The sequence below is a fragment of the Colletes gigas genome, unplaced genomic scaffold, assembly GCF_013123115.1.
Source record: "Colletes gigas isolate AHSC1104 unplaced genomic scaffold, ASM1312311v1 Colletes_gigas_Sc00002, whole genome shotgun sequence".
NCBI classification, from domain to species: domain Eukaryota; kingdom Metazoa; phylum Arthropoda; class Insecta; order Hymenoptera; family Colletidae; genus Colletes; species Colletes gigas.
Window position 1 is genome coordinate 4,162,690 of NW_025106631.1, and position 144,179 is coordinate 4,306,868.

The window sequence follows — 144,179 nt, forward strand, 5'->3', positions numbered from 1 at the left end:
TCGTTGACATAATAAATCAAAATCTTACGTTTCGACCCTATTGAATATACATACACGGATTTTTATAAAATATGTTCGCGTAGCTTGACGTTAAAATATACTACGTTCCCTTGGAGCAAGATATAACGTTCTCTAAATGTTGCTTAAATTGGAAAATGTCTTAAGGGCATCGTCGTTTGGGGATATTATTTGTTTCCCAGCAAATACTTTGAAACAAAGGATAAGAACGATGTTCTTCGGCTGGAAATATTTCAGCCGCAGAACGTTTCGTTCGGAAAACGCATTTTTCAGATGTTGAATATTCCGAGCATACGCCGGCGAGTTAAACTTACTCGGAAAGTACTCGAAACTGTTACGCTCGAATTTCTTTTCTATTTTCAACGCGTCGCAAAACGGTCTCGAATAGCGAGGGAAACCCGAGCCGTCGAAAATTTCCTCTTTAAAGGACCGTTTCAATTTAAATCGAATTTTCAGTACAGGTAGCGAGAGCAAAATTTCCCCTCACGAAGAGTCACTTTTAAGGGTTTACCGATGTAAACAAGGATAAGCGGATGTAACAGGCGTCAAGTAACGCTCGACCAATTAATTTTTCATGCTCTCGACTTTGTTGTATCAAAGACGAGTTAACGTCTTCCGTTAATGCAGTTGTTCGCGAATATTTTGCCCGACTCTGGTACCACTGGTGTAATTTCGAGTGTAAAAGATAAGTCGCGATCACCGAATAAATATTCCCTTTCGTAGTTTTCGAGAAGATTAATTTTTAGGTTAATTTTTGTACGCTCGGTGGGAAAAATAGAGCCGCGAGATTGTTGTTCGCGCTAATGACGGTGTATAAATAACAGTGAGAGTAAAATAACGTTGCGGCGGAGCCGAGCGAGCGCGTAGCCGAAATTTAAAAAATAGTATTATATCTGAAATAATAGAGCGTAACATGTACAAAGTAGCTCGCAACAGTTTGTACAACGACGCGAAGAAACGTTGTACGCAGAATGGAGACGATTCAGCAGATTGTTAATTCGTAGTAAAATGTTTGCATATTTACGGAATTCGTAATTATTATTTATCGGTAATTTATATAGAATTTGAAAGTGGACAGACGTGTTTCGTTGCATTCAATTTTTCTGACATTTTCGAGGCAAACGCGTTAGGCCAGGCATCGTTAAAAATTCACGCGGTTTATTGTCTATAAATTTGATCTGAAACTTTCGTAATCGGGGGAAAGTTTTCTTCCCCGTACGCGAGGGAAATTTGTCGGACGAACGAGGGGGTGCGCGTTCCGGTGAATCGTTTAGAAAATTTTTTAAATACTTGCAACGCTTCTTTGGAAAATTATCATTCCTTTCCGCGTCGGAATACGCTGTTCCCGGGTCGCGTGATTTTAATGGAATTTACCATAGCCATCCATTCATTTTGGTTTTGCATGCAGGATGCGTGGAGAAACTGGGCTAAGCGCTCCTTAGGCGAAGATAGAGAACGCTGCGAGTGAAAAGTATTATATCATTTAATATAAATTATTCTTATTTTTCGAAATACGCGCGGACATACACGAAATATGATAATTATTACAGTCGTAGATTCATCACCTTAATTGATAGAAACTGAATAATCATAGACACGTTAAATTCGAAATTTGTTCGAGTTGACGTTCCTCTTATTTCCCGTGGAGTCTTCATATATCGCAATTGTCTGGAAACAGTGGCGTAGCAAGATCGTAGATACCGTGGCTGTCCAAACAATGCTTCCCTATTACGAATGTGGCCGCTGGGGCCTCTTATTTTCATACTTTCTTTCTAGAAGTGCTAGCCTTACGTTGTATTTGCGTAGGTTCGCGTGTACCGTGACACTCTTGCAAGCTGCAACTTCTTTAAAAAAAAAAGACGTTCAAGTTTAACGTGACGTCTCGCTATGGATATTCGTTACAACACGCGTTGCAGTTGTTCTGAAACAGTGGCGTAGGAAGATCGGTAAATACCAGTGGTTGTTCGAACGATACTTTAGCCAATATGGCCGCTTGGGGCCCGGTACCTCCATCTTTTCTTTTTCGATAGATGGTACTGGGTACTTTTACCTTACATTTCCAAGTTGTGACTCTTTCAGACAATCTTAGAATCACAAAATGACAAAACAATAGCGTGCCAAAGATGCCAGATACAGTGGTTGTTCCTCGACAAATACGATTCTTATTTCTCTATTTTCGGCGTGTCAACCAGTGGTAGATGGGGGTACAGGTACTTTTAGCTTGTATTTGCGTGGATTTGGTCACGTTTTACGCTCAAATTGTACCAAAACAGTGACGTGTCAAGGATTGCAGACACAGTGGCTGTTGAAGTAACGCTTTTCCTCGGGAATACGATTCTTATTTCTTTGTTTCCGGATGGGGTACAGGTACTTTTAGGTTGCAGTTGCGTGGATTTAGTCGCGTTTCCCGGTGACACCGTTACAAGTTGATCCATTCGCGTCTCGGCCCTTCCGTTCCGCTACCAGCCGCAGGAAAACCGCCAGCGATCTCCGTTCTGTCCCCCCGTTGATCGTTCGCCGTGTGTACACGTAAACGCAGAGGGGGTTGGAGAAGCACGTCTGCGCGATGCGCGTCGAGAGTGGAGCGAGCCTCTTTCGCGGCCGGTCCGACGTGCTTTTCCACCCTCGACGACAGTCCTGCCGCACCGCCGAAACGTGCCACACAATCGTGAGTAAATTTTCTCCACAACTGGCTGATCACATTCTCCCTCCCATCTGCCCCCGCGCCCTTGATCGACTCTCGAACCGGACTCTCGCTGGTACGTGACGATTTCATCCCTTCGACGTTAGAATTTGTCCTTCGTTTCTCCATCGTCCGCGGTCGTACGAGAATAACTTTTACCAAACGCGTATTCGAATAAAAACATTTATAATATATTTATAATTAGTTTTTTTTTTTAAATATATATTCGTAATCAAAGGGAAACAAATTATATTTTTGGTAGTTCGGTAGAGGAAACCCGAGGCGAGAAGCATTCGTTATCTTGTATTAAGGGGTTAATGAAGTAACGACCTTTCTCGTGGGAGTTCTTCGAAGGGTTGTTTAATGTTTCGTTCCCGTTGGGAATCTTCCGTTTTTTAATATTTCGTGGAACGTTTCGGGGGTGGTTCGCGACGGAGATTAATCGATCTTTCGCGTTTCCTTTTCCATTCTCGATCTAACGTTGCGGGACGCTTTAACGAAGTGCGCCGAGAGACCGGTTTAAGGGTTGATTCAGCGGCGCGGCTCTTTATTCCGTCGTTCGTTTTTGAGTGTCCGTGGAAAATCTCGTGGAACGGCGGGGAGGAAATCGCGTTACTCTGCATGGATGAATGAAGGGTAGAGAATGGAGATTAATCTTTTCGCTGCCGGGTTCTCCTTTGTCTTTTTCGAGGGGTGTTCTAAGTGATACTTCGTGGATCGTGATTGGATTGAACTTGTGTACCATGTCTTGAGCGATCTCGAAGTGTCTTGCAGAGGCTGCGAAGTGATTCTAAAGTGTGTGTCGACGCTTCTTTGACGGGTTCGATACTCGAAGCTGTCGAACGATAATTCATTCCCTCGCCGACATGTTTTAATTATATAATTAACGAACGATATTACATTTTTGCTAACGATCGAGGGTAATAATACGAATCGCGATCGAGACAATTATTACCTTGAATATCACGATTTTTTCACGATTAATTAAAATTTGTTTCGCACGTCTAACGATTCGAAGGATCTTGTTCTTTTTTTGTAGATTAAATAATCGGTATTACGTATTTTACACCGATGATTAAATGTACGTAGGGGGAAAAAATATACCACATAATTAATATCCTCTCGTAATTGCTAAATTAAATAACTGCCGCGTCGAACGACGTTACATTTTTTCTATCGATCGGCAAGTAAGAAATATTCCAATTATACTACCAAAAAGGCTTTTAATATAATATAATTTTTACGTCAAGTAGCGTCGTCGTTTACTTTGCTCCGCAATTAATTTCACATCGGATATTTCGCACATTAAATTTTCCATTAATTAACGCTCGCGTTGGTATTAAACAATTTAGAAACGTTGGCTAACGGTTCGAAGGCGTTTGATCTTTTCGTAAATCAACGGCGTCACGCGTTTCGTATCGACGATTGAATATATTTACGTTTCAGCGCGCGGGAATTTGGACGTTGAACGATATCGGTTAGCGTTATCAGTTTTCCGCGCGAAACGTCGGTTAATCGAAATTTTTTTCACGCGGGAAGCAGATTTGCCGCGTCGCTGCGCTAAATTAATGTTCCTTGGCAGCCTGTCCGACGCCTCCCACGGCCGCGTAGGCAACAAGAATCAGGAAACGCGGTTTTGCTAACCGGCCCGGAGTAGCTTCTAAACGATCCGGGAAACGCGGTTAGCAAAACGAGATTACGGACGACGGTGTCGCATTAACTCTCCGTCTACTTTGATACAAAGCAGACACACTCGCAGACCACCTTCCCTTTCGCGTCTTCCACGAGATTTGCCCTTTATCGCGCCCGTGGCTCGGCCGAAGAATTCACTGCGTACACTTTTCCTCAAACTTTGTTAAACTCGCGGATAACACAATTACCATGAATGTAACTTGACGTTTCTCTGATCATTCGATGTTATGGAACGAAAAGCTCTTCGCAAACTGGATAAAATAGACAATTTACGTGGAACCTCATTTTAAATTTCGAATCGAGCCAATTTTGCACGACAATCTCAATCAAAAAGCTTGTATTTAAAATTCTTTCGTTCGATGTTCCAAGTCTGAGAGTGATTGATTACGTTTGACGCGGTATGTCTATCAAGAGAAGACTAAGTTCGAGATAATATTTGCACATGGAAAACATTTGAAATTGTAATTATTTGGCGACCTAAAATCGACTTTGCAATCTTACCGCAAACTAGAGACTTTGTACGAGCTTCCAGCATCGGATTTAATGGCGTTTGACGTGGGTTTCTCTTCAGCCAAGCCACGGACGCGTACATATTTATACGTATAGAAATTATTTTCACGCAAAGTGTTAGGTACACGGAAAGACGTATTATCCTGACAGCACAAACGTCCCCTGTACGCCCCCGTTTTCTTCTCAATGTAAATCACGACAAAAGACCGAGCACAAATATCACCTCCGTGTGTACGTGTGACAATTAATGTTATCCCTACGAAGTCGTAGTGAATATTTCGTTTCTTTCGACGGAATGACGATCGCGATCGATACATTCACACATTCTCTCTCTCTTACTCTCTCGACAGAGTGTCGTTTCGAACGTCATGAGAGCTGAAAGGGCTTTCGATAACAGCGCATCGATGCGCAGGGGGATATCATTACAAACGGGATTATTTCTGTTAGACGGACCATCCGTTGGCAAACAATGTACTGTTCGTGCGCGAATGCTGATTATAAATCTCCCTTTATGCTAATCCATCGAATTTCGGATAAAACTAAACGCGCGAAATGTGATTTCGTTCCTCCAAAATCGATGTTGTACGAGTGATTGTTTAGAAATTGGAGCATATATTGCCTGTGTTATTATGATACAATTTGTGGTTCTTGTTAGGCCAAGAAAAATTATGATAATATTCAATACAAAAGGGAGAGGAAAATAGAGAAACCGGATTTAACTTACATATATGTGGACTACCAGAAGGTTCGTCATATTTTATCATATCCAGGCCACATGTAAGTTATTTTCGTGATGTTTTCTTTTCCTTCCCCTCTTTTTGCGTGCAATATTAATATAATTTATTGATCATATCTTCTCTACCTTGGTATTTAATCCACGTGTAAATCATTTTCATTTCCTCACCTTTCACTGCCTCCTTTTCTTACTTCATATTATTACAGCTTACATATTATTACGGCTATAAATCTATATTTTGGACCTAAAATTTCTTTGCCTGAGAAGGACCATAAATTAGGCGGTTAAAACCCCGGTCTGGATATTGTGTATAAGCAAATGCATATCAGTTGCTGCAATATACAGGGTGTTTGGGAAAAATTCTGAGAGATTCTAGAGACCAAAATAAGAAGAAAATTAAGAATTTGTTGATTGAGACTTCCTGAAAAAGTTATAGAATTTCCGGTCACACAGTATATTTCCGGTAAAGAATTTTTTTCTCGAAAGTACGTAGGATTTCGGGTGTATGTCTGTTCACCAAAAATGATCGTAATTGACCCCTGCAACTAATAATAATTTTTCTAGAACGAATTGAAAAAATTTTTTTTCGCCGAAAAATTTAGGCCTACCCGAATTTTTTTCTCGAAATTGGGCAGGATTTCGGGGGTATGTGCATTCACCAAAAATGATTGTAATCGACCCCCGTAACCAAAAATAATTTTTCCAGAATGATTTGAAATTTTTTAATAACTTTTTAAATTGCGCGAAGGCGACTTATTTTTACCAGGAACCAATGATTATCCACCGACGTGAATGTCCGTTGTTCGGACCGAATATTTCTATTTTTCTACGGATAGCATTATTTTCTTGTTCGAAACAATATTACCGTATAAACGAATCATCATTGTCGCCGTTAATTTTATTTATTCATCGCGTTTTTATCTATGTATATTTATGTATATTTTAATAAAATTTCGCCTCGCTCGCTTCCAACGTATCCCGTTTGTTCTCTTCGTCGAGTGGCACGTCGAGGCTCGATTAAACGCGGGATAAAAAAGGTCGATTTCTGGAAATGAAAACGCCGACTTTCCCGAATCTATCAAACCTAGTAGACTCTGTTTCATTTTTAGAACCAGGAGTTAGAATATTTCGATTTATTTTTATGTATTTATAAACGGACGAAAAACAATTAAATTTATTTGCACGTATTGTCCGGTAATCTTTTTATATTTATCGATGACGTTTTTGACCGGGTCTCGTTCGAGAGAAAATGGATTTTGGAAGTACGTGTGCGTGTTTGTCCGGTTAGATTGAAATTCATGGACGTCTCTTTGCATTCCTTGTACGTTTCTACGTAAAATACGCGGGCTTAATTAGAAGAAAATATTACTTCCGAGTGTGTGTTGTTCATCTACACATTGTATACGAACATGACAGACATCTAGACCGAGATCGATTAGGCCGAATTTTAGTAAAACGCGCACGCGTCCCGAACAGTTTCAAAATCGATTTTCACGGAAACGAAGCCTACTGCGAAAAAATTTTATTTCGTCTTCTACAACTATTTTTTAACGTCGAATCCTACTTTTTTATATTTGACCATCGAGATTCAAATTTCTGTGGTTTGGAGAAGGTTCTCTTTGTATACGGTATAATTTCGATTTGTTCTCAAAATGCGTTCGCGTCTGAATCGTGTGTGAACCGCAATACACGATCAGATACCAAAATTGGTGGTCGAAGACGATACATAATCATATCAGGTAATACATGGTCGTATCAAGTAATGCACGTACTATATTGGTTCCTACACGTACGTATAAGATAATATGTGTCTATATCGTGTCCCAGATGACAATATATTAGTTTCAAAGGTCAGACATAATTGCACATAACTGAGGTCTGAAACGAAATCGTAATAAAATACATTACGGATGTAGTTATTAATAATTACACATGTACACAAATTCGGATACAATCGTGCACGAACGTTCGTACAATGGTTCGTTTTCGAGATAAATTGAATTCGAACGTACTGTCTGGTACGCGCGAAATAAAACAAGCGTTTGATATCGGCGCAAGTAGAAACGCCAAGTAACGGTCAGACGCGTCAGACAAGTAGTATTTAATTACACGCGCAGCCAACAACTTCTCAAATGTAATTATCTCGAGAACGAAGCCTAATATGACGAGATTTCCACGCTCTCGACTTACTTTCGAACGGAGAATAAGCTGTTATTTTGGTTCAGCCCAATTAAGATACTAAATTAATTTTTATATATTGAGCTTCGAGAAATGGTTAAAGTACGGTCGATTTCCTCGAAGAAATTGGTAGACCTGGGGTGTAGTTGGGAAAGTCCCGGTTACAGTTTCGGAAAATAACCACGCAGAAGCCCAGCCTCGTAGGATCGACGGAGGTCGAGCAGCCTCGTTTCTCCTTGCACCTAACGCGACGCTCGCCCCTAAATATAGCAAACGGCACTTTCTACCCGGTGAGACGAACTAGATTCACCGAGAGCAAAGTTACGTCGTGCGCAGGTATCATAAACAGCCGAGCGGTCCGTGAGTGGCTCCATTGTTCTCGGCGAGAAGCGAGCGCGTTCTGATTTCGAGCAGTTCGGGAACTGTTTTGTCGTTAGTTCATTTCGTATGCCGGGCTCATATTAAACAATGCACGATTCCGTACCGTGGACCGGCGACAGGATGCAAGGGAGGGGAGGGCGGGCTCGTCCGTTTAGGCGTCGCTTTTTAACGCACCGTTCGAAGGGCGAACCGCGTAACTGGGTCAAAGTTTCTCGATCGATCGTGTCGCGAAGTTCGATGAGTCGGTGAAAAGCAAAAGAAAGAAGAAAGTCGATGAAAACCTGTTGGCTGCTCGCGCGAAACTCTTCTCGAGATCTCGCGTCGTCCACGCGTGGGCGTCAGTCTCCGCGAGAATTCCCAAAAAATGTCGAATAATTTCACAAAGATAAAACACGCTGGTCCCAGAGTGATGATCATTTTGAGAATCAAATCTCGCGATTGAAAAAATTCACGAAACGTTTGAGGTTGCTTCCTTGATTTTCAGCAGCAAGAATTGCACACGCGATCGAAGTTTGATGAGATACGAAATCTGCAAGATCCTTTTCAAACGCAGGATACGTTGTTGTTCGTTGCACAAATAACGCAGGTGTAATCATCACGCGTTGCACTTGCCTTTATAGTAAATTCTTTTGAACGTAAGATATCGATTCGATAGCTTACGTTGGAAAAGACAAGGATTTATCGGGTATCGATAGATCATCGTACTATATTATAGGTGCTAAATAGCCAACGACTCGTGGTATATTTTCTTGTGCGCCGTCGTGACTTTAAAGCAAACGTATGACTTTTATTTTCTACACCCCGATGGAATATAGTTGAAAGGTCGTTCTTTTATTAAATTAATATTACATCGCCAATATTCGACACTGTCCTGTTGCATAATTCTATTCAGAAGCAGAGATTTATGTTTGCTATGGAGGGCGAACGACAAAGAATATTCAGGATGTAGGGTGATTCTAAATACCGGTCAAATCGATCAATCAGCGGGATTTTGAACGGTTCGAGGCTTCGATAGATTCAATATAGATTGACAGGTCCCTACTATCGCTATCACCCTTGGTTATAGCTGAATATTTTGAACCTAGACGGACGAGAGAGAAGCGTGCAGGTCGTAGGGATGTTTCTCGAACACTAAGATACCAGTTAGGGTAGTTCTGTCTACAGCGGAGCTCCTCGCGAAGCTGTGTCCCATATACCAAAGGATTTATATTGTGCTAACAGAGACGCTATCTTGGAAGGTCCCTAAGCCCAGCAGCTTATGTTGGACAGCGCTGAATTAGAGTTTCTGTAAAAGTACAAATAATTCAGGAAAATTCGATAAACTCGCTAGGTACGCGATGAACACGTTTATTGGAGCCAATCCTCTTAGTACTTTCTTCAGGCATGCTTCAGAGTCTGTAAGACTCTCTACATTGCTATTGATGAACGAAAATTTCGAATATTGCCAGCTTGTAATACTCTACGACTTGGAATTATTTAAATTATTTTTTAGAAAGCAATTGTATTTGTTTAGGACATTGTGCTGGTTCTTTGGGCGCGTAAAACCATTCGCCATAATCGTTGAATGAATTTTAAAAGCGATACGTTCCGTTTCGACTGGAACGCATATCTCTGTCCGAAAAAAAGAAATTTGAAGGGAACTCCGTTCGTAGCAATTCCGCGACAGCCACCGAAGGAACTTCTTCCTTCCGGAGTAATCATGTTCCTCGTGATTGGAGACCTCGAATGCATATGGTAATTTTCCGGATCCCCTTCAGGTCCTTCCGGGCAGAGTTGTTCGACGACTTTCCTTCGTGCTAAGCGAAATCTGTTTTCAATCCGGTTCGAGAACGAGAAATCGTGTTATCTTATTCGATGGATCCGACCGTCGATCCGCTCAATTGAACCTCAAAAATTGGAAATCACTTTTTACTTCAATATAATTCGTCCAGGGAGGGGATTTAGTCGAGAATTGCTTCGCAGACCTTATCAGACCGTGTACCGATAATAATAATAATCCGTATCCAAAGTATAAGGTTCCACGATCGTGTTTCGATTTCTTATTCGTCACGGTCGAACGAACGAATTTAATTAACCGACCCCGCGATCGCGTTTCGATTCCTTATCTGTCACGGTAGACCTGACCGATTTAATTTCAATTAATCAGCGACGTATTTGCAAAACGCGAGAGAAAAATCGAAAGCGCCGGAACGCCGACGGGAATGTCGACGCGGAATCCAATTTCCTTCGTCTCCGATTTTTTTTTCCCTCCCCCTCGGTGCAGTTTTATCGTCGATGCGTCGCGTCGTCGCGAATCATCGTCCGCGCTCGTTCCGTCGATCGTTAATTTCACTTCAGGACCCGATACCGCCGTCGATAAATCGTATTTCCGTTCGTGATTCACTTACTGATCCATCCACGGTGTCGTTAATTAACGACGGTCAAAACATCGAGGAGGAAAAGCCGCGACGAAATCGAATAACCGATCGCGATCGTACGCGATTTATTAAGGTCGTCTCGCGACTCGAAGTTACGCAAACTATGCATCCCGGAACACGTAACATTTTCTTTTCTTTCCTTGATTTCGATGATTTTTATTTAAAGAGCGAGATCCTTTGGGAAAGGATCCACGGAGACCGTGTTAATTAACGTTGATCGTTCGAATTGCCATTCGCAAATCGTTCCTGAGAGTAAAAATATTTTAATTCAAAGGAAAAGCGTCCATCGTTCTCGGATCGGGTCTTCGGTTTCCTTTTGTTTCGTTCCCCGCGTCAGTTACAGGAAATGATCTTCTGTTAATTAATTCTTTGAACTCCCTGCGAGTCGAAAAAGACTTATCGCCGAGGGCGACTGCGATTTCACCGAACTCTCGACCATCAGCCAGATTTTCCGCGTCGTCGGACCAAGTTGAGAATAAACGGATCTTGCTGGCTTCCCACGCGAGGATCGCGTTTTCTTTAAAATCCGTCGAGCAACGACGGGAAAAGAGCAAAAATGCGCGCGTCGAAACATTGAAACTCGTTTCGCCGCGTAATTGTACGAGCTCGAGGTTCTTCCATCGAAACGAAGATAATTTTTCTTGCGCGCCAAGATTTTTTTACCCCTATTCTCTCGATCGTATTTTTCTTCGATACCGAGGGGTTCGTACAAATAAATGAAATTGAAAATTAAATGATCTTCGTCCTCTCTCGTCGGTTATAAAATTATTTCAGAACCGCGAGACGGTTCTTTACGTTTCGCAATATCGAAATAATCAACGTGATTAAATACTTGTTAAACGGGGTTTCAATTTTACCACCACTTGCTAACGGCTTGATTAAAGTTTGCGTACTAATGAAAAATCTAATCGTGCAATGAATATTGAGAATGTAATTATATTAATCTGTTTAGCCTCGGACTTGATAGTTTTTATTTTATCGAGAACGCGACGATGGCAGGGAACAAACTCACTAATTTCCGTGAAGTCGCGGATTCACATAATCGATGGAAATCTGTGCCGCGCGTCGTGCTGGACGGTTTAATCGCTATCATGATGAATCGTTTAATTATCGCAGAATGGAGTGACTCGCTTCGTTACGCCTCTGAATATGATCGCCTTTGACATTGCGGCGACTTGTGTGTTCTACGATAAAACAGGATTTAAAATGTGTTCCAAAGGGAACGCTTGAAATTTCATTACAATTAAAAACAATTAGGTGTTCGGTGTAAACGCGGAGGGCGTGCATAGTATCAATTCGAACGAAGTGAGCGATTAGAGTACAAAACTTCCTGCACAATATTCAACTAATGCAAAAGTCAATTTAACTTCTACCCGGGGAAGACATCTTCCGAGAAAGTTTAAAACTGTTAAATGCAACCGTAGTCGAGCAATTCTAGACGATCAGATTTTATTTGAACAATGCTCAAAAGCATCGTTACTTGAACAGTACCTGTAGAATATACTATAAAAAATTTCTTACGCGCCAATAATAATGAAAACAAATACGCGTAGACTGAATAAAAAAATGTATAAAAGTGGAAAATAAGTAAAAATGAATGTATAGATGTAAAAATAAGTTTGCGTTACGATACAAAGGCGAGATATAAGCTGTTAATAACCTGACCTCGTATAACTTCAACCGACAAGCGTAGTAATAATTGTCTGTAGAAAATTATAATATTATGTTTCGTGGAGGATCGTGCAACAATTTTTCGCTACGTAATTAGTCGATATTTCTACATATAGAAATTATTCCCAAGATCAATACTGAAAGCTTAGGGTGAAGAAACCCTTCCATCGATTAAAATACCCCTTCCGACTGCGATAATTATCAGTCAAGATTCAGAATCAAGTTTTTTTTCTCTTACGAGTTGTTGAAAAATGCTCTGGAAAATTAAGGGTGGTTGATTCGGAGCAACGGGGGCGTGTGTACAATATAAAAATAAAATCTGACTGATTCACCGTGAAGAAGTCAATTAAGCGACCCTGATCCCCGCTCGCAAAATATTTGTTCCACGCAACGCGATCAGAATTAATGGTGCAAAGTGGAACAAGCTAGCTCCGGCGGACCTTAATTACCCAATAACGTTAATACGACTAATTGGGATTAATTAATATCCAGATCGGTCTGCCGATTAACTGGCTGGGAATCGTTTGGACCGTAAAAGCCACAGATGTATCTTTGGCGAGAGCACATCTGGGACATTTGCGTTTCTATATGCATCTTAATTTTGGCTCGAACGTTATCCAATCTTTAAGGCTTCGAACCAGTTAGTCGCCTGAAGTATGCGTTTCGTATATGGCTGAATATTCTAGAACACCGGCGAGTTGATAATGATAATGTTAGACGCAAACTACATTCTCGGAAACACGATCCACGTGGCGTGTGGTTTGCGTCCGCGCAATAGTTACAGCGTTATGTTCCGTGTTAATAATTGCATTTACGTGAAACGTTCTGATATACCGCGTGCCCCGTTTCAATGGTTAAACCCTTGTGCTCCGGAAGCTACGGTGAATTTATAGAATTTAGTATCGCGTGGCTACGTTGCGTAAGAAAAATCGCCGAGTCGATAAATTACAGAATTTATTAAAAATCCTTCGAGATCGCAGGATATCCAAGTTTCGGAAAAATCATTGTTTCCCAATCGTCGATCGAATGGTTTATTTTCGTGGATTTTAAATTATTTTTCTTATTAAATCGAATTAATTGTATTATTTAACTATTTCTACGGCTACGAGACCCACCAGGGACGTAACAAAGTCCATGCAGATATTGTGGTTTGAAAAGCGAACTCCGTACGACGTTATTGGTCTCCGGTTACTATTATGCTTTTGGAAAACTTGATAGCGCAACCTGTACAGCTCGTATAGTACGGATATCTGTTGGATGTCAAAAGAAAATTCTAACCCATACTCAGTGTACGTATTTATCTTTACGAGTTCGGACGTGGCCCAGATTTCATCAAGAATTGCATCCAATTTTGATTTATGCCTAACAGAAAAATGAGCCTCGATTAATTTGGGCTCCATCGAATCAGACTAGTCGAGATCTAATCTAGATTTGACTCCGATATAAAATTAATTCGATCTAAATCTTCATTGTTAAACCATTCCAAGTTCCGCGAAGAATTTTTAAAACGAATAACATGTTACGTTTCTCAACGCAGGATCGATGTACATAATTCGTTCGAAATCGAAAAGCTTCGTAAACAACGATGTAAATAATATCGAAATTACGCGTTCAGTCGCAAATAACTTCAACCGTTATTAAACCAAACATTAATTCTCTTTCCTCCGTGTGCATTTTCGCGTTTCGATTCCACACGCTTTTAATATTTCGGAAATATTTGCACCGAGCATCCACGTTCGATCCGTTTCAGAATTTCGCGCGAACGTGGGAGGCGCGTTTCGTCGCGGAACCGCGATAGAATTCAATTAGTCAGAGGGAAGACAAGCTCTTACCGGAAAGAACGATGATACCGCGGCTCGGTAAGGCGATACAGCCTGTCTGTTCGATGGAACCCGAGATGACGACTATCCTTTTTCGAGACGACACAATTTTCAAACAATCTCCGAGCGGAAATTCGTTTCTCCTCGAACGGTCGGTCTGGCCGAGTTTTTCACGATTTTTCCGCGACACGGTTCGAACGTTGAATTTTTCATGGACGACGACTCGAAGTTACGAAGCGCGTTTATTTATAAGCGTAACGACGAACAAGCTGTAAAATACAGCTTACGTAGCATTGAACTTCCACCGACCGGGCGAATAAAAATGCGAATCAAAATGACCGTTTACGCTTCGCGATACGAGACGTACACGTCCAGATACGAACGATCGAAGTTGATCGGCCGGTGTTGTCTTCGTGAACGCGGATCCTTTATAAAACAGTCTTCGTAACTCGCCGGTGAAGTTTGCTTAAACTTTTACACACCAGTCCCCCTCTCGATTTTATAATCCACGGCTCGCCAAGTCTGGCGTATTCTTTAATGAATGCAACTGCCGGGAAGTTGGCAATTTAACGAGCAACTTTGTCGAAACAATGTTTTTTTTTCTCGGCAAGGCACGTTTCGAGAAACGCCTATAAAATGATCGTCCGGCGAAACTTTCACGGAAGGTTAATTGAATCCAGCACCGATAAACGTTACGAGGAATATTGTGGAATACATCGCGCGAAAATTAGAAGACTTTCCAGCGTGTAGTTGGCCAAGATAACACGGCGGGAGTGAAACAATTTCAGTCTCTGTACTCTGCTAACAGGCAGATAGTTTGGCTCGTTAAAAAATTTAATTAAACAAGATACTTCGACGGGTCGCGAATTAAGCTTTGCACGTTTTGTCGCACTCTGGACTCCGAGATCGTGTTATGCAACTTTCACTCTTTTACGAAACTCTTGAGGAATATTTTGACGTGTCCAAGTTCACTTATTAGAAAAACAGTCGATACAAAATGGTCCAGAAATATTTTAAATTTGCTTCACGTGATAAGAAATTATGTATATTTTTATATCAAATATAGAATTAGAGATATTTATTTTCTAGCGAATACTTTCAGAATAACAATTCCTTTGTGATTTTTTTTGCAAAAAAAATATTTATTAAAGAGTTATACCTGCGCGTGGCTGTAACTTCCGTTAGTTTTCAGAATTTCAATTTAATATTTGGTAGATATGTATTTTCGAGACTACATGCTAAAAGAAAATTCGATTTTTTAAACCGCATAAGGTAGAAAGGCTCCTTAAAGAAAAGAATCGTGGACGAGGAGCATTAATTCGAAAAGTTGTAAACGGTGAGAATTAGGTTCCTTGACCTTAGGGCGAAGCTATCGCGAGCAAAGCACCCGACCAAACGAGTCCCCGTCAGCGTTTCCGCTGTCGGGGTTTCCCCCAAACGCGGTCTCTGATTTCCCGATTAGGAGGACCGCGACGAACCTTATCGCTGGCCAAAATATCCAGGCTGGTTGTAATAACGGATCAGGTGTTTGCTAGTCCCGGCTTATCGCGCTCGACAACGATACGTTTCGTCAAACGTACAATCACGTCCCGAGGGCTCGTTCGCAGTTTCCAACTGTTACTCTCTGCTCCCGTATTTATTGATTAAACTCCTTGCGTCGAGCGTTGTTTTCTCAGGGAAATGGAAACGGGCTTTCTTCCTGCCCCCCCTGAGCATTAATTTTACACGACCGAGACCCTGGTAATCGCACGCGAAACGGGAGAAAGTAAAATTTCATTTAGATCGACTCGAGGGGAAATAATCTATCGAACAAAATTTAACTTTTTCGGTTCAATGGATTTTTACTAGGAAGTTGTAAGGATTGTCGAGGATGGTCAGAGTGGACAATAAACGTAACTATATAATATTATTTAATATTCACGTAAAACTATTTAACATAAAGAACATAAACGTAAAACTCTAACTGCTCTCGACTAGCGTTCCTGCAGTCAACGTCGAACCTTCCTTATTCCTATCTTCATAATAATCTAAACGAAACGCGTTTCAGCCTAAACCTAAACACTTCACTCGATACGTACTCTAGCTTCCAAACACATACACTTCTTACAAGGTCAAGTCGAATAATCGTTAGACTTAATTATGTCGATTATAATAGTTATTATCAGATTTAGCATGGGTCATTATAAAGCACCAATTGTCTTCCGTGCTTTAATCTCTAGTGAATCCCCGTCGCTGTCTCTATTTCTCTTTGTTCGACTGCCACCTGTTGAGTGAGAAAACTTGTCCACGAGGTTCTTCGACACTCGAGCAGCCAGTAGCTAAGGTGGTGTTGGTTGAATGTGACGGCAAAATAATCCACCGAGGAACTTGCAGCAGGAAGTAGAAATTAAATCAGTCCGACGGTAGAAGAAGATTTGATACGCTTGCACAGAGAATTTCTCGAGAGATATTACCAGTTAAAAGTATGACACCGGTTAACTTGCCCACTGACTTTTTATAACAGAAAGGGAATTAAGCTCCGTTCGCGTTATAATTTACCATTTAATGGTTCCTCTGTACGTGCAGGCTGTTTTAAATACGAAGTCAAGGGAAATCGTTCGTCTTGGAGGTGCAAATGATTCTGGCAGATATTTTTATCGCTCTTGTATTTTATCAAACTCAACGTTTACGATTCATAAAAAATGTGCAGAGTCAGAGTTTAGTAAGTTTTTCATAGTCGATCGTACCGCGTCGTTAAAATTTAATATAATAAACGCCGAGAAGGATGAAACAACGATCCGTAAACAGAATTAATTTGATATTTCGACGAATTAATTAACGCGGTTTCGATTTGTATTTCTCCATTAATTCTGCAGAAATTATCGATGAAAAAATGTAATTCTACTCCCTATTAGACAGTGATACCAGTAATAATATTTTTGATAAAAATGAGAAATCGAACAAATGTGGTATGCAAAAAGTAAAAATATTCGAACGATTACCTGAATGGAAGTCTGTTCGTGGTGGATGCTTGGTGTTTAAATCGCATCGATAATGCTATAAATATTAACAAGTACACGATATCGATACCAATGACAGCTCATTTCGATAGCTGTTTGATGCCTCGACGCAATGCTTGGGAATTTTGTGCATCGATTCCACTAGAAGACCGTTTTCGAGCGTCGAAACTAAAAAATCGTTTTAATTATCAAATTACTCTGCTTAACTTGGCGTTCGTCTCAAACGTATCCATCGAAATACTCCGTATCACGTCACAGAACCGAAATTTCATATCGCTGTGTACATGTTTCAAATGTCCAACATACGTATGCATGTATATGCAAAGGTCGTGTCTTGCGATTCTATGTCAAAGGTAGCTATCGGAGATTGCATTTACTTGGAACGTCCTAAATTATTCCGGGATGGTACGAGTCGCGTGTATCGTTGTAATATATTGGTAATATTTATCGCGGCGCATCGAGAGATTGTGGTTTACCATTTTGTTACATCTGTCACTCGTGGGGTCATACGGGGCCCCTTTAAAAATCCTGCCTCGATCGACCAGGCTGCCTGCCAACCTCTCGATTTATGGATATTATCTGATTCGACGGAATTCCAGGCGGGGTTTTTTCGACGCGAACGAGAAACAGATGTTTCTCGCGGCGGAACATCCCTTCGCGGAGGCCTCGGAGTCGAGGGTCGTGGAAACGATCGCGATACGTTATTGCGAGGTTGCCTCTATCGTTTCGAAATTTTCCAACGAAGGACCCACGAGAGGCGAATGATACGCTATCGGCCCTATCGGCCATTAATCTTGATTTCCCGAAGACGATATTCGTAAATAGGAGCGACCGCCCTTTTCTTGCGTGATGGGTCGTCGTTGCAAATCGAAGGATAACGTCGGTAATCCAATTTGCATGCGCTTCGCGTAAATGCACGGCTAATCTTCGATGTTGCTGGATTATTTACGGGGACTCGTGTACGAATAAGATACATCGCAATAAAAACTTGGATTCCAAAATGAATTGAAACGAATTGAATTCTCTGATACGATTTCTACCGTTTCTAAACGTCGACGATACGATAGTGTCTTCGCTCTTGTCAGTTTCCAGCTTGTTGGAATAATTCAAGTATCAAGTAGAAATAGTCGGTAATGGTCAGACGCGCCAGCCTTAAATTCATTCCGCAGAAACAAACTGAAACAAATAAAATTTCCTCATATGATTTCTGGTGTTTCTTGTCAGTTTCCAGCTTGTTGAAATAATTCAAGTATCAAGTAGAAATAGTCGACAATGGTCAGACGCGCCAGCCTTAAATTCATTCCGCAGAAACAAATTGAAACAAATAAAAGTTCCTGATACTATTTCTGGTGTTTCTTGTCCGTTTCTACCTAGTTGGAATAATTCAAGTAGCAAGTAGAAATAGTCGATAATGGTCAGACGAGTCAGCCTTGGATTCGTTCTGCAAAAATACACTGAAATGAATAAAATCTCCTGATACGATTTCTGGTGTTTCTTGTCAGTTTCCAGCTAGTTGAAATAATTCAAGTAGCAAGTAGTAATATCCAATAATGGTCAGACGCGATAAAAATGAATGCAATTTTAAAATATTGCAGGGTGCCAATAGATAATTAAAATAAGATACAACATGTTTACCAGGGTCGTGTCAGAGTACTTTTATCGACGCGTTTTATTCAGGATGTTTTAGGAAGGGGAAAAGGTCAGCGTTGCGGCACCCATGATAGAAACAGATTCCGCGAGGGGATCTGCTTTGAGATTGGCATTTGAGGCACTAAATATAAAATATATATTGCGCCTCAGTGCGGTCTTTTCGTGTTTCCTTTATTTACCTCTTGTCGGGGCGATTGTTTTGCTCGCGAATATATTTTTACACGTTCTTTCGATTCGATCGTGTTTTCGCGCGCAGAACGGAGCTCGCGTAAAGCTTTAATAGAATAAAGTAATTCGAAATCGGTTGAATGGAACATTGACAAGCGCAGGGCGAAGTAATTAAAATATTTGGAATTCTTTTTCGAATAAATTGCGATCCTTTGTGCACGCCTGTTTGCTAATGCATTCGTTTCACGGATTGAACTCGAACCGAATCGAAAATTAAATTTGCTTTCGAACCGATCGCGGTATCTTTGGATACGCAGATTCTGTGATGTATCTAATTGTAAATTATATTTTGTTTTCTGTTTAAATATCTTGTTAGCCCTCGACGGTGGCGTAGCTATTGTACGCGGATGAATTAGATCCGAAGCAGTCGAGGACGTTTATAGTCGGGCTTCAGAGTTCCGAGAATCCTTGCAGTTTTCTGTGCAAGTACTTTGTCAATTTACATTACCGTGCTGAAGTTTACTTTAAGTTCAATCCAACGACGCAGAACTTGCAGGAAGTTCCTCGCGCGTAATAAGAATATTACAAATTAATTGCTACTTGCGCCTCGCGCAAATTATACTCGGGAAATTATTGCGTCTCAAATTATCCCGCGACACCGTTAGACCGCATGTTTTTTTTTTTGAAACTGTTTATAGAGCGACGAACAAATTCCTGACCATTCTGTTTCGAGACAAACAAGCTGACATTCAAACGTACGTAATTCTCTTTGCTCGCGACGAAGGGGTTAAAGCATGCTGCCTCGGGCGACCAATAATCTCTGAAGGCAGAGGAAGCGAAACAGTTCGATTGTAGGCAGTCAATTGACGAGCAACTTCTGGTTGTTGTTATCGACTACTAATGGCGGTCCGATTGTACTACATTTGATCCGCTTTGCTGTCGTTCCACTTAAAGTAAACTGTGACATCAATTTCACTGTTGATAACAGCCACGTCGTTTGAGTCAATCATCTACAAAATCTCGAATTTTGATAACTTTTACGCGTGAAATTTAGTTGCACCAAAACTTTAAACCCTCGCAATTTCAACAATATTTGCGACGATGATTAGTTACACTTACATACCTAGCGTTACGCTCTGAATATAGGTCGCAGTCCAGGGCTTGTAAACCGGAAGTTCAGTCACTTGGTCTACGACCTATATTCATGGTATATTTCTAGGGATGCAACTTTAATTAAACGTATCTTTAAAACCATCCACTGTCCACTTATTGAATTATCGATCAGTCGTGCTGTAAAGAGGACTGTAAAGAACAGAAGAAATTGTAACGACCTGGAGGCCTCTTAGAGTCTACCAAGAGGTCACACGCAAATTTCTTTCTGCAGCAACAACGTCGCCCATTGTCTCTTCCCAATTTTTCCTCCCTTTCTGTTCACCCCCGCTGTCTCTCCACGGCCAGGGAAACGCTCTAATGGAGTTCGTAGCACAATAGACGCATTGTTCAAGCTCTGCCAACTACCCCGACCAGCCGAGTCTCTCTTCTCTCTCGTTCTCGCCTTCCGTCGACGCGATCTATCGCTTTCTCGTGCGTTGTTCGGCTTGTTCACCCCCTCGTCGCAACGTAAATACAATATCGGACGATAGTTTCGCCAGCGTTCAATCGACAGCCGTGGAATCGCGAGTGTAATATTGCGTGCACGACCGAAGATTGTGTTTCGTTTGGTCATTTTTGCGTTTCGGTCTTTTCACGGTTCGTCGACGGTCGTTGGAGGAACGAAGTTGAGTTTCGTGACATTTTCGATTAAACGAGCTAGTAACTAGGTTACCCTGGACAAAAAGTCGAGACACGAGGTATCAAAAGCATCTGATTAGAAACAGATAACAGAGCTTTTATAACCACCGAGGAAGATAAACGTAGTATGCTTATGTTGTTTAAAAATCCACGCGCAGAGTTAAAGTTTCTTAAAATATTTCGCGACGCTGCATTTAAAACTCCGTGTTTGAGTATTTTTTTTTTTTAAAGACCGACCGCATAAATTGGATTCAAAGCGCTTTTAATGAACATGGAAGCTCGACGTGCTCGTTTCTCAATTCACAGAGGAATTGTTTACTTGCGAATAATCCGCGCCGTGCATCGTCGCGTCTGCTCGCGATAATCGCCCATTTGGAGCACGACGGACAGCTCCATTTATTTCGAAAGTCAGGAACAGACTTTGGAGTTCGAGTCCCGGACGTGTAGGATCGGTTAAGTTGGTTGACAACGTCGTGTCAAGTTTGGTGGAAGTTTCACGGGGTTTATAAAGCTGCAGCTTTTCGACCAGAGAATATTACGATACGCTCAGTTAATAATAAACAGACGTACTTTTCAGTTACACTCTGTACGTTGAAATCACCGTATCGAAGTTATAATACGTATTCGAGTCACGGGAAAATCGATTTCACGCTAAACACAACTACCACTCTGTTGGCGTTTATCGAGTTACGACTCTACAAATGAATTCTATTCAGCGTCGTTTGGCCATTGAGAAACTTTTGTTGTTTATTTGATAGAATGCTTCGACGAATCGTGAATATTCGACGCGTTCACCGAAATGCTTGGAATCAGCGTTTGGAATTGATGGCTAGATGCACAGGGAACGTTTCGAGCAAAAGCGTGCAGGTCACGTTTCATTAAAGCCATGGAAGGCCATGACGCGTCCTTCACGCTCATTTTCATCGGCGGAGAATTAATCTTAAAATAGACGCCGACGATGACAGTCGACTGGTTAAATGTGCACGACCAGCGTAACATCTTCCAGTCGATCGATGATCGGAGGGACTTTCGGAGAGATCATTCGAAGGGACAAACTTATACAGAGTGAATAGGAATGATGGATGGTCGGGTGCTTGCGAGAGAGATAAGAGTTAAGCGTAGCCCTCTATTGGCGAGCGCGGAAACTGTCGCCACAGAAGCCTCAACTGGCTAACGAAGCATTTATCATTCTATCGACTTTAGTAATATTGGAAACAATTAGATCGCGAACCTATGTTTACTCGAACTCTTTTGCTCGTTTCGCTGCGAGTTCCATTAGTCGGTTAAGACCGTATAGTTCTGATATACCCGGTATATTTGATTAATAAATCGCCAGAATGAAAGAGCATTCGCGAATATTGGATTTTTTAATAACGATGCAACGCGAACAATTGCTAGTGGTATATTAAATGTAATTATTTTCTGAACTATCTTGGAACAACGATAAAGGGATTCGATTGACAATTGAGAATTTAATTACGCTGTGGTGGTCGTTGTGCAACGTTCGATGCAAAGTGACCGGCGTTGAAAAATCGAACACAATAGAAATTATGATCGGGGAGGACGTAATCTTTATTTCGAAAAATATGGCGTCGATGTTGGATGGAATTTTTGTGTAAAATAAACAATGAAATACAAGAATAGGGAAATGGAATGGAAAGTTTATTCTTATCTCCGGAGCCTGGAAAGTTTCATCGAAAGTGGAAGGGAGGTAGTTGGCGGCTGTTCCTCGTTAGTCCGAGAAGAACGCGGGTTATGGTCGCGCGCAGGTCTCGCGACTTTTCAGTCAGCCAGAAGCGCGATGAGAACATCGCCGTGTCTGGATGAAACGGCGTGTTATCGGTGATGGTAACGGTTTGTCCAGTGTCTCTCAATCCTCCTTAGCTCGCGAACACCCCCGAATTTTATCACCCACTTCTCTCGAACAGTCTGCCATTTTGCTATCCGAGGATTCCAGAAACTCAAGCTTCTCGAAGGCGACTGACTTTCACTTTATACGTGTTTTTCGTATTAGTCTGTAGTTTATACTGAAAATTCATGCAAATATTTTGAAAAACTGCTTAGGTACATGCTTAAATGTAAGAAATACACAACTTTTTCCTAGATTGGGTAGTTTTTGAGACATGGTTTTCACCCCCTAGATGCGAATCATTGGCGCGTAGTATCTTTCTGTTTCAATAGTTTTGGAGGTTCGTTGAGAAAAGTGGTAGCATTTTCCATGGCTCTGGTTGTGCTAAGCCACGTGGTCCCCGTTGAGAATCCCTGGGTTAGTTGACCCAGTTCCACGGAGCCGCTGACCCAGTTCCACGTTTATCCGTCGTCGATCCGCTTTGGCCCGTCTACGTGTGGACGCGTATACGAGAGGCTACAGGCATCCCCTGTTGCGCGGAGGCGGCTGGCAGCCACCCGGCCAGCTTGGCTGTTCGCGAATGGTGGTGGACGTATATAGGGGGTGACGCGCGCCCTACTGTACACAGCCAGCCAACAGGTAGCTACGCCGGCTCCCTGGCCCGTATAAATAGACACAGCCGGGATCATCCCTGGACCGACGCGGTTGCTACTCTCCTTTCATCCCCTCGACCCTCCACCGCCGCCTTTCTTCTGCATATCTGTTTCCCCGCGCGTTCTCCCGCGCGAAGGTTTCTCCGTTCCCTTTACCGACCCCTTTATTCTCTCGCGGTTTCAACTTTTCCTTCCTTTTCATCGTTTCTTATCCCCGTTCCGCCTCCCCCTTTAATTGCAACGCCAACGAGAACGGACGTTTTCGACGATCGGAACCAAACAGCCCCCGGTATCGATATCGACGAAGAAAAGATTCGAAGTTCGGGGCCAAACTCACGCTCGAAACTTCTCGTTCAACCCCCTCGTCTCCCGTAGCTTCTTCAGCTCGTACAACAATTCCAAAACAATCGAGAGCATATTTTATATCTTTCATCCCCTAAAAATTTAAGAAGCTCCGAACAACTTTGTCTCGCACAGTAACCAAGCTGTAATGTAATTTTAAAGACGAGCACCAACGACCTATGAATAATACAATTCCGCAACAACATTTTCTACCTCGTTACGCGCCTCTTTCTTCGTCCCCTTTTCAACTTTCTTGCGTGCTGCCGCTTCCCGGTTTTTCCTTCTTGCAACCTCCTGTACCTGCCCGCCGTTTTTCTTTCCCCAGGATTTGTTCCACCCTTTCTTCCATCCCCCCTCCTCCTCCGGTTCCATTACGGCGTGCTTTAGCGAATATCGATGCCAGCTTTTTTTTTACTTTCTTGTTTCCGAGGTTTCTGTTCTTCTCATACTACCGCGATTTATCGCCCCTCTATTTTTAACCGGTCGCGGTGTTTTCCTTCCGGAACCTCGACCCAGTAATGGTTTTAAGTGCCGTGTAATGGGAATCGGCCGATCGTTGTGCTTCGTGGTCGCGAACGTGACGTTCGACGTCGTGTCATGGCTTGTTGGCTCTTGAATTAGTTATCGCAATCTGGTCGATGTTGTCACTTTAACGCTAGATTTCAAGTTCAACGTAAATTGCTATAAAATAATATTTAGAAATTTTGTAACCGTAAATATGTAATCTGAAGCTCGTCAAATCCACCAAATTTTCTTTGTGGAAATGACCACGGAAAAATGATATTAACGTTATATTCGTGACGTTCTCGCCGAGTTGCTTTGACTGCCGAAACGGGAATGGTCTCCTTCAGGATCGATACCATCCTCCTTGACTTTGTGTGTTCCCACGAGGGAAAGTCCTTAGAATCGAGTTCTGTCCTTGCATGCCTTTGCTGCAACATCTGAAGATCCACTCGAGGAGGACGGCGATGCACCGAGGAGTGCTCGAGTCTGCTTATCGCCACTCGTGGCATTGTCTGTTGCAGCTCGACCATCCGCCACTCCCGGAGTTTGGTTCGAGAGAGGTCGACCCGGTTCGCGGACATTCTTTATTCCCCGATTCCTATTTTCACGCACGCGTTCCAATTATAAATTTTTTATCGTCACGCTCGAGGACCCTACGTCAAAGCCGGAAACACCGTGCATCGTTGTAGAAACACGTCGAGAAGCGAGCGTAGTGCATGGCAAACATCGTACGTGTAAACAGTTTAATGAACCACGCAGTAATGAAACATCGAGCGTCTTATGATCGAGAGCAATTCTTTTCTGCTATTAGTGGTTCGTCCGAGTATTAGCTCGCCGGTGTTTTCTCATCCTGTTCGAGACTGTTTGCAGTAAGACGCGCCAGAGTGTTCTGCAAAGAGCCTGGAATTTCATTCGAAGCTAAACGGTGAATCGAGTCTTTCCTAGCTTCTATAATCCGAGCTTTTCCGTCAAGTATACATTGTATCGTTTATCACTATCGAAAGCGTTCGTATCAATTATAACATCAACATCGTTTATTTTCGCGCCAAGTCGGTCCATTTTCCGCTTTGTTTTCATCGAAGATCGGCCAAGGTCTGGTCCGAATCCCTCGGAATAACGACATCCAATCGTCGAGCTGCTTTGGAAAAGGATCTCTTTGTCGTAATGAGTTTTCTTTACCGGGATACGACTTCGGATAATATCGAGTTTAACCGTTTGTTAGCTGTTGTTTGAGTTCGTCGACGAAATGTTCCTTTCATCCTCGCTTAGCCTTGCGTACTAATTTCCAGGAACCGTACTTTCAGCGTTTCACAGGATTGAAACCTCAAACGGAATTCTCGACGGGACCTTGTGTTTTTGTAATTCGCGGGATTTTCGTTCCTTTGCGGTGCAAATCCACCGTTCTACGCGGTCGGAATATTTTTCTCACCCCCCTTCTCCGATACACATGTATTAATGCATTAACGTCGCACGAATATTCGTTGACCCGATCTAAGAGCTAAAAAAATTGAAGCCCAGATTCCTGATACGACAATAGCAAAGCGACAAAAGTGAAATCTCCTGACATTTTATTTTATTTTATCTCGAATGTTCTTTTTTTTACGACGTTGAATACGATATGACGTACACGGTCGATTCGAATATTTTTCCATCGCCAGCTTCATTAATAAAGTACATATTACGGATCGCGTATCGTACAAAGAAGATTCTATCGGAATAAAAAGCGAATTTTCTGCTTTTTACGGAGGTCCCTTTTATTTCAATATTTTTTCTCTCTCTTTTGCTCCCCCTCGCTCCTGCTGGAAAGGATTACACCGCGAGACAGAGGAGAAATGGAAAATCTAACAGGCTTTTTCGCGAACGGCGAGGCAGAAGATTATAAAACAGCCCTTTTAGAGATCCGACCTCCTTCTATTTTTATCAAAAATCGACGTCGAAGTGGCTGTCAATTCATCGGCTCCGTTCCTTCCTCGGGATTCTCCTCTCGATACGGGCAAACGAAAAATACAGATACTGTACGTCGAAAGAGAAGCAATCGCTACAAAGAGCAGGAAATTTCTCTTCTTTCTCGTCATAAATATCTTACGGGAAGCGTGCCGCGTTCCATTTACCGTCTGACCGGCGCAAAGAAAATTCAATGCAAATACAAACGCGCCCGAGCCTCGACGAAACGTACGCTGTCAGGTCTGTTCTGCCGTCGATCGTTCCAAAAATACATTCCATCGATTCCGTAAAGAAACGTTTTGTTCATTCTGTTCCCTTACCTGTTCGCGTCGCGACTCAAACGAACGCCAATAACTTCGATCGGTAAATTTCGTTGCAATCTGCTGGGAACCAGCTCTCTATTGGCTTGTCAACATCGATGAACATTACTGTGTTTCGTTTCCATTCTAATTCCCCGTCGTTGACAAATTTTTAACCGACAGATTTTATTCTTTCATCGATCCTAGAATGTTTCTCTTTTTCGTTTCAGCCACGCGTGTTCCAAACATTCTTACTCGCAATATCGAGCACAGCCGTCGAAAGTGTTCCCTTTATCCCGATAGGCGTGCATCCATTGCAAAGAGTTCTCGATTTAATTATTCGTTGGCTCGCCACTGAGGCAACATTTAATTTTAACGGCGTCGGTAGAAATCGTTTTTCCAACAGAACGATCGCGATTGTGATTCTTGTCCAGATAAAAACAGTAATTAAAATTAGAATTAAGCTTGTACACCGAGAGAACTATCGAGCAAATGTTCCAGTGGAAAACAGGGTTAAATTACCCTCTATCTATTACAGGGCAATTTTCAGTGGATAATTCTGTCCCTGTAGAAAGAAACATCTAACAATAAAGGGATGTTTCCGTCAAAAAACTGTTAGGAACGTTGAAGCGAATTCGATGGAGTTTCATCGAAGTAAGTGTATACGGTGTCATACAAGATTCTCTCCAAAGCAGAGACCCCTTGAACGCGCTAGATTGAAGTGGCAAGTTCGAGAAACTTGCAACATGTTGACATTGTAAGTTATCGAACGAAACTACTTCATCCTTGAAAAGCCTTACGCGTCCCTCGAGATTTCCTTGTTCCATACAGAGAAAGTATTTTCCTCGCGATTTCGCCTGTATCTGTTTCCTCTGACGAAACTCTCCTCAAAGGTACTCGAAATTTTTCTCTCCGACCAATTTCGTCGAGTGTCCCTTTCTTGGAGAAGTCGATTCGCGTTACGTTGGAGTTTTTAAAGATTTATTTTCTCGTCGGTGAACGTAATTAATTATTTTCGAATAAAATTCTGCAAAAATAGGGGTTTCGAATCGTGGCGATTAGGGTTCACGGTAACGTATCGGCGTTTAATATGTCGAGGGAAGTTTGAAACCATGTTGGCGATTCCGTTACGAATATCGAATGGAAATCTGAAATGTTCGCCAAACAGCAAATTGGTTCTACGAACATCGAGAGGCGTGCTCGTTAATTATCATTCCGTTTCCACGGGACTCCCTTATCTACACGGAGGACCCGAACAGCCAGTTCCATTCGAAACTTCCTTATTACCATGGAAGCGAAACGCTGTTCCCAGACTCGATTGGGATCCATTACTGCATCTATTCAAAAAGTCAGTTTCGTTTCACCCCGTAACTTTTCAACTTGTCCGTTCGCAGCTTCGATCCGACAGGACGATGGTCGATCGACGAGCTGGTAAATCGTTCGGAAGGAGATCCATGCGAATAAAAGTTTTGAATTAGAATTTTGTTCCGTATGTTAGGAGAACATATCGATCTGCAAGCCAATTTATTTACTCTCCCATGTAGGCAATACCACGTATCGAATAAATAGTTTCTTCGTATTTATCTTTGAATCAAACATTTTTCATTTCTTCTCCAAGCTGAACGCTGGGGGAGTACCCGAACGAGATGAAAAATTGCGAGAGTGGAAACGTTAATAAATATTGCCGCAGCGATTCAAATTTCAGCTGCGCTCGCGTCATCGTCGGTCTCGTTTCCGCGAGAAGTATTAGTCGCCTATTTGCTATCGATGAAATTTATATTTTTCATGATTTTTCACGTAATTCTATATTCTAAAAAATGAATAAAATGATATTTTTTAAACTATCAGGAATGTTTATATTAACGTTTAAGTAACGCAATAGTGCAAGACGACGGAAAGATGGTGACCGATAGTTGTTGTTTGATAAAATTCCATAAACATTCTAGAGTACTCTCTTAATTATTAACCGAAATAATTACTTCCGTTTGGGAAATTTCTATTGCTCGATGTCAAGTTGCACAAAGCTCTTTTACACATCGAAACGAACGGCAGCGTTCCGTTTGAACCGGAAAGCGACGTAAAACCTCCGCGAAATTTCCCGCTGTAAAGGTTTACGATGAAAGTATCGTTGGGGTCAGCGGGTATTGTCGCTTTGTGTTTCACAGACCTCCAAAAAAGATCTATAAAATTGCCACCTTTGAAGTCCGCGTCGCCCCGTTGGCGTTGCTTGTTTTTCATTTCGAATGTCGTTTTTTGCACGTTGCAGTCGCGGCGTAAGGCATCTCGAATATCTGACGGACAAGTTGACCGGAAAAGCCGCGCTCTTTTCGATACGTTTCCCTTTATTCACCCCCTTCCCCCTTACCTACGTGAAATTGTCAACGCCTCGCCAGCAAACTCTGTAATTTAATTTCGTTTCGAAATAATAATTGTCTCTTCTCCGATCGAACCAACAAACAGAAATCGTTATTTTTCGCCTGTTAATAAATTTTATTTTCGTTTCGAATCAACCAGAGGTATGTAGCCGTGTCGAGAACCTCGGAGAATATTCCTGTTGCTCGTTTCGACGGAAAAATGAAATTGCGGCCGGGCACAGTTCGTTACAATTAAAGCGTACACGTATCCCCACAATTTGTGTTTTGTGAAGTAACTGCGGCAGTACGTCACCGGAAGCTTTTTGCATCGTCTAGCGAGGCGAATCCGTCCGCGCACAGGTCAACGCATAATTTACCGCCGAGAGGAACGCGCGACTGTCGAATGCAACGGGCACGAACGGCGGATTTTCACGTTTCACGAACCTCGAACGATTTTTAAAAGGCGGAACGACGATCGGCGGAAAACCGCGTTCGGCGTTGCGTACGATAGTCGTCCGCGACGCGCGTCGCTCGAATTTTCCGCGGTGAAAACGTGTACGAGGAAAGAAAGAGAGTTCTCGACGAGAAGAACTCGGTGGGGGAAAAAGGAAAGCCAACGAGGGGATGCAAAGACCACTTTTCTCGAGGTTCGCTAGTTTTGCGTCGCTGTATTTTTAGAGCCTGAATAGACGGAACGACGTGTACAGAATGTTCCACCTATTTTTGTCATCAGAAAATTTGTTTGATCAAGCAATTTTACGAGCCTTCGCGTTGGGTTTGCAAATAAACAGATATTTCTTGCACTCTCGCCAAGTTAGCAGGGTAATAGTAAAAAAAAATATAACGAATTGTCCGTGTCTCCAGTGTACACAGAAATAATAACGCGAGATTATCTTTTTAGGAGCGCGGTCGGGTCGATGGGACGTTAGACCGATGGTACGGTTTTCTTTTGGTCGCCGGTTCGAATTCAGCTGGACCAGCGACAAGAAAAGGACCGCGTCATCAGTCTAACGTCTTATCGACCCAAGTACGCTCGTTTGTAGATAATCGTACCGGCAGAAAAAACTGGAACTTTGATATTATATATCTCGTAAACTATTAACCATTCGCGTCCAAACTCGGGTGTTTTAGATCCATTAGTTTCAGTTTTTTTAACCTCCGTCGATGTTCATAATCTCATCGAAAGACTCTCGTAACTTCGTTTTTAATCTTAAAAAATGCAGACACTTTTCGACCTTAGTTGGTCGTCGAGCGTGTCTAAGGGGATTAACGAGCTCGAATCGAAATCAGTTCTCCCTTAATTCACTCCATCGGAAGAGTCCTTCGACAACGAACTCTGAATGAACTTGTAGCTTCTTCGAATTCGACGGACTCCCGCGGTGGCATCCGAAATTAGAACTTCTTCGTCGCGAATGTCGATGACACATTGCGGTATTCTGGCAGAGCCACATTCTGGTTTCCTTTCTTGTCCTGGGGACTTCGGTTCGGAACTTATTCATTCGATACACTTGAAACAATTAACACTATTCCTACCGCGACTGGTCAAATGACCGGTTTTCAGCACAACTTGTATTTTTTAATATACATAGAATAAAGATAATAGCCAATTTTACAGTATAGAAATATAGTTTCTTTTATTAAATTATAGAATAAAAATATAAAAGAATAAATGACTGTCGAATATGCTCCAGGCAACTTTCACGTTTTAATGCTCTCTGTTCGAATTACAAGACTTTACTGATTTGAATTCGCAAGAAGTCTAGGCATTCCCTTCGGTTATGATTTTATTTATTTTACAGTCATAATAAAAAAGATGGTGTAAGAAAATCCGAGGTTATGGACCACATCAGTGGCAAATAAACACCGTGAGAATTATGAACACTTGGAAGTGCCTAAAGCAGTCTCCGGAAGGCACTTTTCAGCTAAAATTATGCTACAATTGCATTATCTTTCATTTGTAACGATTTTACAATTTCGGAATTGAGTCTTCGAGATAATTATGTTACAAAAAGATATAAATCGTTCAACCGGTAAAATGACCGGTCGTGGTAAGACAGGCTACAAATTTTTCTCAGAAAATAAACAATAAAAAAAGAAGTGAATATCGAACAAAGTATTATACGTATATTTTAGGAAAAGTCGTGAAGTTTAAAGGCGATGATAGGAAATTCTAAACGAAATTTAAAAAACAGTCATTTGACCGGTCGTGGTAGGAATAGTGTTAAGCGGAGATTACTCTATAAAATCGGGCAATTTTTATTTCCATATTTTTCAAGCACAGCAGAGTGCAAATATAACAAAAATGACGGCGATTTTTCAATTTCTCGGTAATGAAATCGAGACGCGAGTCGGGCCGCGGCAGCCATAAACTCGTTCCGTCGATACCAGTTTTCGTTAGGCCGGATACGTATGTATGTAGCGACTGGAGGCGACGACGATATAAAGGCGGCGTAGCTTCGCGGGAGTTTGCAGGGACTGGAAATCGGATTTTACGGGCCGGGCACCGCAATTACGGGACTAATCCCTAAAATACGATAGCCTGCGACCGAGTTACTCCCGTTTTATTCTCCTGCCTTTTAGTTTGCCTTTCGGGGTTCGCTCGATGAACTCCGGTAACTACCAGAACATGGCCGAAACGCGCGCAGTAAAACTGGCCCGACGCTTCCCTTCCACGATAAAATTACACCAATTTGAATTCGTAACTAATTCTCAACAATATGGACTCGCTCGAAGGCAAAACATTCGCGTCTCTCCAAAGTATGTTTCATCATTCAGAATCTCTGCGTTGGACGATAAAGAAATTCCAACGTCGGGTATTTAATTTCGAATAAACACGATGCTCGCGAGAATCCTTCGTTGGGTGATTTCGAACAGCGCGCCATTCTTTTCCCGTTTCCATTCACAGCCTCGAGACTCGCGCGAAATACATTCAATAGCGCCCCGAGGGAATTTTCGTCATTACATTTCACGTAGATTTCTTTTTCGTTCGATTCCTGACAATTATGGAGCACGTAAAACGTAGAACGCGTCTTCCTCTTCGGATCGGTCGAGGTCTTCGTTCGAAATTCCCTTTTTCTCATCGTCTCGAAGCGACTCGTGCCCGTAGTCTCTCTTTCAATCGGTAAGCGCTCGAGGGTTCTCGCTGCGAATTTAATAACCGCGGGTTTAACGTCTCGTTTGGATACACGTCCGTAACTCGGTTAGCGTAAGTGGATTCTATTCGTTCATCTAGTCGCTGTCGACGCGATAAACCGACCTCTTTTGAATTGCAAATGAACGTACAACTATTTATGCTGTGTACCGTACACTGCACTTTGTGCTGCTCGCGTACGGGGTGTAAAATGGATATTTGTTACGGCTTCTATGGACGAATCCGAGCGATACGCGTTCCTGGAGATTCTCCCGTGACAGCTCGAAAAGTAACCAAGCATTGTTAATTTCTTCAGGAATATCTTTGAAATCTAGAGAACAGTTTTCCATATCCATTCTATTTTATTATTTATCAATTAATATAGAATCCCAACCGCTTGGACCATCGATACAAAATAAAATGGAGTCTCATCGACGCGAAAGAAAGGCGGGTAAAAGAATTGTCTGCGAAATGACGCGAGAAAGAAATTTCACGTGTCATTTGGCGCGAGTGCGAGGGCACGCACGAGTCTCACAAAAGAAGGAATTCGAAGATTGGTCGTTGTACCACCGTCGACTGATTTTGCACCCTCCTTTCTGGATACCGAAACGGATACGGAAATTGCTATTTCCCTGGACACTGTCATAGGCTCTCGAGTTAAACGGAACGCCAACCGATGATCCCACTTTCTCCCCTCTTGCTGATCGACGCTCTTTTCCAAGCAATGGAATTCGAACGGCGAGCTACGAAATTAATAAAATGCCGATGCCGTGCTTCTGGAAGTCTTAACCGGTAGCCATTGTTGTCGGCTGTGTTCGATATCGTGCACTGGGAGAAAAGAAATATTTGTCAAGTGCACGAGAGAATTTCAGAGACCTTCAAAGTGATACGCAATTGGTACCAGTAAAAGAAAATAGAATGAGCAATCCTAGTAGCTTCTACAGAAGTGTTACATGCCCATAAACTTTGGATCACTCTGTATACAGCAAGAATTCTCCTTCTAATCATTGTTCGTTCACCTAATCACCGTGTTTCTCACATCCAACAGTAATTTTCCTTTCAAACGTCTGTATTCGCCATTTTCGCTTTGACAGTCGCGTTCACAATGGCGTCTTATCATTTCTCGTCAATCGTCGTCTCTTTCAGGTCCGTCGTCGTTTCGTCTTAGATTCATCATAGTCGTTTCAATGCAAATTCGTCGCCGCTGCCTTGATTCAGTCGCGTCGTGGCCGCCATAATCGGTCCACGTTAGATTCGTCGCAATCGCGTTCCTTTCAAATTGTCTCGTTTCGCGTGTCGTTGATCGCAGTTTCGGGATCCGTCCGTGTTCTATCGAAGAAAAAAATCTGTAGTCGTATCTTCGAGGATTTTCGAAGACTTACGAAGTCGTCTGTGGAAAATAGGAAGTTCTAAAGTTCTGAAAGGACTCGATGGACGACGAACGTGAAAATAAAATCGATATCCTTCAGAACCTGTAATTTAACCCATTAATTATCAACGTCCTGTTCGAGGGAAATTCAGTAAAAACTTTTCTCACCGGTGTTAAAATTCATCGAAATCCATATAAAGAGACTTGTAATAATTTTTCTTATGAACCATTACGAATAAAATAGATATTATATTCAGGGAATATTATTTTTTGATTTATTTTTTGGGAATACCAACTTCCCTATCGGCGTCATTAATTTCAAATTTGGCAGTCGATGGAAACAAGCAATTTATTTAGAATTAAATTTTAACATCCACGGAATAACGAGGTCAATAATATTAACCATGCACTACAATTAAATTCATCTTCGATGTTTCGATGATTACTTCAAACGTGTAGTTGAATACGTTAAACAAGAAATTGATTGTTTCTCGTAGCGCGTATGAAACATTTAATTTGTGTCGTCGATTGCAACGTGTTCGATTCTATCTTGGTCGCATTTAAAAAACTAATATTCTCGGATCGAACGGAATTCTACTTTTCCGACCCACATTTTGCCCAGACGTTTTCCACTTTCTATTTATTGCGTTTTAATAAATCCTCAGGAAAACAAACTACGAGTCCCCGTAATCGAAACTGGTTGCTTGCACAGCGACTAATGAAAACAAACTAAATGTTCTCCATCGGTGTACGTTTCGCGCTGAATCGCATTTATTGTTTCCGTCGTGGTTCCAGTGTCTGTGCATTAAATTCAAAACGCGATATAATAACATTATAAATTGTTCGACTCTGGTCAGCCTCTATAGATCGAAATCGCGGTGTGTTTATTTTCCAAAGTTATCCGTATCGGTCAGCGATATTAAACCGCGATACGAACGATGAATCCCGCGTTGATTTTATATTCGGAAAATTCTTTTTTCACACGGTTCCCGGATAGTTTCTCGTTCGCAGTTGAAACGGTTCGGCCGTTAATCGCAATTTTCGCCGGGAAAAACGAAAGTTCGCCCGTCACGTGGGTCGGATTCCTTGGAATTCCCTCGTTCGGCAGTACGGTCATGCTTCGAAGCCCTGTTTCGTAGGCACACGGCGCGCCGACGACTAAATCGATAGAGCAAACTGTTGATTCTGACCCGAGCGTTCGCTACGATTCCGGATTTTGCGGGCCACGAACTATGCCGATTCCGCGAATTAGTCCTTTGGGAGCTCGTGGGTGGAGAGGAAGAGGCAGGGGATTGGCATTCAAGCGTCACGGCGCATGACGTTCACGCCGCGTTAACGCGATTCTCGCTCGAGAGTATAATTTCATAGAGGAAGGAATAATTTTCACCGAAACGCTCCTTCTATTTCGAATTAAACGTAAATTGCGCGCGAAATCGCTGATACGCGGCTTGTGCCGTTGATTTCATTGCATACCACTTCCCAAGCCACCGTTTACCCGAACTTTACTATTAGAAAATATCCTTCGACATTTTGGGGAGGACAGATTTATTTATTTCAACGCCTTGACTGGAGAATTAATTTTTCTTCAGGCGTTTCTCTCGAATAGTTTGGAAATCTCGTGATGGCGTCTAATGGACGTTCGTAGCCATTTTGTTCGTTCCTACTCGCGAGTAGCGGATCGCTAAGAGCGCGAGATTTCGCCGACGAGCCCGGATTACACGTTTCGGTGACAAAAGCTCGTTCACGGAAAGTGTTTCGCGCGTTAGTCAACGAGGTCGACGTTCGAAACAATCTGCAAACTCGTTTGGCGTCAAGTTCGCTATAAACCCCGGGTACAATTTCGCAAACAACTGCGGGAAGTCGGCGACGCAATTTCGAGCGTGTGCGTGCCGTGCAAAAGGCGCGAAGAACGTTTCGTAGGCGTGGATTAAAGGAACGAGCGCGATATCTCTGCGCCGGAGCCTTTTGTCTCCCCGCGGTCTTCTGCAACGCCGGAAATTCGCAATTTAGTGTCCGGATGGTCGCGTCGCCGCCTCGTCTTCTCGACATTCTTTTCTCTCTCGTTGGACAAAACTTATTATTGGCTTACAAACCTTCACATTTATTTATTCATTATACGGGTAAAATTAGTGTAAAAGGGAAAGTATAACATGTTTACAGTCGAGTGTAGAACAGTGCTCATAGATAAAAAATGTGAAAAATCAAAAACGAATTTTTAAGAAAAATCGACAGGGGGTAGGTGCCTAAATTTTTCGCCGAAATTGAAAAGTTTTAAATCATTCTAAAAAAATTATTTTCGACTGTGGGAGTCAATTGCAATCATTTTTGGTGAATAGACATACCCACGAAATCCTACGCATTTTCGAGAAAAAAATTCAAGAAGGTGTGAAATTTTTCGACAAAATTAAAAAATGTAAAATCGTTCTAAAAAAATTATTTTTGGTCGCGGGGGTTAATTACAATCATTTTTTGTGAATAGACATACCCACGAAATCTTACGCATTTTCGAGAAAAAAATTCGAGTAGGTGCAGAAAATATTCTTCGAAAATAAAAATTTCAAATCATTGTAAAAAAATTATTTCTGTTTGTGGAGGTTAATTACAATCATTTTTGGTGAATAGACATATCCCTGAAATCCTACGCATTTTCAAGAAAAAAATTCTTTACCGAAAATATAATATGTACACCATGAATCGATGGAGAGATTTATAATTCAATTATAAATTGTAAACCCGATTTTTGAACGAGGTAATTTCAATGGCAAAAAATTCGGACCTTTTGTTAGCGCAAATCCTGTTAATTGAGTCGATAAAAAATTACGTAGTTGTTTAAGTTTAAAAAAATAATTAGTCCACGTCAAAATTTTTGAGTATTAAAGCGGATCGCAGTATTGTATCGGTTCCCGTCGCTTCCACGTCCTGTGTTCGTCCCTTTGTGTCACGGTTTCCGGTTCTCCGCCACCCCCGCGAGCCTATCCACCTTTCGTAGCCGTCAATCTCGTACTCTGCTCGGTCTCCCCAGCCGAGACCCAAAACTTGGGTGACGAACCCTCGTGCAAGGGGGCTAATATCGCGGGGCTAACCAGCCCCCGTGCGAAATCGATGAAGCTTAAGTCCCCCGGACAACAAGGGGCTGACGACCACGTGGCCGTTGCTTCGATCGCTGCGTCGTTGGCCAATTTTTGCCGCTCCTGGCATGCCTGTTGGACACTCTGGATGCGTAGTACGACGTCCTCGAGAGCCTCCTCGACACGGGGGGTCTAACGATCGCGAAAATATCTCGATACGTCCGTCTGAGCCGGGTAATTTTAACCGAAGATCGGGCGCAGATACATAAGTATCGAGGGAACGACTCTTTTAATAAATCTCCATCGGAAGAATTTTTGAATTTTGATTAAAATTTCCGACAGTAAGGAAAAATGGGGAAAAGAATTAATTCGTCGATAATACAGAGGACGAATATTCTGAAAATTGTACAATTAATATACAAGGACAGAGTGTGATTCTTTAAATTATTCGTCGTTCATAATTTGGAGAATGGTTATAAATCTTGCAATTATTTCAACCCCCGAGCATCCCATCCCATGGTAGGGAAAGTATCGATTATTAGTATAAAGAGCCATGAATAATTCGCATAGCTAAATGTGCAAGTTCTCTATAAATGCTATAATCAATAAGCGCACTTCGGAACCGGAGTCTCGGTTATTTTTAAAATTAATTTGTTCCGTTGTTCGGCCGTAGCAGGAATGATATTTCAGAAGGAACCTTGATCCGTTAGAAGTCTGACAAATTAATCAAATTTATGTATCCGTGCCAACACGAGGAAATTAATGACTTTCGCTGTCTCGACGTCGTACCGAATGTGTTTTGTATCCCTCGACGTGCCGCCTATAATTTTATTCATAATATCTAGGTCACGGAAGATATAATCATTGGAAACTTAATGAACACATTATTTGAACGGATTTCGTTTGCTCGTTTATTTGCCTTGTTATAAGAATTAATTAATTTAATTAAGTTCTCCTCGTTTCTACCGTTTCGTATTCCATTCTATTTCCAAACTGTCGTCGTGTTATAATAGACGAGAAACGAATAAATTTCTCCATAAATTTTATAAATTTCCCATCGTATCTACGTTGAATAATTGAACGATCTTCGCGTTCCATAAGGGATGAAATGGGTGCACTGGTTTCGTTTTTGTTGACGAAATTTTTAACTTCGACTCTGTACACATCGTCGACGAGGATGCTGGTTGCATCCGATCGATCATAGCTACGGGGATGGCGAATGCAAAGCACGTGTCAAGGTAAAGTGGTTGTATCGGAGGTAAATCTTCGCTGAACGACGGGAAACGGAGCCCCGATGGCTGCCAGCAATTCCTACGGATTGCAGTTTTACCTTTGCACCGTCCCGTTTCCTTCAGAAAGCACACCGTTGTCGTAGCTCGATCAGGGATATTCGAAACACCCTGTCCCTCCATTTTTCACGCGAAGCCGGATGCTGGCCGTGGTATTCCGATATCGCGTTCGTATTGATATTATTACATAGTGGCGGAGCGAACGAAAACAAGATAGTAACGTACGTGTTGCGAACTTTCGATCGTTCGCGTTTAATCGTTTTATCAATTCTAACACCACGGTGCTCGATTTTGTCATAAATCCGTGATCGAGCGGGGATTGAAACTCGGTTGTTTACAATCCGCGGAGCAACGCTGTCCCATTGTTTTCTCAATAAAGATACGCGAAACGTAATCGTCGGCAGCCAGTTACGGCAATTCGGCATTCGAATCACGTTCTGGTTGCAATTTACCATAATCGACCGTAACTATTAATTGCTCGGTACATACGCGTTTCTCTCGCGAGATTTCACGATCGGCGAGATAAGCGGGCGTTTCGGTGTAAATTATCGACGAGCCTGGACGAATTCTAAGTGGAATCACTTGGCGTGCGTACGGTTACTTTAATATTCGAAACAATAATGGAAATGTCAATATTCATCAGAAAATTCGATAACGCGTTCAATTTGCTGTTTTCCCGCCCTCTTTGAATTTTTAACACGCTGGTACAAACCATGGAACATTTAATTTTCATCTGCTGTACTCGCTGAGAGTTCACGAGGGATGTTTTTGATTTATTGTACGGGTAAACCCCATTAGCATACCAGAGAAAATATATTTTTACGGTCGAGCTAGAGAACAGTGAGAAATTTTCTAAACAACAAACATTAATATTTGAACGACAGTTTCAATCAAATCGGTATTGAACCCTCGTACGGACATACAATGCTCGTGTGTGCGTGTGTGTGCACGTATCAACGATTGTGTACACAACACTATTGACGAAGACATCACGCGTTGGAAGAAAGGCGCAGTAGCTTTTGTTTGCTCGTCGGATTACTTTCCTCGCCAGTGGTACCGTACCCGTCACTGTGCGGCCATCGTCTTGTTTGCTCATTACTAGGAAAAACAGATTGGTTATTATCGCGCGGAACAGAAACCCATAACCGTCTTAGTTGCCACGAAAGTACCCGTCGTTCGATATTCCAGGTTGTCGTATTTTTTTCAATCGTGAATCGATTATAGTTTAGTTGCATCAACGCAGACTTACAATTTAAAAAATGTCAAGTATTCGAAACAGTTAAATTTAGTTAGGAACCAACTCGCGAAACTATCTTGGATTTTTCAACACGAAAATACTGAAAAATATGAAGGCAGAAATACATTGAAATTCACGTTAAATAAACGTCCAGAGCTATGTGGGCTACATTAATGAGGTTCTACTACGTACACGAACTTTTTCCCCGAGTTCTGTCGAATATTATTGCACAAAACCTGCTCGTAAGGTTATTCTACTATTTAAAGAGAAAGTATACTTCCCGTCGCGAATAACTTGCAATTATTTTCGCATTTCTACCGCGTGTAACGTTATTCAGGAAGACGATATTCGTGTCGCAATTTATAATTGGAAATAGTTTTTCTCGAGCATCTGCTACGATCGCAAATTAAAATAGTATCTGTGCGCAAGTAGCAACAAAGTACCAGATCGTATCTATTTCGAGAACAAACAAGCTGCTTAAAGTTCGCTCGAAGTTAACGGGAAAGCTTCTTCGATTCTCTTGGGTTGCTCGCGTGGCTATACTTTTGCTAGATGTAAATTTAACAGTCCAGCTGAAACCGCTTTCGCTAATGAGCGCCTTAATATTGAATCATATTTGTGTTTTAAAAATATCTTCTCCAGCGGTACGTCCGATATTTTCACGTTCTGTTGCGTTTGATGGACTTCCCTTTTTTTTTTCATCGAGAGTGATATCTTTACGGTTACTTGGAGACGAGAATTTGCTTTCCTCCTTTATGCTTCGCGTTCGTGTTCCAAGGACTTTTATTTCTATCGCGTTTTATTATACGACTGTAATTGTTCACCGAGTGTGCCCCATTTATCGTTGTCTCGAATATCTTAGTCGCTTTCGACGACCGAAGAAAAGTGCTTCGTGCAGAATTTATTTTAATCTATCTTTTTCTGTAACAATTTTTTTTTGATACTATATGTATTTATCAAATATTGATTTTCTAGATATTAATGAATTCGAGTCAGAAACGACGATATTTGTTTCCATTTTCATAGGGAAACGTCGGATCTCGTTATGAAAATTTCATTATCTCGTCCGGTTTGCTTACGTTTTATTTATCTCCTTTCCACTTTCGATATTGAATTATTTATTCTGCATTATTATTCCGGCGATGGTACACGTGGAAGCCTCTGTAGAATTGAAATGCAATATTTTATATCTTATTTGGTTTTCGTTAGAGGAGACTCTTTAAAAAGTCGGAAACGTTTTGTGGTTCTCGCGCAACAAATTGTTTATTACGCGTGCTTAAATGACGTCAAGTGATTTCGTTAATGATTTTGAGATTACCCGTTGGACGCATGCGCGTGCAAATTCATGTTCCAATTTCATATTATCAAAACCTATATTTACCTTGTATGCGTTTTCGGTTATACGAGGAACGATAGATTAATATCGCGAGTTCGGGGATAAATTTCCATAAACGGGTATTTGTTCCTTACAATAGCGGGCGGATATTAATTACTATTTCAGAATCGAGTTTACGATAGGATACACTTGTACGATGAATAAATATTCTCCGTCCGCGAGCTAAATTTTCTATCCGCTCTTTGGTAGGAAATATGTAACAAATTAATATTGCCATTTCATATCTGCGTTCCAATCTATTTATATTTTAGATGCTTTCAAGCGCTCGGATTACCATTTTATAATCAAATATACCAAGATAGAATTCCTTTTCACAGATTATCAATTATTGGAAAAGGGTACGTTTTTTTCGAATTAAAGGAAATTGCGTCACCGACATAATTTTCAAGCTGGAAATTTAAATTACGTGCCAAATTATTAATCGGTCCACGTCGCACAGTCATCATCGCGAATCTGTTTTTTCATCTCGTTCGCTTTTATTCGCTAGTGCGTTCCATACAACGCCACATTGTGTTTTCTCTTTTCCCGTGCGTCTCTGCTGGGACATTAATCAAGAAAACAGACGCTCCGTTCGTTCCCGTTGGTGCGAAAGTGCTCTCTCGATGGGGAAGTAACCCTCGTTCCATTTTTATTCCAACATTTCCGTTCGTTCTAATTTCCCCTCAACCGCGGCCTTCCTTCGTCCCGGAAGTTTTGATAACTTCTTGACTCGCTCCATCGCGTCTTTAACTTCCCCATTTCCTTCGGTGTCCTGTCACATCTACAGTCCAACCCCTCTCCGAATATCGAATACTTCTCTGTTGTTTATTCGGAAATTCAGCAAGGCTGATGGAAGAACAGAGAAAAATACGACACAGTGCTTATTACAAAGTAACTTGAAATTGGTAGAAATTATATTCTGTTTTTCTATCGACTCGAAGGCGCGAACAGGAAACGAAATTTCGCTAAAGTTTCCGGGTAAATGACGCATCCTCTAACGCGGGAAACGAGGTTAATGTACAGTTAAACAAAACAACGCCTTCCAAAATGTATTACTCGCTAATTGGGTTACGCGTGAACATCCGCCGTGCACTAAATTGTAGTTTGCGCCCTTACGTTTCTCAGTTTTTCTGCAGATTTTCTTTACAAATTGAATAGATGTTCGTGCACGTGTTGGCTCATACAAACCAGACCACATTAACGTGTTTTACAAGAAAATACGCAAACAAATATTAAATGGTATCAAAGAGTAGTTTCATCGAAGTAATTCGCATTTTTTAACGAGGTTTCCACAACGATGTACTGGAATTCAGAGTAATACCTCGTATATGATTATATTTCATATTAAATTTTCCCTCTTGTCACCGAGAGCTTGCAATTCAAGCTTTCGATGCGTACACTTTTTTAAAACAATTTCATTTGCCAAAAAGGGGGGTTCGTCAGCGTGCCCGACATACTTGAGTTCGTCGCTGGCGGGACAAAGGGGAAGGAAAAAGTGGCGACTATCGCGAACGAGGCGTGAAAGTTTCCCGTCAAAGGAAACTAAAGCGACGCGAACGCAAATAAAGCGGGAGGAATGCGGAGGAGTGGCGGGGGGAAAAAAGTGTAAACAAGAATAAAGAAACCGTGAAAGCGACGGGGTTCTGAAGGAAAGAGACATACCTGAAAATGACGAGAGCTTCAAAGGAAGTGGAAGTATAATAGTGTGGATGGATTAAAAAGTTGCAAAGTGGATGGGTCTTCCAGGGAATTGCTGTAAAAATTTCCACGTGATTAATGACGGGTTCGATACTGTGCGTTCGCGTGAAGTTTGCGAGTGAAAGGAATGCGAGTCTGATTGGTTCCTCGCTTTTAGAGTACACGTTCCTATTGGTCGAGACGGTTGGGATGGGCGGAGCAAACGAAGTTCTCCTCTCCTCTCTCACCGTTTCGCTAGCAAACTTCTCGCGGGGGATTAATTTTGTAACTATTGGATCAATGATTAGAACTATTATTATTTATCAATATCAATACTAATGGGGAAGCAATTAAAACGGTATCAGGAATCGATATCGGACGAAATTAGTCCAATCAGCACGATGATAACAATAATGCACGGACGCACAAAGAAGGGCAATTTTCTGTTCGATGTCGAAATCGCGAACGAAGGTCCGCGATTGGGTATCGATTGATATATGCGGTTTCACCGTGCGCTCAAACATCACAGAAATATGTGGTGCGGTTTAATTTCGTGCTTAATTAGTTCTCTGTTATCGTGCAGCCATTTCGCTCCGCTGAAACGATCGTTGCGGGTCCTGAAATCACGAGAAATGAATTCATTATAACATTAGTAAATATCAGCGATATTTCGTTAAAAAAACCCGCTATTTTTCAAGCTAACAATTGAATACTTTGCAAAATTCTTCGTTTTGGTTCCGCTGGTTTTCATTTCTAAATCAACTATCACTGTTCCGGTTTGGGGCACGACCGGGAATATGTGCCACGGACAGTGGTGAAAAAGACTTCCCCGACGAGGATGTAATTAAACCACGGCTCGCGACCGGGTGAAATTAAATCGTCGGTGACGGTGGTATTCGTTGATTCGTTTCTTGCTTGGGCTCGGAACGTCGTCGAATCGTTCGCGCTCGTCGATAGTAATTAGCGAGAGCATCGATTTCGTATTAACGGCGGGCCTTCCAGGCTGACGATTAAGCAGGCTCGGAAGGACTTTATGGAAAACCGTAATAACGCTAAGTAACCGTTGGGATGCAGATTCGTGGAAAAGGAAGGGCGGGTTTCGTCGAGGGTGGCAGGGTACTCGTGTTAGAGAAATTTCCGCGAGAGAGGCAAGAAACTTTGAAACAGTGCTTCGCTCGCAGATGGTTTAAAGAGTATTTGAATATCGTAATTAATTTTCGCGAGAGGGTGAAGCGTTTCAAGTACGAACATACCTCGAGATACCGTCGATTACTACCAGCAAATAAATACGATTTTTATTTGATCGAAACCGATGGAAAATCGACACACTCGTCGGATAAGGTTGAATTATTCGTTTTGAAATGTTTTCGTACACGGGGCACCTTTCGTTCAACGATATATTTACGGTACGCTCGCGTTATTTCGCGGTTCGTCGTCGCAGACAATTATGTTCCGCTTTCTAAATTGCATAACTGCCCCCGTCGCGCTAGAAACGCTAGAACAGTTTCATTTCCGGGATTAATTTCCCCGTTTCGCACGCTCCGGACGAATTTATTTCGGCGTTAATTCCTCCGCGACTTCGTGCAAATATATAGAATTTTGTCGCCTGTTTTGCAACGTATCGTCCGCCTTGTTTTCGGACGGTTCCCTTCGCGGTTTGCTAAACAGCTCGTTTCGCCGTCGGACCTGTTGCGGTCTGTTCTACTCGCGCCATTCGTTAGAGCTGAAACCGACCGAGTTATCGTGTCTTGTTCTACTGTCTGGCACGTTACAGCTTGTTCTACTGTTTGACGTATGTAATACAGCCGCGTTTGCTGTACCGCGCGTTACCTTGTTCGACTGTCTGCCACGACAGGGCTCGTTCTATCGTCACACCTAACAGAACCAACCTCGCTGTGTTTGATCTAGTATCGATCTACCGTCTGTTCCGTTTAGGCTCGTTCTACTTCTCAGCCACTTATGATGTCTAATGCCTGTGTCGTCGTACCTGATTCTACTGTTCGACAATTATTTTATTATTTATCAAGTGGAAAAGTAGTCGAATTCCTTCGAAACGAGATTTAACGCCAGAGTTTCGAAACACCAAGCACAGTAGAATTTCAAGGAAACGCGCAAGTTTCGAAGCCATTGAATTAAATTGTCGTTTCGACGGTTTGTCGCGCGAGACAGTTTCTCCGGGGGTTGTTGGTCGTTTCGCGATTCCCGCGAATACCTTGGTCGTCTCGTCGACGCGCGGAACCCACGGTGGGATGGAAAGATCGAAAGACAACCGGCAGAAGAGTGGTGGGCTCGTCGAAGCGTCGAACGGCTGTCGATAATTGGAAGGATTCAATTTCGAAAATCCTACGCGCCGCATCTCGACCAGTGGAAACGTGACCAGGCATCTGAATGAAATCAGAACTTTATACGAGGAAGCTGCTGCACTGGGAGTTCGAAGTTCGAACGTTTCTCGTAAAGGGAATTAATTATAAAAATCAGGGTTTGAATTCGAAATAAATGAAATTTAACAATCGTCGAATCTTATGCATTTTGCAGTTTGCATGCGAGCATAGATTCAATTCAAGTTGACTGATAACATCTGCGTGTCATTATGTTGTAGGTCAATATTTAATGGCGTTAGGTGTATATAATGGGACAGGCTTATATACACGAAGTATTTAAATATTAACCTACTACGCGATAACGTTGATATTACTCGTTAAACAAGAGCTTGATTCGAATCTGTGTTCACACGCTAAGCTTTAATACCGAGAACCGTCGAAAGTAGTTTCCACGAGGATCAACGAGTGCTCTGAGTTAATTTTCACCGGTCGAACGCGAGAAAAACCTGCCAAATATTGGTTTTGAGCAACGTTTCGCGCGAGAGGAACGGGGTAATTGGAGACCAGAGGGATTCGTGTGGCGCGTAAAGACTTAATAGTCTCGCGTGCTCGTTCCCCGGCAACAAACGGCGAGCAGCCTCGTTGGATGGCCGGCAAAAAGCGAGAGAACGACTGGGCAAAGCCAGTTCGATACAAAGACAATTTTAACAGTCTGTCGATTACGTACCTGTCGATATCGTGTGACGCTCGGGCCTTTGTCCGCTAACTCTATGAACGAAACTACGCAAGTCGATACCGGACTCCCGGGGGGAGGTGTGAAATCGCGTTACAAGCTCGAACGTGTTCCGAATCGAACCTGTACATGAATCGACGTTTTTTTTAAAAAAAAATAAAACTTCACGAAGATTCGAAATGGTCCGGCAGAATCGTCTCGACGATGAAAACAATGGGGAATCGTGTCGAACATTGTTGACGTCAGAAGAGTACTATCGCAGAAGGCAATAAGATCGTAGCTGGAGGAATAGAGGGAACAATGAGATGTAGAACAAGAACAAAGACCATGATTATAATTGCTGAACGAGGAGACCTTAGGAACGTAAATAATGGAACGATCGTAGTTCGAGCATAGGATTAAATTTGCCCATATTGCGAGAGGGTTCCTTCGAGTCTTGGGTAGAATAATCAATATTTTTGCGGCCTTTTTACGTGCTGAACGTTGAAAGCATGAGTACGATTTTCTCGTTATGTAGAAACTCTTTGGAGTAAAAAATGTGTTTCTGTTATTAAAGTTTCCCAACGTTCTGTTTATTCGACGATGAATTTGATTCCTCGAATAACGGCCGAGGAGTCGCGATACGGAGTAGATTTTTTTTCCATTCCCGCGCACCGAACCGGGAATATTCAACCGGGTAACGTAATTGCGAAATGGAAGCTAGGTCAAACTGATTAATAAAACAGAATCGCGGTTCATCACGACGCATGGCGAGCTAATACCTAAAATCCTGCTTGCCTTGCGTTTCGGCTGCACACATATCCACGTGCGTGCATAACTACGCGCGACTATGCGTTTGAATAGTCTCAAAAGGAATTCCTGTTCTATTCGTCGGAGGATATCAAAGCGAAGATAACGCGCCCGCGGATCTCGTGACTCGAATTAGGAAAAGGGAGGCCTTTGAGATACCTGCGAACGTCGACATTCTGTTGTCGTCGATGACGCTTCGAAAGAAAATCAACGGAAGAGAATTTCATTCCCTTTAATCCCTTTTCTCGTGGAATTATTTGCAAACGACGAATGCAGATTGTAGAGGAACCAGTAAGCCTTTTATTAAATATAGTTTTACCCTAACGCTTTCTCGCGGTTTAATTTTGGTGGTTCTCGCGCGGGTAAATATCGTTCGGAATAAATCTTGCGCTACGAGCCGGACGAAATAATATCCCGCGTTTATAAATATCCGAGCGGCAGCGAGAGCCCCGGAAGTAAATAAAAAAAAGAGATTTCAACCGTGCAGGTTCGGGAGCGCGGTATTTTAAATTTTCGACTCTCGAGCGTGATACGCCGGCGAACAAATGGCACCGCGGCGCCATTTCCTTCGCAATATCATTTAAACGATATTGCTCGCCGGGAGTACGTTCCCTAGGATTTATCGGAACTTTAAGCCAGACGAACGAGCATTTGTTAGCGTGCTTTGGGACGCGTTTACGCACATGTTGCTTCCTCGAACGGGGAGGCCAGGACTGTTTGCCCGAAAGTCGCCGACCGAAATTCGCCCGCGAGTTATCGGATTCATTGCCAAATTCATGAACGTATAATAAGGAAGGGGGGCTCGGGATGGCGGATATCCGATATCGGATATTGGCATCTGTGTGCAACTAATTGAAATATTTGCCGATATTTCGCCGGGCGTCGTGCATGCATCGCAACGTGTTCGAAAGTTCTTGCGGTCGGATCGCGAAACCAGCACCCTCTACTATTTCCTCGTAAAACGTTTCGAGCAAATTAGATCGACCACTCGCGAACGTTAACGTTATAATTTATTAAGCACACAGCCTAGATAATCTGTCTTACGAAAGGTTAACTTTAGATCTTGGTTCCCGCTGACGTCTCGTCGATCATTTTCTACTCGTGTATAATATCGTTAACGTGATCTCTGATTACATTGTAACCAATCCTTGCTTGTACGCTGAATCGTTGTTGACGATTTGATCGAAAAATTGCAGATAAAAAATTACGAACGCAATTTACGATGAATTCGCGTAACGATAACAATAACAATGAGCAGATCGAGCCGATAAACTGGATCGCAGGTAGCAAACGAAAACGAGTCGTTTCAGGGAAATAAATCCCTGGCCGAGTTCCAGTTCCGTGGCTCTCGAGCCCGGCTAACAACGAGGTCTTTCGTTATTTTAATTTTAATCCGACCTTCCCGCTTAATAGACGTCCCAAGCTCAAAGCACCGCCGCCAGGGGCGGCGTATAAAATGAAACGGGGGCCATTGTTGGGGGCCAGGGGTAATTCTGTCGGACAGAAACGAATAAACTTGAAACAGGAGATACTGGCGTTAACTGGTCTGCATGCGGGCTTTTTTGAAACTGCTCCCATTGTTTTGTCGCCTCGCTTCTCTTCTTGTCGGCGACAGGGACGCCGTACCGGGATTTATGACAAAGACGCGAGCCGTTTCGCAATTTTTCCTATCGATAAAAATAGTATCGAAGACGCGCTCGCCTGGCGTAAACATTATTTTCGATCTCAAAATTACAACGAATAGAAATTGCAGAGACTCTGACAGGGAAGGGTGGATTACAAATTACGAATTAAGTAATACGGTAAAAGTTGAAAACTATTCGAAGAACTTTCGTGTAACAGAGACTTTGCCCAACGCTCGACGTTATGGTCGACTATGCTACTTTTCAGCATGATAATGTATCCATATATAAGGCTAGAAAAGTTCAGACTGGCTTGAAGAGCACTACGATAAACTTCTAAGAGTATAAAACTGTATGGTTTTTTAAAATACGGTTTTACAACGTTTCGAGCTTCGTCTCGAGAACGTGAACGTTTGATAGTATTTGAGACTAGATTACAATTCATGGGACAGTATCTAGCACTGTTTGAAATCCTTCGATTCTCAAAGAAATATCCGAAAACGCATACAAACAAAGCTAAATTTGACGAGTGCCAGTCAATATTCTATTCAAATAAAGAACCTTCGCGCTTCGACGATTTCGTTATCGCTTTTTATTTAAGTAAAATATTTATTCCGTTGGTAAAAGGCGAGTAGCTGTCGCGATAATTCCTTTCTCAATTTCACGTACCGCTGATCTTCGCGTTTTATTGATCTCTCAATCCATACTCCGCACAGTTCGCTCTTTGCATTGTTTCGGGGAAAGTAATACCCTCCGAAAATATTTAAACAACGGCCTCGTCGATTACAAAAAAATTATTAAATATTTAATCATACAGAATATTGAGAATATAATATTTAATTTTGCTCGTCGAGTGGATTAAAGGAGAAGTGAAACGGTGGAAGAAACGGAAATTAAAATGAAAAAGGCACGAACGCATTCATCTAGATTCATTTGAGAATTCTTTTGTCACACACAGCACAGCGTTAAACATTTATTCGTTGAACGTTCGATGGAAACATGTGCAAATTTCCGCAAGAGACCCTCCAATAACATTTTGCTCGTCATCCAGTACCACCGAAAGTACCTCCAAGTCCATTAAGCCACATCCTGCCTTCGCTAAAACACAGTTTTAGTAAACTTTCTGCATAATTGAATTTACAGTTCGACCTCGGGTGTGTTCAGCAACATAATTCTATGTCGCTGCGTTACAATTTAACAAACTACGATCCGACTTGTCTCAACGGTACACACGGTCCTCGCTCGTGCATCATCCAAAGCCACGTTTCCGCTCGTTTGATCCATTAATTCATCGGCTGACAGATTAAAACCGTACAATTGCTCACGAGTCCAACAACTTTGATTTTAGACATCCACACAACCTAAAATTTCCCTTGATACTTATTTTCGTAGCCTCAAATTCACGAATCCTATTCAAAATGAACGTTTCAGCTTGAGAATTAATTGTTTTGCTTCTAATTTACTGATTCGTAAGTTCTAATCAAAATTGGACAACATTTACTCGACTGGATATTTCTGGAGTTCTAATTTCTTTCGTGCAAATAAATATACTATAATTGTAGGTAGTTTTAGCGTTAAAAAGCTCATAGTCGTCTGGATATTCGAATTCTCTCGAGCTGCAACGTTTCGAGATCCTTTCGAGTTGCAGATTCGAGCATCCACGATTGCTAGTTAAATTTCTCGCCTGTTTCTCCAGACTCCACGGCGATTCCATAATTTCCACGATCGAATTACGCGGGTTCGTCGATCCTGGGTTAACAGTCAAATGTGTGAGCACATGTGAAAGCTTTCGTTAACCAGGATCGAAGCTCGAGCGTCGAAGAAGGTGCGCCCGATCGCGGTTAGAAGGCTTCGTCGGGGCTTGGACGTCGTTCGCGATAGGTCGCCACGTGTCGGAAGTCAATTAGGAGCGGCCGGAAGTTGTCCAGGAGGGGCCACGCGGGGCCGGAAGAGCGGATTTTGCGCGGCACGACGTGCTTCGTGGTAACTGGACCACTAAGTACGTCACCGCGATCCTAGTTCCCTGGAAATTTAAAGGACATTCACGTTGTTCGAGCCACGAAAATTGATAGCGTTCAGAGAATACCGAAAGGATGGCCTCTATATGCATTGCATAACTTCTGGTCCACGTTTTGGGGCTTTAATCAGAACTTTACGGATGATTTTATGGTATATTTTTGCACCGTAAATATTTAAATAATTCTGTTGATAGAATTGAGAATTTTTGCTAGCTTTCATCTCGAAAGAGAAACGAATTCGGAGAAATTCGAGATTCCCTCGGTTGCAATGGATTACCGGGTTGTGTATCGAAACGTGGTACTGGAATTCCACTAAAATGTTGCGAAGAATTATTTGCGTTTGTAGAATTTTTCAATTTCCACCCGGCGGAGTTATTTCGAGCCACAAACACGATCGAACGCGTCGATCGTAATAACGGGGAAAAATTTTAAAGAAACGAAATTTCTCGTCGGGAAAATCTTAAGCGCGCGTCCCCGTTAATACAAATTTAAGAAAATTTTTTATGAAACATTTCGGTGCAGAGGTAACGGGAGAGCGAGAAACGGGGAGTTACTTTGCGAAGGAATTTCACGTGTACTTTATTAACGCGAAATATTTATCGCGAAGCGATTAAAAGGCAAAGAGATCGTTAATTTGATTTTTATGAAAATGTTCTGCGAGAACGGAGACAGATTAAATTGGCGTGCAGGAAATAAATAAAAGAAAAATACGGGAATACTCGGTCGTTTTACGTGCGGCGAAAGGGGAAATATTAAATTTTAAACGCTACATCGACGTATCCCTTGATTACAACGCGAAATGAAATTTATCGCAGCGAAATATCTCCGCGGACGGAGCGTTTATTACGGGACCGTATCGAATATCGGTGAATTTAATTTTCATTTTAAATTTTAGATCCGTCGAAACTTCTGACCGCGTTTTTCTATGTAAACACGCCCGCGAATTTCTCTGTAAATTCTGTGTACAGAGGATGGCAAATATTGAATCAAGTTTTAATGAGCCTTCGTACGTTTGCGTTTGCCGCGAACTTCCTCGCGTAATCGGCAAAACTGTAATTTAATAAAAGTTGTACCGATTCTGGGGGAAAGAAAACTAGATATCGGAGAACGGAACTTTGATACGCGTTCCTATATCCGGCTTCGACGAAATCGAAAAGCAAATCGTACGATTTATCTGTCGCGAGGTTATATTAAAAAATTCAGTTCTTTCCAAATTATCAAATAGCAAAAATTTATTAAAAGTAATTGTTCGATCCTTTGGCTATTACGGCCGCGTTTTACACACACGGTGTACGTAGAGAAATATCGATCCGCGGGTGAAGGGACGTCGATCATGGATCGTCGTAGCCTCGTTCCAGTCGACTCTATCATGCTCATCGGCAATTCAGATTCGCATGCCGTGCAAATGAATCGGTTTGCGTGTAATACAGGCTTGTCGGTTGCGTAAACGAGCCATGTTGAATGTAAACATCATTCATCTATCAAACGCGCGACGATGTCGTCTCTGAAGTTCGACACTCGCTCGGAACGGCCGCGACACTGATATTTGTAACTACGTCACAGTGGCGGTTACGCGACAAAATGGAAGGTAATTGTTCACAGTTCACCTGTATCGATGCATTTACCGAGCACCGCAAAAATAGAGAACCAATTTTCGAGGCGATCTAATTACTAGGCGAGTGCAGTGGAACCAGCAAAATAAGAGACTATTAACGAAAATTACTCTCTCGATACTCCTGTACGCTCGCGTGTGTTTTAGTTCGCAACCGGGCTGGTCTAAAGACGAGCAACATTATAGTTCGAGACTGCGATATTCTTGAAAAAAATTCACTAGAACCATTTCAACGAATCTTTTTATCGTATCGTTCGAAAAAGGCGAAACGAAACAGTTTATTCACGATCGTCGACCATTCGTATATTTTTTGGTTCTTTGCTGCTTTTAGAAACTTTTGAATAGTTGATAATCTGAAAGCTAGCAAATTATTCATTCCGAACGAATTCATTTTTACTAGCGTTTGATTCGCCACGTACAATGGAAAAATACGATTTTTCTCGAGTAAATTAGGTCGGTGTTTTTGTCAATGTTGACCGTAATCGTTCCAGTTGCTGATAACAAATTTCCATCCATTTTCCATCGAACGTAAAATTTTTCATAGACGTCAATCGATTGTCCAGAATTTAGTTAAAAATTGATGATTTCGGATGGGAAAGGACCAATCGCTTCCCTTACTCATCTGCCATAACTCCACCGAACCATTATTTATTCAAGAGTTTCTAAAAACGGTAGCCTAGAAAGGAGCGATGAAGTATCGACGCAGTCAAAAAATACCCTACTGAATTATCGATGACTTCTTGCAGAGATAAAAAAATGTTTATAAAAGATCAAAAAATAAATAGATCAACGACTACCAATACATTGTTCGTGGTGGTAACGAATAAAAAATAAAATTTTGTTCGAAAGTGTTCCGAACATGTTTCAGCGAAGTTTCAATTTCGAAATTCCAATTACATGCTGAGTAATTAAATAAAATGTTTGCAACCGCGTGCAGAATTTGTCGAATTCCTCGCTGAACGCTACGGAACAATTCAATGAATTATATCTCGGAAACGATTGGCGGTATCCAAACGCAATAAAGTTCCCGGTAACTGGAAACGAACGGACTAAGAGAATTCCTCTTCTGCACGAGCGTAATTTAAAAATCGTACGATTCGTAAAACAAATATCGAACGAGGAGTAAGACTGATACGTCGAATTAAAAGAAAATTTTGTACGTCGTTGGAATGTTGATCCTCGCCCGTGAAAATACTTACGGGAAAAGAGCGGTACGTTGATCGCGATCGGAACGAAAGTCAGTAGAAAAATCGAGACCAATTAGTGGCGTGTATTTATGGCTCGGATTCCGACGAAGATTTACATGCCGAATCAGATTTTTCCGCTGAATATTTCATCTCGACGCGTGCGTGATTACCCCGGGTTATTTACGACCGCTGTCTTTCTTTATACATTGCATTCGGAACGTCATCGTATTTCACCGGTCGAGATAATAAAAATTTCACCCTTGTCGCATTATAGTCTCCTAACGAAACAGGACCAACCGTCTCCCGTGATCGATGAAAATGCAAACGCGGTTAAAAGAACAAATTACAGCGGGGCAGCGACAAGCCGTCGAAAATGCAATTAACGAACTCGTTGGCGTTTCCTGGCCCGATCAGACTTTTCCCCCAAAAACGGTCTATTGTTTCTAAACAAAAGTCCAGGGAACGAGTGCATAATCGATAGTTGTCCAAACTGTTCGCGTGCATAGTCGTAACCCGAAACTAATTACTCCTGTGAATTTTCAAAATAATATAAAACGTGAAAGCGGTGATGTTCGTTTCGTAAATAAGAAAAATAGTAATAATAATGGCGACAGGGTCCAACAAATGTATTTTCTATTTCAAGAATTTCCAATTCGGCTCGGGTTAAGCTCGTGATCTCGGTGCACGCAGCTTTCGATGGAATCGCGCGGATTCCTATCACGCGATCGTCTCCAGTCTCTGGATTAGAAGCAACCGCAGCTTCGTTCTCGCTTGGACGATGAGTTCGGGGTTGGCCAGCCGAATCTATTTCCGCGCGTGTTTATCACTCGAGGTAGACAGAGCCAGTTTATCGAGTTACCGAGGCGGGAGGTTAATTGGCTCGTGCGCGGCCAGTTTGAATAACGAAATAATTGCTGTGCGACACCGATGGGGAATCGCTCGCGCCGGCGTACCGTGGTCGATTTTAACAATCCAGTGGTCAAAATTATTAAATAAATTAACGTTTCGACCGGAACGCGCTCGTACTTGTTATGCAAATTCGCGGGAATTTGCCCTGACGAGCTATCGAAATCATCCTCCGTATCAGAGATCATTTATTTATGGGCAAAAAATCTAACGACTATGATAGAGACACCTCGTATCTGTTTAATTCATAGAAATTTTTTTTATCGACAAAGACCGTGTTTAAAAAATCAAAATACAGGTACAGGGGAAGTCATGTTTTTTAAATCGGAGTTTCGAAGCTTGGCGTTTGGGGCACGCAAGACGAATGGCGGTCGAGATTTCAGGAAACCATTTTACCCAGCTTTTTTGCGGATGGAACAGTAGAACAGCATCGACTCATTCGAAATTAAGCTATTTAGGAATAAATTGTACGGACGCTCGTGTTGCCAGATAACAATTTCCTAAGTATGATTTCAATAACTGTAAACGTTATCTCGATTTGAACAGCGTCCGTTCGGTTCTAATTAAGCTGAATAATCGAGGTTCAATTGTAATCACGTCGAATTACGTCGCGTTATATCGAACCGTGATAATTGACAGGATTGATGACAGGTATAAAGTGTACCGCGCTAAACCCTGACCAATCGATAGCTTCGCAACGTCGTCGTTCCTAAATAAGTTTTTTGCAATTAATTAACCCCGATTGGCTTGGTTTTGAACGCGTAAAAAATTCTGCGAAAATTCACCGAAGTACTCTCAAGCGCGATAAAAGTTGAAGTATCTTTTTATTCACGCGAATCGATGCTAATATACAGAGTTTCGAACGACACGGTTGCCTAATCGAGCGATTCATAAATCATTCGATCACATCCAATAACTCGGAGTGCTACTTACGTCCGCGACGATCGATTCTGCGTCGCATCATTCGCGATCAAAGGGACGATGTCGTTGAAACACGGCGAAAAGAATTGTTTTCCAAGGCAGTGAACTTCCGGTCGAAGTCTATTGTGCGACCCAAACGCAGCGCGGAGAAAAATTCTCGAAACGAAAACCAATAATTTCCGCGGCGAGTTACGCGGTACGCGGCGCAGAAAATTCGACAAATTGCAAACACGGTCTCCGGGTACGTCTTTGTTCCCCGTAAGTGACATTCGCGTTCGATAAATCGCCTTTGTACAACGCGAATTGGAACGTTTCCTTGAAACAATGGAAAACCGTGGAGTTTGGTAGGCCGTAAACCGATTCGCGAAACGCGTGCAATGACGCGGATGAAAATGGAAATGGGACATCGAGATCGGGAACGGAGTACCGCGTAACGTTTCCGTTGATCGGATTATGCATATGTTTCGCAGTAGCGAACGCGTACGCGGTTGTATGGACCCCAGTAAACCGTACAATTAATGATAAGTCGCCGCGAATCGTTAGTCGATTCAATTACTGCTCCCTCGCGGAGAAACTTTTCCTCTTGGAAGACGTATAGGTTGTACCGTGCCATGTGGGAAACGCTTCGGGTATCGATCGGGGACGCGAGATTAATGAAAGAACTTTGTATCAATATGTTTCCTATTTGTTATTGTTCTCGAGTTACAGACCATTTTGTGGCTCTGCAATTTGCAGTCGTAAGAATCGAGGCGAAAGAAGGGATCAGAGATTTAAAGCATAAAATACTATCTGAAATGTGAAATTTTATTCGTTCGTTTCTTCGTCGGATGTAATTTGTTTCTTATCGTTTCGACGTTACCCGGTTATCGATCGACCAACGAATGATCGATAGGGAAACTTTCGACACGTATAGAATGAAACTATAATGGCTATAGTTTCTCGATCTATCAACTGATTCTGTGTAACGAGTAATGCACACAATGTCGGAGTTAATTAAATTGATGTTTCAGTCGGCACACAATGAACAATAGACAGCGCAACGAACATGTTTTCTCAAAACGCAATCATCGTATATCTGCCTCGTTGATGTAGCGTTGCAAATATTAATGTACTGTAATGCACGCGATGGTACAAGATCCAAATTCAAATATAAACAAAATATACAAAAATCCAAATAATTAGTGTACTAGAATTCGATGAGTTTCTCGATTTCTTGCTCGACGCCTTTCGTACCGAACGCAAGCGTTTTTTCAGAAAAAACGTTTCGACCGTTGCTCGCTGAGTTTGTTATCGTTTATTTTCCATCGGATGTTTGTGTACCTGCTTTCCGCCGTTACGCGCGGGGCTTCCAATGGAAAACTGTTTCTGGTCTCGTTGGTGTTTTCAATAAAACAAATTCGTGCGCTGTAATACACGATGACAAAGCACGGTCACGCTTCCGCGCGCAAACAGTACGGAAGAAACCACGCAATTTTTCCGGAGTTTGCTCGCGGGGTCTTTTTCCGCGACTGTTCGCCGCATGTTGCGCAAACACGAACAAACCAGTGTGCGTGTTCATGCTTCGGTGCACACACAGCCGGAATGAAATTGCGCTTTATGAAAGTCCGATTACGCGCCAATAACCGAACGTAATCGGAGATTTGAAAAGCTGCGGAAAATACATAGCTAACGAAAAGCAGTTGCCTCGCGATACATACAGGGTGTTCGGTCACACCTGAGAACAATTTTAATGGGAGATTCTGGAGGCCAAAATAAGACCAAAATCAAGAATATCAATTTCTTAGCTGAGGCTTCGTTAAAAAGTTATTAAAAAATTTCAAATCATTCTGAAAAAATTATTTTTAGTTGCAAGGGTCGATTATAATCATTTTTTGTGAATAAACGTACCCCCGAAATCCTATCCATTTTCGAGAAAAAAATTCGAGAAGGTGTGAAATTTTTCGACAAAATTAAAAAATTTCAAATCCGTCTAAAAAAATTATTTTTAGTTGCTGGGGTCGATTATAATCATTTTTGGTCAATAGACATACCCCCGAATTCTTATCCGCTTTCGAGAAAAAAATTCGAGAAGGTGTGAAATTTTCCGACGGAAAAAGAAAATTTCAAATCGTTTTGGAAAAATTATTTTTGGTTACGGGGGTCAATTACAATCAACTTTGGTGAATAGGCATACCCCCGAATTCTTGCGCATTATCGAGAAAAAAATTCAGTACGAGCGGAACTTTAAACTTTATTTTGGCCTCTAGTATCTCCTATTAAAATTCTTCTCAGGGTTGTTTGAACACTCTGTATATTCACTGGCGAGCTATTGGCAATGCATACTTATGAATAAATCTCGATACGTTTAATTTTTTGTACTTAATCCGCCGTTTCGAGTCGTACCGTAATTATTTCTCGGTTTTCGATAATACTCGAGCAACGGATTCGAGCGAATTAAATAATTCACTATTTTTTGTACACATTGATTATTTAACCGGAGCAAAGTTGTGTATCGTGCAGAGTTTGCAAATTAAATTATATTCGCTTTGTTTTTTTAATCGATGGTCGACCCAATTTCATCGCACGCGTATAATTCGTATTTTTTATACACACGTCTTTTAATTCGTACGTTCTATGATTTTCCTTCGACGAATACAAACAGACGCAAGGTCAGCCAGGAACAAAATTGCGCTTTATGAACGTGCGATTACACGCCGATCGCCGGGTGTAATCAGAACTTTTTAAAAGCTCCGCGGAAACACATGACTCGTTTCCCGAAAGGGAGAACTTGACCCGTATGTTTCGCTTTGGAAAAGAGTTTTCCTCGTTTGTTATTGCCGTACTTTTTCCTGCATTCTGTTTTTAAAAATTATTTACGGTCCACCGAAGTGTAACAGAAATTTTCTATTTTCGCGAGAATAATAAGCACGGATTAAGCGTTTTAATTCACGTTGGCTCGCTCGGATACGTTTAAAAATCGTCCCCGATTGAGATCCGACCGGAGAGGCGACATTGTATTTCCAGCGCGAGTAAAAACAACATTTTGCTCCTTTTCTCGGCCAGAAACTATTTTTCAGGGTGGCGTTCCTTTCGATCGAAATAAAACAAATATCCCACGGCGCGTCACGAAAATCCTCCGTCGTATTTTCCCAGCCGCGACAAAATATTTCCCAAAAAGCAGCGTCTCGTTCGCTGCTCGGCGTTTAAACGAATTCGTTTTCGCTGGTTCTTTCCGCGACGAAAGTCAGGAATCCGGAGGGTGTAGCCCGAAAATTCAGCGAGGAAAGTTTCTCCTCGTACCGGGAAATTCGTCGCAAGTTAATCAAAGGGAGATCGCAGGGTCCCTTTTTCCGCGTTCGCGTCCCTTCGGAGCAACGGCCTCGCAATAAACAGCCGGCAAAAATGATCGCTGGAGCGGGGGGAAAAAGGCGACATTAACAAGCAATCGAGTTTGTGAATTATTCGGGTCCATTGTCAGCGGTAATCAAAGAAAGTGGTTACCCGACGGTACGCTTTGGTCAATAAACGAGAATATTCCACTCGTTTTCATACGATACAATGAAATCGGCGGTTGGGATTTAATATAGACCACGCTAAAGTACAATTTTTATGAATTACGAACGCTTGAAAAAATCGGTGCTCGAACTTGGGCAATTTTCGAAGATTTAACCCCTTAGAGAATTTATTCGATCGTAAAGATTATTACAAAATTCACATCTTATTTATTTTGGAACATTTTACAAAAGTGTTCAGGAAAGTCCAGAGTCGACTACCTTTTGTTTAAAAGGAGCCTGGAACCGCCTTTTTCGGAGGCTCACCCTTAACGCGATGCACGTGGCTGACCCAGCATCCCTTAATGGTTTTAGGGTGAGTCGCCCCACCGTGATATTTCCCCAGCGAATACCAAAATGCTCGTTCGGCGAAGATACACCGTGGATCTCGCGTTCGTTGTTATTCCGTCGGTCTTTCCGTAGGCCTTTTCTCCTTTATTTTTTTTAATGCCCTCCATCGCAAACCCCCCGACCCTCTGTTGTATTTTGTACAAATTGTACATCAACGTCTGTCACCGAATTGAACGATAGATCTCTTATCATTTTTCATACGGAGTCAGCATCGAATTGTCAGCGGATATCTCATTAAATAAATCACGGTTCAGTCGCTTTCTTGAATCGTGTACGGTGGAAATAATAAAAGAAGAATTCAGTCGAAGTCGACGAGTTGAGTACTTGCGAGAGAGGTATGACTCGAGCGTAGCCCTCTGCCGGCGAGCGCGGGAACGATGGAAAAATTGGAAGAGATCCTCCCTTCTTAAATTCTAAACAATCGTCGAGCATCCCAACTTCGCGCTCGGTCAGTTAATTAGCTGGTTAATTGGCTCGGATTACTCGTTTTCGATGTTCGTGTCGCGAACCTGGTCTTCGAAAGTTGGTAATTGCCGCGTTAGAACGCTTTCACGAGTAGGCCTTTGCAAGCCAGCTGCGCGTATCCCGCGAAGCGTGATCGACGCGGCGACCGCACATATTATCTCCATTATCTCGATTGATGTCCGATCGACTGATCAACAGTGAAGCGCACATAATAATGCAGTCCGCGTTATTGGTACACAATGCACCGCGGGCATGTGTATATAATGCGAGCTGTACATTAGCAGTACGCTGCGTCGTGAGCCACTCTATTTACCTTCATTGACACTCGCATTAGTTGGGCCTCTTTACTCGAGCCACGCCAGAGACGAGATAAATCTGATTCCCATCGCAGACGCAGAGTATCTACCTTAACCATTGCAGAGAAAAAGGAAAGAAATGATCCCTGATTCGAAGGGTCTTCTACTTCTGGTAGACTAGGGGTTTTGGTAATTTTTTAACGCGTAAATTACACGTTCGAACTACTTCGTTTATTACGTTGCTGATACAGAAAAGTGAATTGAGATTAAATGAAATGTAAGTTAAATTGAGAAGTGCAACGAGGTAGCTTTTAGAAGTATATATTTTCCTTTAAACCACGAAGAGTTAATTCCTGAAAAATATAACAATTTTCATAAATACCACGATGATGCGTATCTATTGTAATGTGATTGGCAGGCAGTACGAAAACACTTCGCGGGCCACAAATAGCTCCGGGCTGCGTGTTGCCGACCCCCGCAGTAGATTATTTCCATATTTTACAGCCACGTTTATTCATCCTTCCTCCTACTGGATGGAAATTTTTAACCAAAAATATTGAATATTTTGAAAACCGGAGGTAGTTGGAATATTTTTAAAAAACGTCTTTGGCTGACGTTCATTGTAACGTTAACAATAGGAACCATGGTTTTTTTAAAGGGCTCGAGAAAATTATTCTCTTGAAAATTTTAATTATTATATTTTAACGACGAACGCCGAAAAATGTGTGCTCCGTTACCCGTAATTTTTCTTATCCGAATTCTGGTGACTCTCCATTAGTTCGGTCTGCGGAGACTACTGATAACGTATGATTCAATACGACTCCCACGAAAGGTTCTCCATTCATCGTGGAATAGAATACCTTCGTTCCTTTTGAAGATACGACAGAAGGCAGAGAAGAAGATTGTTCGTTTCGAGGGAGCAAGTTTTCCGATAAGCAAACATTTTTATTCAGGGTTGTATTTCGCGCGGACTTCGAAGTCGACGAAATTTTCTCTCTTTAACGGCACAATACGTATAATCCAGTTCGTTAAAAATAAATATTTATTCTCCAGAACTCGACCATGGACACAATTTTTACATGCAACTCCGACTATGCCATTAAATCGTGTTAACCATTCGTCGCGTCGTTAAACGTATCGGTTAGAAAGACTATATTTTCGTTAAATTAGAGTAATTTCGAGCGCGCCAGCAACCGTAATTGTCTCCGGCGCGCGGCAAATAAATACACGTTGAAACTCGCCGCGAATTCGCCGAGGTACGTTCGAAAACGAGTCCGCACGATGGAACGGAGAAGAAATTAATCAAAAGTTCCGCTGAACTTTCACATTACGGATGATTTTGAGTTGACCCAGCAAGACTGGTCCTGACAGTCTTCCCTTCTGATCGCGCGACGTGTGCTTAGTCGACGGAACGCCAACCGAGCCGCACTGAATTCATATCAAATAGCAGCGCTCGCATTAATCATAAGGACAGTGAAGTCGGGACCTCTGTGATTTAAACGACCCGTCAGCCCGACGATCGTGACCCTTTGAAAACTGCCGTGCCCGATTAATTTCTATCTCCGCCGCGTCGCGGAGGACGATTTATCTCGCGATACACCCGATAAGACGGGAAAACCTTGCACGAGAAAACTTTTTACGCTTAACGATCGAATAATCTAGTCGGTAATTAAAGAATCCAACTTTCCTTTCGCTTTAAACATTTTTAAACGGATATTCTTTAATGTATTGCGGGTACGGGAGAAGTTGACTCCGCTCATCCCCCACTTTCGTCATCGTTTGACTCGCCAACTTCTCGCGGGCGTACAGTACGCATCCCATATTCTACTTGCGTGTAAAGTATTCGAATTTCAGATGTCAATGGCGTTCGAGATTTCTTTCGTTAGAATCGTGGGTTCGAATGGCTCCGACGAACGCGAGAAGGGAAACCGTTCGCGTAAAAGTGCTTCGGAAGATCGATGAATATTCCATTAATTATCTTAATTAAATCGGTACGGCGACAGGGCGTAACGGTACGTTCTTAATTGAGACGGAAACTAACGCGACGGAATGTTCGATCCGGCAAGTTGCTTAATGTTAGTAAGAACTTACTAACGACGCGAAGTACCAGGTCCGCGGGTACAGCGTTTAAAGCGAATGGCTATTAATTAATTGTCTACGAAGCGCCCCGTAGGTTGTGTAAAACTTATCGGTACGCGACTGCGTTCAAATTATCGAGATAAAAGGTTTGGGATTGCAACGCGTGGTCGGTCAAAGCGTATTCGATAACGTTCGACCCACTGTGAAACTGAATTACGTCAAATTGAGTTTCATACGCCTCTAACCGTTACAGTTTTTGTGGAAATATCCCCCGGGGGGGAAATGAATTTTTGTCATCGTAAACTTTCACGATCAATTTTGTTTAATACCCTTTGTATATGTTTTCCTTTTTATCGGTGGTGCGCGAATTTTCGAAAATATTATTCCGAAATTGATACGCTTTGATTTCCCAAATGGCTGCGCAGCAATTACACAGAACGAGGTGCCCAAAACAGGCCGCGCGAACAACTTGTTCGCTTTTGGCGATAGAGAACAACGCGTTGAACGATTTATCGTTCGAAAAATGGCCCGTTTTGGACGCCTAATTTCGTTTCGAATGAAACTCGAGGATTCATCGGTAAAGAACGATCGATCTACTTCGTATCAAATTATCTAAGTGTGTCCATATTAGATCCTGTTTGAATGAACTTTTATTTGTTGTTTGTTAGAATTATAGCAACATGTAAATAATAGCAAAATGTTTTACAGACTCGAGCGTATGCCTCTGTGGTATGTATTTTCTTTGTAACCTATGGGTGGTACGTCTTATGTGTGCTATCTGTTGTATCTGTGTGCATTATGTGCCGCGTACTGAGTGTTCTGTGTTATATGTTGTGTACGACAAACAGGGAACACACACAATTATTTCTACACTCAAAGAAAATACATTCGATGTGATCGAACGTTATTGTCACTGTGCTTGACAAACATTTCTATGTTTTGAGTTTCCATACACCACAGACCCACGCTTTCGGATACAATTATTAACAATTACATCGCTAGATACTTTTATCTTCTACGATAAAATTCTTGGTGACACGCCGCATGAAATCTCGCGAAAATCTCGTTATTCACGTTACACGGAAATGCATCGAATTTTCCTTTTCGTATTAGATGTTCGTCTCGTGTTGCGTGTCTCTTTGTTTCGACGAAATTCGAAAGCGTTCTTCGTGTTTCATTTTTAATCGGAACGAACCAACGAAGATTTTAATCGATACACTGCACGCAATGCTGTAATAGAGGCTTTCGTTGGAAGTTTCTTAATCCCGTTTCCTCGCGAAATGCGCTCCTCGTTCGGTGCATTTCTGCGTGCGTGCGCGTATTTACCGGGCTCCGCATTAAACGTAGGAGCACGGATAATGGCGAAGTTTCCGGGGCCACGAAATTGAACCGAAATTCGATCAGGCTTTCTCGCCCGGCGATCCAACAACGAGCAAAGACGGACCACGGGGGATTCTGTGTTTTGTAAAATTGAAAGTTTTATCGCGTCACGCGACGAGACGAAACGTCGCGTGTTTCACCCTTAATGGAAATTTCTATTTACGAATCCAAGCCGCGGAACGTTCGAATGAAAATTTAAATATCGTCTCGCGTAACATTAACGTCAAAAATGACGTTCATTCGCGTTCGGGGAATTTTCTCGGTGAAAAACGTTTCGTCGTTTTCAATTTGCGTGTACGGATTATTGGAAATAAAAAAATAAGACGATCGACGAGAACTTGTACCCCTTTGAGAAGGCCAGAGTTTCCAAACTGCTCACCGATACGAGTTTCGGTGTACTTTTGCGCGCGCAATAATTGTCAACGGTAGGACGTTGAAAGTTCCGAATTGAGTTTTCGAAACTTTCCGAGGAAGCGAAATTCTCGATACCTCGAAAGACGAATAGAAAGACGGCCACGACTAAGCAAATAATTGCAAAGCGGTTAAATAACCTTCTCCCAATTAACGTCCGTTAATTTTTTTTTTTATTGATCTGTACGATGACGTTTCTGAACATTTTCGCGTAAACGACAGGGTAAGACCCGTAACGAGAATTTTTATCGATCGCGAGGGGAAAAGAACGGAGAGTAAACAATGCGTCCTTTGGTTCGAATTTGGAAGTCAAATTTGGTAGACGTTAAACGACGATGAAAATGGGCGTTAAGCGATAGCGCCAGGGAGAAGAATGGGTTTCATTTACAGGGTGATTGGTTCTAATAGATTCTGCTTTGCGGCTATTTAATAAAGGCAAACATTACATTTTTCCACCCATATTTCATGCACGAGGTATTCTTCTATAATCAGTTTTATGAGCTGGTAACCTACCGTGAATTTTATCCGACGAAAATTGGGGATTTTCGAATACAAAGCATTGCACATTTTTAATAATAATACCGTCGGTGTCAATTGTTCTTTATCGTTGGCACGATTAAATTCAGTTTATTAATTTTTCTATTTACATGCAATTTTCGTGTCCGTTTCAAAAGTGCCATAGGTTTGTAAGGATGATTCTTATAAGGACGATCACCGTAATTGGCGTTGATAAATGTATATTATAATCGATCCTCGTTGTCAGCGCACGAGTCCTGCGCAATTTTTCGTTCGGATTAGCTATCGAGTCTGGAAAATGAACCGATAAATTGTACATATCGGTCGATAAATCGTACGCTTTCGTCGCGACCCACGACGAAAACATACATTTTTCAACGTCGCGTTGAAGTTGGTTGCCTCGTTGTTCATCCCTGGAATTGACTCTTGTTCCTTGTATTTTTTTTCCCCCATTCTTCGTTAACATTCCGCGCGACGCGATTTCGACGGGTACTTTTTCACGTGGAAATGAAAGACTCGATTTTTCACGCTGTTTCGATAATAAAATCATATTAATATTTCGGCTTATAATTTTAGCTGTTCTTATTTATTTCTACACTCGGATTATTAGTATCTCGTAGTTTGATATCGCGAGTTTTCTCGACGTTTCATTGTACCATTTTAGAGTAGCATTTTTCGAAATACTTTTTCGAGAAATGCGTACAATATGAACGGAAACGTTTGGTATTCGATGAATGTTAGTTCGTGCGTCGTTGAAAAAAAAAATTCGGTAAAAACGGTAATAAAAATTGGAACGGAGAGCGAGTTCATAAAATGGAGCGAGTTACAATTCCTGGGAAATTGAAAATAGAGAAAACATAGATCTATGCAATAAATTTTACAAGGATAGCAGTGTATTTTTACATGTTTTACTGTCATCTCAATCTCTCGTGTAAATATTCCTCGCGTTCGAGTAAGACTTAATATTATTATCGTGCCAAAATAGATCACCTCGTGTTCAAATTTGGACGTTTTAAAATTAAACGGGATTCGGTTCAGGTCTGGTTTAAGTACGATCGATGCTCGTTTACCGCCTAATGGAAGCGTCGATACGTATTCATTGATTAAAAGAGTCGTTAGCTAAAACAGCTCGCTATAAAATGTTACTTTATTATCTGGTATCGATGCCAGTAATTTAGTTTTATTCTCGTCGCTATTGATTATTACTTGGCGGGAGAGGCGGACCAGAAAGCACAACAGAACGAATACCGCCAGCTATTGGAAGCGCCGTTTGTATGGACAAACCACTCGAAAACGTTTCGAAAGTACATCCACTTGCGACGAAATTTCGCGAGCTACGATAAAAAGCTCGGTAAAGAATTCTTCCCCGAACCGGGAGGGGAAAAGTTTTTCTTTCGAATTCCGTCTTTGGGCGAAAAGTTCGCAGAAAAGAGGAAACTGATCGCTCGGAAAGTCCTGCACTCTTTTCTTTCTCTTCTGCGAATTTTCTACGCGACGTGGGCGATATCTCTGATATTAATGCGACTTTAATGGTCATACTTCGCATAATTTGTAATTCTCTATTAAGAGAATCTCTCGAAATCACATTTTCTAAATATAAAGGCACGGTAACGATTTTATCGCCTTTTGGTTCGAACGTTGTCGCTGTGTTTCGGCGAGAGTTATGCAAAAATAAATCGACGGCGACGCGAACGGAAAGAAGCTGAAAAAGGGACGCAATTAAAATTAAAAGTCCACGGGAAGATAGTCCTCGGAGTCCCCTCTGTCGTGCAAGCGTTAGAAAGCGTTTGTAAAATCCTTTATAAAGGTTCCATTACCGTGTCTTTATTTCGCGAACATCGGACCATCTGGGTGGTAAAGGTACTTTCTGAAAGTGATCATAAAGAGAGGAGAGTCGTCGTACGTACGCCATAGGAGCTTAGGCCGCTATTAAACTGTATTTCTCGGTTTATCGCGTCATTATGTCGGGGGGGAACAATTTGTAGATAAATAGCTGCCCGTTGGATCGCCGATGGAACAGAACGAGCTACAAAACGCGTACGAGATCGTTCCTTGGGTGACTTCTTCGAGGATCTCCGCGCGAGATATAAAATTCCATTAACGCACTGGCGAATCGTATCGTTACCAGGCCGGTTAATGCCGCAATCATCATCCTCGTGGCGTTAAAGCGACGACAAGGAGTAACTATAAAGCTCGAACAAAGAGGATATTTAGGAAATTAAAGTCGTTCTACGGTGCTTTCATCTCGTATATTTATTATTTACTCGAGTTCCTTTCGATATAGAAATTGAGGGGGTAACTTTAAATAAAAGATTAATAGATGCTGACGGAAATAACGAACAGAGGCAGAGGCTGGTTTTAGCATCTGGAGATTGACGCAAAGCTCATTGAAGAAGCTAAACGAAAGAGAAGAAAGGTTACGCTCTCTTATTACTACTAACTCCCTTTCCATTCGCCGGGCTGCTAGAAAATTTATGGAACTCGATGTCTTCTGCGTTACCATAAGCACTAAAGTCTGTTCTATGAAGGCACTGGTGCATGTTAGGAGAAATGGGAGTCGTATTTGATCTTATATTTGTGTCTCCGATCGAACGACTCTAATGTCTGCTGTCTCGAGGATTTTTAGACCCTTTGAAGTTTGTCCAGTATCCTCTAAACTAGAAATTCGAAGGAAAACAGATATGGAACGGGGAAAAATCAGTTTTTATTTCCGGACAGACCACTTAATCAGGCCACGAGACGAGAGTGGCTGGTCGAAAAAAATGAGGAAGCATACGAGAAAGGGGAGGCAATAAGAAACGAGACCTCGGAGAGTAACTTTGCTCCCAGCGAGGCGTCACGTCGGAGACCTGCTCGTTATTAATATCAGCTACCTTCGAAACCAACTTGCAAGGTGAACTGCCGTTTCCCGTACTCTTCCGCAAGCTCGTATTAATTTCATAGATTATCGTGATACCGAGATTCTGCTATTTCCGTTTCGTTCGATCGCTATCTATTTGATCTTTCTCTTCAAATTGTTGATATTAATTTGATTAACGGGATCGAGCGTCGAAATGCATCGGTGAGGAGCAACGTGGACACACGGGGTTTGCAAATCGGCTTCGTAACGATAGTTTGCGTTCCTCGTGGACGCGCTGATTAGGTGTATGCATATCCAGACCTAAGGGATTGCGTCTCCGAAGCCTTCGAGGCGGTAACAGTCACGCTAATCGCTAAGGCAAACTGTATTCGATGCTCGTCTTTCATCTCGACCACAGAGATCACTTAAAATACTTTGGACACAATACCCTTATCGATTACCTGCGATCAACCCCCTCGTCCCTATGTTGCGTTTTAGGAAAGTTCCAACAAAATTTCGTCGACACGAAAGCTTTGACCTTTAAAAAATAATTTAAATTAGAATTTTATTTATACCCATCGTCCCCTGTAATTGGAAGGAAGGTCGGGTCCTGGAGAGCCGTCGATGAGCAGACGGGGATTCGTTTTCAGATAACCGGGGAGACACGGTGCACAGTGCGTTCGTAAACTGTCGTAATAGAATTCGTCTTCGCTCGAACGCGTTACGATGCAATAATAAAGCTGGGATTCCGGACGGTCTCCCTCGTCGTTTTTCTATTTACGCCGCCGGTCGTCGTCCGCCCTCTCCGATCGCGCGACGACGATAAATAAGTCCCGGAGCGTATTCAGCGAGCGTGGCGCGAAACTTTCATTCGCCTCGACCGTCGCTTTCCTCGATTCCGCGCTGATCCACCGACATAAATTCTTCCTGCGAAACAAGGAGGAACCGGCGGCAGTTTCGGGGATCACTTTCCTTTCCCCCCCCTGTTTTTGTCGCTCGTTTCGTTCCTGATAGTGATGGGACTGACAGGGGAAAAATCGGCACGGCAAAGCCCTCGATTTAGCGGGCTAATGGGGGACACGACGTGTCTGTTAAATCCGAATGTCCGTCGAATCAAGCTTACGATAAGTTGGCAATAAATTTTTAAACAAAACGTTTCCCTTAAAGTAGAATTGATCGTATATCGTAATATGGGACGCTCTATTAGGCCTCTGACAGGGAAAGTTTCAAGTATCCCTAACGCGGATCCCCAAACGATGCAACAAGCGAGGGAGTACTGTAGGAGGCAAGCTAGGTACCTCAGATTCAGGCAAAATATTTGATATTTCAATTCATATCGATAGTAATAGAAGTGTTCTAGTCAGCAAGTGTGACAATTTATTTAAATAATATCTGAATTAAATTTTTGGAATTTGATGAAGACAGGAATTAATGAGCATCCAATTGAATTGGTTTCAACACTAGCCACTAGTTCCAACATTAGCTACGAGGGTGATTCTGTTGCATCCCTAACGCAACTTGTGCATCAAGCGAGGGAGTACTGTAGGAGGCAAGCTAGGTACCTCAGATTCAGGCAAAATATTTGATATTTCAATTCATATCGATAGTAAAAGAAGTGTTCTAGTTAGCAAGTGTGACAGTTTATTTAAATAATTGCTTGATATCTGAATTAAATCTTTGGAATTTGATAAAGACAGGAATTAATGAGTATCCAATTGAATTGGTTCCAACATTAGCTACTAGGGTGATTCTGTTGCATGCATCCCTAAAGCAGACTCGAGCAACAAGCGAGACAGCACTGTGCTAGAGTAACTAGATCTCCCTGACACAGAGTAGGGCAAAGTACTCGATAACGTTCGAGTCATCGAGTTCATCTTACAGATGTTCGTGACAATTTATTCAAATTGTTTGATATCCAAACTGAATGCCGGGAAATCGACACAGGCATTAATGAGTATCTGATTGAATTGGCCCCCGACACTGTGCAGTTTCTGGCTTCGGGTTCGTCACAGGTTCCCTCTGTTTTCCGCGTTGCTCACCAGTATCGTCATCCCCACAATGGTTGCTATGGGGATACCCTCTTGGCTCCTGTTCGTCGAGGAGTAACAGCATGCGTGATTTCCTCCTCCTCGTGTTCCTCTCTCGTACGTAGACGCATTCTTCTTCCTTTTCCCTGCTGTTTCGTGCCAGGCTTTCGGGACTCTCGGTTCTCATACAGGGTGGGAAAGAAGTGGTCCGACCACCCCCCCAGGTACGAGTTTATAGTCGAACAATTTCAACCCTTCTCCGTCCAGAGGCACAATCCAGTGAAATATTAGGAAAAGTCGAACTTTAAAGCCAGAATTTTGGTACTCGTTTTTGTAGATCTTCCTGAAAATTGCGGGAAATATTTTTGTCACACCCTGTAGGTTTCTCCACCGCGAGGAGAAAGTTGTCCTCGCTTCTGAGGCTCCGTGGGGCACGACTTCGCTGTAAATCTAAATTACCTCCAACTAACCAGCTGGCTTTCCGTTCGAGAAAGTCTTTTGTCCTTACGGTCGAACGATCTGGGAACGCTTATTACGCCTTCGTCGAGAAATTAATGGATGGGCGTCGAGTTGAACGGGTAATAGAATTTAAAGAAAATTAAATAACATTTGAGACAGTCGACCGTGAGCGATGCAATTAAGACAGGAAAATTGTTTGCAGACGCAACAAACCGTTTATTCTCTGGGTGACAAAAGTCAATGGAACAAAGATACGAATTTAAGTCTGCCTTTAATTTCTAGCCTATTTTTACTTCATATTTTAATGTAAATTTCCTTCGTTGAAGCGTTCTGATTCCAGTAACCGAAAATAGTTGAAATAGAACAGAAAAAGTATTTACAGAAATGAAAATCCGGTATCGATGTCGGTGCGTAATCTAGCTACACGATTTTTGTAATATTTATCTAGTTACGTAAACTGTGATAAATTATATCCTGCGAGGGATGGTTGCAAAAATAAATAGAAACGCGATTCACGTTACATCGGTGTGTTTCAACCTGAATTTTGCAACTTTTCCGGGTTTGCTGTTTGCAGTAGCACGCGATTAAAGTTTCAAGCTTTCGATTTGGTCCATTTTGAATACAAATGTCAATAAAATATGAACACAGAGGGTTTGGTAAATATCTATGTTATCGATTACCGGAGTGTAATGTTTTCGACGATACGTGCACCGAGCACGATGGCTAGAACGTTTTAACGAATCTTTCTGTCGTAGAAAAACGCGACTTCTATGGATTCTCGCAACGCAAACAAAACTGAACGCTCGTCGAGTGTTGCAAAAATGGAGTGTTGCCAAGCGATTGGCTAATCCTGGTGCTGTCAATCGACGTCACAGCGAGCGCATGTCCCGGATGAACAGCGTGAATCGATGTCGAGCTACATTGTTTGAATACATAAGCGAAATCGTAAAGCCCATTTTCATTTACGAAATTTCCAACGATGTCGCGCGAAAGCAGAAAATTAATTTGCAACGAACATTACCGACGCGAGTGTTCGTAGAAAATCGTGGCTAGGCAGATTTTATTCACGTTTTAATAAGTGAAATAGCTTCTTTGAAATGAAAAGCTATTTCTATCGCGACTGGACCGAGTGCAGTGGCTTTTCGAGAAATCGTGGAATTCTATAATTTCGTTTGATCGCATGTTCCAGCAAATACGTTAAATTGTTTCGTCGTAATCGCATAAGCGTCCAGACTGCTGGCGAAGCACGTGGGAATTCGTGGATTCGAGGGAATCCTGGCTGTTTGGATTCTGTGCTAAGAAATTTCTATCGATTTTAGACATTTCAGGGTCGTTCCAGACGATTAAATCTTATTACTTAATTTCACTTGGTAGTTCTCGGATCGAGGGGGAGATTTTTCTCCGGGAGATATTTGCCTGGATGACTGGTTCGTGGTTGAGCTCGAGATAAAGCTGACAAATCGCAGCCCGAACGCTCGTATGGGTCATAATTTTCGAAAAGTTACGGACAAACTGGTCGTAGAATGATTTTCATGGTGTCGAAAGCGTTTTTATTAGCTTTGCTATTCGCATTTAAGAGCCACCTGTGGATCAGTGGCTTCGTAAACGTCAGACTGTTGCTTCACGATGTTCGAAGTGCCATGGAACGAAGTACCATTGCGACACTATCTTCGCGAAAGAAATTTATTGTTCGCTCGAGGGAAGACATCGGTCAAAACATGTTACGAAAAATATTTGCAGAATCGATTAAACGAGAAAAATTGTTTTATCCTTGTCTCCGCTGAAAGTTTAAAGAGAAACGTCGAGATTCATCTCGAAAATCGTGTTAATGATAGTTGAGCCGTGCAGCGATGCTGGTCGGTGGCGTATTTCTATTTCGTTCGCAATATTTTTCATTTTATTTGACACCATTTTTTCATCCCCCCGAGAATGGTGTAGAGATTTCCCGTTTAAATGTCATCGTTTGCAGTATTCGTCACGATGGATATTTATCGCGACAGTCGTTGGTCTATAAATTTTTTAAAATTTCTCGACAAAATAGAAAATCGTCTTTTCCGCGAACAACCGTTCCGAGTACTCAATTCGATGAATTTCTATTTCAATATAAAACATTCTCTAACGATGAAAATTGAATATTATCCGTAGAAGCGTTTCTTTCGCGAGAAAAAAAAAAATTTATATAATCAAATTTTCGTAGCGGTGGTTGTAAACTTTTCACGTAATATAACTTTGTTTTTTGTTCGCTCGTTGCTTCGAGAGAACCGTTCTCGTCTTGAAAAGCCGCGAAACAGCACTTGGTACGTCGCTTCGTGTTTTCCACCGTCCTCGGATGAGTTTTCAGAACGACGCCAGATGAGTTTTTCTATATTACCTTCGAGGTTGGGATCTGATTAAGCCGTTCCTGGTCGACCGGGAAATGCGAACGAGCCGCGGAATTTGCAAGAGCGACTGTCCCTGTTCTTGTAAACGCGACGATTCCCGCGACAGCATTATTTATTTTCCGCGAGATTGAAATCGCCGGAATGCGCTTTCAAGTTCCAGCAAAATGCAACATTTTCCTGGGAAACGAGGTCAGCCCGATATCCCACCGAAGAGATCGTAATCACCGCGTCGAGTCATGATGAAATTTAATATTCGAAACCTCGGGAAACAAGACGAACGGGTCGACTCGATGTCTCGTGGAAAATTATTAACAGATCGAGAGGAAATGAAAAATCTGCGTCGATAGACGAAACTCCTGCGCTACGCTCGAAGGGTTAATCCAGGATTAGATTTAATCGCAGCCTATCGGTGAATCTCCCCCTTTACAGATATATATATATACACAGAAATCAGTTTAACACGGTGATCAAATGGACTAGGAAAACGTGCATAGAACAGTAGACATTATTACTATTCATTTTCACTGACGCGTCTATCCGTCGCATTAAATTACAGGATTGATAAAATTTTTATCACGAAGCTTCGTTTTCGAGAAACAATTTTTCAAAACTCATGAAATTATTTTAAATCTTGTTTTATTGGCACGAATAATATAACGAAGATACGTAGCCACGAAGGATAATAGTTCTCGAACCTATTACGAGCGTGTAGCGAATACAGAGCCGAGCGACCGCGGCGAGACTTAATTTTAAACATCGCGGAAAATCAATTACCGACCTGATATAATAATTACCCCACGGTACACGGTAATTGACAGTTATTAAAAGTTGCGGCTCAACGGGTTAAAACTTCCTTTTCCTTCGATGTTCCTCTGTTAACTTGGGGACTTCCGGTGGCCATCGCTGGCCCGATGCACTTGTAAACCATACGTGTTTGCAATCCATAAAAGAGGAAAGAGCCTCGAAGATAATCGAGTAATTTCGTTACGGTCGCGTTTAAAAAGTGGCCGTCGAGACTCGTAATTGCAGTTTATCCGTTGATTCCTGTGCGTGCAGCGCATGTTTCCAGCTCGAAACGAATCGTTTATGCATGTGGCCTGATCGCGAGGCACGGACCGTCATCGCGGGAATGAATATCGCACCGCGACACGTCGAATAATGTTCCATCGATGACACAAGTGGACGTTTCAGTATCGGTTAATGCGAACCGCAATGCGATGTCATGTCCTGTTGCGTTATTGCGACGCGTGGCAATTCCTGTCGCGTTGAAATTTGTTTAGAGCTTCCGCTATCTTCGACGCGTAATGGACTCCCGACACTCGACGCCTACAATCACCAAAAAACGAACTAAATCGAAACGTGAAATTGATAAGCAGACGTTGCCAAGGCGAAACATTAATTTTCACATTTAGTTAATTTCACCCAAATATTTCGCGTATTATCTCGACGATCCATATTTATACGCAACGATCGTATTCGCGCATCGCGGTTGAATTTACGTCGAACAATGAAAAATCAGCTTACACCCCGACGAGCGGTGTTTTAATGAAAGTTTCGGTATCGGAGAGACGTCCGAATAGATGGTTTCACGTTCGCGAATCGTTTATCAAACCTCTGTCGAGATTTGTACGCGATTTTTCCTGGAACGCGAGGATTATCGTTTAACGTCACCGCCGCGGCGAGAAAGGATTAATTTATTTAACTTTGCTGGTCCGACGCGAAACTTTTTCTCAAGATCGCTCCAACTCCCGAACGAATACGAAACTCCGGCAAGCGGAGAAACTCGACGAACTTGCGGAATCATAGTCGGCTAGGTGTGAATTTCGGAAACACTTTCCCTAACTCCGCGGAAACTTCCAACGAAAACATTGTTTCCTTGGATCCCCTTCTCGCGATACCGTTTTTTTCGAATAAAAATTGTTTTATAAGTTATCAAATTTCCCGTGGCGTCCTATTTTTCCTGTCGTCGTTGTATATTCATGAATTCCTCGTTTTAAGAATCTGTAAATGATAGCGAAATAAGTAACAATGTTCTACTTTCGCTAGAAATTTGCATCCAAGATGGACTGGCAACGCGTAAATATTTTACAGCAATACTAAATTATTTTGAGCGTCACGGTTTCACGGTGTTCCTACGATACATTCAATTAGCCTGCTGACAAATTATTCGTACGTCAGCTCGTCGAATTTTAATCGCCATTAATTTCAGCAACGCGCGCCTCGTAACGAAATGAATTTAATTAGAATAATTATTAGTAAACAGCGTCCTTCGTACGAACGGAGCAGATTACGCGGCCCGCGGTCGGAAACGCGACGCTGTAATTGATTTTACGTACGGGCGGCCGTGATGTAATATTTCCTCGTTCGAAGTCTTGGGGAATGAATACCGTGACCGCAATCGCGGAAGAATTCTTTTGCTCGCCGGGGAACGACCGTAATTCAAATGTGTCTGACGGAAGCCACGGGCGCGCGGGAATAAAATAACTTCTGGACAAGATGCGCCCGTGTTATGCAGCCCGTAAATCACAGCCACTCGAGCTCCGGTTAAAAATAGAACGCAAGATAAAAACGAAAGACGGCCATTTGCTCGACATAGATCAGCGAGAGACGTTTCAAAGTGCACGGATCAAGCGCAAAATACACATTTAATATCAATTCGATCGCTAAAACTGTTCGAATAAAACGCGTTCGCGATTTAACACTTGGAACTAAAACAATGAATTCTCAAGTTGAGATGTTAAAGAAAATCAATTTTAATAGGCTTCGTAAATTTGAATGAGGTTAGAAAAGTAACTGTTACGACAATTTTTAAGTTGTGCAGTTTACAATTGCCTAAAATCAGAGTTTTGGTCTCGTGAACAATTTCAGGATTTTCGACTGGCAGTAAACGTGTTAATTAAGTTTCGAACTTATTCCGGTCTGCCGAGTAGAACTAACGCGGACATAGTCGGGCAATCGAGTAAGTAGAATGGGTCGCGCGATGGCCAGGCAAACAGATTGGTAGTCGATTAGCCAAGTGCAATGGAGCCTGCGATCGGATAAGTAAAACGTAGCACGAATGTTTCCAGTAGAATTGGACGCGTGTATGGAACCGGGCGACTAGAATGCGTCGTATGTGCGATCAAGTCGAATATAATTATGGTGCAGTCAAGGCCGGTTGAGTGTGGCCAGTGCCTTATCGCGCGGAATAGGTCTCTCGCCTGATGTTGCCCAAGTAGAGTAGGACAGTGCATTGTCAGACACGTATAATCAACGCGTATGTCGGAGGAGATAGGACGGACCGAAATATGGTTATTTCTCATACGAACGGACATAGGAAAGCGTTATATCGTGCAATCTGTGACCTCGCTTTTCAGTTACAAACATTTTCAATTCTGGAACCTTTACATCGAAGAAAAAACAATTTACTTATCCATTTATACAGAGAAAAATATTTGCTTGACACTTGACACTGTCACTGTCCACATATGGGTGACACGAGACTTTTCAGTTTAGAATTAAGACAATTCTCAAGTTGAAACGTCCAAGGAAATAAACTCGAATAGGACACTTGAGTTTTAGGGTGCCTAAAATGTTTTGGTCTCGTAAGAAATTTTACAGTTTCGATAGTTTTTAACCCAGACCCTACCCAGAGGAAATCCTGCCAGAATGTTTTTCACCCCTTCGAAAGAGAAAAGAGAGTTGGCGTGCCTACGCCTTCGACAGGTTCGCAGATCCGCGAAGGACGATGAAAATTTTCATAAAGCGAAACGTCGCCCGTGCCGCCCACGCGGATTAAACTTTCTAAACGGAAAATTTCCACGCGGCATTTAATTTTGTAAATGTATTCCGTCGGATCGTGAAGTTGTACGGCAGCCGCAGCTACCGTCTGGTTTCCCGCGAGGAGATTCATCCCGCATCCGCGGGATCAATTATCCAATTACCTCCATCTGGCTGCTTTGTCTCCCTCCGTGCCCCTGTATCCTTTTCCCTCCTGGTCGACGGTCGGTCGAATTAGCATACGAATGGATTTAAAATAGGCCAAGCGTCCTCGTTTCCCCTTGAACCCCCAGCATCCGGCGACTGCCTTTTACGGGGCATAATTTCATATTCCGAGGCGCGCCAAGTTCACGGCGCTCGATTAAGGGAGCATTCTCGACCCTCGAGTTCATTTTTAGGTCATCTTTCGGAACCTTTTTACGAGAAGCGAAACTCCACGAGGCCTCTCGAGGTTCCCGCTGTTATTCGCACGTACCCTCGCCACGCGTACATTTTTACTTTTTATCGATCACTTGTGCATTATCCGTGGAGATGTGCTCGCTGACTCCTCGTTTAGATTTAACAAATTGTCAGGATATTTGCAAACACATCGTGAAACGATAGGGGTAGCTTGACAAAATTTGATAGGAGAAAACTCCTTCTATCATGATCGAAGCTAGGAACGAGGGAACGACCGAGAGAGAAGGAACTAATCTGTAATAAATTTAACCTGAAAAACCTAGACAGAGAGTCGAAAAATTCTATCAAATAAGGAAGTTCTTATCAGATAAAATTGTATTAATACCACAAGTAGTGAAAACGACAATGCAGTTTCACGAATAAAATCAAAATAAAAATTCTGATTAATCGATGGACGATGCTGATGGACAGCAGAACAGTAAAATAATTCCACGAAATGGGGAACTCCTTATCAAGTCAGATTTAATTAATACCACAAGTAGTGAAAAGGACAAAGCAGTTTCACGAATAAAATCAAAATAAAAATTCTGATCAATCGACACAGATACGAGTTCAAGAAGGAATTTGGAACCAGAAACAGTAAATGATCGGAGAACATATTACATTCAGAATCATTTCCTTTCAAAGCCATAACCCAAAAATTGACCAAATAATAGAAGCACCGGTTGAATGTTCATTAATTCATTTTTTATATGTGAACGATTAATAAAAATACATACTCCTTCACTAGCAAAGTTCTTCAATATGCGAGAAAATGTATGCTACTCTCATGCATGCGAAACTAACGACCAAGAATGTTTAATCGAATAATTCTAGTACGTAGCAATGCGATTGATTGAAATTTCACAGATTTTTCGATAAAATGTCAGGAGAAAGCCAAGTTCGAAAGTTCGCTTAACGCCGGAACCGCGATACACGTGAAACCAATCACGCAAAGATTATGTTCGTCGGTGCGCGCGTGATCCGCGAACGTTCGTCGCGTGGGCAGCTCGTCACGATTTCGTGCGTTTACATCATCAATGTTTAATCGTATACGGGATTAACAATGTACCGTTATTACAATTAATGTTTGCATTATCAGTAACTCTGTATCTGTACTCTGTAATGAAATATATTCCGACGCGAAATGGCTCGCAAACAGCGGCCGGTATTATTATTGTATAATTCGGTAATGTAATATGAAAATCGCCAGTATAAAATGGAGCTCTGCTCTCGTGTAATGCTTGAAGTCTGGTTTCGAAATTGTTTGCAATAATCGTTGGTTCTACGATGCAATGATGCAGACGGTAGCGTGGTCTCGATTAAAATTTCATACCTAAATACGCTGTAAAACTAATTATTTACATTACTATTATTTATTAACGTCGACTCTATATTTATTCGGTTTCTGATAACCAGACAGAAAGACTGTAAACCCTCCGCTATATTAAATTAATTCACAATCGTGCATTCGTCTGGGAATTAATTAATATTCAAACATCGTGTACAAATCTCAGGAAATTATTTAATATTTCGTACGAAATTCTCCTACGCACGGAGATGGAGTCTCGCGCGAGTCGTTCGTCGTCGTTTCAGCTCCTCGTTCGCGCCTTGCCCCCGGATTCATCAAGGCGCGAACGTTCTAAGCGTCCCATCGGCGGCGGGATTAGAAAAATTACGACCCGGTGAAAACGTTTCCAGCGTTTAACCCCGCAAACATTTACCGAGCCAAGTTTACGCGACGGACCTTGGTCGTTCCCACCGGGGATTGTCAAAGTTGACTTCGAACTTCGTTAAACGAAGAGCTTGAATTAATTCCATCGTGGACGAGGAATTGATGCACTCGTCTCGCGAGGTCGAAAGAATCGAATTTTTTGAGATTTCCCTAAAATTCAAGCTTCAGAAAAGTATATCGACAATCCAAAGAAGGGTGGAAACGATCGAGAGAACTTGACGTAACTTTCCAGGACGACGCCCCCCAAAAATTCACTATTTCCCACCTAATGGGGGGAAAGGAAAAAGTTTTGTGTGTGTCTTTTGCAGGTCGGCCAGGCCCTTGCCATGCGATGTCGTTGCCGAGCCCCAGACTTCGACATTACAGGTCGAAACGCCAAATCAAATATACAAAGAGAGTTTTGCTATACGCTGAATACGAGGACAGACATGCGGCTCTATTTCTATCTATCCTTCTTTCTCGCTAGTAATTGTGTACAGGGTGGGTTGCGAGCTCGAACAGAACCGACGGCGCGTGCAAAAATACGTAAAAATGGTGGAACAGGTGCTTTTTACGCGGGGCTTCGTTTTTTAGACGAACCACGTTGGACATTTCCGACGTTAAAATATTCGGTTGCTTTTCGGTTCGATCGAACAAAATTAAGTTCGTAAATTTGCTACGCTAGTAATATATTATTTCTAAAATTGTAAACTGCGAAGGTACGTTCTTCGAAGACCGGACGCTTTGCTGCGAACTTAAATTAAATAGACGGGTTAATTATAAGGTCGAAGGAAAAGTTGAGAACTGGAAAGATAGGTAAATTAAAAAGAACGAACGAGAAAAGTATACACTATTAATTTTTAATTAATTTACTTACTAAACTCAGTCGCTATTAAAACCGAAAGCTATCGCAAAATACTAATTCGAAGCGATATTTTAATATATATCAGTACAATAACGATAACCGCCAGGAGTTTCTATGAAATGTTGATTGTTTGCAAAAGCAAAGCCTCGCGCGAGAAATAATTTCGTCCACATTTTCGATTTATTTTTGCACGTGTAATCATCTTAATCCAGCTTGCATCACGACATCCTCGCATTATACCAACACACGTAACGATATATCGCGGGCTGTTTCGCTGCATCCACGCTTCCGAAACGACGCTGATCGACGATCCCCCGAACGCGTTTCGGCAACTCTGTGCAACCACACCTGCGACGCCGGTGTCTTTAATGTATACGTTGCTCCATTTAGCCGACCGTTCGTCATCCACGTCACCGTCACGCCCACGCACACGGTGTGGGCGGCAGCGTAGCGCGGTCTCGTCTTTTCGGAAAACGTGGGAGGAGGAGCGCGAGTTATCGCGTATGAATTTATAATCGACACGATCCTCCTCCGAGTTTCTGCTTCGCGCTTACGACACATTGTTATTTAAATTAGCTAATGTGATGTGCTTGTTTTGTAACTGACAGGTGAACGGAACAACCACCACTACCAACGCGGTTTAACTCGTTTATTCGGTCGAGCGTCCCGACCCCGTGATTACGGATCCCTTCTCGGTGACGTTGGACCTTCATTCGAGTAATTGTTCGTAAAATTTACGCGATCATTTTCGTGCAATTATTTAAATCGAGGTTCCACCCCCTGCCACCGACGAGGGTTGAACCGTTCGATCAAACAAACGAGTCGAACCGTGCTCGTATCGGTAGTTCTAGTATTCGTAGAGTTAATGTTCCTAACGATTATATTACGAGGAGTTGATGAAATTCCGAGACGTTCTCCCGGGTTCGAAATGAAACTTCGGGGATTTTCTTCGTTCGCTTCAACGCTCGAAACAGTCGTCCATTTTTTTTAAATCTTTGAACGAAACGCGACGTTCAACAGCGTCGCGTAATTAATGAGCAAATACTCCGAAAGGGCGAGCATACGAGCATGAATCGAGCAAAGTTTCCTCGTTAACTTCATGCTCGAAATCGAACCAGCAGAGCGTCTCTGACGAGCATCACCGCCCCTAAGTACGTAAACCCAAGTACGTGCCAAGTTACAAGTATGGTCGTTAACGTAGTTTGCTTGAAACTGAGCTGGATTTTGCTTGATCTTTCCTCTGTATTTTTTGCCCCCTCCCCCCTCCCCCTCCCCGCGTAATTAGCAACTCGTCGAGCATGGAAGCGTATCGAGGAGTGGTGGGCTAGTCGGAGAAACCACGACTTCGACGGCACTTTTGTTAGCGGCTGGTGTTTGGCATGGCCTGGTTTCGCCCGTAACTCTGTCGTTGAATAATGGCACCTTTTCTCCTAGAGTTACATTTTCACCGCCGTCCGTTGACGGATCGCGGCGATCCTTTGTCCGTTTAAACCGAGATCGAGCGTTTCCGTTCCAGGACCATGACAGCGATCTGCTTCGTGTGCAACCTGCCGATCCTGAGCCATCAGGTCGGGCTGGAATGGCAGGGAGGAAATGGCTGGGACGACCTGGTGCGGGAACAAGTGGAGGAGTCCACTTTGCAGCAACGACTCGGTAACGATCTTCACCAAACCGTATACGAAACGTCAGAATTTTGTTTCGAACGAACGGTAAACAAGAGGAAGATATTTTTTTTCTACAACTACTTCGTTTTGCTTCGGTGGATTTGACGTTTGACGATATCGAGGAAACGTCATCCGTCTGTACGGAGCTGTTAGATTCACGTTTCGAACGGTAGTTTGACACATCATTACCAGAGAAAACATTTTTAGTCATAACAATGCGCGAACTGTGATTGGAAACTAATTGGAACAGCCATATATGGCCCCGGAGTCGAACTGATTTCGAAAGCAGTGCACGCGACAGGATGAATACGTTCCGTTTTCCTGTTTTCTGTGCATACAAACGGTGCATATTTGCTCGAGGAAGTTTGGAAATTTGATAATTTGGAAGAAGCAAACAACGACTAATATCTTGGAGAAATATTCTTCATTTTGTTTGGCAAGAATTATCGCATTGTTTAAAGGATAAGTAACTCGTAAGTGTCTTTTTAGGGACCGGAAGGCGAGACTCCGCGACGCAAATCTCGCCGCCGAACGAACCGCAGGAGGTGTCGCCGACGAATCAGCGCCGTCGACGGTCCAGCCTGGCACAATTGACGGACATCCTGAGGGAGTGGAGCAGCGGAGGTGCTTCCGGGAAAGCTGGGCGCGGAAACAAGCTTTGTCGGCGGGAAACGCTGGCGGACATCGCGAAATCCATGCCCTGGTCCAGGCAGACCACAGACGCCAGCCACCTGGAGAGACTCCGGAAACGACGCGAGAGCTCCGTGGACAGCGGGATCAGGAGCCAGCCGTCGACGAAATCGAGGCGAAACTCGGCGATCAGCGAGATTAAAAACGACATCGCGAAATTATGGAGCAAGAGGGAGGCTGCCCCTCAACCCCAACCACCGCCGACCGTCATCTCGCCAACCCCTCGTCGAGGTTCGTCCAAAAATTATTATCGATACTCGGTATCCTCAAATTTTAAAGGTCACGTTTTCCCATTTTAGATCTATTTCGTCGTTGATACTTGGTCATTCTCAAAAGTAATTTGTTTTATTTATTTTAACAGTTAAGGTCACGTATTCCTATTTCTTCAACGTATACGAACTCTTTGAACAAAATAGAAAAGATTAGGTATAATAGTAGTCTCGATAGTAAATTGATGTTTGCGTTGCTCTTGCAGGGTCAGCGGAGTTGCGGAGTTCCCGTCGCGGTTCCAGCGAGAGTGCGAGGTCCAGAAGGGACTCGATGGTCGCTGGACAGACCACCAGTACTGGCGAACGGAAGCATAATTGCCGCCATCACAGACGCAGACAGTCGGAGCAGTCCATGGATGGCGGCCTCGGGGCGACGGCTGCCAAATATTTTTCCAGCACCGACAGCGGGACCAGCAACGCTGTCAGGTACTCGATAAAGAGAATAACAATCTAAAATTCTTTTCCACGAGAAAATTGTAGGACCTAGAATATTTTAATTTATGTAGCCTCCTTTCGGTGGAATTTGTAAGGAATTTCGATTTCAGAGACCATCTGGAGACCAGGAGTTCGATGGACAAGAGCGACCGATCGAGCAGCCTCGAGGCGAAGACGGGGGAGGCTAAAACGGTAACAGCGACGACGACCACCACCACGACGACCACGTCGACGATCGACGGCAAGACGCCCGTGATCTCTGCCGTCGATTCGAAGTCGTCGTCCACGATGACGACCTCCGCGTCCACTCGGACCGCCACCATGTTGACCGTGGACACGAAGGTGGTTTTGGATAACAAGAATTTAACTCTGGACTCGACCATCACTCCCCCTACCATCATAATGTCGTCGACGACGCCGCCGACGATCTCGCCGACGATCGGTAGCAGCCTTCCGCTACCTGGCACCTCCACTTCCGGTAGCTCCAGCCCCGTCGGTTCGCCGAACGTTCACACGCCTACGCATCCTCTGGTCGCCACCAGAAGAGATTCGACCACCCAGGTGGGTAATTAAACATTATCAAAGTGATAATATCCGAGTATAATTTCTACAAAGTTTCAAAGTTGCATCTTCTATTGCGAAACGTCAGCAGGTCGGAGGTTCCACCGCGAGGAATTGGAAGTAGTAACAGTCTGTATGCAGTCAGACACGCAGCGTACAATTTCAATAATTTCTAATAATTCTTCAATTAGGGCATCGGTACTGGATTGAATATGTCGGGAACGGTGCTGATTGGAAATCCACGGATTTTGTTGCAGTGCTATTATAAGGGAAACGAAGCGTCGCCGAATAAATTGTCGAGATTAACGCGACAAGCGGCAGCAATAGACGAATCGATGCCACCTGCAGGACGTCGCGGGAGTCAACCGACTTTATCGCCGGATCCTGACGAAGGAGGTATCGTTACGAGATTCGTTTAAAATAAATCCACGATTGCACGAACGTGTTGTTAGAAACGTAGTGTATTTCATGGGAGCGGCGAGTACTTTCGAATTCAGGAACGCGTATGAAAGTGTTTTCGTGATGTTTGCAGGTCGCAAAGCACGCAGGGACTCGCTGAGCCCGGATTGCGCCTCTTATCCGAGACGTCGCGACTCCAGGAGCCATTTGAGTCCGGACAGGAACGTCGATAAAAGGGATATCAGTCCTATCAGGCAACGAAAGCATCAGCTCAGAAGGCAGTCGACGTCTATGGCCAGTCGGCCACCGAGGTATCTGCCCTGTATCGATTTTCACGCCGCAGTGTCTGCTGATAATATCTCTTTACTGATAAAAACGCGACTCCACGGTTAATAACAATTATTACAAATTACTTATAGTCGATACTAAAGTCCATCAAACTCCAATCCTTTCGATGTTATTGCACGACGCAGAGAATGTCGTTGAAAGAAAGAAATTGATTCCAAGTGATCGAGCCAATTCGACCAACGAATAAAATTTCCAGATTTTATTAAATCCTGTCGAAGATGGAGTTAAAATTCATGTTTTAAATATTCTCCAACGATTGCATTTAATTGAAACAATTGGACTGTCCGAAGTAGGTGTTTCGTAACCGTTCTCGACTCTCAATATTCATCAAATTGATTGTGATTTTTGCATTCGAGGTCGCCGGACAGTTCTACGTGCTCGTCGAGAGACCCGAGTCCTTGCGCGCGTGCACCAGGAAGCAGCCAGCACCCACCGGTCAGAAGACAGTCGACGACCAAAGAGATCTTCATAGCTCGTGGTTTCCGGCGCCAGGGCACCACGGAGGAAATATTGAGATGTCGAAATTTTCGTAGGCAGAGCTCCCAAAGCGACGAGGCGGTCAGTTTCCTAAATCAGTATATTTTTAATTGAAAAAGAAGGAAAATACCAAAGGCGACGTTACCCTTTCTACATTCTTTGTTTATCAGGTTCAGAGATACCGAGGACGCAGAGACAGTTCCGCTCAAATTACCGATGGCACATTCGCTTCGATGACCGTCGAGACATCGAGCACCTTTTTCGATAGCAGTACTCAAACTGGTGAGTCACGCACTTCACGATCATTTTCCCATCCTCGCGAATTACAGTTTAGAAATTCACCAGAAGCATCATTTTCCTCGTCTGAAATCGATCAGGTTCATAGCATCGATGTAGATTTTTAACTGTTTGCTTTGCCAAGTTTCAAATATCCCGCCGCGTTTTCAGTAGTATAACCTATCTATGGCCAGACCCGGCGCCCATTCGCTAGGCGTTTGAATTTCGCGCTGAACGATGACGTAAACATCGTCCATAACGTTCGATGCTCCCTTCCACGAGTTTACGACTTGTAAATAATTATCGTCGTTCCCATGGTTTGGAAACAGCGCGTTTAGTGTCGTGTATTCGATCGAGGTGCTTCTTGAGTCTGAAATTTTGGGCCTTCGAGTTCCAAAATGTTTAAGAAATTTTCGATAAAAATTCAAACAAATTTTTTTGACTATGGGTCCAAATAGCTTCGGGATTCGTACATAAATTATCCACTCATCAATTATAGACTCTACTCGACCAAGTATAACCCTACTCGACACAGGTCAAAGACTAGGATACTCATCAAACATTTAACTATTCCCACGCTTCTCTACGCTCTCATATTAGCCTGACTCAAATTGCCCAAATGGACTCTGCTCAAACTTGCTCAAAGCGTTCGTCAAACGTTCATCAACTCTTTCGATTCTCTTTCACCCTCAAACTATGTTCCATTCCTAGATCCTAGTCACGTTTTACGCTTTCATATCAACATAGACTCGAATAACGGGAGTTCAAACTAGGTCCAACCATGAAACGTTCCGGTTAGCACGACTCGAGTCAAAATACGCGCCCTCGGGGCGGTTGGTCGTCGTTCGATTCGAATCGCGGCGCGTCGACCGGCGCGGCATGCGCCCTGGCAACGCGTACGTCGCGATCAGCCGGCGTCACGACGCCTGTTCAGCGTCTCTGCGGACGCAGGCGTGGTGCCAGCGGCGTTAGTTCCGAGCAGACGACACTGGGTGCACGACAGTCGATAGCCTGCCAAATAGAAAATCAGCCCCGACGAGCTGCTGTCTGGCGAGCGTGTTCGTGTCCTTATCGTGTCCCGACGACTGTTTCGCGGCGTATCCAGGTCCTGGGAAGGACGACGGTCGCTCGTCCATCGACAGGATCCAGGGAGCAGTCACGCTTTCGACGTGGTCGCGACGTGCGGCTGGTGTCGGTGCTCGTGGATCGTCTCTTGTTGTCCTGATCGACGATCGAACCAGTGCGTCCTGGCAGGATCGGTCAGCGAATCCTCGACTCTGGTAAACGCTGATCGTTCACGGGATCGTCCGGAACTCTTCGAGGCTCTTTGCAGCGTGTGTACGCCGTGAACCGATCGTCCTGTCAGGAATCACCTGTTCCCTTCCACGGTCTGTTTACCTCCGCGGCTGGGAATCGATCCTCGAGGCCGACGTCGAAAGAATCCGTCCTGCATCGAGGATTCCAGTTGCCGTCGTCGACCAAACAGCTTCCTCCGATCGTGGCCATGGGTGGTGTCGTTCGTAACGCGATCGAGGGATCGATCGGCTGATTCCCCGATCCTCCTCGAAGGATGCCCACCTGGACGACTGGCTGGTGAGGTCTCCGTCGCGACACGCGGCGTCCTGGTGGACGCAACCACTTGTGGCGGTGATCGTGCGTGCTAAACATCCGACACTGGTCGGGGCGAGCTGCTTGGAAACCGGCCAAGGACTCGTGCGTCGGTGTCTACGCGATCGAGAGGGATCCTTCGATGAGATCGCGATCCTCGGGCACGGGAATCGCTGGTGGTGCGCGTGTGACGGTCCTCGAACGGTTCCCCGCGACGTTCACCTGTGACATGTGATACGTGGTGCACGAGCAATGGGGAAAAAGGACTCGTCGGATCGACGAAGGATTCCGTTGTTTGTCCAGCGGCGGGATGTGGCTGCCGCCTTTCGTCGAGCCGCCAAGTCGCACGCACGACGGCTCGTCAAGCTGAACGGCGTTTTCGCGATTTCGTTTACCGTCTTTTCGTCCGAAAGGAACGTAAGTTGCTTCACGTTTCCTTCCTTGAATACTTTTTCTTGGAAATTGAAAGAAAACGAGGGGTCACAGAAGGGTTTTCAATAGGAATTGCATCGCGGAGGCGTAAAATGTTAACGCGCGCGTCTGAAACAGATGGGTCGAGGTTAGGTCTGTACAAATAACAACAAAGTAATAAAAATGTTTGTTCGTCGTCTGGTAAAACAGAGACACAGCTCTGAACGCTGTTTGGATGAAGAAAGTCTTCACAGTCTCTTATTGAAATTTCTCTTTTATTGTTTTCCATGGAACACGAGTCAATTCGCTGATCACATAATTGTTCTACTATCGTTTAATATTATCGAACAGCTGACGTTATCTCGTTGAGAAATTGAATCTTTGGAATTATAAAGCGTTCTCGTTTCGAGAACTAAAGCACACAGAACGCCGTTACTTATTTTACTAGATTCACTCCCCTCAAAGTACGGCCTTGTATATTCCAGACGCACTGTATTTATGACTCGCTTTTTCACTTTCGTTCCCCATAATATGCAGATCGCCACAATCTTTCAACTCGTGCCTCGTCCGTTTCGTCACGTCTCTGAATATTTTATTCCCACTTTAACATGTACGAATGAATAATTCATCCGTACCTCAACGCGTTCCAGTAAGTTTCGTCTTACTATTATACATTTTAATAATTTATAGGTTCGTTGTTGCACGATTTTCGTGCACTGTTCCATCCAAGTCTGATTTCGAGCGTCCAAAAGAACCTACCGGGTCGCTGAAATATTCTATAAAATCGTTGACACTCCGAATTTCGCGACGAAATTTACAGGATAGGTTCTCGAGGCTATCGAGAACGCGAGAGATCGATTATTTTGCCCGAAAGTATTGGACTGGTGTCTTGAAATTTTGATCACGCAGCCGTCCAGCGAGCCAAAAGTATTTTCATCGCTCGTTTCACGAGCTCCGTGATCAACGGAGCGGAGAAACGCGTCTCGTTAGAATGCTTTCATTGTGTCGGCGCGTTTGATTCCATCTTCTCGCTGAAATTCGACGTGTCGTTGCGTGATACGATCGCGGGGGAATATGTAGTTTGCCTCGCGAGCTTTCGTGATCGTATCGCTCGTTCAAGAGTTTACATCTCTCCAAAAGCCAGGGAAAAGGCAAATTCCCTGTTTTTTTTTTTATGGAAACAACTCACGATTAAATTGTTAACGTTTCATTAATACACAGGTTTAAGATTACATAGAAAATTAACAGACAATCGTATTTCATTATTTGTGCCCTCTGAGTTACGCTAAATCGAACTTCACATTTCCTCTGGGCATCTGCAATTAGTTTATCAATCGTTAAAGTCTTTTTCGTTGGAACAAATAAATTATATTTAAGTCAGACTTCTCCTCAAAATGATTTTCAATTTATTTGATTAAAAACATTAAAATTTACGTCTATTTATTGTATTAATAATACCATCCAATTATCCAATTTGAATCGTTTTTTTTCGTTGAAACAAATAAATTATATTTAAGTCAGGCTTCTCCTCAAAATGATTTTCAATTTATTTAATTAAAAACATTAAAATCCATGTCTGTTTATTATATTAATAATACCATCCAATTATCCAATTTGAATCGTTTTTTTCGTTGAAACAAATAAATTATATTTAAGTCAGGCTTCTCCTCAAAGTGATTTTCAATTTATTTGATTAAAAACATTAAAATCCATGTCTATCTATTATATTTATTAATAATATAAACCAATTATCCAATTTGCATCGTTTTCTTTCGCGTTTCAATGTTTGTAATGACACTGTCGTCGAAAATTGTGCAACAATCCGACGATACGCAACGGATTCGTTCGCGATTGGATCAAATCGCGTTGAAGAAGTTTGGTAATCGGCGGCCCCGCGTACTTTTCTGACGGTTCGATAATAACAGGGAAGTTTCTCGTCGTTACGTAAACAGGAGGATACTTTTAGCAAAATTTACGCGACAGCGTAAGTTTTTGCACAATTCGCGCGACCCCTCTGGCGAGAGAGACCGCTCGTTACGAAAAAAGTTTGAATAACTCCGCGCCGGAAGTCGTTACAACGTTTCTTCTGCTCCCGATCCCGACGGTTTCCCCGTAACCAACTTTTAATTTTACTCGCGAATATCTGCCATCGTGATCATCCCCGAGGATTCCTCCTCTATTTGGATAATTGCGTTTCTTGAACCGTGCTTTCTGGCCCTTTTAAAATTCACGGACGCGGACCGGATAACACGTGTCGCGTCGGAGATAAAAATTATCCGCTGCACCCTCGTCGAGATTTCGATGTACAACGAAACAGAGGGATGATTTTCTCGTTTAAAAACGAGTCGAGAACGCGGAATGAAAATTTTTTACGTCTCGTTCTCGCGATGATCGATTTTAATAACACGCGGGACACGCGTGCCCTTAATTGACAAACTTGTTCGTGCTCGAACAATGTTTCTTCCAATTACAAAATGTTTTCAATATTTCGGTTTTGCAGCACGAATGTTTGCTTGGAAATTACGAGCGTCGTATATCACGTACGAGTCGGACAATCTGTAATGAGGTCCATTCAAACGAATTTAACTTAAATTGGCGCGTGCAACCACGTACTTTTAAAATCGATTATCTCTGAAAGGGACCCTCCCACGGGGAAATTTTATTTTACATTTCTGGTTCATTTTTGCGCGAGGTCATTAAATTGTATATGTTACAAGATGAGTATTTATCGGACCATGCACGGCGTTTAATTTTCGCATTATTAATTGTCTATCGACGTTCCGACCTCAATTTCCGGGCCCCTCTTCGGGAAACATATTAATTGTCTGGCATCGATTCTCCAGATACGTAATAAATATGATAAAATATATCTGGATTCCGTTTAAATAATATTCTTTATTTGTTCGTTATAAGACGAAGAGTTATTCTTGGCTGTACGATGCAATTATAAATTCTGACACGTGCTGTGAGCAATTAAAGATCCACGTTCCAATTGTAATCTATAGATCAATATGTCTCTCGAAGTGGACGCGGATATTGAGGTCGAAACGTCCGTGGATAATTAAAGGAATTAAAATTAAACTGCTCCGTATGGTATCAATAAGAATCAAAGGAGCAAAAAATTCATTCAAGCTATCATTTTATATAGTTTTTATCGTACGAACCGACTGTACTTGTTAGAACTTTTTTATTTAAACACACAGCAGGAAAGAAATTTAACACGTTCGCTGCCAGAGTATGTTCGTGAATATCGCTTGATATAAAATTTCTCGTAGTTTTTTCAATCGCACTGAAGTTGAACAAACGTTTTTAACCCTTTGCACTGCTATGTCGAGTGTGATTCGACGTCAATTTTTATCTCAGGAGCTCCTTCGTCAAGTTCCACTCAACATTTTTTCAAGTCCAAACCAAAGAGATATCGTACCCTTCAAAATTACAAAACACAACAACAGTGTAAATAAAACAGATATTTTAACAGGTAAATTTCAAATAAAACACTTAAAGGCGTTGAAATCTGGTAACAAAATTGAAATATAATTCGGAGTGCAAAGGATTAAAAGAATTAGAATAATAAAAGTATCCAATACGGTACAGTGTTCCTTCGAAACAGCATTTGAGAAACGTACGCTCGTATAAAGAATCTTCTATTGTGCCACGAATTACCGGGCCACCCCATATAATTTCCATTATCACAGCTTCTTATCGTTATTCCCAGCGACACTTCGTTCCCTCCGCCTGGCGTTTCCTCCCCCATCTGGTCGCTTCTGCCTTCCAATTCCACGCACTCGGACGAAGCCAGGTGGGAGGAAACGGGGGGAAAAAAGGAAAAATGAAATTGCCCTTAATTCACGAGCCGCGGACTAATGCAATTCCGTTCGCGACGCCATTTCGAAATTGCGTCAGGGGCGCCGGAATAATAAGGCGCAACATACTCCTTCTGCCTTCGCGGTCGATTCCTCGATCCCCGTTTCGGATTTTCTCGAAAACTCCCTCGGAAGAAGGGCCAAGGGGAGAAAGCGAGAGAGGAAAGAGGGTTGTAGAAAAAAGAAGCGCCAGCCAGGGTCGGGTTCGGTCGATCAGCGTCGTCCGTTTCCTTCGACCACTTGTAGACTCGAGGACCCCGTCGAGGCACAATGCCAGGCGTCCGGACGAAGACGGAGGCGGAGGAATTGCCGCCGCGCTCTGAATGGAAATTCGATCGAACGGGCTGATCGCATTATTCCCTAATCTAACCTCTTTCTCCCGGCCGACGCCGCGTCACGCCGGGCTTAATGGGCTTTTAATCGAAAAATGTTAATCGAACGAAGGGTCTAAGCGCGAAATCCACGCGGAATTGCCCTTCGCGCGCCTCCGAGACGACGCTCGTACTGGAAATATTTGGATAGTGATACAGTTTTCCCATTTGTGCTCGAATAGTATTTAACGCTAAAACTACCAAACCAGGCAAAATTCGTAATTTCTAATGAAACTTGTAAAAAATTTACTCGACTGAATTTTTGAAAATTTATCGTAATTTTCTAGTGGAGAATATATAAACTGTTGGGTTTTTCTCTTCTAAAAGAGGAAGTTTTCTTTATGTGACAAAAACCATCGACGCGTGTGTTGAAAATTCACGTTCTGAGATACAAGTCAAGAGGGTGCAGTTGTGTCCCTTCCTTGGTTTGTTTAGACAAAGTTTAGGACCAATTGGGTGTGTGGGTACGGGACGAATTTTTCGTCACTGATCTTTTCATTCTGTATGTTTTTTTCAAACCACGCAGAACGTGCCTTCCAAGTGTTTCTAACAAAGCTTAGTTAAAAGTTATATCGCCCTAATTGTATTTTTATTCCACCACCTATTTAAACACTTATTTCCATTGCATTATATATTTCTTCGCGTGTCCATCGTTTCAATTTCTTTGCTAAAAATAAACACACTATAATTGTCGGTAGTTCTAGCTTTAAATCGAAGACAATGATTATATTTTCCTAAATATTTATTTACTGATATTTTTACGAGATAGAGTGCTCATAGATAAACAGTACGTGGAATAAAATAGAATCGATATTCATAATTTATAATTTATAATTTACAGAATTATTTTTCTGTCTGAATTCTCTCCGAGATGGATTTAAATCACTCTTTAGAATTTTTCTACCAATAAAGAATTCAAGGGTAGGTTACTACTGTTTATAGAAATATTTTAGAGAGAAGAGTATGCGAAGGGCGCGGGAAATATAGACTCGTTCTACCGAGTTATTCCACTGCTCATAGGTGGTACTTTAATACCGCGAAGGAAGGACGAAAGATGTTCGAAATATTCAGTAATACTTGTGGGCGGTGTAGGGTTCTACCACTGTTTATAGGAATATTTCATAGAGCCGGGGGAAATGCGTGGGCAAAAATATTTAGTCATTTCATATTCCATTATAGTATTTTAATAGTGCTACAGATACCTGTATCATTGAGTAAAACTACTGATCGACAGAATCTGATACCTTCTCGATACTCAATTTTTTAATAATATATTTCAACTTAAAATCGTATTTAATTTTTTCAAAATATGTATGTTCAGAGTGTATTTGGGCAATTTTATTTTTATTCACCTCGCGGGGGGTGCTGTTTATAGAAATATTTCATGCAGAAGGAAGATATGCAAAGGGCGGGGCAAATAGTGAGCTGTACTACTGGGAGGAATTATTCTATTGATGGTAGGTTTTTAAATATAAGAAATACGATAGAAGCTTGAAGTATTGTGTAGTACTAGCGGGTGGCCTTCAGTTTGACTACTTTTATGAAAAATATTGACTCGTTTTATCGAATGCACACTGCTGTTCATGAACGAATTTTATTTAAAATATTTAAAATTGCAGAACATGTAAATATTATTTTTTAACAACTTATGTTGAATTTGATTGATGCAATGGCACGAATACATATTCTAATTAAAAGAAAAATCGTATTTTAAGATAATCAACAACATGAAAGGTATCAATAAATATACGCGAATATGCGATCAATGCCCGTAAATCTAGAGTTAATACTATTAAATATAAATATTACGATGTTAAATAAGACTATCAGGGTACGGAATTTTATTTCTGTTCGTAGGAATATTTTGTAAAAAAACAAGAAAATGGCATTCGCGATTCAATTTTTGAGGCTGTTTGTACGTGTTGCTTATTATTAGTATTGCAATGCAGCAAGGAAAATGCAAAAGACACGAGAAGAATCGAGTTGTTCCGTCGAACGCAATTATACTACTTTTTATAGGTAGCCTTTCGATAGAGCGGAGGCGGTGCGATCGATGTATAAACAATTGGGTTGCACTATTGAATATCGTTGAGACTGAATCTGTTCTATGCACGCAGTATTGAATTATTATACGTCCAGTTATACCACTGTTTACAGTTCCGTTGTTTTTTTCAGGTTTTATAGAAACTGAGTATGATCGATCGTTCTATGAACAATGAAATTTCTATTTCTATAATTTGTATCATTCAAAATATTGCCCGGAAGAATCACCAGAATTCATAGCGTCCTTAAACACATAACAATTAAAAAAATTGATATAGTAAGAAATAATCGTTTACAAATCAATGGTAAAATTGAATTACGTTCATAAAAAATTTATTACCTTTAACGTGGTGTTCTCTCGAGCAATACACTCGGATATATTGAAAATCCAAGATTTAATACCTGGAAAATGATTTTCCGTTTTATTTCCCGTCGTCGCGCAATATCGACGCGAAATACTTCGCCAAGAGAGGTAATTCCGTAACATTGAAAATTTCACCTAACCGCAAGATCAAAACCACATGTGCCTCGTTAAATAAAAAACCAAGTATGTGGAATTTCAAGAGATCGAAAAAGAATTCCACAAAAGCGATGAACGTAGTAAGAAAAAGTTACGAGGGGATCCTTAGGTGATATTTGTAACATTTATCTACAAAATCTTTTATACACGCGTTTGTAACCTACTCCCACATATTCGATATATTTCCAACTATTAGGAGCTGATTGCAGTGCAAAATTTAGGTGTATCATTTTGGAAATTTCATATTATTAAATTCTCGCGCGAAAAATGTTAAGATAGAAAATATCGTCCGCGTAAAATCTGAACGAGGACAGCAACGGCGTCGACTCGATGGCCGGGCAAATCTGTTATAATTGACTTCATCGGTTTTTTCGTTCGCGGTACGCGTCGAGGAATTCGTCGGCGGCAATAACTGGCCCCAAGAATAATTATCATTTTCACGGGACGTGGCCGTAATCGCCAACGTCCCGCAATTCCAGGAATTTCATTAGTTTCGATAAATTCAGCCCCCGTGCACCCTCCCGTCTGTCTTCCGTCATTAATTCTCGACAACGCAGCCGCATTCATTACTAATTCCGATCTAACACGCCAACTTGATTCGCCCGTGATCGATCCGCGGCCGTCCCATTATTGCCAGAAACGTCCTAATTGCCAGTTTTTTTTCTCTCTTCTTTTACGTAACGCGGACGGTTTAAAACTTTCCCGGATCGCGGTCGCGCCCCGTGTCTGGTCTCGATCGTCGCGATTTTCTTGAACAAGGAATTACGCTAAACGACCGACACGACCATCGAGCGTCGTTGGTTAAGTGCGAAACGATAACGAGGGTCAACATCGGTGGCGTAATTGTGTTCGAAATTGCGGGTCCTGCTTAGAATAGAACGCGTGATCGCGATAGAAATCAGCTTGGATCACTTTGACAATTGGTCCCTGAAAAGTTTCAAGCGTATCGAGTTTCGTAAATTTTTTCTTTCCACTTTGTTCTACCGAGAGAACTTGAATTTCCTAAAAATGGACTCCGCCACAGACGGATACTTTGTTATACTCGGATATCGTTTACGCGATTGATCGCCCGGGGCGTGACAAATGTTATGCAGGACATATTTCAAGAAAACTGAAGGGCTCAGGAACGTCACAATAATTGGAAACATTAATCAGGATTTACTGTACACGACAAAACACCGATCGACTCGTATTGAATTTATTACATGACGGTATAAACTTTACATTTTGTGACAGATTACGGAGGAAGGCTCATTTTGAAAACATCAACGATTCTTAATGATTCAAAACGCTGAGTTCATAGGAATAACTATTTCCATTCCATAAAACACTTGATATTTTCTTCGTTGCAGAGTCGAATCTCGCTCAATAGTTAGTTTGAGCGTATCTGACGCGAGTAAATCACGGCAATGATTCGTACGCGTCAGGAAATCGCGTATCGAAGTCGCGAAAGAACCGTTTCCGGTGAATCAGCGGGGGCCAGTCGCGGGAGACAGACGTGAATTCGCGTCTAATTGCGTTTCACGCGGCGGGCACGGTTCTAATTGCATCTGCCGCTTCAATTTCCCAGGGACGACGTCCGCGCGAAAATCCAACGTGTTTCCCTTTTCTCTATTTCGTTTCCTTTTTTCCCGATTCCCGTTCGAGCTCTTTTTACGAGCCGTTTTCAGACGCCGGATAAGCCAGGTGGCCAGGTTGCCACGCGTGGAAAGAGAGAGCAAGTCGAGGTTAAAGCACCGATAAAAACCGGGCTTCCTATCGCGGGGCGCGTGCTCCTGCCTCGTAACTTCTTCTTTCTCGTTTCACTCGCGGGAACTCGCGATCGGGCGTGTCCAGCGTTGTTCACCGACGACTTACACCCACTACGTCCGTTAAATAACCGGATTCCTGCTGTGGGAGGACGAAACAACGCTCAGAATTATTGTTTCACTCTCTATTTCGATATCTAACACGACGAAACACAATTTTGTACGTGCCTTAATCTGTCTATCACAGATCTACATGGACTATGTTTGTTGAACAACCGGATTCCAGTTGTGGGGAGACGAAACAACGCTCAAAATTATTGTTTTACTCTTAACGCGACGAAATACTATTTTGTACGCACGTTAATGCCTACCTGCTTCAGATCTAATCATCTACACCGGCTTTGTTCATTAAACAACCGGATTCCAGTTGTGGGAGAATGAAACAACGCTCAAAATTATTGTTTCACTCTCTATTTCGATATCTAACACGTCGAAACACAATTTTGTACGTCCCTTAACGCCTGTCTACCACAGATCTACATGACTACGTTTGTTAAACAACCGGATTCCAGTTGTGGGGAGACGAAACAACGCTCAAAATTATTGTTTTACTTTTCACGCGACGAAATAATATTTTGTACGCACCTTAAAGCCTACCTGCCACAAATCTAATCATCTACACTGGTTTCGTTTATTAAACAACCGAATTCCAGTTGTGAGAAGATGAAACAACGCTTACAAATTATTGTTTCACCCTCTAATTGCCACAGACCTAATTCTCGAAACTTTCACTCGTTGGAAATTTGTACCTCGCCTTGAGAACAAATTTCTTCAATTTTTATTTATCAGAGAAAGGTTCTCAAGATACTTTCAATATATCTTTTTTTTTTTTTAAATCAAAGGTTCGTTGTTTTGATTTTACAGCAGCTTCCGTGGATTTCGACGGTCTTGAAACACGTTTCGATATTTATTTCCCGACAGCGGGGGAAAATTACGACTATTTTCCGGTAGTCCCGTTCGAGATCGAAGGCGATAAAATGCGCGTTTTCGCCGTTAGTCTTGCGCTGGTCGCGGGAAAAGGGGCAACTTCGGGATATTATTCAAACTTTACGATCGCTATGGCCGGCGATTCGAGGTACGAAACTGCCGGCCGGAGATGGACGAAATTCTTATCCGCGTGCACGGATATCGAACGAAAAATAAGCGCCCCGTTCGAGCAAAGGTAAAATAAAAATCGTGGTCGCTGAGCGGGGAACATATTTTTCGTTCGTACGCAGAAAGGTGCATTCTATTTATATTCATGAAAGAGCGAACTAGAAAACCACCGTCACCGTTGCTCCGTCGCATTTCATTATCCGCGCGAGAGATCTTAATTAATCGGGCTTTGTCGCGGACCCCTTTCGCGAAGCCTCGAATTTTATCTCGTTTATCGCGGAATCAGCGCGTGAAGTTCACTTCCTGGCTCGCGAGAGCGTTAACCCTTGCACCGAAGTGTGCATCCCTCTGTGTGTGCTCGTAACCGTGGGCGTGCCAAAGAAACGCGACAAAGAGCCGGGCTCCACGTAATACTTAATTTTCTTCTAATGGTCGTATCGATTAAACCGCCGGTCTACGATCCCTCGACGCTTTGCATTAACAATTTCCTGTTCCGAGCGGCTTCTCCCAGTTCGCGTGTAATGCAATTGCTCTCGGTCGAAAAGGAAAATTCCCCCGCACCGTTTAATGGACGATTCGTTATTTCGAAACGGGGATTTCCCGCTCGCGATACCCTTTATTTCGTAACGGCCGTTGCACGGTTCTCGATGTAAACTTTCCGTTCCGCGAATCATAGTCAGATTAATGTAATTGGTTTCCCCGAAAGGCGGTTACGTGATCCGCTCGATGCAACTTCGTTATTCGAGATGGAGGATCTTGAACTACGCGCTCCACCCTTTCCCCTAACAATTCTTTCCAACCAACGTATTATTCAGTTTCCCTCGAATCCAGGCAACTTATTTGCAGTAGTATCGCCCGTTTTATAGAACATTGCATTACCTGTGCACGAACCAGAATATTTTAGTAAACATTTCTTTAAAAGCACGTCGCTCTAAACATACGAGATTAGCACTAGATTTACGGAAGCCGTCAATTCGACGGATGTCTGACTCCATATTTAAAATTGCAGAACGCGTAAATATTATTTTTTAACAGCTTACGTTGAATTTTAATTAAAAGAAAAATCGTATTGTAAGGTAGTCGTCAACATGAAAGGTATCAATAAATATAAGCGAATATGCGATCAATGCCCGTAAATTTACTTCTCATCAAAGGATGCATACCCCTAAATAAATAAATAAATAAATAAATAAATATATGTCAGAGTAAAAGTGACAAAATGGAGCGTTAGACGTAGGGAAAATTGAGGCAGTTCACCGGGTGTCCTCGTAAACATCGAACTATCGTGTGCAAAGGCAGTATTAGCATACGATAAGAGTAATTCGTTTTGGTGGTGGTAAGGGGGTGGGTGGGGAACACATTGCAAGACATCTGAATCGAGAACGTGGCTGCGTGCTTGCGCGCAATTAGACGTGCCTACGGTCACGAAAACTCGACGCGGCGTTGTTCCCTCGACGGTGTCGGCGCCGCGACGCCAGGCACTCGCCGCGATATCAAAATTCCGTGCTCAGCACGCGCTGGAATTCTTTATGGCCCCCACGGCGGCGTCACGAGAGAACGGACCACACCCCTCGACGACGCGGGCTCGAGAGGTCGTTAAGTATAAAACACGGACGGAAAGGGAGAAAAGTGGCGATCGGGGGCTCTCGAAAGAAGCCCGATCGAACTCCTGGGACGCGTCGTGACTCTGGCCCGGCGACCGGTGGCCTCGAAATTGATCGATGGGGGGGACGCGACTGTCCAGGGGAAATTGGGACCGAAGGAAAACCCATTTCCAACGGAACTGAGGCGGCCACGATTTCATTCCAACGAGAGAGAAACTCCGATCCAGCGATTCGTTCGATCGTGTAGTCTTAACTCGTTCGCTTCTGAAATATTTCTGAAATTGTCTATCTTTTATTGGATAAGAAATTGTGGAATTATTAATAAATTCAGGTTTTTTTAGACTTCAGATTTTAGTAGAAACTGACGTCAAAGTTGCAGGATCTTTGTTTCGATTTTATGAACCATTCCTCCATTTTTACTGTTTCTTTCTGCGTTCGATGTTGAAAAAGATTTAAAGTAGTATCCTCGTGATTTTTCGAAGGGATTTCGCATTTATAATCGAGAAAGGGACGCCCGTAGGTTTCATCGATCCGAGGGGGTTAAAATTGTTTCGCCCCCCCCTGAGCGGGAGCAACTTTAATCGAGTCTGCAACAAATATTTACGAGATGATTAAACTTCGTGCTTGCGTTTGTTGTTTCAAGAGCCATCTCCGTTGTACGACAACAATCACTACCACGAGGAATGCCTAAAATGTAACAGCTGCGGCCTGAATCTCACCGGACCCAATCAGAAACGGGCTAGACGGTGAGTAGAGAAAATCGTAGCGATTCTGGTTGCATACGCGGTCGAATCGCGTCCCCTGTATTTTCTACGGAACGGACGTGCCCCGTAATTTCGTCCGGCTGCCGCTTTAATTTCCTATTTATGAAGAAAATACTGGCCAACGGTCTCGCAATAAACGTCCGTCCGTTATTCGCCGCTCGGGGAGAAAACGCAACATTTACACTCGCCGCGGAAAGTATGTTGACAAGCCAGAAAAACGTACGCTTGATCGAGAAAGTCGCCATTTTATTATACTCGTTGCTACAACAAAATTAAAATCGTGTTCAGGGGTTGAAACTTAACCCATCCTTCGATCGTTTTGAGTCAAAAAACGAAGTCGATCTTTCAATCTTTTAAATTTATTCAAAGATTCATCGAAGAGAGGATTTTTTACACCCTACGATGCATCACATTGGCGATTCTGGATTTTTCGAAACCGTCGAAGGGATCGAGGTCGAATCTTTCTTGAGAAACGTCCTCGATCTCGTTCGATCGTCGGATTTTCCATCGGAGCGAAACGTCACGGCAACTTGTACGCGCGATTCAATCAGTTAAAACACTCGCGATCGTAACCGTTCGAGATGCATCGTCGCGCCGGCGGTGATTTCAATCAGCGCAACGAAAAGTCGTTTTGCATTTCTGTTTTATTCAAGATCCGCGATACGACGAAGGCAGGTAACTCGATTTACAGTTCGTCGCGCGCCCCGAAGAGAACGCCTCCAGTTGGTTTCGTTATTATTCCGATCGTAAATACGCACTACGTAACTCAACAACGACAAATGTTTAAAAAATCCGATAGATCGGTAGATATATTTTTCCTTCGATTTTTTTTAAGGTAATTTCGTGTTCTTTGTGAGGTAAACCTTGACACGATTATGCAACAATGTCGATAATAACGTGTTGTTGCAACGAAAAGTGTAGATGAGATCGGTGTCGATTACGTAACAATCCAGGTTGCACAACTTTACGATCTCCTCGGTGAATGAATATTTCATTTAAACTGCAATCTATGCATACCCTGCACGGTGTAACAAATTGCCTCGTTCATTGCTCGATTATTTTATCCAAAGATTGAATCGATCGACTTCGAAAAGGAACGTAGAGTTTTATAGACGCGTAGAAAATGGAGTCGATCGGCCGGAGTAAAATATCTATGGCGAGGTCGTCGAACAATCGGAATAGTTGGACAAGAGTTTCGCGCGAATCTCGATTTTAATTGGTATCGCGTGGATTCGCGATAATAAAAGATGATAAAGGAGATAAGAGGGTCGGCGTGATCCAATAACGACCGACGTCGGGACGCCGTCGCGGATTCACTTTTTATCGAGCGGCTTCGACTTTCATGAAACTTTGCTTCGCGCCGATTCCAGAGTACCCAGAATTATTAACTGGTTAAAAAAAGGAACTTTACGATTTTTGTTCCCCATAGAGATTCATTTCGATATATCATTTAATACGTAAATAATAAATACTGCCCCTTGAGCGATAAATTTTTGAAAAATTTCCTTTGTTCATAGGTTCAAAAATCAAATACTTTGCGATCTGCACTTTGCTGACGTGACGCTGATGGAGTGCTCGGACTTCATGCAGCAGTTGCGCAGCTTCAAACCACAAAGTTTAGGCTGCGCAGTTGCGAGAAGAAAATCATCGACGACCCTGATCTTCCCGCTGCCGCCGCAAGCGTGCTCAGGTAGGATCACCGACGCCGATTTACGGATCCCTTTCATCCCCGAATCGTCTCGATTCCTTCGAGATCGCGTCGCGTCGCGGTTCGAACGGCCGTGGAAGAGACGCTCGACTTGCCAACTTTTACGAACGCGCATATGTATGAGCCGAAGCTACAGGTGGTTCTCCCTGTCTTGGATTATACGGCTTTACATACGCTGTAGCACCAAAAGTATGAAACCGAGCCTCGTTCGAAGCGTGAAATTATTCTCTGACGACGATTAGTCGAAGCCACCGTGGAACTAATTCTGCCCTTTTGGGCTTCTACGTTGCAAACACAATAATAAAGAATTTAAAGTATTTGCAATTATACGAGAGCGGAGAGGAAGGTAAATGTAATGTTAATGTTTTGGAGAAATTTTATAAATTGTAAAATAACAGTGGTGTTTGGTCCATCTATAGATGTCTGACCGATGCTACTTATTTCTACTTGCATCGAGTGTCTGCCACGATGTTTCGACTGATTGTAATTAGAAGATATCTCTAATTTATAGAATATTTAACATCCAAGGTGTAAAATTTATTTTTTTTTTATAGGAAGTCCAAAGAAAATTATTATTTAGCAGAGTGTTAGCATGTTAGCTTCTTGCGTCGTATTATGTGGAAATTTCAAATAAAATGAACCGACTCTATGTATAATGTATTTTGCCGACTGACCACGAGGCAAGGTGCTTATTGCATATGTGTGAATCAGACAGGGATGAGGTAACCTGGACCGGTGAATTATAAAACGCAATCTGCCGCGGGAATATTAGAAATTTAGAGCGAAACGTATTAAAGTAGAATTAAGTTTACGAACGATAGTTGTAAATATTCAAATTACCGTATGATGTACTAACATGTCCAAGTAGAAAGTATGTTTATCAGCTCGCGCTGGAAACGAGGTAAATCCGTCGACCTAAACGTCTAACTTTGCACGTTAGAAATTTATAGGGGCGACGAAGATCGAGCGGAAAAATTAAATCAAACACGAGCGTAGCTGCAACGAGCTTAGTTTTGATTTAATTTTGCGCGATCAACAGGAATCATTTACGTTCAAGGGGTGAACTCCTTCGTGGGAGCTGTTTTGTTGAAAATTTGGCAATTTTCATGAATTTTTTTCAAGCAAACGCCACGATTCTCTTTGTGGTTTGTTTAACTACATTTCTCTATAGAGTTTTAAGTAATCTTACCCTTAAAAATCGCGTTTCGCTGGCGCAGGTGATTGGAGCTCTCAAAAACTAAATAGAAAAATTGATTTTTTTTTAAAGCAAACGCCACGTGTAACGTCACGATTCTTTTTTCTAGTTTGTTCAACTACATCTCAGTCGTACATATACATTTTTCTATACTTTTAAGTGATCTTACCCTTAAAAATCGCGTTTCGCGGGCGCGGATGATCGGAGCTCTAAAAAATTAAATGGAAAAATTAATTTTTTGGCGCCCACGGAGGACCCCTCGAGCGTGAAAGTGTATCTGACCGATATCTTAACGCTGTTACTAACATGTGACTTTGAAGTTAAAAGAAAAATAGAGTTCCGTGGGTATCCGATCGAGATTTCGATGGCGAAAAGGAAGAGGCTCGTAAAGCCTCTGGTCGGACGTTCTCAACAGCAGGACGTCGCCCGATGGCGTGGGACGACCGTATCGAATACGTGGTTCTCTTCATTATTTTATCACGTCGAGGGGAATCTGGTGATCCTGGGGACGCAAGGAGGGAGCCCAGGGAAACTGGAACGCCATCCCCTCTTTCCGTATCGACGATCAAATTTACGGAGCACTATAGACCATTAGTTCCGGCGAGAGGGAGACGAGATTAGAGGGATGGAAAGACGACTTGGAATCAGGGATGCAACCACGGCCGGTTCACTTTAAGTTCGCATACCAAGCCTGTCTGTAAACAGTTTGGTGTTCTACCTTACAGTGAGTCGACCGCGGTATCGTTAACGGCCGCGAGGGACCGAAGGAACGGAAGGGTCGAAGGTCGGGATCGATGAAGGGTGACGTGGCGGCGAGGAGGGGGCGAACGCATTATCGACGATACGTGCCTAAGTGGACGGAGAGTCACGTTGCACGGAGGAAAAATCTCTGAAAGACGCCGTACGCCGGACTAGCGCTAGACGAGATCCTCTTCAGCGCGGATCGGATTCCTCCCTTAATGATTTCGAGTCGGGTGGCACGGTCCCCAGCGGCTTCAGTGATTTTCTCGCGTCTACACGTGGCCCAAACAAACGCTTCGCCTCGAGGACACTTTCCACACGGTTCTTCTTTCAAGGAGAAACGACGAAGATTTACCCTTCGAGCCTCCTGGGACGCACGACGGATCCTTGTTTTTAATTTTAGATTTAAGGAAATTAATCAGCTGGTCATTGGGTTTTCCCCACGAATCGATTTCCAACGATTTAAGCGCGTCGTATTGTACGCGAGACGCGAACGTTTTCAGCGGAGAGACGACGGGGAATCGTTTAAAGCCGCTTCGTTCGATTTCCGGTTGCAGATGAATTCTGTACAGAGTTCCCGCACAACCTGGTGCCGACGCCTGGATACTGGATCGAGTGCTCGAGACAGCAGATCATGTCCGACACGATCTTGGACGAGAGCGAGAGCGGAGAAGCCACCGACCTCGAGCAGGGGGAGGACCAGCCGGAGCCAGCGCCGAGACGTCAGGACAACAATTACTGTTTCTACGAGGAGAACGAGGTGGAGATCGACGAGGTGCCGCGTAGGAAGACCACCATCGAGGAGCAATGGGAGAAAAATCAGGGATTCGAGCTCACATCCGTCGAACAGGAGACCTACGAGAAGTACTTCTACCAGAGGGAGCATTGGAATTACTTCACCAACGACGAGGACCTCGGACCGGTGATACTGAGCATCAAACAGGAAACGCTCAACAGCCGGGATCAGTTCAGGATCCTCGTTAGGGCCATCAGCTACACTGTCCACGGCCTGATCCCTGCCAGCTGCGTCTTCGCCGATCGGTAAAACATTCTTATTCCACAGGATTCTGGATAAAATATTTATGGACATTTGCCAATCTTCTTTTCGTTAACATTCTTAGTAACTTTTAGGCAAAGAGAATATATATTCATATACGAATCGTTAAAATTAATATCGGTCTTAACACTTCATCGATTGCCAATCGATTAATTGACTTTTGAGCACAGACGAGGTACACGAGTAGACCTGACCATACAGACCAGAAAATTGAGTGAAGAGCGTCAAATAAATTTATTAAAAACCAAAAACGAATTTTTAAGTAAAATCGACAGGGTGTAGGTGCCTAAATTTTTCGATGAAAAAATAAAATTTCAAATCGTTCTAGAAAAATTATTTTTGATTACAGGGGCCAATTACGATCATTTTTGGTGAATAGATGTACCCCCGAATTCCTACGCACTTTCGAGAAAAAAATTCGAGAAGGAGTGAAAGTTTTCGACAAAATTAAAAAATTTCAAATCGTTCTAAAAAAATTATTTTTGATTACAGAGGTCAATTACGATCATTTTTGGTGAATAGATATACCCCAGAATTCCTACCCAGTTTCGAGAAAAAAATTTCTTTCCGAATGTCTGACCAGAAACTGGCCTGTTCTACTGAAATTTCATGCGTATCTTTAAAACATCATAACTTCTGAACGGATTGGAAGATTTTAATGTTTCAACATGCAAATAACGCGTATTTTGATGGAGAATATTTATACATTCTATGAATGTTCGAAAAGTTGTTCCTTAACCCCGTAAAGTGAGAAAACCCCCATCAACATGGTGAAATTTTCAAACCACTGTAACTTCTGCAATAGTGAGTGTATCTCATTGAAATTTATTTATGTATTAGAGCCGAAAAAATACATTGGATGTAAGGTCTACTCGTATCCTTCCGATTTTCATTTCGACAAAACGAATATCACAAAATATATGAACAATTACAAATCGCGATGAAATTCTATCAAGTGCTTTGAAAGAAGTGAATTATTTTCCTGTGGAATCGAAGGATTATTTCTTCACGAGTAACCGTATATCGTAGATACAATCGTGAGGAAGTCGTTCGAAGTCTCGGGAAAGAAGTGAACGTGAATCCACCTCTGACATTGGGTCAGCTACCGGACACCCAGGAGGAGTTGCTGAAACTGGACCAGGTGTTCATCAAGTCGGAACTGAAGGTCGGGGTGATGTACGTTCAAGAAGGCCAGTACACCGAGGAGGAGATACTCGACAACAACGAGAACTCGCCGCTATTCGAGGAATTCATGCAGATCCTTGGCGACAAAGTTCGACTGAAGGGTTTCGACAAGTACAAGGGTGGCTTGGACACCATTCACGACCTGACGGGCTTGTACTCGGTCTACACGAACTGGAGAAGCATCGAGATCATGTTCCACGTGTCCACGCTGCTGCCTTACGAGAAGCACGATCCTCAAAAGGTAAAGTTCCCGATCGACGCGCCAAGATCAAAGGTCCATCGATTATCGGTGTTCTGTTGTCTTTTTCAATCGGTAACTATTTATATTCTTAAAAAATTTCCCAAAGAATTTAATTGGACCGTTCGATGTTAAATTTCTTAATCGATGATCCCTTGATCTCTGGCATCTCGAACAAAATTCACGAGCGTTCGATGACATCGCTTACTCACGATAGAAGACATTAAAACGTGCCAACGGCTGATTAAAACGATGTATGGGTGTAATGAAAAGAAATGATTTCGCGTTACGTAGCTCCAAAGAAAGAGACACATCGGCAACGACATAGTGTGCGTCGTGTTCCTAGAAGCTGATAACACTGCATTCAGTCCGGCATGTATAAAATCGCATTTCCTGCATACGTTCATTTTGGTGCGAGTCAGTCCACGTATAAAAAGGAAAATCACCAGGTACGAAGTGTCCGTCGTTACCAGGGACGAAGTCGGAGCCTACAAGCCCTACCTCTGGGAGCAAAACGTCTTCGAGAAAGGTAATTGACATTTTAGATTCTCTTCTCCCTATTCTCTCATTCGTAATAACGTTATCACGTTTCTTGTTTTCTCGATCCTTTAAGTGGCTTGATAGATACGAATAGGTCTCGAGGTCTAAATTATTCGTTCCTCCGTGCTCAGGTCCCATGTTTCGTGAGTGGATACTAACGAAAATCGTGAACGGAGAGAGAGCAAGTTACTCGGCGCCGAAGTTCGCGAGAATGCAAGAGAGGACCCGTAGCCAAATGTTGGAGGACATCGTGGCCAACTTGGCCAATCACGTGCAGACCGGTCAAATCCCGAAACCATACAGGTAAAATAGAGACAGAGATTACGGTATCACGTGTCCGTAATAATGCAATACTCGATACATCAGTCGACCAATAAGTTTGAAACCGAATCACTTGCGGTTTCGGGCTTATGGCCACCCGTGGATTGTACTTCGTATATTAATGATTCGTAAACGAATCAACAGGAGTCGAATGAATATTTTCAGACGCGGTTCCTGGAGACCGATCGGTCACATGAGACCGTCGTCGCCGCTTCTGGACTCGGTCAGAGATCAGTTCGAGGACTACGATCAGCTCGCCAAGGACTTCACCAAAGTGTTTTTGAACAATCAGGAGAACGCGTCGGTGAACGCGAACCTCTTTGACGTCTCGTTCTTGGTCCCCGGTCAGCAGAAGCAGAAAGTCAGGTTCATAGGCGTTAGGGCGATTCTGGCGGTGAGAAGCAGGTGATGAACAAAATTTAAAATAACCTGTCGAAGTTTTTTTATAATTAGCCGCGTGGAAACGTTTCGTGCGAGTCGTGGAGGGTTCTGACGGTTCGTTGATTCGTTCCAGAGTGTTTCAAGAGATGCTGTACGGGATCCAAGCCGGTTTCGGAAGTCCTCAGGTGCCGGTCGCCGAGCTGCTCGCCAGACCAGCGCCCACCTTGCTCAGCCCGCAAAAACCACGCAGCTCGAACTTCCTCCAAGTTCCCGACTTGGAGACGCCAAGGTTCGTATCTCGATAATTAATTCCTATCAACGGGAGTCTGGATTTTCGTCGTCCAGCTGCGAGTTTCGAGTCTTTACTCGCGAGAATTGTCGCGCGATGTTTATTCGATCGAAATCGAAATTTGGCGTTAACGTTGCTATTCTTCCGAAACTATTCGAACAAGTGCGCCGTAGAGTGGTTTAAAAGACAATCGAACCAAGTAACGAAGCGGATTTGTTAAGAAAATTGGAACGTACGGTGAGACTAAATGCCTGTCGTTGTCGAATGTACTTCTATATTGTATACTTAATCGTAATTATGTGTATTTTGTACGGCACTTCCATGTCTCCTATCCTCACAGCACCGCATGATATTTTCGTAACAAACTTATCTCGCAGTTGTCGGTAATTTTGCTCGAAGAACTGCAATCTTGAGGCTCGCAATACGATGTCTCGTTCGTTTCTTTTGTGAATGACAAATGTCGCATGTACACTTCTCTATTCGGGGAACGAAACACTGCAAGATCTTCTCAGCTTCGTGATCGAACAGTCGCGTACGAGTTTCTATCTGCGTCTTCTTTCCGTGGCTGTCGTGCTCTCTGTACGCCTTGCTCTTTCGAAAACGATCTCTAAATCGGTATCTCACTTCTATCGCAACGATCTCGATTCGGCTACCGGCATGCAAACGCACGGGGCTAATTCCAAACGTACTACAAAACGAAACGATCAGAGTTTTACGCGTTTCTGCGTGTAAAAGTTAATCGAAAATGTCGAATAAATTTGTTGCGTACGTTGCTTCATTTGTTAAACATGGGTGGTGTGCCTTTGATACTAGAACTACCAGAAATGGTCAAAATGATCTGTAATTTCTAATAAAAATTATTTCAATCGATAAATTTTCTCAAAGACCTCGTAACAATTTTATTCCCCATTTTCTATTCCCTTTTTTACGTAGAATCTCTTGTTTTTCGATCGTACAACTTCGTTGTTGGAAACTCTGTACATAGGGTGTCCAGAAATATTCTGCTCGAAATAATTGGACATCCTGTTAAACAAACTGTCGCGACATTGCAAACCACAGGGCGGGGGGGCCGTGCTTTCGTCGTTGTCTCGTGTTCGTTTCTTCGTGTTCGTCTCGATGCGTTCAGAAAGTTCCAAATCTCCAGCACCTTTACGAACCGATTCCTCCATGTTCCCGGTCCCTGGCAAGAACGTTCCCAAAGATGGTTCCCCGTTTCCGTACCTTGAGGTGCCGCTCTGCGGTTTCTGTGAGATACTGGCTCTGACCTGTTTAGACCCAAAAGCGTGCCCTCGTCGCCGATGGTGATGCGCGCGTTCTCGAGGCTGGGCACGATCACCGCTGGCTGGAGCAGAAGCATCCGGAAACACGGCGGCGGCCACACGTTGCACAGCGACGACCGGAAACGATGGGCCAGCTCGCAGGATTGCAGCAGTATGTACCGATTGCTCGTTGCAAAAGGTGTCTAGTGTCTAACAAATACTCTTTTATCGCAGACAAAGAGGCGAAAGAGAAGGAAAAGGCTGCTCAACAATTGGCGGTGCCCAGACTCAGCGTGTTCGCGGACGCGCAAAAGGTCGACAGAGCAAAATTAGCACAGACAGAGGTAAAATGAATATTGCATCGTTTGTAAATGTTAGCAAAATAATTATTGCAAGGATAGTTTTATTTATACAATCGTTAAGGGGCAACCTAAAGTTGTTTCGCTATGTTCGACAGTTCGATATAATCGAATTCGACCCGGAGACGTTCAGGATCCTCCTCGACTATCTGCACACCGGTTCCTGTTCGCTGACCTGCAGCAACATCCCCGGGCTGATCTGCGCCGCGGAGCATTACGACCTGCCGGACCTTCTTCAAGCGTGTTTCCATCACGCGAAACAGTTCCTACGCATCGAGATCGTCTGCGTGATGCTCTGCACGCTGGAGAACTATTGCTGGCGGTACACGTCCGCCTCGGAGCTGGTCAACATGATCCTGGCGTTCATCGAGACGAGGGCGCGACAACTGTTCCAGAACTCGAGCTTCCTCACGCTCAGCGAGTCGATGGTGCAGATGATCATGTGCAGGGACCTGGAGGTAGGCGAGATCGAGAAGTTCGCCGCGATGCTCAGCTGGGCGGAGAACAGGATCAAGACCAAGTCCGCCAAGGTGGACTCGAACGTCGAGTTCAAGTGCATCATGGAGAGGCTCAGCAGAGACCTGAAACTCTACAGGATACCGCCCCATTCGCTTATAAACGTGAGCCTCGTCTTGGATAGCAGAGAGGGGAGGACATTTTGTTCTGTTTATTCAAACTTCTATCTTAAATTTAGTTCAATATTATTAATAATATTATTATTAGCGATTGTACGGTTTGTTTCGCGGTGAGTTCTGAGAAATGGAGTTCTATTTCATTCCATAAGTCTTTATTATTAAATATTCTAATATAAGGTCGACAAGAGAAACTATCCTAGTAACGAATAAAATATTTTTCAGATCGTTTTGAAGTCGAAAGCGATTAGAAACGAGAGGATCCTCGAGACGTTGATGTACCAAGCGAACTCGGGCACCTACAACAACGTCGGTCCGTACGTAGAGTCTTTCCAGAAGGAAGTGCAAAATCAGAAGAGTACCGACTGAGGCATGTAAATGATTGTTACAGTGAAGATCGAGAGAATCGCGAGTTCGCAAACTAGGGAAACTCGAGTTACGAAAAAGAAGAAGAAAAAACCCAGAAACTCAACGCCACAATTTCGTCGTCGATCTCGCGAATATTCTTGGCCATTCGAGAACCGTTCGGCGATGAAAGCATCGAGCGAAGGGGGAGCTTCAGCAGGAGGGTGTAATCACGCCGGAATCATGATGGATCGCGAAAGAGGCTCGATCATCGTCGTGGCGAAACTGTTTGATGAGCTGAAACGCAGTCGTGGACGCGGTTCCTCGAAGAGGGGGAGGAAATAATCAGTTTACTTCGTGTTACGTTCGCGACAGAAACTGTAATCGACTTTCGCGCGAGGTAGAAAATGTTTAGTTCGTAATAGAGGAATGTTTTCGACGGGAATGTCGGTGCTCGGTGCTCCTGGAAGGTTTCTGACGTTCTGAGATCCCGAAGATGGAGGGAAAGAGAGAGCTAGGATCGATTGGGGAAAGATTTCATCGATCTGTAGGGTGCTCGGTGCGGGTTTGGACTCTTAGTTTCATACGTCGGTAAGAAGAAGAACACCAATGGGGAAAAGTAATGCACAAATTTCATATCGTTCTAAAAAATAAGGTGGAGAAAGGGTGGATTCTTCTCCGAGGCGAAACACCAAGAACTCGAGGGTGCGTTCAGAGTCGATTAAACGAAGTAAATAATTAGGGGATCGTGCGTCCGATCGTTCGTCGCTGCTGAAAGCAGCGTCGTAGCCACCGGTACCTGCATATCGCGGCCATTTTGTCGTGGTTACTTGCCACGAGACCGCAAGAGGAGGGAGAGAGAGAACAGATCCATCGTAAGCAGCGTTTTCGCGAGAGAAACGAGAGGAGAAGAAGAGGTTGTATCCGAGGCTGAGGAATTTTAACGGCAACGAGATGCCGAACATGACAATCTGTATCATAAACAACAACAAAAGAAAAAAAGAGAGAGAGAAAGAGATACGAAGAAAGAAAAAAAAAAAACGTTACTAATAATACGGTAAACGTACGGATTAACTACTTGGTAAGCTTGAATGAATTTAACTATACATATGTACGTATAAGGGCGACGCTAATAATAACAATAATAATAATAACATAGGCGTAACAAGAATAATAAACGATAGTAATAATAAGAAATGATGTTGATGTTGAATGTGGAATTTAAAAAGACGAAGGAAGGCGAGACAAACCGAAACAAATGGTATTCGAAGTCTGTTCTGTTTTCTATCGTAGTTTTTGTATCTTCAATACTCTAAGGCAGAAATTCTAAAAAAGAAAAAAAAATACAATTCACGAGAACAGGCTGGAAAGACATATAACGACGTAACAAAAAAAAAAAAAAAAAAAAAAAGAAACGGAAAAGAAAAAGGAAAGAAGAAGGCATTTTCTCGTTTTTAAAGGATCGAAGAACGGAGAGACGTGTGTAACAAATTTCGGTTCGATGATTTTTCTAATAAACGCGTACGCGTATCGACGTCGTTCGCCTCGAGAACCGTTCATTTTATCGCGACGTTCGGGCTCGTGCTCGATATATCGTTCAGACTGGCCTGGCTCCCGACCGTTTCATCGACTGCATTTTCACGAGCAAACCAGAGAGCGAACGAACGCGCGATCTCGTCGTACAACCACTAAAGAGGCTGATTTTCGTCCACCTGTCTTTTACCCTCTGTCACTTTTCACTGTCGCTCGTGTCTGCTCTGCCCCACCCCGAACCCCGAAACGACTCTTCTCCAAAGTTCCACGAAAAAGAGATATTTTTTACACCAACGCGTTTCTGGTGCCCCATGGTGTTGATCGTAATTCCCGTTCGTCGCGCACGCGTGGACGCGATCGTTCCCAACGGGGCCAGGACTCGACGCGAACAACAACCGCGGAAAATAGAAATTTAGGAAATAAAAATAAAAAGAGAAAAAAAAAACACTCGCCGATTCCCCGACGCGTCGCGGGGAATCGTCCAACTGTTAAGTGTCTTATTGTTCAGGCAAACCGGCTGGACGAAAGTAGATCCTCTCTCGGTGCTGTCTCTCGCAGCCGATAAACCGATCGCTGAAAGATTTATCGCTTGTGATCGACCCTCGAAGCCGCTCCGTGAATCCGGACACGTTTGTGCCTCCATCCGCGAATACGACGACTCGTTTAGACAGAGAAACCACAGAGGGCTATTTGTAATATTTTTACAGAACCTGTAGAACCGAGAGGTACAAATGTGACGTACGAGCAGAGTCGTGAGACAAGACAAACTAAGAACAAAGTAAATAGGTAAATAAATATGCAAACGTATGTATAGCTGTAAATTAACATAAACAAAACAAATATAAAACGATTGTCGTTGTAATGAACGTTTGTAAAGAAATCGTGTCGAATATCGATGGACGATGATCTGTCGCGATCGCTTGGTATCTGTCCACGGAGTTGGATGAACTTTACTTCCGGTCAACGAATAGAACATTTTGGTTTCATTCGTAAATTAAAATCCGTTAACCGATTTTTATTCGTTGTTCGAAAATAAAGTTTGCTCGATCATCGGGGATCTTTGGATCGACCATGACGCGGTATTCGCTGAGCGTTGCATTAACAGCATGAAAAGAAAGAAGTTATGGGTACAGTGCAATAAATAAACACGAAATAGAGACCTTTAATGTGGGATATCGTAGTTCGTCGAAAACAATAGTTCACTGATTATACTATGGAAGAAAAGAACCCCAAGGGCGCAGTTTAGGGAAAATATTAAAGTCCATAATCTATAACGTTAGAAGAGTAGACGTAAAATTTTTATCTGTCCATTCATTTCATAATTAAAATTGTTATCTTCGTTCAACGAATAACATTTTTTTTTATCTTATACTCGAAATTGGTATCTAGATAAGAATTTTATCCATCTCCAGGGTTGTGTAATGATGATAAGAACGTTGTAGACCCAATTATATTTTTAATATAGTTCCTTCGTTCTTTATTTAAACTTTGGTACATTGAATTTGTTGGATAAGCGTTCAGCGAACGACGCGTTAACCTTTCGCAATTTCGTGATCCATTGATCGCGGCACGATCAACGTCCGATCTTCTCGTCGCTGTGCTCTCGCGTTGTCGTTCATCTTCGTAAGTGCGATACAACGGTAGATTTCCCGCGACACGCGTCGTCCACGAATAAAGACGAACATCCGAGGGACACCTTAGAAATTGTCATCGAAGTCTCGATCACGTAGATCGAATCGAAAGGAACGACGATCGTGGATCGCGTGTAGTCCGAAATTCTACTAACTCTGTATGTAAGCGTAGATGTTTTTAGTGTGTGCTCGAAGTGTAATCGATCTACGAGGCGCTTCCGGAAGTTCCGAGGAACGCTGAGAAGTTCATTTGTTTGTTTACGGGAGTAATTGAGTACAGGGTCCACAAAGGAAAGGAACAAAATAGAGTTTTGGGTTCTCGTAAAAAAAGACTAAAAACGTAAATTCATTTAGATTCTTTGAACTCTCAAAAAATATTAAAAAACATAAAATATGTTTCTCTGTTACTTGAAATATCGTTTCTAAATTAATTCGAACGAGCGAACCTGTACTCGAATTCGCGCGAACGCCACGAGTCAGTACAAACTCACGCCTGTGGTGTCCACATCCTCCCCCACTCCTACCACACACCCCCGTCGCGATCGGATGCGTGTGTACTTGTGTACGAAGCGAGTTCTTTTATCCACGCTCGATGACAGTCCAGTTGCGTTTCGTTCGATAGAAGACGAGGAACAAGAACGATTAAAAAAGGATACCGAAACACAGGATCGAAACGGAGAAATATGCAAACGGTAACCCCGGTGACACCTCGAGCCGATACGGGAAAGAAGAACGTAAAAAATGAACTTTCATCGAACGCGATTCTGTCCAGCCATTGCCGACTACTGTTCAACCGTAGATGTACACACACACACACACACACAGATATAAAGAAAAAAAAGAGAATCTACCTTAGATAAAGAGAAAACAGAGAGAATGATTATATGTATATAATATATATATGCATACACATGATGTACACAGCGCGCGCACGTAATACGTTCATGCGCCATTTTGCACAGCCGATGCTACGCGAAAGGACGAGGATCGTCAGAGCCGTAGGGATTATTTTCACCGGTGTAGTTTTAGTTTTATATATCCCACGGAAGATCGATAGACTTTAGTGAGATCTCCCGAGCAAAAATATCGCGTAGGTTCGATTTACTTGTCCAAGTGACCCATCTCTTTCAAGATGTATACCACGTATCTCGAGATAACCTGTAAAGTTACGAGGAGCAAAAGGAAACTACAATCAACACACAGTTCAAGGTTTTACTTCCTTATTCGTATACTTTATTGCGTTACATGTTCCGAGGCATTGTCGTTCATGATTTATACATAATACTCACAAATCCATAGGTCTGGTTAAGTTAACCATTTCCCGGGTATCCGAGTCCTCGCCTGCCGTTCACCGAGTGTTTCTCAACCACCCACGGATCACTCGTTGTGTCTGCGGAACACGAATACAATCAACAGGCGTGGATAGTGATCGCATTGCGTGTGTGTTCGTGTGGATGCATGGATGGGCGTATTTTTTGTTTTTCCTGTGTGTATGTAAGTACGTGAAAAGAAATTCCAATGAGTTTCGTCGATCGTTATATTAAGCATTAATCGTCGATAAGGTTAATACTTAGAGAAAACCGAGTGGTATTTTAATATGATCGTAAGGGGCTACCGATTAACTTCGTCATAGTCGATCGTCTACGTTACTGTGAACGTTTCATAATATGGTTGTCGCGTGCTCGAACCAGCTTCGTTGGCGAGTCAGCAATATCATTCGGATTCCGCGTACCCCGTGCATTTTGCAAATCTGCCACGATAGACGTTCCGCTGTGTTCGCATTATTTCTGGATATTCACCGTGTCGCGCCGTGGAAAATATCGGAAACGTTTCGTATACGTCGTGACTGCCCCGCACAGATCCGAATAATATTTGCGGTCCTAATTCGCGTTGTCGTCTAGTCGTGCGTGCGATTTACACGTCGTACACGTATGCACGGTTCTCTCTCCTTCGTCCCTCTGCCGACGCGCGGAAAAACCTAGCGAATTTTGTAAATTAGCGACAAATTCGGGACTCGCCGTGTCACGCTTGCGTGGTAACGAATACAAAAAGCAGATGAAATTATGAACATTTATTGTATATGAAGCTACTGTGATGTTACTGTTGAATATAAAAAAAAAAATATATATATATATATATATACATAAAAGATGCTGTATTTAAAAATCGTCTCGAGAGTTTCCTCATTTGTTCCTTCTTCGGTGCGAAGAGAATGAGTGAATTATAAAAGAAAAAAAATCGATTGTCTATTATATATTTGTGTCTTTTTTGTATATTTCTTTCTGGTCTGAGAGTGAAAGTTCAGCAAACGGTATATCGTTCGGCGTTATCAAAAATACACACTTTCAGAGAAAAATATCAATTTTTATTTCGCAGTTCATAGGTAACTCTTAATCATTTTGGTTGAACAATCGTGAAATCAGGTTGACGGATTTTATTTATATCGAGCGTTATCGAGCTCGATTTAAGCACAGCCGTTGATAACAGAACGCCAAACGAAAGCTCGACGAGATTAGTAACGTCCGATTATTTTGACACGTTCTTTTTTTTTTTTTTTTTTTTTTTTTTGTTCCTTTGCGTTTCTATTTCCGTCACCAATGTCTCGATTACAATCCGTCATCGGTACACGTGCACGCGAATTTGAATAATGGCTAATGCGGTAAAGGTGTGTGCACACGTTGCGCGAACAATGTTGTGCACACAACTTCTACGTTGTACTAAATTCCATTCGGAAGTGTCGGATTACGTTTGTCGAATGTAAAAACGACACGAACCATTACAAGCTGTCGTTCGAGGTCGGATTATTATTTTAAAAACTAGACCGCGTTCGTGTTTGCGTAGAATGATGCGCACGTTATAAAATCAGATTTATTTACAATTCTACAAGACCGTAGTTTTAGTAGTACCTGTACAAATCGTGTTAATCGCAAAGACGTATGCGTACTTATTAAAAAATCCTAGTCACCATATTAAAACATCGCTTCTGACTCTAGTCGTAAGCCAGCGTTAACGGATACAGTGTCACGTAAACCTCGCTAATCACGGTTCGTCGATGGGTCCAACTCGTAAACCGAGACACGCGTGCTTTCGTGAAATTGTTTCTTTTTTTTTTTAGACCATTGCAGTTACGTGCAAAGCCCCGACACAGTCTTATTAAAAACTCGGACCGTAACGGTCTGAAATGTTATGTACAGCTTTGTACACTCGCTAATCGCACGTAGTCACTTCCAGGGTTCCTGAAAATAATTTCGAGACAAATTAGCATCGTCTTATTGTCAATTTTAACATCACTTCACCATTTAGCCCTAACACTCCAGTCTTTCGGTGTCCAATGAAGACACTTGGGATCTATTCTGATCTGCCTCTTTTCCATTGCGGCCGCGTGTTGCTCGATTATATCCCTGCGAATAAATACGTTTGTCAGTGAGGTTCCGAGGTAATCCTTCCTACAGAAAGAAACTAAATTTCCGTATAAATTCGGCTCGATTCGTTCTCTAACGATGCATTGACCATTTAGCCAATTACCTATTTAACGTCACAATATATTGTCCTTTGTAGTAATTAATGAGATTCAAATTCTGTAGCGTCGATATCACGTCTTCTTTCTTAATCGACGTCAGTTCACATATTTCACTTATCGTAATCTGAGGTTTCTCGTTTTCTACTAACGGTTTTATGTTCAATAAAATGTCCAGTATCGTGTGCGCCCAGTAACTCCTATACGACAGCAATCCCAGATCGGACAACGGTTTTTCAGGCGAACCTGTTTTCCCCTCGAATTTCGAAAGTTCGTAAGAAAATTCTATCAACAATTTCCCGTAACCTCTCCTCTGATACGGTGGTAGTGTAAGGATGCACGCTACGTTATGATCCTCCGTTGATTCCTTCTCTTTCGAGAAGTAACCAACTATGTGGAACCCCCTGCTATCAAAATCGGTCATTACGTAGAATAAAAAGGGATCTGTATCATAATATAGAGTTTTATGATCCAAGAATAATTTTGCTAGTAGACAAAGATTTTGTGCGTAATTCTTATTTTTTCGGCCGTCGATCTCAAAAAACGATATCGATCCTTTCCTATATATTTCGTTGCCAGGAGGATGCCGTAAATTGCACTTCACGAGGTGCCTCTCCAAACACTTTCGACTCTTTCTATATTTTAGGCAAAATTCACAAATATATATACATGATAAGTTCACCATTTCTTGTGGATATGGACTAAAATACCAAGGTCTTATTCTATGACGACCCAACTCTATCAATTCGACATTTTTCATTCTCGTAACAATATCATCGTGATGATGAGCGACCAGTGAACCGGTCGGCCTCGGACCTGGTGTTTGGGGCGGACCATCCTGAGAGTCCTCGTTCTCGATAAATGCGGACTTTCTCTTTCTAGACATTTTCTTTTGCAACGCTGCCTGTAACACCGCAGAACCATTGACCGGTTCGTTGCTAAGACTGCTAGGACTAGGAGGTCTACTAGGCGCTTGTTTTTTCGGGGTGGCTGCTGCATCTGTACCAGGCGCAGTTCCATCTTTGCGAGGATATTGAACTTTCCTAGTGTCCAAACAATCTTCCGTAACCCACTCATCTAATCGTTTATTAACTAAAATTTTGTAGATTTGATTAAATTGTTGCTTACGCAGATACGTAACTCCTTTCTTTTCAAGCAAGCCGTAATATACTTACAATCTACGTAGTGAACATAATAACACTTGACACCGTGTACATCTTTAACACTGATGATTTCAGCAAGAGCTGTAAATGATAAAAGGAAACTTTTGACAAGTCCTTGTCGTTCTTAGGTTTCTAGATTAAAATATGTACGCGTACTGTCGATGTCCGAGTTATCTAAGCATAACCTAAAACTAAGTGAATCGTAGTACGTGGATAACGAGTACTGGGAACATTTTATCGACTATATTTCTGATTTCAGGGATGCTACTGTGATAATATTACGCGAATGAAAGGTCTGTGTGTACGAAGAACGGTCGGATAATGTGATTCAGTGACACACTTATCGGGCGATTTTTCTGATACGAGATCGTGCACGTATCTTGAAGAAAAAATATTGCGGCACCGTCCAAAGTAGAACGACTGCTAAAACGAACGTGTTACTTACGCCAATCGTCTGTGCCGTGCATTCTAACCGGTAAACGGCATCCTTCCACCAATGAATTCTGAAAGTGAGGTTAGAATTTGATAATACCCTCGTATTCGCCCTTGTCGGTCTCTATCTCGGGAGATATTAGCGCTGTCACATTCAGCGAATCGCGCCACTTACCACTGAATCGCATATTGTTTCGCGTTCGTCGTGTTCCTCGATCATATCAATCCTAAATCAAGAAACTTGCCACCAAACACAACCTTGTTTTGAAGCTCTCACGGCACTGACGCGAGCGCCCCACCACTACCTATCATTTACGAGGAACTAATTCAAAAGGCTTCCCGCACAATCGAAGTCAGCCATATCGATAGGCGAGAGTCGACTATCGAACTAATCGTGGAATCCGCGAAAGTTTCGAACGCGTATCGTTGAATAACAAAGCATCGAAACGTTGAAAACAATGGTTTACGTACCATTACAAACGTTTGGGGCTAAAAATTGAGGATAGATATTCTTTATTTTCACGAAAAACGTTTTAATTGTTGTTTTTACTCGTTCACATTCTGATAATAAAAATTCGATCTTGATAGTGTGGTTGCAGGTGATTTATTTATATGACAACAAAACAGAGTATAGTAGACTAGTTTCTCTATCGATTGTAATTTACTAGATAGTTTTAATATTATGTTTCTTTAAATAATTCTAGTACTATCATTCGTAATTCGTTTTTGAAAACGACTGATTTTATTATTACCCGCTAAACCAGAACTCGTCCTTAAATGCAGCTGACGGATGCAGAAGGAAAACGAGGTACTAGTTCGTGCCCGTACACAGTATGAAATAAAGTTTCCCTTTAGTAATACGATGGGACGTCGAGTACCGTGTGGGATATGATTAAGTAAGAATAATTCAAATACACAGTCGGGGAACGAGGGTTACACGACGTGTCGTGAAAGGTGTTCGCATTTGCACGCAATTAATTCTGAAACCCCGTATCATTTCGAAAGATGTGAATTTAATGTAACGTCTCTTCCGGCGTGTATTTCATGTAGTTCCCAGGCACTGTCTTCGTAGCCGTGACTTTCAGGATTGTAACGCGAAGCTATTTTAGTTACCCACGGAGACAATTTTAGGCGACATCTTATTCTACTTCGTCTAGTATAAAATAGTAATATCAGCAGGGCGGACTAAGTTTCTTTCCGCGTTCTCCTCGGTAGTGTACATTTCGTAGAAAATGTTCTCTGCATAGAAATATTCTTTTCCTCTGAAGTGACGCGTTATTCTATTCAATTCCGCGCGAAACGGTCCAGCGCCGAGAGATTACGTAATTTTCGCGTACATTTGAGCCGTATTATAAAGATATACTCGAAACACCGTGCGCAATTTGTAGCGCTATTTATTAAAAAGTTTATTCTACAAGTTCCATAGTTATTCAAAATTAGTATATACCCCGGAGTGGAATTATTTCAAACCGAATAAGAGCTAATTACATTCTAGAAAATAAGGAACGACTATTCACGAGTGCGTTCAATATTATTTCCTTGGGAGAAATATTTTTATTTTTATTCGTAACGTGTTACAAACAATAAATTTAAATACCAGTAAAAGAAAATATTCCAGAATGTCCCCTTAAACGCAATACGTTTATCAACGAGTAGCGACGCTAATAAAACTGTTGTACGGCCGTTCGCAGTTCCCAGCTCCACGCACGCGATCCTGCATAGCGTTTCGCGTAAAAGAATAGCAACCGATAGCGAGCCGTTCATTTTTAGATAACAGCACGATGCTAAAATTACGACTGGTTCGATCGACCGTGTCGTATCGAGAGTTCGCCCGCTGCTATCCGCAGTCCTGCCGAGCCCCACCCGGTACACACGTTTCCTACGCCTATGTACCATCGCCCCGTGGATATATGTACGCGCGAAATCTGCACCCTTACATATGTACCGGCACATAAGTGTACTCGCATCGGGCATACATAAGGGTTGATAGTGCTCGGGCGGGCAAGCCACCCTTATATGCAGGGCGTGGCCAGAGTCCACCAATCAGAGGACGGGGAATCCCTGAAAGACCAAATCGAACCAAGTAAAAATTTCAGCGGTCGCGTCAAACGCCAAACGCCAAAGGGGATGAGCGCGGTTGATCCGGGCTTACATTTTCGTTACTTATCCTGCTTTCGGGATCTCCTGCCTCTCCCCACTCCCCACTCCCTGCTTCTTTTCCCTTTCTTAAACGCGGCCCTTTAATTGCGATTACGAGACACCGCGCGTGGAGTTTAACGTTGATTTATCGTCTCGCGCGAGGGACGAGACGCTGTTGATCCGCACGGTTCTTTTATATTTTGGAATTTTTAACCCTTACAAGCGTGGAAAATTGTCCTGTTCACTGCTCGTATGTCCTCTCTCTCATCAAACTCGTCTTCGTTATTTTTCTTTCGGGATTGGTAGCTCTTCGTGAAGTTCGTAGACCACTGGGGCAACCCGAAATTGCGTCTCACCGACTCGGAACAATTTAAACGGGGATTTTTGTAACGCGACGCAACAGAAATATTTGCCGCGCGATCGAGACCCTCGTCGTTATTAAATTTCTATGCACACCGCGAAAGTAAGAAACTACCCCATTTACGCAGGAGCGACGAGAGAGAGAACGAGCATCGTCGTGGTGGTTGGCGCGAGAGAGAACGCGAGACAGACTAGCGGGGTCTGCGTTTAATAGCCGTAGTGTTACCTCGGAGGCCTTTCGCCATTAAGAATCCCACAAGACCGTCCTCGCGGGCCCTCTCCGCTCTCCAACTCGCGTTACCCCTTTCCGCAATTCCGACATATTACACGGTGCCCCGGCAGAGTGGATGTAATACGTGTTCGCAGTCGGCTATAACTATACGTTGCAGAGGTATACCTCGGTACCACTAAAATCATTAGAAACACGTGCGCCTGGCAGCGCGCAGAATCCTGGTCCCTTGCCATTAGAATGCTTAGACGGTGTTGTATCCGGAGATCAATATCAAAACAACGCCGCATGACCGTCCACTCTCACGAAAAGTAAGGCAAAAGTAAGGTCGAGGCTTCTAACAAAAAAAACTATTATTATTTTTACACGCGTCGAATACTTTGGAATTAAATCGTTTTCGAGCGAAGGGGTTAAACGTTCGAAAAGTAACACGATCGCGTATCCACTTTTCCAAATTGCGTTGCCCTCTTTTTTGTATCGGATTAGCCGGTGTTAAAGGCGAGGAAACGGGGAGCCAAGAGGGTAGGAGCTCGGCGGGAAGGAACGAAGGCAAACGTTGACGAAAGGGGTGGCAAAAGATGGATAAGAAAGGAGGTCAGCCCGGAAGAAGAAGAAGAAGAAGAAGAAGAAGCGGCTCGTAGTTTCCGGGCGCTGCTTAAAATTCATAAGACGCTCTGTTTACTTACTAAAGATACGGCGGGGGCCTGCGACCAGCCTTTACCCGCCCCCGCGCGCCTCCGCGCGCTCGCGACGCCGTGCTTTATCGCGGCAAATAAAATTATTGGTTGCACTTTTTTTTTTTCTCTCGTCGACGCGGCGGCCTGTTCTTTTTATCGCGGTTCCCGCGTCCGTTCCCGGACGAATCGACACACTCGAGGCTCCCGAGATTTTCTCCGCGCCGCGGTTTAAAAAGCGCCCCGCGGCTGTCGGGGAGACACGCTCCCCGAGCGCTCAAAGAGGCCGTTTGATATGCTGATATCGCGCCGTTTATTTTTGCTATTTCCATAACGCGGCGTTCCTTAGCCGCGATTAGAAATGTAAATTCGAGAACGACCCTTCTCGCAGCTATCGGTGCCAGTTGTTTTAAAAGCGTCGCGTCGCCCCTCAGGGGGAGGAGGGGAGGGGGGCTGTAGAGAATCCTTGGCCGTGGATTAACTCGTTTGTGGCCGCGAGCGGTTCCCTGCTCAAAGTATCCGTATCTCACCGACCCGGTTTTTCCGTAAATATTTTTTTACTCGTCGATAAATAAAAACGAACGCTCCTCCGAAACAGGAATTCCAGCCATTGAAATCTTCTCAACTTTTTAAGTCGAACTATCCGAAAACAATTTCCCCGCCAGGCGGTGGTAAAATTCAGAAGAGCGTGACCGTCGTGCACGACGAAAGTAAAAACAAACTGCTAGGGGGGGCAGGGGTGGGTGGCGATTATCCGCGTCGAATGACTTTTCTCGGTACCTGTGCTCGCGCGTGCTCGTGCACACACAACCCCCGCAGCGTCCCACACCACCGCAGTCCTCTCGTCGCGTTATAATCTCGTTGCTCGGGGCGACGTCGAATAAAGTACCCGCGGTGTGACGGTAACGCGAGGCACCAACTATTAACTCATTAGTCGAAGTTCTTCGTATTATCGCATTCTCTTTGAGGCCGGCTCGGTATTCTCGCATCCGTGGGCTCGGCTGGATCAGGAGGGGGTGGGCCGGGGGAGGGGTAGGGGGCCACGGGCCGAGCATCCGGCGGGTTAGAGGAGGGGGGGTGCGAGGGGACGACGATGGAAATAGGACGCAACGGTGACAGGGGGCGAGACGGAGAGGGTGAACGAAAGGTACGCGAGGGACGAACGCGGGGAGGATGGTCCCGGAGAACCGTTGGCAGAAACGGTGACGATGTCGACGGGGGTGGTCGGGTGGAACGTAGGTGGTGGTAAGGGTTGAGGCGAGAGAGCACGCAAGGGATGATAGGGCAAGGAGAAGGACAGGGGGCCAGGGGGTGTCGTGGGTGGTAAGAGGTAGATGGTGCGGTGCTCGCAGAAAGGGTGGCTGGCTGGCGAGGGTGTGGGTCGGGTGGGTGGTTGCACGCCCGGCATTGTTTCGAACAGGCGTGTACACGTACATACATCTATTTGGCACATAGATAAAGCATCTTAGAGACCGCGTAGAAGGGAACTACGACGGGAGGGAGCCTGAGGACGAGGCAAGAGGTTGAGGTGAACTGGAGAAGAAGCTGGAGCACGGGATGCGGAAGGACGAGAGAGGGTTGGAGGAAGAGGGAACGAGACGGAGGCAGAGAGCAGCAGGAACGGCGGCGGCGGCGGCAGCCAGCCATCTTGCCACAAACTTGACTCGACCAATCAGCGTCGAGGCTGTGGTCACCGTTGTACCCTCGCTCCCTTCCTCCCTCGTCACTCCGTTCCGTGTTCTCTGTACGGTACCTCTCTCTCTCTCTCCCTCTCTGTCTCTCTCTCTCGACCTTTCTCTCTTACGGTCCGTAGTAACCCGGCAGCAGCACCTGCCAGCCAACCCTTTAATTCTAATCAATTTACTCTTGCGCGAGCCTCAACCCCTCGTGTATCCTCCTGAGCACGACTGAACCTCAACCGCGCGCGCTCTCCCGCCACCCCATTTCGCGTCGAGCTTCCATCCTCTCGCAGCTTCCTCCCGGACCCGTTCGCGATCCCTCTCGAACGACCCCTACTACATCTGATAACGGAACTACGTTCGGCCGCACGGAACTCCTGCTAACCGGCTAAATAATTAGCGCGGGGAGATTAATTGCTGGGAGTTAAGTCGCGAGGCTACGATAACGACCCTCTTCGCGATCCTCCTCGCTCAGACCGCCCCTCCCTTGACCGGAGTATCGTAATCGAACCTAAATGCCACCATGGAAAATATACATCTACGATATAAACACTGGTAAATTCCAACCAATCAGTTCTCACAAAATGTCGCCGATGCGATAAAGTCACTAAAATTTTGTTAACGTTCCAAAGGAAAGCACGGTTTACAGCCTCAATCAAGCTTCTTCGTCATCCTTAACCCCTTACCTTACAATGACGAGTCTGATTCGTTATAAGTTCTTGATTTCAAGTTTCACGATCATAAGGCTACTCGTCAAGTCTTATATATTAAAATCAACACATTTTTCGAAGTATTCGTAAAAAAAAATCATGGCCATTCCTTGTACGAACAAGTTTAAACAAAATTAAATAGTATATATTTGACAAATTACATTAAATCGTACGTCAAGGGGTTAATCTGACAACAGAGATTCAACACGAATCATAAGCAATATTTATAACGAAAACAGCGAGCACCAGCTTCTACAGATAACGATTTTAAATATACATTTCCAAAGAAGATCCCAAAATGGATCTTTGTCTTTCCGTGCTAGGCGCGCGAGCCTCCAATTATTAATATTTTATTTTCCATTACGAGGGTCGTCGAGTATTCGATCGAGGCTCTTTTTACCTCGTTGCATTTTTGTTCGATCGGACCGAGTGCCACTAGACGCACTGTTCCTCCCCTAGCTCCCCGTCGGTTGCTTTCCGTCAGGAATCTTGAAAGCGCAGTAATAAAAGTTGGAAAGGGCGCTCCTCGACGGGCGGAGGCCATGAAAGAGGTGAAAAACAATTTGATCGGCCCTGATTCAGGAGCAGACGGTTAAAGTTTACGCTACCTCCGGTGCCGGAGGTCTTCGCGGAGGCTTACATAATTTAGTTAATGGCTCGTAGACTAACGACGGAGCCAGTGTTTAAGCGTCCGCCGTTGAACCGCCCCCGTTTCCAGCCACCGGCGAGAGTTGCCAAGTTTTCTCCGCGATGCGCCCTTGGACAAAAATTTATGTTCGTTACTTTGGCCTCGCGCCTTCGGATGAATTATCGCTTAGGCTCCTACCGACACTCTCGCTTTCGCGACCCGCAATCGATACCGCCTTAAAAAAGAAAACGAACCACCAAGGTTGGAAAATTCGAAACAAATAGCGTTCTCCTCGAGCAAGCAGGAATAATTAATAACAGAAACAACTTTCCCCCTTGTATCGTGTTACATAAATATTTTTATTTACAGGGTAAACAACTTCGGAACGAGGTCAACAAATGGCGTCTATGTTGAGCAAGTTTCACTTATGGTACACCAAATTCAGAAACTTCGAATCTTCTTTATTTATATCATGTTGCATAAATATTTGTTTCATTTACAGGGTAGCCAAGACTAGAAAATTGGAAGCAAATGGTATTCCCTTCGAGCAAGTCCGACCTATGATGGACTAAATTCAGAAAGTACGAATCTTTTTCGCTTATATCGTGTTACATAAATATTTGTTCCATTTACAAGGTAACATCTTTGATATTTTTAATTAAAAAATCGATCCATGTATTAAAGAACACGATACCCCCGTTTCGTGGCTGCACGAGGGTTTGAACAGTGAAAATTGGACGTCTGAGCAGGCTGTCGTTGATAATGCCCCGCCATATTGCTCGATGGTGTATCAGCGATAAAATCGCCTCGAATAAATCGCGGACGTCGTTCTGATTACAGATCGTCCGTGGGATTGGCAGAGAGTAAGCGTGGCTTAACGACAGATCCGATCTGCAGGAGTGGAACAATCGGTTCTCCTCGAACGGTCTCCTTCTCCTTTTTATGCCGACGTATTTCGATGCCTGATCGAATACAGGGATTCTGGGCCGACGGGGAGAAATAGACGGTGAGGTCGATTTATTTATGTCGGTGATTGCGAGCACGGGAGGTAAGGGCTTCTTTTGCATTAATGCCGAACGGGCTCGAGGGTGGCTTCTCTGTGCCCGTCGTATCGATACGGCGATACGTTATCGTTCGCTTTAAATATCGAGGCTTAAACAAATTTACCGGCGATCCTCCGTCGAGTCAAACTGACGGAGACTTCTTTCCTTCCGGGGGGATCCATTTATCAATATCATTTTAATTTATTATTTTAAATTCAGAAACCTCCGTTTCATTCCAAACGTTTCGACCTCTAATTCGTACGATGATAATCTTCACGTTAAAAACATTTGCCAAGCTCGAATAATATTCTCCGAGGAAATTCTATTTTGTAATTATTTTAAGTGCACGACTTTGAGAGGCTTGTTCTTTTTATCGAGCATAAGCGCGTATGAACTGGATCCACGTGCGTCGGGTCAAAGTAAAATTGAAATACTTTTACCCACAGGTGACGGTATTAAGAACTTAAGACTTCGTAGCAACCCCTTTCCGGTTCCCGGGGTGCTCAGAAACTCTTAAAGGGCAATAAACTTGTTTCGCGTGCACGCGCCGCTCATTATAATGAACTGCGGAAACGCGTGCACCGTAGGCATTCTTCCGGTTGACAAAGTGTTCGCTTATGAATACACGGTGCGCTTTAAATGACGACAAACGTCTCTCGAAGAAAAAGGAAATGGAAATCTTCTGCTTTCTCTTCGTCGTTCCGTATCGTAGTTTGCAGTACTGAGCCTTTCCGAGTACGGGAGTATTATTTACTTTTCCAGGAAATAAATTTTATTTTCCTTTCGGTAATTCGTCGATAATATGAGCTTCGTTGTGCAACGAGCAGTAGAATAGTTAGAACTTATAAAACTCTGCAAAGATAAAATAGAAAATAAAATCTTGATTCGATCGCCTCGTCTTCATAATCATATTGGACTTAAGCACGGGTTCATTTTGATTCAAGATTATAATAAACTCGCTGAAATCCAATAACGATGATGGTACAAGTGGCCAAAATGAAGGATAAAATATGAACTCGCGGCAGAAAATAAAATAGAAAATTGAAGATCAAGAGTGTGTCGAATTTAAAATAATTTTAAACTCTCCGCGTATTTAAGTAAATATAAAACGATTTGAAAGTCGATTCTAAATTCGATCGTCGAAAAGTTAAACCTGTGTGATTTAAATGGCTTTCGCGTTAAGAAACAAGGTAGGACAAACGATCGGGGTGACGAGCAACCCTTAAAAGCACGCGTAGAGCCCGCGTGGCCTGGAAAAAGAAGCCGTCCCGCCAGAGACTTTCCCAAGGTTTCTCAGACCGTCAGCAGCGGCACTTCTTGCCAGAATCAAGCGGAATAAGCTCGCGAGGAGGAGAACAATGGCGAGGGCGAGCGTCGACAAAGCGACACGCTCTTAATTCGTACAAAACTACTTAATAAGGCAAATGAACGCGTGGTTCTTTTGACTGTTCGACGGCTGAGAGCGCTGGTTGGGGGGTGGTGGTCGACAGCGAAGGGCGAAGGGGCGCCAGGGAACGACGAGAGAGAAGAACTGCGGGTTACGTGGACAGAGAGGGACGAACGATTTTTTTCTTCTTCTTTTTTCTCTTTTAGCCCCTACGGGGGGAGGGGGGGGGGGGTGGCGAGTCTCACCGACTACCAACCGACGACGACGACGGCGACAACGACAGCGGCGACGCCGGGCGACGTCGACGACGACGAGTCGAGTGGTTTTCAAGCTAATAAAAAAATTACCGCCGCCGCATGAAACCCGACGACGTATAAAACGTCGGTGAGCGCGACGATTCCCAGCCCCTGCCGTCACTTCGACCGCCCCCGCTTGGAGGAGAAAAAAAAAAAATGGGGGAAGAAAAGCCACCGGGAGTCGTCACCCTTTTGTTTTCCTTTTCACCTCGACGAGGGAACGAGACGGATGCAATTTGCTCACGCACTTTGATACTCGACGTTATTCGATTCTGAATACGGTGTCGATTTCTGTTCGACGATACCCCCCCTCCTCTGTTCTTCGTGGTGTTTTCAACCCCCTCCTTTCCGTATTTTTTCGCGTACGACGCGCTGTTGGGAGCGCTCGAATAATTTAGTATTTGAATATTTTATGGTCGTTCGAGTACAGCGAATCTCTGGCTGCCTCGTGATGTATCCCTTGTGATTTTTATTATTATTAAATCGTTACGAGTTTACGAGGGAAGAATATTATAGTCGGATTTTATTTGGGACTTCGTGTTCGTACGTTACTTCTAAAAGTTGTTCCAATAACAATTTTCGTTGCGTAGGATGGTGTTTTTGAAACAGATCGCCGCGACGGGTCTAAAGTGGCGGAGTGACCCGAGAAATCACGAGCAAGATCCGAGAAATTACGATATTTCCCCGCGGTATTAATTAATGAGGCAAACTCTTTAGGGAAACACGAGGAGCGCGGGGCAACGGAAGTTCAATATTTGAGGCTTTTTTTCACTCCATTCGCCTCGACTTTACGCTGGCAAGTGTGCCAAGTTCCCGGGTACCGGAGACAGATCGCTTTTCGCGTGTCGCGAGCCAGCCTGTAATATTACTTATTAATCTGCCAGCGGGGTGTAGGGTTGGTTAAAACGTAGTCTGGAATCATAGTCTAATAATAATTTTATTAAAATCAAAAACTATTTACTTGATTTTAACGTATCTTCTCGTCTTTGATAGCAGAAGAAATCTGTCCGACCATAGCTCGTCATTTCTACTTGTGTTGATATAAATATTAAGTCGTGACACAGCATCACTCATTTTTCATCGATATTTAAATATCTTACACAGTTACAATCGATCGAGACAAATAATATTAAACTCAGACAAACATCAACGCCTACGAACTCTCACCGCAAGTAGAAATATCTAATAATAGTCAGCCCTGCTAGACAAGGAGTGTGCTTAGTGATCGATGAAGAGTTAGTATGTTTATTCTACGCCAAAAAACGAATAGAAAGTGAATGATAAAGTTTTTCAATCTACGCTTTGCTTTCGAGAAATTTGTCCGACCATGGCTAGTCATTTCCACTTGTGTTTATGTCAATATTAAGTCCAGGCATACAATCACTCATTTTCTACCGATATTACAATTTCCTAAAGAGTTACGATCAGTCAAAACAAATAATAACCAAACCCAGACCCACGAACATTAAATGCAAGTAGAAATCCCAAATAATGGTCGGACGAGTCACGAATTTCCAACGTGGCATTGCTTAAAAAACGGTCCCCCAATCTTTAGCTCGTTTTCTCTTACGAAATTACCAGCCGCCGTTCCGTGTATTTCATCGTCGTCGATTAATTTCGCGGATGTGCCCGGCGAGGGTGCTAGAAAAAATTGGTCGAAAACGTTCGCCGATTCCGAAATAAAAATTCCGCGATCGTATAATGGGCTGAAATTCCGACGGCGTCGCCGGTAACCCGTAACGACGAGCTCGAATTAACGTCAGTCGAAACTCCTCGCGTCCCTCTCTCGACTGGGGAAACGAGAATTTCGCTGTCGGATTAACCCTCTTGACCGAGCGCGAGAACACAGCCGAAGAAAGGGTAACGTCGCGCTACGGGGCGGGGGGAAGGGGGGAGGGGGGGTGTAGGGGGGTGAGCCAGCGACCATGAGAAAAGGAAGCAAAACGAGGCTCGGGGACACGGGGGTGTGGGAAGCCGGGAGGGGGATGAAACGGTGGCAGGTGAATTCTAAGCCCGAGATTCTCCATCCGTGGCTGCGCGCGCTGGAAGTGCGCCCCGGTGCTAATTAAAATCAGACCACGTGTCTTTCCGAGCCATGGTCACGAAAAATAAACGGAAAAAGATCTTTTCAACGGTGCCCGTAACCCACCGTTCCGCTGCGCCCTGTCCCTCTCTATCGCGTCCTCCTCGTTGCTCCGGGGTTCCTTCCAACCCCCTTCCCTTGTCTCCGGAGCGCACCCCACGCCGGCTTAATTATCGTCCAAGTGTTCTTTAAAGAGCGAATTACACGCTCGATGTTTACCGCAAGCTCGAAGCTTTTCATTCGTCCCGTTCTCTTTTTACCCGCCAACCCCCCACGCCGCCGCGCCAACGTCCTCCCCTTCTCGATAGCTCGCACCCTTCTCGCCACTGGCTACGAAACGCGACGGAAAAATAACCCTGGACCGCGCTTCTTTCGCGCCTCGAAGACCTCAGGGTGTTCTAACAAATTGTAACTTATCTACTTTTGGATTATACTCGATAATCAGAAGGAACAGCAAGTTATTATCATTTTTTATTCTATAACGATACAGCAGAGAAGTTTCGAAAGTTCTTCCTTCGAGCACCCAATCTTATCGTTTACTTCGCGGTTCAAGGAGCCCCAATTACGCTCGATGGAATAAACGGGTTGTAGGGAAACTCACCCCTCCGAGTATCGCGGAGAACGCATAAAAAAAATTCCCGCGAAAGAAGAGATCCGCGTCGCGGTGTGAATCGTTAGGTCGGGACTGTCTTCTCGTTGCTTTCGATAGATGGCGTTTATTAACCTGTCGGGGGCGTTCGTATGCTCCGTAAACACCCTTTTAATAAACGAACCATTACAAATAACTTGGCAATTTTTATTTATAGAATCAACACTTTCATCTATTCGAATAGTTCCGTGAAAATGTCGTGGAACAACTGTTACTACGATACGATTTGTCATTAATAAATGATTCTAAAAATGGAAAGAGGTAGTCTATCACGCTAGAACTGTGCCTTAATTTGCAACTTCGTCGAGACAACATACGAGTAAATAAATAAATTGTTGACGCGTTCTGTAAAATGCACCAAGTTTTAAAGCGAGAATACGAAGCCATTGGTGGACGTAGAATCACCGATTCGCGAATATTCCCGCGGCAGGGTCTCCGGATCGCGAAAGGGTTGTTTTCGCGGAGAGATTCGCGAAGACGGTCGAAACCGCAGGGTGTCGTAGGAACGAATTTCTCGAGGGGCTTATAAGCCACCGGGAGCGATCGGCAGGTGAAAAACTCCCGGCGATTTGGTGCCGCGAGATTTCGCTGGCGCTCGTTTTTCTTCCCCTTTATCGGGAATTTCTTGCCGCGCGCGCTCTCTCGCCACTTTGAGACACGCGATTTCCTCGCCCGTCGTTTTCCAGGCCGACGTCGATTAACGAGCCAGCCATTGAGACCCGGATCCGCGTGTTCTTGCCCCTTTCTGCCCCCTTTCCCCCGCCCCCGTTCTTTCCTTCTCTGTTTCCGTTGGTTCTCTCTTCTTTTTTTTTTTTCACCCTCTTTGGTCCGCTTTTCCTTTAACTTTCTCTCCCCTCTCCGCTCTGTTTCGCGGCTCGACTGCGGCCGCGATGCTTTCGCCGCGGAAAAACGCAGCGAAACGCGGTTAAAGTACACGCTAAGGGGAACAAATTTGAAGCTCATTACCGCTCCTCCTTTCAGACACGCCAAGGGGACGCTGGATCGCCGAGTTGAAACCTTTATGCGCGTGTTCGTGTTCCTTTTTCGCGACTTCCTTTTTCCGTTTCTTCCGACCCGGCCAGAAGAGCCTTCGCGATACCAAAGGGGGGCGATAAATTCCTCGCGAATTTATCAGAACACCTTCCGAACGGCCACCCGTGATTGCGTCCCAAGATTATTTCGACTAGCTGCTGTGCAACTAGAAATACTCATTCTCTATGAATTTTAGCAAGTTTACAGAAAATATTACGATATCGCAGAACTTGCAACGAGCGCTTCGAGCAACGAAATTACTAATTCTCAGCGATCCAGAAACGATAGTCTAAATATAAAAATATTCGTGATCACACGGTTCAGGGTAGAAAACACCGTTCCGTTCGAGGCATAACGGTTCGGTTGTGAAAATCAACATCAGCAGACGATCGAAAAGCTATTTTCGCGTGAAGAGAACCGTCTGCGGAGCGGAAGCAGCGCATCGTGGATAAATAAAAAATTTCCCAGTCGCGCCCGGTTCATCGATATATATATATATATATATAACGGTAACGACATACAACGGGAAACATCGAGCACCGTCTCTATCCACGCAACTAATTTATTTAAAAGCCAAGCGCGAGTCGTTGCTCGGTCTCTCGTCGCGGCGTACCCGGGCATTGATATTTCTACAATTCGCGGAAACAAAACATCCAGAGGCACGGAAACGTCGATCGCGTCGCGCCGGTGTTCCCTACAGTCGCTAGTCTCCTTTCGGGGCCTGTTTACGCGAATCCATCAACAACCATCGGCGGCCACCGGTTCCCGACGATTTCCGCTGGCATATTTCCCATCGTCGTCCGATATCATCGCGGCAAAAGGTAAAGGGAGGAAAGCCTGTGCGGAGCGACGAAAGGCCTTCAATCCCTGGAAGCAACGAATTGTCCTACCCGCCTCGTCCTCCCCTCGGGTCCCCTCGGTGCTTCCAGCTTCCAACCCTCAGCCATTCGATTTTCCACTATTTTCCGATCGTCCGTTCCAACCTCTCCCCGCACACCCCCGGTCCTCTTCGTTTCCATCAGTCTCCAGTGACGTTTATACTTTCGTGAACGGACCCGAGGGCTCCGCGGGGACGAGTTAAGGGGGTGGTTTTGATCGCGAGGGTGAGCAGAGGCGGAAAAGACGATACGCGGACAAGAAAGAGGACTGCGGAAGGAACGACGGAGCGGAGAGAAATAGGACGCAGGAAAGGACGCGAAAGGGGGTGGTAACGGCCACCATCGGGGGCGAAGCAACCCTCCCTCTCTCACTCTGATATATTGCCTCGCCCGCAACCCTCACGCGCCCTAAACCATCCCTTATAGCCGCCATCTTGAAGGACTCCCAGCCACCCCCTTCCGTCGTGCCCTTACCATCGCTCAACCCCCCCCTACCCCGTTCCTCTCCCCTAACCCGGCCACCCCCGAACTGTGGCCTGCACTCACCCGCCCGCCCACGATCGAAAATCCCGTTAGACTTATACGGGCTTAGCCCGTCCATTTTGACGAGGGGGTACGTGCCACCCCTGCGTACCAGCCACCCTCTTTCTTTGCCTCTTGCGGAATTCCGTGGGGCTTTTTTTTCGCTCTCTCCCTGCCCCACACCCCTGGTGCTGGTTTTCCAAATGCCGTCGGACGTGACTGCTAGGAACGCGCCTCCTCTCTCCGTCGCGAACTTTCATTTTTAAGCAAAGAAGATTTCTGCATCGGTGGTTGGATTCCCGTAGACAGAGGGCCGGGTTAAGTTCGTTTCACTTGTTGACGTAATTATCCGCTCCGTGGGCCGGGAATCATCCGGGGGCCACGTTCTCGCTAGAATTTTTCGACGTCGATCGACAATCAGGGGTTGGTTCTTCTTTTCGCGCGGTCGTTGATGATTCTAGCTCGATAATAGTATCCTTATTGTGCATAGTAACTCCGTGAATAGTATTAACAATTTCCTTGAAGACACCATGCTGTGCACACGGGAATATTGTAAGAATTAGAATAATTTTGGCTTTTGGGTAGATTTCTCGAGACTCCTGCAAGTGAAAATAGAAGTCAGAGCATGTAAGATATTTTTAAGAAGAATTATTAAACTTACTGAAACGTATCCCTGTAGAAATATCAATCCCTGAAGTGCTTATCCGTGGAATCTCTAATAAATATCGACCTAGAAGAAAGATAAATATAAATAAATCAGTTTCAGGGTTTGGAAAAATTCGTGAACAACGAACGAATATATTTAATTCCTTGGTGAACTAGCTTTTTATCCAGATATCGAATGGTTTCTAATTTATGAATGGAACATAAATGTTGAAACAACGCAATGAGGAGAAACGAAAATAAATATTTATGCTCACCTTTTCCAATTTTTTTCGAACAAAGGACACAACAAAGTGTCTTCTTGGCACCATCGGACTCTAAATTAGTTTATCCAGCGAAATTCCAATGAAACGCTTAATTACTTCCGCCCTCGACCTAGAAACAAACACAGATTTTCGATAAACATTGTCAACGGAGTAAAGTAAATAAAAATGAACGGAATACGATATTAAATTAGTAAAAATATAATGCAATTGATTCAAAGCATAAACCGATGAAGCGAAAGATGTACGAATCGATCCTGAGAATAATAAACTACTGATTTCACTTGAATTTCAGAACTTTCTCATAAAATTCACAGTGTAGTTAAAATACTTAGAAAACTAAGTATATTGCAGAATTTATACATCCTATATGGATTATTAAAACAAACTCGTGCGTTCTGTTCGATTTTTGGATGCCTACAAATAGATTGTGGATGTTTATGCATTTTACGTAAAATAAGATTATTATATTTATTATTATATTTAGGGGTTGAAACAACTCTCTATAAGGTCTCATTTCATTAATGATTGCATAAAGATTCGCAGTCTATCTATAAATCTAAATTTTCATTAATTTTCATTATTCCTTCCCGGTTTTCAGTGTCCATAAAGAACACACTCGTATCTATCGACATGCTTTTATTTACAACGTTGTTTCATCTCGAAAAATATCTGTAGCTTAATTTAAAGCAGCTGTTTATTTTAAAAAAATATGTAATTTGTACCCCAAGTTTCTAGTGGTAGAACTAGGTAGATTTCTTGGTAGTTCAATGTTCTGTTCAATGAGAAGGGGTAGCAAACAAATTCACATTACACAGTGATCGAACACAGTCGTGATCATCAGAAGTTGTCATATTAAAACAAAGATATGATAACAGAGCATAGTGATATAAAAAAAGGAAATGTCGAAGGACCGTGATGCATTTTGTCGAACGAGAAGGGGTAGCAAACAAATTCACGTTATAAATCGAACGAAACACAGTCGTCCAACCATTGGAAGATGTAAAATTAAGACAAAGATATAATAACAGAGCATAGTGATATAAAAAAGGAAATATCGAAGGACCACTCTGCATTTTGTCCACTGAGAAGGGGTAGTAAACAAATTCACGTTACACATCGAACGAAACACAGTCGTCCAACCATTGGAAGATGTAAAATTAAGACAAATATATAATAGCAAAGCATAGTGATATAAAAAAGGAAACATCGCAGGACCACGATGTATTTTATCCACCGAGAAGGGCCACCAAACAAATTCACGTTACACATCGAACGAAACACAGTCCAACCATCTGATCCTCGATAATGCTCAAATTGAAAGGAAGATATAAGAGTATAGCGATATGAAAGAAGAGATACCAAAGGACCCACGATGCAGATTCGACCCCCTCAAAAAATGTCGCGCAGTCAATCCGGTTGGAAGCTCCATTTCGATCGCGGGGGCGACGCACCCCAAACGTCGTCGACCCTCCTGCGAATTCTCTCTTCGCAGTCCCTCGCGCGAAACGAGTAGGTGTTTCCGGTTTATTCCCGGAATTCCGCGCGGGATGGCTGCGAGACACGGGGAACCCCTTATGACCGGGCCAAAGGCAACACAGCCCAAGGGAGGAAGTGCATTTTTCGGAGTCCTGGCGTGCCCGCGGGATTCGTCGACTCCCCCCCCTAACCCCAAACCCCCCGTTCCTCGGCGACTCGCCAGGCATTCGGGTACTTCGCATTCTGCTACATCGTCGTCGGATTTGATTATGCAAAGCGGCGGTCCCCTCCCCCTTAGGCCGTTTGCACTCCTTCGTCTCTTTCCAGTTCCGGCGGTTTTCGTTCCTTCCTCGCCGCGGACACGTAGGCGGGTGACTTTCAGCGCGACGGAACCGCGTCCCGGGGCACCTCACCTGCGGATCTCTCCCCCGGATTATTCCCGTCGTTTATGAAAATTGAATACCTCCGCGAGCTTCTTTCCAAACCATCTACCGCGACCCGCTATCGGGAATCATTTCGAAAACTGAGTTTGGAATTATTTAACGCGACGGGGTTTCCAGAAAATGTGCAGCTAGTTTTCTTATACCTGTACAAACGTTGAATCAAACTTTGCATTTACCACGAAAGCATTTACTATTATAATTCAATCTTAATAGTCAGACTGCAGATCTTTGTTCAAATTCAGATTTTTATTAGTTGAGCTCTGCAGAGGGTTGTCTCAGCCCCTAAATACAATTCGTATCTTACCTTAAGTGTATTCTGTAGCTTTCGGAATTAAAATTTCCCATAAATGCATAACCATCTTTAGTCTATTTTCATGACAATCGACTAATATCCTCCTCATACGTCGTATCATTCAATTTTTTATTTCTGTTCATCTTTGTCACGTAACTATCTTCTGTACTTGTATCTCTTTCTGTATTAATGGGTATTTTAATCCCACGAATAAATAAATATCTAGTCTATCGGTCGATGCAATTTGCGAGCACGAATCTGAACGAAAATACAATTGGAGCAGTATTTTTGTAAGGAGTTACAACGAATCAGGGCCCACATCAGTCACACTGTGTATTACGTATGTATGTGTGTATGCGTGTGTGTCTTGCGTCCACATGTAACGAGCGTTTACTATATCTTTCCAAATATACATATTATTATTAATTCTAAACCAATCTCGAACAATTTCTAACCGAAGGTATAAAATTTCAGATTCCGTGCCCTTTACAGTCACTAAATTTTTGAAACATTTCTTACTTTCGTTGAGAGTTGGAAGTTTAGGGGTTGTTTAAATACTTATCAACCTCGATTAACAGCGAATCGACGTATTGTAAATTGCATTCCGTTTCCCCTCCCCCGATCGTCCCCTGTTCCTCCCCGGAGCGGTACAACGTCGTTTCCGGTAATCGTCGGACGAATCGTGCCGACGACAGTGGTGGAAATTATTGAACGAGTAAACCGTTACGTTGGTGGCCCTCGTGAAAATCCTAAACCGTGCGTTATCGAGTCTAGCGATAATCGGGAAGCGGCGGGTATCGAGGGGGGAGGGAGGGTGGTTCTCTCCCTTCTTCGACGTCGTCTTTCCGGAACATAAAATCGATCGAATCCGTGGAAGGCAGCCGGTAAGCCTCGGGCTTAGGTAGCTGGGTACATCGCCTCGGATTTGAATACCGTCGATTCTCAATTGTTGCGGATCACGCGCGACGCTGTCGAAAAGTCCTTCGCTGGGATGGAGCGAGACGGGGCGATCGAACGTCACCGGAAAAACCTCGAGCCTCGTAGAAAGGTAAAGAGAGAAAGAGAGAGAGAAAGAGAGGAGGTACGACGCGTATAAATTCGGGTCCCCGTCGGTCCCCGGCAGCTGCGTGGGTCCCGATATGCAAAAAAGGGGTTCCCGGCACGGAATTAGAATATCCTCGCGGTCTCATTTGAATTTCAATCTCGACGCGCGGACAGTTTTCCACCTCTGCGTCGTCGCTTTCGCCACCCCTGGGGGCCCCAGCCGCGGTATCTACCTACGGATTCTCAGGTAACCAGCGGCCAGAAGGGGTTGCTTCTCTATCCCGTTCGGTAGCGGGGAGAGGGGGGAGAAAAAAAGGAGAGCACGCCGGTGCCCCATTAAAAATCCGCCGCGACTACCTGGCGAACGAAAAAGGAACGCGGCGCACCTCATTAGAGCCGCGTTGAACGTTAAATCCGATGCGCCGGGGGTAGTTTTCTCCCTTCGCGCGTCATTGGACGTACAACGGATTCTAAAGGTGTCGCTGGTACGCCGCGCGAGAATAACGCGACGCTGGGCGCCGTTGAATTAGAGGCCACAGGCTTATCGCGCGACCGGAATCCTCGAAACGACCCAGAAGATTAGAAGGTTAGAGATTCCTGCGGATCAAACTTTTAACGGCGATTAGCTTTCCATAAATGGATGGCTTCGTTCCCCTGGATTTATTGTTTTATTCCATTCGAACTGTCGATGAGGTCAAGGTACGAAATAATAAACACACTTAACGAACGAATTAGAAATTTGTCAAATCAAATGTAAGGTAGACAGAAACGATACGATAGACATGCAATCACGTAATGGACGACGATCGAATTGCTCGCGAGTATCACGGTGCTTGTCTCAGCTGGCATCATTTGGACAGTGACTGAGAATATTCGTTCCTCTTTCTAACAAGGAAGATGGTTATAAAAAATGAACGAGTAAACGATCCTTGCTTTCATGTATCTCGGAATAAGAATATTTAACATTACGAAGCTAGCGAGACATATTATAAACAGTTCGAAAACTTGGAACAAGCTTCACAGAACTATATTTTCTCCAAGTTATTTTTCGGTCATTATGGAACTTTAAACGTAAATAACTTCTTCGCGAAGCCTCAATGAACAAATTGGTATTCTTGATTTTCGTCTTATTTTGCCCTCTAGAATCTCTCATTAAAATTTTTCCCAGGGGTGGTCGAACACCCTGTATATTAAAATCGCCAAATTTTTACATCCACGAGGTATTCGTAGGACAAATCTATTCCTTCAACAAATGTAAACAAAATTAAATAGCGCACGTTTGGAAAATTATTTGTAATTAAATCATACGTCAAGGGGTTAATGTCGAAATAAGGTAAATTTCCGGACGAGAAACGCGTGTCCGTGTATTTTTACCGTTACCCCGAGGACTTTGCTTTACGGGACATCGTCACAGCACTCTGTTAGGCGTATCGCGCGCGGTGCACGCGCAAACACGCAGAGATGGACGGAAACATCTTCGAGGGAGGAACGACGTCGCGAAGAAAGAGGGTGGAAGACGGATAGGACGAGAAGCCATAGCCTGCGGCCTTTCCTTCCGCCCTGTACTCTGTCAGACTGGGCGTACAGTCCGCGCCGGAATCGAAGTCCATCCCCTAGTTGGAAAACCACCCTCGCGCCGTTTGACGAAACCCAGCTCCGAAAACCGACCCTCCGTCCTTGTTTCCGTCGATAAAGCCCGGTATTCGATTGGTCCGAGGAGCCGGGCGACGTAAATACCCACACGTATGAGCGCGCGAAGGGTGGCGAGGGTGAAGTCCGTAGATAGAACCTGGAGAGGGTGAGTTTTATCGTGGCTCTGCACACCTCGGGTCCCTCGCGACGACGGAGAAATATAACTGGGCGTTCAGGAATTCTTTACGTTCGCGTTGGAAGCCTGTCGGTATCGTCGTCGAGTTTTGATACTTTTCAGCATGGCGGTTTATGCGAGCTATGCGCTGAAAACCGCCCCTCGGATTCCTCCTGGACGCTCTAGCCTCGTTCGACGTAACTCGAACCTACAGATTTACATTCTGAAATCACCTGACCACTCTTCCCAACGTTTCTGGCCTTGGAAATTTGTCTATTAAACTTGTGTACATTAAACAATATGTTTTACATATTATTATGCAAATTATATATTCGCGTCTTTATTTGTTCGATCCACAAATTCACGAATCTGTCGTTTGCAAACATGATATCGAAGTTATCAAACTCTTCAAATTTAGGAAGTCATCTTTGTTCATCCTTGTAGAATTAAAGTATGATAATTTATTCACGAAATGAAATATTAATTTTATTCGTGATTTTTCTCTAGAGATAAGGTTTCGTGATTTCGTATCAGATGCATATCAACAGTTAATTGTCCCCCATTGAAGTCAGCCTCCCTCGAATCCAGGAACCAATAGCCCAAATACCTCGAAACCGGCGCGAAATGCAAACAGGCCGACGCGTCGATCGTCAGAAACAAATCTAATTGCGATTCTCCGACGAGTCGCGCGGTTTCCGCCATCCTCCATCGATCAACTCCGGTACACCCGTGAACAACACGAAAAATCTCCAAAAAACAGCATGGAAATCCCAAAACAAAGATCTCGACACATTTCGACGATCGATTAAATTCGAAAGCAAAATTGTGCCACGAATAATATTATCGTGTCTTGATTATTTTTGCACGCCGGAAACTTCCTTCGCGTTTTCAAGATAGCGTCAGGGGTTGAAACTTGGTAGGGTAGTTTCACCCCTTAAACTTCGGTTGCAGCCGCTAAAAGAAATACGCGTCCCTTGGTTTTGGCTGTTCCACAAACCTTGCGAAGTTCCATGAAAATCCTTCCGCTTTGGGACTCGGAGAATTTCGACGAGAAAACAATTATTGCCCGCGAAACGGGTAACCTACGCATTAAATATTATTCGTGATTTTATCTGCCTGGTACTCTCCTGCCTATCGATCAATTATTCCGCGGTAGCTTGGGGAAACCAGAAACAAAGACCTCCGGGGAAAAGTTCCCGCTGAAATTTCACTCGGAGAAAAGTTCCGTAGAACTGTTACAAACGAGGATCCGTTACGCGCGCTTCTTATTTCGTCAGACTCTGTCATAAGTATCGCGGAGCATGAAAAATAGCTTTCCCTCAAAGGTCACCGTTCCTCCTCAAAGAGCCAAAGGCATCTTTCAATCAGCCCGGATAAATAACTAGCAAGAAGGAGGAAATAAATTCCATTACTCACCAAGAGCTTTTCGCTAACAGTGATTATCAAGACGCAAGATACGCGTAGCAGTGTAGTTTGTAAGGATGTCAGGGATGGTCGCAGGCGTGTGGACCAAGATTCAAATATTCAGACTCATTTAACTTGAAAATGTATTATTTGGTATTATGAAAACTATTTGACACAAAGTACATAAAGGACATAAGTCGTAAGAGACTTCTCTTGATCAAAGTTCGATGCAGAATGACTTTCTGCTGTCGAAGTTGAACCCTCTCGATTCCTATTTATATATTATAAACAAATGAGGACATCGATACGGAGGAATACACCCCCTAAATACTTTGCTCATTTATACGCACTTGATACAAGTTTAGGTTATTAATTTGGTCAGCTTGGAAATGAAAGGGGTTGATTGCAACCTTTGACCCGAAGATGAATTCCTGCTATATGGAACCATTTTTAAACTAGTCTTCAAGCTTGTAACCTGCTGGAAGGAAGCTGATCCAAATGGATGACTTCTAGTCTCTAAACATGGATTTAGATGATAGAGAAAAGACAAAAGAGTTCTCAGTGTCTTCGACCCAGGAGGACTTGGACGCCAACGATAACACTTTCCTGGTCCAAACCCATATACACTTCTCACAAGTTTAAAATTCTAATTTGGTCAGCTTGGAAATGAAAGAGGGTGGTTGCAACCTTCGATCCAAAGATGAACTGCCTCTGTATAGAACCATTTTGAAGCTTTGAACTAGTCTAGAGTTGCAACCTGATGGATGACTCCCCCCCCCCAAGTCTCTAAACATGAATTTGGATGACAGAGAAAAGACAAAAGGCCTAAGTTCTCGGTGTTTTCGACCCGGGAGGGCCTTGGTCTGGTCTCTCCCCCGCCTGGTGTGTCGGCGAAGGCAGATTATTTGGTTCGCGAGCTGCGTGGTGGTAGGTACGAGGACGTACGTCGGGGTCGTCGGTATGCTCGTTACAGCGCCTCCACTCTGCGAGATTCAATATTCTAACCAAAATCCCCGGGGCTAAGAGGGGTCGAGGAGGGGGGAAGGGCGGTACACGGGCAAAAGTTTCCAGGCGTGCGGCCGCGTCGAGACGCGCTCGGGAACCAGCGCATCCGGGGATGTGTCTGGTCTAAAGTTTCACCGTCGACGTAGACCTCTCTTCGTTCACGTTGACGACGGCAAACTCGCAGTCCACACACGAGTTCCGTGCGCGGAAAACCGTAGGACGGGGCCCGCCCCGACGAGTTGCTTGACGGACTCGACCTCACCCCCCCTCGACCGACGAAATTTTTACCCCGTGACAGCCGTTATCACGTACGCGTGACTTTACCATCGTTTCGATCAATTTTTCAATTTTCTCGGTCGTTCCACTGTTCATTTAACGTCTCAGGCTTGTTTATTTAAGGGGCGAAGTTCCTCTAGATCGGGTAAACATGGAATTTTATATTAAATATAAAATGTGTAATAAAAGTTTTGTTTAGGTTCTTGTCTTGTTCGTTGGTTATGGAATCTCTTGTAATAATATTCTTAGCATAATAATGAATTTATTCAGTAAACTGAAGAGAAAACCTTACAGTGTACAGATAATATATAATATTTAGTTGTCTACATACATGAATCAATTGACACTCAAAACGAATATATAATTAAAATTCGTAGGAACAAGATTAATATTGCTCGCAGTGAGGTCCCCCGGTTGAGCTTCTGTTAAATAATTCAGATACAGTTTAAAAGTTTCTTAGGATAAAGAAACGTGACGTGCTTGTGTTCGATATCGACGAACGAGACTCGATAAAATCGTAGGGGAGATATTTAAATAAATACGTTGGTTACGAGGATCGAGATATTTTTCTGCATCCCGGGTCATGAATTATGCCGGTTTGATCTCGGAATTACCTTGGATTTCGCTCGAGACAAAGTGGTGTTAGCGCGACGAGTAGCTCTGGCCGAAGTTAGGTCAACGCTGTGCCAGTTCGCGAATAAAAATTTCCCCGGGTTTCGGGGTAGCATGATACGAGGCATGAAAGCGGAAAAAAAAAAGTTGAAGTATGTACGTACATATGTACGTCGGCGCCATTGTATTCTACAAGCATGGTCGGAATTTTCTACCGCGGTTTTATGCCTCGTCGACGCAAGTGGATGCGAAACGTACTTTCCACTCGCGGGGTATAAAATCGATTACTTTATGCGATACGCGAAACCGTGAAAATACCTGCAACCGTTTTCACATAATATTTTTACGATTTCCGGCTTAAAATACGCCGGACGTCGGGAGGCACTCGTAAATGTTTAGTAACTCGCGACGCCTGTAAGTTTCGTCGAGAAATATCGATGCACGAACGCGTTCGTAATTCGATTCGTCTCCCGCGAACAAAACTAAATAATTCAAATTGTTGTAAGTCTTGTTCAACGCTGTAAAATCGAGTCTGGGAGTCTATTAGGAGCCCACTATTCGTGTATACCTTATTTTAATCGAGTTTCAATTTTTAACAGAGAAATTCTGGAAATTCGGTCCCATCAAATATGCAGAAAGTACTTCGTGGTTTAAAGTTTTCAGTGATTCATTAAACATTACCCCGTAATGCCCAGATCAGTCATAGAACGTTTGAATACGTAACGCGCGCAAGATAGGAGACTCCAAGAATATATAAATCTCGGTTTCTAATGATAAATTTCATTCTCGAAGAGGCGACGGGAATAAATATAATATCATCGTCGAATGACTGCGGGCGTCGTGACGCTGATGTTACAGTTCCTCAAACGATTCCACCCTCGACAACTACCCTTGCGATTCTACAGAAACGCGTAAATAAAATTAAGGTAGCGCTTGGAAAACATATTAAAAACGTTCGACGTTAGTAAAGATTGATCTGATCATTGCACATGATTTATGATGCCTATTTAGATACTCTACGAACCATACGTTTAACCCCTTAACGTTCATGCCTGTGAGTCTGACTGCTTTGAAAAACAATATTTGTTTAATCCAACGGTTTAAGGGATGATAATATTTGTTTTCCTTCAAATTATACGTCGGATACAACATTGCAATTAACAACAAACCGTACTTTTAGAAACAAATCCAATAAAGAATACTGATCATTGTTGGTTAACCCGAAAAATATGAGCGTTAAGGGGTTAAGCCCCAATTTTATTTCAATTCATTTTAAGTTTATAGACAGAGTTTAAGCCTCAATTTTATTCATGTGTACAGAACCGCAAGATCGAGGTAAACGGAAACTAAATAAATAATTCACAGACGTAATCGGGGTGGGCAATATTTCATCCACGGTATCACCCCTCGGGATAATTCTCGCCATTCGGGGACGAAACGAATTTAGTTTTAATTGGCGGGCCCGTGCGTCCAGCGTGCACGTTAGCCGGAAGAGGCTCCGGGGCCCGGTGATGTACGAGGGTCGGGCCGTGTTTCCGCCTGTTTTGACCACCGAAGGGGGTTGGGGCCGGACAGCACGCCCAGGGTCACCGAGGATGACCCGTTCGGGGGCCATCCGTTGACCCCGTAGCTCTTCGAGCACGCGCCCGTTCCTCGACTGACCGGAACGGACCTTCGGGGGCCTCGGGGTCGCCCCACACACCCGTGCAACTCCAAATTAACGGAGTGTCCACTCCAGGTATACGAGGCCCGGAGGACATCGCCTTCTGAAATATGGGTCGCGGTCGAAAGGTACGTTTCAACGATCTTGTCCACCGGGCACGCGGACCTTGTCGAGTGCGGACCGTGGCCATCACCTGCGCCCTATCTTCCCCGAAACTGGATCCGTGGATCACGGACCGTTGATCCAGGCCCCCAGGTACCAACGAATCTCTCTGCCTTCCATTTGCTGACCCAATTATGGTCGTTGAAAATTCAACCGATTTCGCTAGATCAAACCCTTGAAACGTTCAAATCTATTTCCTTCGAACTTACGTTTCGACTCGAGGAATTAATCGTTTGAGTCGAATTGATAATTAGACTCAGGTGTCAGCGTGTACGAATGATCCAGAGGAACCATTTTTGGAGAACTCTTGAGAATAACATCTAAATCGTCTAATAGTCTATGTAAAGTAATGATAAGTAATCGCGATTATTGCCACACTGTCGCCTATATAGGAGTTAGTAGTTGTGTTTCCAGTTCTAGGTGAAAATAGTTTGCGCTCCGTCCAAGTGGGTTAACGTCCCCAGCAATTAGAGACAGGGTTGTTTCTTTTCCGATCGCCGCCTCTCTAGGAAGCTTTGACGCTCGCCCAGAGTTCCACGAACGCTATAAATACAGGGCACGCGCGGAATCGGAACGGGAAAATTGAATTAAACGACCGGATCCGGTTCGACAAAGGGCCGATGTAATCTCACGACAAGTACGCACGGTACTCCACGGACTTGCAATGGAACTCCGGGACGAACGAAAGTGGATGCCCTTATTGAAGCAAAGGGCACCCGTGCTTCCTTTTTCCTTTCACATTTATTTTCACGGTGGTAAATCGTCGGGGGTGACTCCCGGCGACTTTATCGTTAATTGCGTGCACTTTCTTTACGTGACACCCTCTCGCGCCATTCTCTGCTACGAAAAGTTCGGCGTAATTACGCGGTCGATGCACTCGTTCAACAATTTTGTCTAAACATTATTTTATACTTCTGCAGACCCTTGAAACGAGCAGTATAGAACTTTTCTCTTTATGCTCCAAGATAAAATTTTGTTTGCAGGCGACTCCGGTTCCTAAAACAATTAATGAAAGAAGAGAAATTCGTTATAAATGTCTGTTAAATTCCCACGCGGTCGAGCAGTTCACGAAGAAGTTTTAATTTCAGAATTTCGTGTTTATTTTATAACCCTAGACAATGGTCCGAATTAACCCGTTCAGTCGCGCGTCAATTACACCGAATTCAAGCAATTTTCTAACGTTGCAATTTCGATTCCATCGCGTTAAAAATTAAATAGAAAATTCGGTAAGGGTAATCCGGACTCTGACAGATATTTTTGTGGGATTTTGAAATTTAAGCGAACTATCGACAGTCACGGAAGACGCGTTGCGGTCCGAGCGACACGAACACTCTTCCCCGTAATTAGAAACGCGTACTATCGATCTTCCCCGCGGAAGTTGACGGAAGAAGCAACGGCTAACGATAATGTAACAGCCTCCGCGGAGTTTCGCGTGCTCTCTCTCTCTCTCTTCCCACGCATATGTTGCACGGGGAAGATGTAAATATATGTACACGTACATCGAAGTCGCCGGGGGGGGGGTGGGTTGAGGGTATATCGACAGCAAAATAAGGGATCGCCGTGGGAGGGTGGCTACATGAGGGATGCTTCGCGAAGCCATAGACGTTCGACTGCTCTCCATCCATCCGCCCTCGTCCGCCGCCCGACCAACCCCCTCGGCCCGCCGCCCCTCGATATTAAAAATTTCAATATCCTAGCCCCAGGGGTGGAAAACACATAATGTATTCAGGTGACGTCCCGGCCATTCTATCGGCGAGAAAAACGTACAGTTTTTCGAGGAATCGAATCCGTACCCCTCTACACCCCGACGTTCCCTGGTTTTCTTCGAGGCATCGCCGCCACCCACGTTTTCACCCAAACCCCCGCTACCCTTCTTCCTCTTCTATCCAGTCGACCTGACCCCTCTCTCGCCCCCCTTCCCCCCGTCCGTTTGGGTTTACGTGCCACCCTCGAGGACGACGATGACGACGGAAGCTTCTTTGTTTCTTTCTGTCCTGCTCGCCACGTGGAGGCGCCTTTATTCGCGTTCCACGGCGGTTCCCGTTGCTCCCGCGACAGAGTCCCCTCGCGCGGAATTGGCAAGTTCGAGGAACTCGATGGTCGTTGCCTCGCGACGCGCCGCGAACAGTCAACTGTGTCATCCACGGGAATACGAATCAGTCACGGAATGGTAAATGCGAAAAATACACGATCCTACGTGATCTCGGCCAACCAATTACCCAACGTCTTCGCTTTCCCGTTTGGGAAATCGTTCACAGAATACGGACACATCGTTATCCTCACCCTTAGATGGACAAACGTATGGCAATTCTGTTATTTTTATAGATTTTCACCGTTCAATCTCTCTTCTAATACGCACAATCTTTTCCCCCCTTCTGACTCGAATAATATATTTGGTAATTATTTGAAATGTACCTTGTAGCTCCAAGTTGCGTTTCAAATCGACAAGATCGACGAGTTCGGGAGTAGATTTACTTAGGGGTTGGGGTTGAACAAAAATACAATGATAATTACTTTAAATTTCAATGCTCGAAGCAAATGAAACACCAACTATATAAACATTTAGGATCTACCGAGCAAATCTTTGTTTCTTCGTTGAATTTTTCAAGTATAATGTTCTTCAAATTCCGTTCCCTTTCGCGTTCACCTTTTCGCAGAAAATGCCACGTATAATGTCAGAGAAGTTCGATCACGAGTAGGTCAAAACGTGTGTGCGCGTCTAAATAAAGTTACAAATTAAAACTTCGTAAGCCGAACGATGTAAAACGGTGTCTTACGAGATTAGGTATCGATTTGCGACTACGATCGTTTCTCAGTCTCGGTTCCCAGCTTCCTCCTGCTCGAAGATATCGAGAGTGATAAGCTGCATCGAGTGAAATTGCCGGCGATCGTTGGAATCGTCAACTAAGATCGCAAACGTGAAATACTATTATTACCAGTCGTTGCTCCCTTTATTAAGAGAGAAATTGCCGAGTCCATTATTGCCAGCTGCTGTTGGATACAAGAAATAAAATTAGCCCGACTCCTTATACCCGTTCTAAATTGTGTTTTCCTCGGGGGGAAAAAAGCGAGCGCCGTTATTAAGTTCGTTTCTGAACGTCAAGGACCCCGGTCGCGGGGAGTCCTTCGAACGTTGAAGCGTTCGAAAAGAAGTCTTTGAAAATCCTTGGACCTTGCAGTTTGTAATTACAAGGGGCAAAACGACGGAAGACCAAGTCCCGACGCGCAAATCGCAATAAGCTTTACGTTTCGATCGCCGATTACGAGTTTTATTAAAATGTTCCATCGTTAAATTCGTCTCGTGGAACTACTCCATAAAATACAATTGATTAGTATTCCATAATTGATTTGTCTTAATAAATAGCTACCCTCAAAAGGACTCTGCAACAAGTCCTACGAATGGCGGATAAATATGTCGATTAATTTTTTATTTACGTGATTAGCTGTAGAAGTTTATGAAAGGGTCATTCCTAATGATAATAGTAGAGTAAACGCCGTATTGTGTTCCATTCGAAGTGGAGTATAATAGCAAAGAAAATTATAAATGAAGTTTCGAGTCGTTGCACAGAGGAGGACTTTGGACTTCAAATTCATGGCGATTT

At 43.3% G+C, this 144,179-nt stretch overlaps 2 protein-coding genes and 2 long non-coding RNA genes across 5 annotated transcripts; 3 read left to right on the top strand and 1 right to left on the bottom strand.

The window, feature by feature from the left end:
• Window positions 1-2,667: 2,667 nt before the first annotated feature.
• Window positions 2,668-108,827, top strand: LOC122399333. 2 transcript variants are annotated; one of them, XM_043399963.1, is made up of 21 exons: window positions 2,668-2,686; window positions 78,940-79,076; window positions 79,577-80,008; window positions 80,253-80,472; window positions 80,592-81,042; window positions 81,300-81,438; window positions 81,575-81,752; window positions 82,146-82,347; window positions 82,437-82,548; window positions 96,509-96,611; window positions 98,147-98,319; window positions 100,831-101,314; window positions 102,360-102,756; window positions 103,048-103,282; window positions 103,425-103,596; window positions 103,780-104,019; window positions 104,129-104,284; window positions 105,558-105,715; window positions 105,778-105,887; window positions 106,001-106,522; window positions 106,760-108,827. In XM_043399963.1, the coding sequence occupies exons 2-21, from the start codon at window positions 78,944-78,946 to the stop codon at window positions 106,901-106,903; spliced, it is 4,761 nt and encodes a 1,586-aa protein (XP_043255898.1). In that variant the 5' UTR covers window positions 2,668-2,686; window positions 78,940-78,943; the 3' UTR covers window positions 106,904-108,827. The 2 variants fall into 2 exon arrangements, with proteins under 2 accessions (XP_043255898.1, XP_043255889.1); XM_043399954.1 differs by lacking the exon at window positions 2,668-2,686 and adding an exon at window positions 61,349-61,363.
• A 407-nt stretch (window positions 108,828-109,234) lies between these two features.
• On the top strand, window positions 109,235-112,113 carry LOC122399350. The gene is made up of 2 exons (XR_006259262.1): window positions 109,235-111,252; window positions 111,343-112,113. It is a non-coding gene; the product is annotated as an uncharacterized LOC122399350 (long non-coding RNA).
• Window positions 112,114-112,304: 191 nt separating this feature from the next.
• On the bottom strand, window positions 112,305-115,429 carry LOC122399343 (histone acetyltransferase Tip60). Its single transcript, XM_043399978.1, has 6 exons — window positions 115,331-115,429; window positions 115,169-115,226; window positions 114,736-114,804; window positions 113,569-114,652; window positions 113,340-113,444; window positions 112,305-113,279 (listed from the first exon to the last, which is right to left on the bottom strand). The coding sequence occupies exons 1-6, from the start codon at window positions 115,373-115,375 to the stop codon at window positions 113,228-113,230; spliced, it is 1,413 nt and encodes a 470-aa protein (XP_043255913.1). The 5' UTR covers window positions 115,376-115,429; the 3' UTR covers window positions 112,305-113,227.
• Window positions 115,430-121,945: 6,516 nt separating this feature from the next.
• LOC122399357 lies at window positions 121,946-122,491 on the top strand. Its single transcript, XR_006259264.1, has 3 exons — window positions 121,946-122,004; window positions 122,077-122,155; window positions 122,415-122,491. It is a non-coding gene; the product is annotated as an uncharacterized LOC122399357 (long non-coding RNA).
• Window positions 122,492-144,179: the final 21,688 nt, after the last annotated feature.

Coding starts and splice junctions, on each gene's coding strand:
- LOC122399333 (XM_043399954.1), top strand. Junction 80,473..80,591: donor GGGACCAGCAACGCTGTCAG/GTACTCGATAAA, acceptor TTTCGATTTCAG/AGACCATCTGGAGACCAGGA. Junction 106,523..106,759: donor CGCCCCATTCGCTTATAAAC/GTGAGCCTCGTC, acceptor AATATTTTTCAG/ATCGTTTTGAAGTCGAAAGC.
- LOC122399343 (XM_043399978.1), bottom strand. CDS start 115,375: ATGATCGAGGAACACGACGAACGCGAAACAATATGCGATTCAGTG. Junction 115,227..115,330: donor AAACAATATGCGATTCAGTG/GTAAGTGGCGCG, acceptor CCTCACTTTCAG/AATTCATTGGTGGAAGGATG. Junction 113,445..113,568: donor TATATTGTGACGTTAAATAG/GTAATTGGCTAA, acceptor ATTTATTCGCAG/GGATATAATCGAGCAACACG.